Here is a 142,198-nt window from a genome sequence, read left to right on the forward strand (position 1 = left end):
TGCGACAAGAACATTAAAAAGTAATGTCTTACTATTGTGTCACACAAAGGAAAACTCAAACTCATTTGTTGATAATTTTGAGAATATGTTACCTCTGAAACTGGACATAAATGCACCTGCAGTCTGCAGGCATTGAGTGCTCCCTTACTGTGCAGGAATCTCACTCATTTCTCTGAGACTACCTGAGAATGATAGCACTGATCCCTGGGCGAAGAAAAGAGCCTGATTTTACTCTGAAATACAGACATTGACCCCCTCACTCCTGGAGTTGACTAAAGGGAAGCAAACATCCAGCCCAAGACGTTCCTTTTAATCTCTCATCTGCATTTCTTTCTTGCTTTTCTCTGATGTTTAAGGGTGTTTTATGCTCTTTGTGTGAAGTGTTGACCCCTGTCAGAAGCAATCAGACATGTAATAGACTGTGGGCAACTTAGCTTAGCTCATTTCTCAAGACTCCAAAAGGCATCAAAAACCTGCTTTTTAAAAGATGTTTACTTGGTGGTTTAGTTTTTTCTCTATAATTCATTACCTACTAATGTCTTTTTTTTTTTTAATTCTCAGTGGAGGGAGTTGGATGTTATCTGAGGGCAATGGTTACTGTGAGGATGTGGAATTAAGACCCCATAATGGTTTAACCATTAAGGCCTGGAGTTTCAGATTTGGAGGCTTGCAACATTCTTCTTTTCTTTTCAGTGAAGCATATCTCTATTCATCTAAGTAGGCAAATGAGAGAATAACCAATTTTTTTCTTGGACAAATATTCTTGATTTGTGATGTTTATTTGAGTTTTGTGTTGAGTTTCAAGCTGCAACTTCATTTAAAGGTGCTAAATGCTATGAGCTATCTGATGCATTACCTGTGTGCTTTCTGTCAGAGGATCACCACTGTTTATTTTATCATGTTAAGGAAAGATAGTTTAAAATTCCATTTTACATGAGACCATTGAACAATTTTAGGCAGGATCACTGATTAGGGTGGTCTGCTCTTCTGATCCTTTGCTTTGTGGGCTCAGTTTTACCGAGCTGCATCAGCACTTCATCACCTTTGTGTTTCTGTTGTTCCAGTCTGGCATTCAAGTACTTCCTCCAGCAGATTAATTACACAGGAAATATCAAAGAGATTCCTCTAAATCCAGAGTGCATGTTTTAACCTAAAGTGAATACATAACATTCCTGCTGTGTTTCTTTCTGTATGCAAATGTGCTTCCTACTCAGAAGGATTTTAATAGGTGTAGTTGTGTTTATCATGTCAGTGGAAATTTTGATTTGGAAAAGTATGTTTAGACCTTCAAGTTTTTTGTTGAGATAAAAACAAGATGTAGTAACATCAAAGAAACTTCCACAAGAACTTCACTGGATTCCTCTCTGGAGAATAAAGGGTGCCAGGAAGTGGTTTCAGTCTGATTTAGTGAAAGGTCATCCTTGTCCTTTTCTGGCAAACAGAGATTTAAACTCAATACAGAAAATTATCTCCATTGCTCACACTAAAAACCCCTTGTGTCTGAAGATGTCTTGAAATCTGAATAAGAGCACAGTCCATCAAGGACTGGAGCTGCAAACTGGAACAAACACCTGCTAGGACTGAAGGACTGTTCCCGTCACCTTGTCTGCAAAACCCTGTTCTTTATTTCTGAGCCATCCAGGGACCTCAAAACCATCTCCCACGATTGCCCCAAAAAGAACCTGTTTGTTTGAAGGCTGCACATTTTGGCTATCTGTAAATTGGCAGTGAACCCACAGACCCACCCAAATCTCTTTCCCTTCCCATCCCTCTGCAAACCACGGCCCCAGTTCAGGGTATTGGCTTTGGTTTGGTTCCACACAGACTTAAAGGGAAGCCAGAACAGCTCAGACAGCACCCTCAGGATTGCAAAAGCATCATCATTAAGCAAACCCCAGTTTTGCAGTCTGCTCATCCCCTTGCTGGGTCCTTGTCTTCCCCTGGATTGTGTCTGGATCTCACAGGATCACAATCCTCATGCCAAATGCTTTCTGCATCACCTCCTGTAATATTTTCTCTTGTAGCACAGGAATGCAGCTGCTCATGAATAAAACAGCTGCATTGTGGGTGCAGGGGAGATTGATACCACAATGCAGTGCTGAAGCTCAAGTGAGATAACTAGAGGTCTTCCTGATTTACCATGCTGCACATAAGGGCAAAACCTGAAAGAACTAGGGGCTTGTTTCTGACATGGGAAAGGCAGTCTTAAAATAATAAAGATGAGTCTTGCCAAACAACCTCTAGATGGCTCTTGAGGCTTGCTTTGTCAATTAGCAAGTACCTGAAACAAGTCTGCATCAGCCTAGAAAAAGAATTTCTTATTAATCTACTTCTTCTTCTTCTTCTTGCAGAAGATGAAACCCTGGAGTTTTTTGAACACAGTGGGAAAGCCTCCTTTGATTTTATAAAAAGCAGTGAGACCTCCTCAGCTGAAGAGAGGAAAAATTCCTGTCTTTCTACCCAGAGAGTCCTGATTGTAGATTCCACCTGGGCATATTCTACTGCAGTTGATTCATATTTATTCCCTCAGGTGTGCAAATTACCACTCTTGATTGAAGATTCTCAGGTAAAAAAAGGAGCAGCCACCCATTTCCCTAAGCAGAACTGCTTGGAAGCATCCAATCTACCTTGTTTTCAGAAATTCCTTTTAGAGGGGTACATCCCTTTTTTCATATTTCAGAGGGCATCTTGTGTTTGCTGATGATTCACAAAGGAGTGGGGAAGAAGGGTGAGGAGGGAAGGAGGAAAAACCCGATCATAGTTTGGAGGCAAATCATCAATCCATGCTTCATCTGAAACAAATCCTGGGAGTTCCTTGCTGCTCAAAGTGTTACTGAGCAGATCACATTGATACTTGGGATATTTGTAACCCAAAGGGCCACAAAGCAAACTGGGGGATAAAATCTGTTAGGAACTTGGATCTTTCAGACAAAAAAAAAATATTTGTACCAAAAAGTGCAATGCAGGACTGAGACCTCCCATGCCTCCCATAGAGTTAGCTCCAGCACAGGAATTAGATATTTCTATAAGCCAGATGTGATGAGAGTTAGATACTTAACTTCAATACTAACTGCTTGAAATTAATTTCTCTTCTGGATTAAAATTTCATCATTAAAATTCTAGGGCAGAGCAAATATTTCTTCCTCCCCTAATCAGATAAATGGTCAAAATATAAAAAGACCCTCATACTTGCACATATTTGTATAATTTAGTTGGAAAACCTAATAGTGCTTTTAGTATAAAGAAAATTTAAAAGATGATGCCTGCAATGAAAATATATGTGTGCTTCTTCCCTTATGTACTAAGAAATTATACACAATTTACTAACACTCTGAAGTTCTCCAGAACTCAAAAACAATGGGTGGCATTTACATTAATCAAGTACCATGCAGAAAAGAATTCAATGCACTCTTTGCTGCAAAGGTTAATATCTCAGTGGGTTTTATATTAAGAAAACCTGTAAAATATTTATAAGGTTAAACACAATATAGAAGTGGCCAGCAGAGACAGTTACAGTAATTTCCTATAGTTTTGGGGGGAAAAAAAATTTAAAAAGGTCTTTATATGTCAAATGTTCCACTTCAATCAGAGGGACAAATCTTTGCCTGCAATTCAGCTGCTGTCCCCAGTGGTGGAATGTGTGTCTGGACAATAAAGAGGGACACACCTTTCCCCTATGAATATACCTACACACTGTTTGGCACAAAATCCATGTATAGAACTGTTCCTTTTTGGAAAACTTTGGATAAGAGGGCTGTTTTTGAACAAAGAAGGATGTAGTACTTGTCCACCTTTCTATGCTTGGGCTTGGACTGTCATCCACCAAACAGCCTGTGTCTGTTGTTATTTAGGGCTGAGTATGCTGAATGCAAGGGAACATCACAAAAATTACTGATAAACTACTAATCAAACTCATAATCTGCATGTATCTTTTGAGATAAACTTGTTCTGGATTATCTCCAGCTGGGAATACCACCCAAGCTGATCTGGGAGCAGCTATCTGTGCTTAAAGCTCAAATTCATGTAGGCATCAATATCTTGGCTTTATCTAAAAAGCATTGTGCCTTGAGACATGAGTTTCATTCTTAAAACAGCATAGAGGATTAGCCAGCAGATGCTCACTAAGAGCAGAATCTCATTTTTTCAAATATTGGGAGAACAGTATGCCTGGGACCAATTTATAGAAATTCACTCCAATGTCACATTTTTTTATAGGTTATACAAATAGGTATGGGGGAAAAAAAAAAAAAAGATAATCATGTAACCACAGGGCAAGAACATGACCTGCAGATTACAAGGTAATTAAATTTGAGGCTACCAAGCACAGTGCTCCAGGAATAATTTACCTTGTGGTGTGGGGAGCTGAGATGTTGTGATGTTTCTTGCTAATGCAAAATGAATAAGCACTGGGAGCTCCAGCCTGCCAGGGCTCAGGAATTAAGGAGTTCCTCACCTGTATCCTTCACTCCTGAACACTTGTGATGACAACCCAATTTGGAAAGCAGCAATAACCGTGTGGTAACTGTCTTTAGGAGGCACTTACTGTGCCATTTTATGGTCAGTGAAATGATGGTGGGACTGATTTGAGGCAAGCTGCCTCCATTAGGTGCTGGCACCTCCACAGAGACCCCAGTGCATTTTGCTGCTCATTGCTGCAGTTGGTTCCTGCCTTGAGCCAGGTGTAAAGGAAACGTGAAGAGATATTTGATAAAGGGTTTGGACAAGGTTTAGGCTGCGCTGTTAATTTCTAGGTGAGTAATCCAATCCCTTCCCCTCATTGCCCCCAGGGAAAAAGATACTGGAATGTTTTAGAATATAAAGATGTGCTCCCACAAAAGAAGGAGCTGGATCAACGTGGATATATCACTTCATTTGGTAAAAGATACTTCTTGTTTTTTCACTTCTGGCTTGCCTCTGGTCAGGGGCTGAATGGAGAGATGAGTCCAGTTAAAGTAAAATGAAGATGAAGGTGATTACACTGATTTGCTGTGATGTGCTCCCAGCTCCACTACATCTCATTGATTAACTGACAATTTAAATAAACAGCAGTGCAAGCAGATGCATTTAAATAGGAAATGTTTTTTTTAAACTTAAAAATGTGGAGTCTTTTTGATTGTAAATTGCTGATAGCATGTGTTTGCTCAGGCTACAGCAGTTGGTGCTGAAGTCACTGCTTTATGCCCATAAAACAAACAAATTGATGTTGTCTTTGACACCTGGACTCAGGAACAGCCAGTGGCCAGGTTTTTAACTCTTCCCCAAACTCAATGAGACTTAAATGAGTTTAAAGTGCTCTGCTGGCTGCAGGTGTTTCCTGTATCTGGGGCAATGGATATTTTTAGCTTTTTCATTGTTTATGCCTTTGCCAGTGTGTCCCTGAGAAGAGATGAGAGCATTCAGAGTGCTTCCCTCTGAGCAGTCCTGAGGACACATTTATGGGAGTGCTCACGAGCTCCTCCCCAAAGATGAAGTGGGGCTTCTGCACATTGCAATTATTAATCTTCCACAGCTGGATGGTTTCTGTCTGGCTCTGAGCTGTCCCTCAGCTCTGCTGGTGGAGCCTGAGTGCCTTTCCCCAAACCTTGCAGCTGTAAATGTCAAGAATGCGTAAACCCAGGCTGCAATCTGCACTTGCTTGACAACTCTTACAATGAAAACTCAAAATAATTTTGATGTAAGTGTATCAGAAGCTCCTAGCCTGAATGAGAGAATCCTTATTAGGAAAATCAGGCAGTCTGAATTTTGAAACCTGTTCCTAGACTGTATTTAACACTGGCACATCCAATTCTATCAGTTCAAGTTCAATGACAGCTGGACATGAGCGTGTGTGAGTTCCTCCTGTCATGAAAAACAACACAGATAATTCCTAGAGGTAAAACTGACCCTCATTTCACTGTGTGCAGGACACTCAGAAGCACTGAAAAACCTAAAAATACTGATTGAATCCTTACAATCATGCATTTCTTCTAGTCTCCTGGAAAACAACTAAACAGTGCTGTGAAAAACAAAACTGGTATTTCCAGAGGCACTAAGCTGTTCCTCTGTGTCCAATGACAGAAATTTGACATATACTATATATATATATGTGTATATATATATGTATATATATATATCAGTGTATACATCATACCTTTTTGTATGTGATGTTTGAGATTTCAAGACTTGTTTTTGTAGTGCTGCCAGAAAAATCCAGCAGCTGGCCAGCTGTCTCTTCAATGCTCTGAAGATTCCCGGCTGATACTGGAAAGGGGAGACAAAGGGAAGGTAATGTAATGTGAAACTCAGCACTGCTGAGTTTCTGTTTGGGGCCACACATTGAAAGACAAAAACATTGTTGTCTCCCTTTTCTGAAATGGGAAATCTTTTGGTTTACTTGTGATTTACTTGTGATCTGAATGGGCACTGCCAGCAGATCCCTGCACGGCTGATCCTGCTCTAGGCAAAGGCAATGCTGCCACACACATCTCCCTGCCCCTTTTTTCTTTTTTTTTTTTTTTTTTTGTTTTGAAAAATGACAATGAATTCACACAAAGCCTCAATTACAGAAGATTATGGGCTTCAATTTAGTGTGTGCTGCAAAGTTGTATTAAACGATCAAATGCTAATGAGGAGAAAGGTTCTTCTGGAGAAATAAGGAATTAGCATAAATTAATAGAGTTCCATATGTGCAAGTTTTATGGGGTAACAAAGTATCTCATCACCAAAGCATAAATATTTAATTTCATTCTTGCTGGGGCCAGTACACAGCATTACAGTCGGCACAGAAATATGAATTAAAGTGTGGGAGGGAGCAGAGTGCTGCCCAATTCAGGTTCACAGGGAGGTCACTGTCATGGGTCTGCTGCTCTTTCTCTCTGTTTTCCAGCCTCACAGTTTGAATCCAGGTCCAAACGGCAAACCAACATATGCCTGGCCTTGTCTGCAGTCTGGGGAGTGTTTTGTTGGCTTCCCTTGGTGTGTTACCATGTTCTACCCAAGAGTAAATCTGCTGGTTAGCACTGGATCCTCCTGCTCCTGCAGCTGAGAGAAAAGCCTTCAGAGGCATTCTCGTGGTGCTTTTACAGCACCTTCCCCAGCCATGTGGAAAAGAGCTGCTGCAGGTATAAATTGAGTTGAATTTGTGACTTGCATTCAGCCTTACAGTGTATTTCACATTAATGCTGTGAATGAGTTGCTATAATTAAGATTAATTTTACTGAGGTAAAAAGCAAGCTCAGTCCTATCTGTTACCTTCCTGAACAGCTGTGGCTCTGATTAGCATGGGCTGCTCCAGCCATGCTCTGCACACACAGGGAAGGGTCTTTGTGCCACTGAAATAAACAAATGGCACTCTTGGGCTGGATTCTTCTTGTACGACCCAATTTGTGTGATTCAGGAGAAAAACATGTTCCAGTCCTGCTGTATTTCTCATGCTCTGGTGTTGCATTGCTTGAAGCATCTCTCTTCAACAGTGCATGTGTGCTCATGGCGTGTGTTTGCTTTCTCTCCTACAGTTGTGTAAATATGGAGGTGTCTAAAGGGGTAAGTTCATTTTTACCCAACATTTGGATAGATGTATTTTGCTGTGTTCTGTAATTAGGTGAAACTGTAATTCTAATCTGAAACTATGCATGTGAGTGCTTGTTACTTCAGATAGAGAATTGTGGTTTTGAGAGGAGTTTCATCTGATTATCCTCTTACATTTTGCAATAGAAATATGAGCAAATTGTTTAAATCCATGACCACAGACAGATATGTCAACTTCCAAGTCTTTTAGGTCATTAGGTCCTTACTTAATCATTTTGTTAATAGGGTTTTTACCAGTTTTCTATAAGCTGGGCTTCAGCAAATAAGGGTTTTTCCTAAATGTTCCAGTGCAAATTCACTTCTTCATTAATATGGCACTCCAGGGCAAGGATCCCATCAGGCAAAAGGCAAACTGGAGACTTGTCCAGCAGGGAGAAAAGGCAAATTCTTTAGGAGCACAGAGCTGGTGTACAACTGGTGGATATGGATCTAAAAATCCACTCAAACCTCTCTGCCCTGGTGCATACTACATCAAGGAGAGCAGGAGATCAGTTCTGGTGTTTCTGGTGGTAGCACAGAGAGCACAGCTTCTGTCTGATGATATTTTGATTGATCAAAATATCAACAGACAGAAGTTTGAGTTGCTGCACTTTGCTCCAGAAGTTTGAGTTGCTGCACTTGGCTTCAAAGGAGGGACTGGTTTTGATTTAGCAGAAGAGAAACCAGGTCTGATATTACAGCCAATTACACTGTGTCCATTGGTTTTCTCACTGTCCATTGGTTCTCTACTTTGATTTTGGCTTTTTTGAACCCACCTTGGACAAGGAGTGTTGGTGTCAATGATACCTCAGTGATCTCAACACAGCCTGAATACACAGAGGTCCAGAAGAGCAGGTTTCTCTTTGGGGATTGGGGATGAACTTGGTGCCAACAGGCTGCTCATGTTTGCATCCTTGCCTTGCACCAGCTGAAACTAATTCAAATTAGTCCCTTTTGAGGATCATTATGTCAAGAGCTCTGTGTTGATGGCAGAGCCTGGGAGGGCAGAGGAAATGTCAGTGCTGTTTGGAGCACAGAGCTGACACTCAGTGCCTTTCTGCAGGTGAGGTGTTTGACAGCTGTTCTGGGGTGGGTGCCCCCAGCCCCAGGCCTGACAACCACCATGAAGCCAATTACAGTCACAGGCAATTAACGTTCCCCTCCTCAGGTTCTGGTGGAGATGATAGCATAATGCAGGGGATCAGCAGGAAATCTGTGACCTTTGGAAACAGAAGCCTGAGATGGGAGCTGGGCTTGTGTCTACATCAGCTGCGTCCAATTAAGGCATGGAAAGGAGATGGAAAATTACATGTTTCATAAAAGCAACAGGAACAATTTTTCCCTCTCACTTCCAAACACAATAGCTTCTAGCTGACCTGAAAATACCAATCCCTTCCCCACACCCTCCCTGCAGCAGTTACTCAAATCATGTGGTTGGTCTCTAACAAGAGCTGCAAATTGATGCAGATTTTCTGTGTTGTGCACAGCCCTGAGTGCATCATGTTCCTCCTGCTCTGAGCTCTACAGGGACAGCTCCTCCCATGGTGCAAACCACTGTGAGCCACTGAAATGGAGAGAGAGCTTCATCTGCTGCCTTTGAGCTCCTTCCCCAGCGTGGATTTCAGCCTAACAAGGGAAGAAAAGATCCTCCCCAGAGTGATACAGCAAATTAACACATGTACATCTATCCCAGCATGGGTTTTTTGGGGCTTTACACTTTAGAGAGAGACTGGAAACAAACTATGAGAACTTTCAGTTTAATTACTGGGTGACACAACTTCAACTTTAGTTTTCCCCTCCTTCCCAGCTGCACCAAAATCAGGGATGTTGTTCTATCCAAGCTCAAGCAGAGGCATCTCTTTCTGTCCTGGTCACAGTGGACCATGTTTTTTTTATTTTCCTCTGTGTATGTGTGTGAATGGCCCATTTCTGGCATGGGCAGGAGCAGAATCAATGTGCAGAGGTCCAGTTTACCATGCAGAAAGCCAACAAAGAGAAGTTTGAGCAAATAGCTTGGAAATATGTAAAATTCCTTCTTCGTGTTCAAAGTAGACCAAATAGTTTCTAACTGCAATGACTGTCAGCTATTCTTGCTACTTTTTGTGGTTCACATAAGTGCTTTGCATTAAAGGATGTGCTCAGTCCAGGACAGAGGTATTTACATGTGGATGGAAACTTCCAATAAAAGTTAATATGCATTTGTAGAAATCCCTTTGCATAGGGATGAGACTGTATTTTGAGCCTTCACCATCTGTTCTGTCCTCTAATGATGGACCCAGCACCATAATATTCAAAATCCACTTCTTCAAAGCTCTACCTGCATTTCTCCTCTGTAGAGAAACTTGCCTCTGTCTTGTTTACTGAGAGCAAGGTATACCCTGAACAACACTGAGAATTGATATTTTCCCTTGCTACTCCAATCCCAGAAAGCCAAAGAACTGTTGATTCAGCTGCAATATCAAAATTTAAGCTTAGTGTCCCTCAAAAATGGAGCATGAATATTCACTGAGCTATGTGTTTAGGAGCTGTGTCATGAGCAGGGCTCTGTTAATGTGCATTTTGCTCTGATGCTGTCAGCCTCATTTCCCTACAGAATTATAGAACCTGCTCTGTTTTGCTGTGATTCTGATAATATAAGTTTAATGGCCACCATTAAAGGGTAAGAAAGGGGAGATTTGTTTAGCTCCTGAAACCTTATAGCCCAATATTGCTGCCTGATGCTGTGCAAGAGGCAAGGAGCTCAGCAGCAACATTAAAGTGCCTGCAACTCTAACACACAGTGACAGAAATGCTTAAATATGTATGCCCACGTCAGAGAGAGCTCATTTCAGTTTTACCTCTGGCTCAGGTTTTTACCAAGGGTGGCAAAATTGTTGGGAGGGAACAACAGTGACAAGCAGAGCTGGAGCAAGGAGCTGTTTGTGGAGCTCTCCCAGAGGGGCAGCGTCCCCTGCTCCCCTTGGGGAGGCAGAGCCACAGCAGAGTGGCATTGCTGGCACAGGGAAGTGTGGTTTTGATGTGTTCAGAGCTGTCTGGAGGCTGGAATCTGTCATGCTGGCACAGACAGAGTGATCTCCCAAAGCTGCACTGAGCACCTTTCCGAGCGCATCGCTCCTGTCTTGTGAAGTGATGTGGCACTTATGAGAAATTGGTGCTGCTCCTCTCCCCTTGCAGTGGGTTTAGGAGATTTGGAGATGAGAAATGAAGAGTGGGTGGTTCAGACTTGCTTTAAACTCCCTGTTTGCCCTTTCCACTGGGAGTGCTCACTGCCCCTGGCCAAAAGCAAGGGCATCACTGCAGATCTCAGGAGCACAAGCTTGGGCTGGAGCAGTGGGGATGGAAGAGAGAGATGCACAGTGCTTGCAAGGAAGGTGCTATTTCTCCTTTTTAATCTTATTTTCTTTGTCTCACCAGTTAATCTCCAGAATCCAGAGGAGGCAAAAGTCTCCCAGCCCTGTAGGGACAGAGGGGTGAGTGGTGGTGTTCGCAGGAGTTCCAGGATGGGGGAAGAGATGAGAATCTTGACTCCGTGTTTCAGAAGGCTGATTTACTATTTTATGATATATATTATATTAAAAGAAAATTATATATTAAAACTAGACTAAAAGAATAGAAGAAAAGAGACAGCAGAAGGCTAGCAAGGAAAGGAACGGAATAATAATAAAATCTTGTGATTGCTCACAGCCTCGAAACAGGTGGCTGTCATTGGTCATCAAGTCAAAACAATTCATGTGCTGAGTAAACAATTCTCCAAACCACATTCCAAAGCAGCAAAACATGGATAAGCTGAAACTTCCCAGCTCCTCAGGAGAAAAAATCCTAGTGAAAGGATTTTCCATAAAATATATCTGTGACAGTGGTGGATTCCCAGGGACTTCCCACAGGACTGAGGGGGAACAAAGGCAGCCAGGGACCAGCAAAGCTGCTCAGGTGAGTGAGATCTCTCCACCCAAGAGCTCCTCTTGATTTCTGTCCCCCATCTGCTGGATGCAGAGACCACCCTGCCAATTGTCTGGCTTGGAAATTAAATATTCAAGCTCAGAATTTTCTGGGAGCGCTAAGGGATTTAGACACACGCTTTGCATTAATTTTAATGGACAAATCACCTAAATTACCTGCTGTGCTTGGGAGAGTCTCAGCCTGAGGTTTTATTTATTATTTATTGAATATTCCCTGAGTAAACAAACTTAGTAGCACAAAGATGATCTGGCAGGAAGAACAGTCTTAAAATGTAAGCTATTATTCATGCAATTATACTGCATCACTCATTCTTTTTTATTATTGTTTGTATTACTGTAGCACCTTGAGCCTCACAACAGGGACAAAAGTCTCTCCATCTCAGCTTCTGTTTGAACACACATTAGGACCCAAACCCCATCCTAAGAGCTTCCAATTTAAATGGATAAGGAAAAACAAACTGTGAGAAAGGCAAGTGTGGAACAAAACAGTTTGCTTGTCCAAGGTCATCCAACAGATTGTCAAACAGATCTAAACCCCAGGTATCTCAAACTCTTTGGGCAGTTAGACCCCACTGCTTCTCTTCTTTGGCACCATTTTCATGTGTGTTTTCCAGCATGAGATTTGGTACCTGAAGTTTTTTGTTCTGTGCACTCTTTCCCACACATCCCCCTGCTGGAATGCAGCTGTGGATGGCCCTGCACCCCCTGTTCCATTTGCTGTGAGTGTGTCACATCTCCCAAGGGCTGAAAGGGGTGAGATGTGCTTCTCCTGCCTCCTGTCTTTGTTGTTTATTTCTAGCAAGACAATGTATTCTTAATTTCAGTTTTAAGAAGGGGGTGATTCATAGAAAACCAGTTTACACATCAGCATGGAGCTGAAGGAACTAAATTAGGTAGAAAAGCTGGAAGAGAAGGAAAGAAGGAAAGCATTGCTAGAGGAAAAGAGCTTCCAGAGGCAAAGCAGGCTCTTCCACCCCTTGGCAAGAGCGTAACCCTGGTAAGCCATTTCTGAAACCTCGTTTGCTTTTAGCTGACCTCTAATGTCTCTACCCTGCAAGAGGCACGAGAGCAGAGGTGTTATTACTATTCCTGAAGGCACTGGGACATCTCAGTGCTGCACTGCAGAAACTTAATAATATATTTCCAAATACCAGTCACTGAGATCTCATTAAATCATTCTTTCCCAGGCCTCTACCCCATTTTCTATCAAATAGTTATTTCTTGAATTGAACAATTAATAAGTAATGGTGAGATCTGGACTGATCTCATAATACTCTGTAAACTTTTGAAGACTATTTCAATTTATATTTCAGCACTGCCTTGGGAGAAGGTTTGGCCCTGCACAGAGACAGCCTTTTGATATGAGCAGAGTCTCCTCCTCAGGCAATTAAATCAAATGACTTGTGAGAGGCAGGAAAAGGACAGGGGCTGAAACAGGCAATAATGGATCAAATCAAACTAAATCAGTGTGGGCCCTTTCCAGAACTGCTCTGGATTAAATGGGGATCTGCAGAGTCCAGAAATCTGGCAGAGCTATAAGTGTTTAAAAAACCCTTCAATAGTGTTTTAAAAGCCCTTCAATCCCTGCCCCTGGTCCCGGTCAGAGGAGACATGTAGGAACAGCTCAGAACAAAAGCTTTTTAATGGGAGAAGTCCATAAGCTGCTTCAATACCTCCTGCAGTCATTTTGCCTTTTCCCACAATGGCCCAGCAGTAACAGGGATAACCTGGAAGCCAAAGTGCAGTGCTGGGCTCCCACCCTCATCTCCAACTTGCCCTCCAGATGGCTCAGAGACACTCTGGCCTCATCTCTGCTGCCAATCTCCCTCTTTGGGGACTCTAGTGATGCCCAAAAGCCCCAAATCCCCAAATTTACCTATGCTGCTTTTCCCAGCTATCCATTCCTCATGGGGATGTTTCCATTGCCTAAGTCTGGTGGCACCCCACAACACCTGCCACCAACAGCTGTGCCCCTTCCAGGATGGGACACTGAGGAAGGAATCCTGAGCCAGAGCATCCTGTGGGCGCCCTACTGCCTCACCAGCCCAGCTTTACACAGGGAGAGACACAAAATAATTACACTGAAAGGCCCCCTGAACTTCTTCCTTCCCAAACAACAGCTCTCTATTTAGGCAACCTCAGCATGAGGAATGGAACACTCTTTCCTGCTGTCTTTTTTTGGCTGTTCCCATGAAGCACCCATGTCACAGGGACAATCTCTCTCTCCCTTGGTAAGAGAGCAATGTTTGGTGTCATTTCTCTCCTATGCCCTGCAGGAAGCAAGAGCAGGATTTGACTCAGATAAAAGTCTCAAATGACCCTTGTAAAAGCAGGGAAGCATGCTGGCTTTCAGAGTAACAGCAGGATGGATAAAGTGCACGTCAATACACTGGGTCTGTGGATTTCAGTATTTCTCTCTGACTTACAAATCACTTTTCAGGTAGGCTCAGCACTCTGGTATAGGGCAGAAATCACAGTGAGGTCACAGAAGGCACCAATTACAAAGGCTCTCTGAACTCCTGGATGGAAAAACCTACTCCTTTTCAAAATGTGCATGCTCAGAATGCCCTGGGTGGAATTCCTGTTTCACTTCACTGCTCTGCAGTATATAGGAGGCAAAATATTGCTTTGTGTGAAATGTCTCTTTCGGAGGCTTTGTGTACCAGGGAGTGACTATCTGCAAATACTCTGGGTTTGAGAATTAACCCCTCCTGGTTGTGTGTGCATGTGTTTGCTCTTTCTTTTACATGGGATGGAGAGATGTCTGTGCTTAATCCAAATCTCACATCAAGCCTGAGAGCAGGAGGCATAAATCCTTTGCCAGTGATAAAAAACCAAAATAAATGGGGTTCTAGAGAAAATACCCTGGGATTGGGGTGAGAGTGGCACAGGGCTCACTGCTGGGACTGCTGGCCCACAGCATAAATTATGAAAGCTGTGCTCTTCCTCTACCATGCACTAAATTCTTTTTATTGTGCCCATTGTTCTCTTCATATCTTGTCCTGCCCTATTTTTTCCCCTTTTTTCTAAAACCTTGCTAAAAAGAAAATTCTCAATTTTATAAGGCAAAGCAATATATGACAGTTCTATTCCAACCATTATCTCCCAAAATAAATTAGAAAAAAAAATGCCTCCCTTCTGTCACACAGCAACTTCCAAACTGTTACTAACAGCAGACAGAGTCCATAAATCATTCCCAAATTGCCTATCAGGCCACCGTTGGGTTTTTATCTACAAAATAAAGTAGGGCAAATATATAAGGTCTATAAAGTACAAGGACATAGTATTTACCATTGGTAATTAAAACCAAGTGCTGTACAAGCAGCACACTGTCACAATGGACTCCAGGCTGATGGGGATGGGCACAGCTCCATTAGGCACTATGAGGCAAACCACATTCATTTTAGCTGAAGATCTGTTCCTTACACATCTTATTTTGCTACCAAAAGACCAGGTGGCTCTTTCCTGCCTTGCATTCTGTAATCCCAAATTGATTTCAGTGGGACTATTTGAGTTACAAGGTACTGCTCAGCATGACTGGAGATGGTTGTACTCAGGGCCTTTGAGTGCAATAGATTTGTTTTTAAAGCCTACAAAAACAGACACTTTTCTTTACATATTCTCTTCAAGGACTACAATGCAAATAGTTATAACTCTTCACACCATTTGTCGTTCTTTTATTTAATTTAATTTAATTTTCTTTTATTTTTATTTAATTTCATTTATATGATAATGGCAACAAACCGAAATAGTCCCAATCATGGAATGAGATAGTGCAATTGGCTTCCTCAGGCACTCATGCCACAGAAGGGTTAAGAGAGTGTGGTGATCCCTGTCCCTCTGTGGGACACATAGCGTGCTAATGTTGGATTTCTGGAGTCACACTGCTCTGTCAGCTCTCTCCCTGTCAAGCAGGTGCTGAGTGAAAAGTTATTCAAGGATGGTGTTATGTACCCTTCATGAATTATGCATCTTAAACAAACTTACATGATCTGAAGCACTCAAGTGGAAGCCTTTTAGCTGCAAGCAGGCCACTGGAGAGCTCAGCTACAGATCTCCAATAATGGTTTAAAGCAGCTCCCTGGAGCACACTGCTCTCCTTCCCTCCTGGACTCAGTGGCCCATGCTTCACTCTGCTGGCTCCTGCATCTGCAGTGGGGCTTCTGAAATCCCTGCAGGAAAAGTCCATCTCAAAGCCTCTTCAGTGGTTAACAAGGCTGTGTGCTTTGTCTTCTGATGGGCTTGGGGGAGAAGCGCTGCCTTGGCTGGGTTTTATTCTGAAAGCCTGAGAAGGAGACACAAATTCTGCCAAGGTCACTGTTTTCCTTCCCTTTCATGAAAAGATAATGAATGTTGTTTTAATATTTGCTTTCAGTGAAAGGGAACCTTGCTGTGTCTTCATTGCAGCTCCGAGCTGGTTGGGGAAATGCAGTGTCACCTAATCAGCCTGTGACAATATTACCTGGCACTAATGAATTGTTTCCTCTTCAGAGTGGCTTACTTGGGTGCAAGATAAGGCATTTCATTTCTGATCCTCTCATGATGTTAATCTGGTGGGAAGATGGGTGGACTGCCTACTTACACTCCATAAATCACAGATACACAGCACTCCTCAAGCAGAGAGAAAATTTAACTTTATATTATTTAATTCAATTTCACCTTGTCACCTGTGAGGGCAGGCTGGAAGAGGGCTGCTTTGTCTAGACACTAAGTTATGATTTCACTGTGGATTCACCACCGAACTTGCATTGGATGGGGCTTTATTCCACTCAGAGCTCCTCAGCCTGAGGTAAGGTGCTGCACAGAGAGCAGCAGCACACAAAGCAGGACATTATAAATATATCTATAATATATCTTATTACAGCTCCAGGAGCTGCAGTCACTGGGACTCAGTGGTGTTAACCCTACATCTGGCTTCTCCCTGGCTCTCATGTGCTCCTTCATCCATCTCTCTGTGCAGAGAGCAGCAGCAGCTCCTGTTAACCAGGGCAGGTTTATCCCAGCTGTCCCCACCCTGGGCAGCCACAGGCAGTGGGAGCATTGCTGCTGATTTTTAGGGGTAGAAGCAAGTCCATGGCATTGATCCCACAGTGACAACATGTGGGCAATCCCTCCTCAGGTGTTGGTTTTTAGCCTGGAGAAAAGGATACTCAGAGGTGCCCTCATCACTCTCTACAACTCCCTGAAGGGTGGTTGCAGTCAGGTAGAGGTTTCTTTCTGCAGGCAGCGCTGACAGAACCAGAGGACAGAGTCTCAAGCTGCGCCAAGGGAAATATAGGTTGGATGTTAGGAAAAAGTTTTTCATGGAAAGAGTGATAAAGTTCTGGAATGTTCTGCCCAGGGAGGTGGTGGAGTCCCCATCCCTGGGGGTGTTTAACAAAGCCTGGATGTGGCACTGGGTGCCAGGGTTCAGTTGAGATGTTGGGGCTGGGTTGAACTCAATGATCTGGAAGGTCTCTCCCAACCCAGTGATTCTGTGTTAGGGAGTGATCTGGGCTCTGGCCAATCCTGTGTGGCCCAATCCCCCTGCTCCTGCCCACCCTGTACCCTGTAAAGGCTAAAAAGGGTGTGGGTGCTCTCCTTTTGCTTTCAGGTGCCTTCTCTGACCTGGGGCTTGTCCATGTTTGTGTCTCCTGGCCCAGCTTCTTCCTGCAAGAAGAGGCAAGCTCTGGTGTAAAAGGTCAGATTTTATTGCTATTGATTTTATTTTTATTTTTTATTGGGTTCAGTAGTGCTGTGGTTGAAGTTCTTTGGGATCCATGTGGCTTTCAGAGGTGAGCAGTCAATAACCCTTGGGCAGTGGCTTCCTTGGAGGAGCAGCTTTGTGGGGCCTTGAGAATGCAAGTTGGAGATGTGAAACTTCGTGCAAACAGCTTTGCATGTGTTTGGGAGCAGGGAAATGTTCAGAATAATAATTTTTTTTGTCACTACTTTTGAGTAACTGGTATTAGTAGGTTAAATTGTTATGAAGACTTTTTGAAGGAGCATCATTTCCATCTTGTCAAGCATTTTTGTGAACAAAATCTTCATGGGGTGTTTTGAAATGAACATGTTGTTTAAAAAAAAAATCTTTCCAAACTGTGCTTTTTTTTTTTTTCTTTCCTTCTTTTTTTCCTTTTATTTTTTGTGTAAAACCACAGAGTGGAGAAAAAATGCATTTTCTTTAATGGTTTGTGTTGCAGTGGGTAATGAGCCTTTTCCACATTTTATGCTATGTCTAAGATGGGGTTTGTGTAAATCTGACCAAAAAAAAGCAAGAAGGAAAAGAGAAATTTGAGATGCTTCAGTGCAAAAACAATTGCTTGGTTACATCTTGCAAAACACACTGTTAATACCTAGAAAATACACAGAATGTTTGCATGTCTGTCTGTAGGGACTTTGTACTGTGCTTAGAGTAAGCAAGGGTTTGTCAGCCCTGTAAGAAAGATTTGATTTTGGGAATCCTGGTTAAGAAAGGGGGTTTGAGCCTGAGTTTCTGCCTCCTGTATCCAACTTCTGACTGCTTGGGGCAGGGCAGCAAAATGAGATTGGCCAGGCTTAGGTGAGTTGTTTCAAAGGATGTTGCTACAGCTCAGCAATTTTAAGGTTCTGGTTTGAGAAACAAAGGTTTTGGAGAAGAGGATTCACTTTTTCTGGTGTAAATTTGATGGACTGGATTTGTGCTTTTCCTTTTATCCTTAGGGAGGTGCAGTGGTAAAATGATGAGGACTGCACTTAAAAGCTGGCATTACTTATGAAAATCACAGCTTATTCCCTGCCTCTGTGCACATTTAACAGGCTTGGTTTTGTCTTTAGAGTTTGTATAGTCATAAAAAGTATTTTCCCTTCTAGCCAAACTTTCTTGAAGTCAAGTTTTTTGTAGGTGCTGCAGCCTCAAGTGTGATGGTGACTGCTGCATTTCTGGTGTAATTAGCCTTTGTTATTGCAGTTTTGACTGAAGGGCATAAAGATATTGTCTAAATGTTTATAATGAGTGTGCTGAGTGGCTGAGGAAATGCATTCTTTCATTGGCTTAACTGCCAAATCCAGCCTTTATGGAAATGTGATTTAAAATGAAACTTCAACACCTTGAAAAAAAGTGAATGACAAGGAGAGAATTCAGGTTACCTTTTTCCTCTGCTTTTTCAAAGTGAATCTGAGCTGGTCCAGCTGGCCAAGCAAGGGTTTAATTGCCAGCATGTCCTTAAGAGCAGAGCGAGCTTTATTGAGTGTGAATGTTTTTTAGAAGAGTCAGGAGAACAAAGGAGTTGGGTTTGACCCTGTGAGATCCCCTTTAATTAGAGCTTTGATCAGCCTTTTCCCCACAGAGCTGGAGCACATCCTCCCCGGCACACAAAGAGGCTCTTTTGGGCTGGGGCACAGCTCAGACACCCAGGGGCTGCTCTGGGGCTCTCCCTGCACCACCCTGCCCTCTGCTCACCCTCGCTGCCGCTGCTGAGCGTTCACACAGGGATTACAGCTGGAAAATCTCTGTCAACCAAACCATTTGGATAATGAGCCTGTGACTGGAATCCAGAGGACTTTTTAAAAAGTGGATTTGAAAAGTCCGATTTTTCTCAATGGTAAAAATACAAATAATTTTGGAAAGCAATTACTGCAATTATTTAAGAGTGGCAGTAAGCTGGCAAGCCTTGACTATTTTTGGGAGGAATCTGCTGCCCATATTGTTAAGAAGCCGGTTTTTCTAGAAGGGGGAGACAAGGAAATGGCAGTGTTTGTCACTGTGAGTGTGACACGGCCCTGAAGTCCCTCCCTGGCTCCCCCACTGCTCACAGCTGCTCTGCTGGGACATTTTGCCTTGGATGCTGTTCACATCTGCTTAGCACTGGACACTTACTAAAAGGTTAAAGGCATTTCTCCAGCTGCCCTTTGGCCAGATTCTGTTTGAGGCTCCACGAGCCAGACTGTGGCCAAGCCCCTGGTGGGGACTTTGCAGCCAGGTGGGAACCTCAGCAAGGATGGCTTTGCTGGGGCCCCAGTTTGACCTTTTAGCTGAACACGCCCTGTCTGTTCTTATTTCATCCTGCTCGTGCTCCCAGAGCTAGTTAAGTCATGATGAGAGACGTTAGAAAGCCAACCTGCAGCTAAATCATCGCAGCAAATCAAGGGAAATTGTAATTACATAATGAAATTAAGTCCCAGTCCCCAGTTACCTGGCTAATCCCATGGAGCAGCGTGGGGCTGCTCCTCCCATCTCCCTTGGACATCACTGGGAGCAAGCCTGCAGTATTCTTCTGAGAGTTTAATTGGGTTCTTCCTTCAGATAAAAGTCTAATTTAAAACCAGCTATTTTAGGTTTATATAGTAAGAAGAAAAAAAAAAAAAAAAGAAAAAAGAAAAAATATGCATCCAAAAGACCAAAAAATTATTATTAATTATCACAGAAGGGTTTAAGTAAATTTTTAAGTATATGTAGTGCCCCTGGTCTAATTTGAGGCCCTCAGAAAAAACCATTCCAAAGTATCTTTTAAAACCAACTCACTGAATAGCATTAGATCTCTGAAAAGACAGGCTTATACAGAATTAGACTGGATTTAATTGAGCTTACCTTAATTCACTTTGGGAACAAAAATCAAATTATTGCTCTTTTAGTCATGAATAATGATCCCTACAAAAAAGTAAATATGATTCCACAAATTCATTTTATACTGGTGTCTACTTTTAATGTGGATTCATTTCCCCAGTTTTGCTATGTAGACAAGCTCTCCACCAAGGTAAATTTGGAATAAATCAGAGGTTATTTCATGATTTCAAGATTCAGGAGGACAAACACAGCTGACCTGAGCTATGCACATTGGCTCTTGCATGGAGCAGGAATTTGCTCAAAATGACCTTAAAAAAATCAGTCCCTCTCCAAAGTACTGATGTGCACTGGTGTAACTGAGCATATTGTGTTGTTTTTTCTAACTGTCAACTTATTTTTGGAGCAAAATTTTTATAATGGGGCTCCTAATATTTAAATAGAAGAACAGATACTTTTTTTTTTGAGTTTTCAGAAATATTTTTTAATAGAGAGATAGAAACTACATATTTATGGAGCTAAACTGACATCCTATCATATGATGATTTCTCATCTAAGTTTTTTAAGTCCTGAACTTTGTTTTAAATTCAAGCAAACTTAATCTATCAGAATAAATCTGCTTCATTATGTATAATGTTAAAGCCTTGGATTTATTTGGCATGTACAAATAAAAAACTGAAAACAAGATTGATAAGCCTTTTAAAGTGCTCTGGGGATAACACAGTCTATTTAAATCAATAGGAAAAAGAGTCGGGAAATCTGGTTTTTAGAGGTTTTGGATTTACAAGAACCCTGAGGGAAGAATTTTTGGTAGCACTGTGTTGCTGAATTACAGAAGTGCTTTATAAATCTCAGCTGTTATCTCCAGTAAAGTCTCACAAATGCAGGCTGCTGGGCTTGATTTACCCAGACTGGCTGGATTTCACATGGATTTTTCACAGACATTCCCTAGGAAAGGTGCTGAGCCCTGTGCTGTTCCACAGGCTCTCCTGGAAGGTTTCAGTTGCTGCCTTCACATCCTCTGTCTAAAGCTTTAAACCTCTTTGGAGTTACACCTGCTTGCCCTTATCAAACACTGGGAAAATGGATTATTTTTGAGGTAGAAACTTGATTTCCATTCACCCCAGCCCAGAGATGTCCTTGGGTGTCACCCAGGCCGACTTTCACCTGGACAAGACCCTGAAATGCCTCCAAACTCTGCTCTGGCCACAGGAGCTGCCTGTGAAATGTGAAAGTTGAATTAAATCATTAGCATTTCACTGAAACACTTCATATGACCTAGAGAAAAATAATTAGGTTGGCTTTCAGGGTCTTTTATTGCTGTCTGCAAAATGCCTTGAGTTCAAGTGTCAGATATTGGTTGCAAACAAAAAGAATAATGAAAAAATGGCCAGTTTGGGGGCATGTGAGCTCTTCCTGGGAGTGCACAGTGCTGGAAGGAGCCTGGACAACCTTCCTGGTGAAACCTGTAGTCCAATCCTTTAACCAGGACCATTTATTTTGTGGCCTTTGGGAAAGGAGCCACTTAAACAACACATGGAGCAACCAAGAAAGTGAAAAGAACATAATTTCCTTTACTCTGTTGAAAATTACCCTTCTGTGCATCCCGGAGGATCTGGCTTGTAGAGAACCAATCTCCCCCTAGAAAAATCATTAAATGGTGGCTGACCTGAATGAAATAGGACATTTGATTTTTTTTTTTTTTACCAGCTGAGAATTCTTTAGATGAAGAAGAAATTTGTGCTTACGATAGTCTTCCCACCAGACCTCATTTATTCCTCTCAGGGCACACTACACCCATTTTTAGATGCATTGAGCTGATTGTCTAATTTTTAATTGCATCAGTAATATTTAATATGTGCTGAAGCAGTATTAAAATTTAAATTATTTCAACAAGCTAGCAATTTATTTTCCACCTGGCAGACAGACAGTCTCTCATGCATAAGAGTAGACAAGAAGAATGAGAGACGCTGTATTGGATGTACTTTAAGACTAAAGCACCTTCTGCAGTCCTGGAGGGTGAAGAACAGACACTTTGATGTAGTCATTGTGGTTTATTGATCCTATTAACATTATCTTGTGGTAAAATCAATGCTGGAGTTTGTCTTGCAGGAGACATGTAAATGAGAAGATGAAAAAGCATGCCAAGGCAAATGGTTTCCTGATGGAAAAAGAGATATGAAAGGAAATAATGGGAGGGAAGGTTTGCTAAGCAAAGACAGGGCCTGGGGACAGGACAGTGAGCACAGGACCTTGCCAGGAGCTGTCCTTGCAATGGAAATGTGCTCTGCCTCCCTGTCCTGTGTCTGGTGAATCCCTCAGCCACACAGAGCATTGGGAAAAGCCAAACACCTTGGGCAGGAGAGACAAAAACATGAAAGGGAAATCTTGGGAATACCTTGCACTCCTTTCAAAGGGTTTTAAAGGATTTTTAGAATCAGATTTTCAAGTAACTGAAACCACAGAAGTAACTTGGAATAAAATAGTAATTTTTTCCTCCATCACAATAATTGAATATTTTCTTTCTTAATATGACTAACTCTTTGCAGTCACCATGAATTCATGCAGTCATTTGGCTGAAGGATGCTGCATTTTCAAAGGGAGTTTTAAGAACTTTAAAGGAGTGCAGGATGTATCTGGGAAATGAGATCTGGAGGTAGCTCCAACAGCATCTTTACCTTTGTGTGTGGGCAGCATCACTCACAGACAGCAGTGGAGGCTCAGGGATGCCCTCAAGCTGACAGGGCCAAAATAAATCTGAGTTCTGTGATAGCTGAGACTGAAAACAATAAAACATCAACGTCCTCTGCATTCATTTGGAGAGAATGGTGGTTCCTTTCTTTCAGAAGTTTGGGAGTTTTGTTCTTCACACACCAAGAAGTCCACCTCTATAACAATGTGTTCTTAATGGCCAATTAGTGAGTTTCCAAGCCACAATCCATATTACAGAATGACAAATTAGAAGTTTGGTGTGAGATCATTTTCCTTCTGCAGTACATTTAAATTAGTGTGGCTTCATTTGCTGGGCTGCTTGGTCAGAGCTGTCTTTGCACGACTGAGTGTATAACTATGTTAGTTTTTTTAAAGTTCATTTGATCTGTTAAATATGAACTTATCCAAATCTCTGCTCTATCAGTTCAGCCAGGTTATTAATGAAAGGTAAAATAATATTTCTGGTAGAAATTTCAGCGATGACACACAAGCTGTACATTAAATCCTTATCCCTCCCCTCATCTCATCAATATTTACCAACCATCACCTAAAAAACAACCGAGGAAAAAGAGAAGAGCTGTACTGTGTGAAAAGTGTCCTGTTGCTGGCAGCATCCAGGTGCAAATGGTGAAGGATGGGCAGGTCTAGGTGTTCTCTGATGTCTTTGGGCTTCACCAAACTGGCATCTGGACCTTTAGGAGAAAACCTGCCTGTCAGTGAGTTCCCTCTTCCCCTTTTCAATGTATTTATGTTCTTGATCTTTAAAATATATTTTTGTCAGAACCTTTTTTGGGCATGTTTCTTGAGGTTGTATTTCTTTTGGTTACATTCTTACCTGCTCCCTGCTGCATTCATCAGGCTATCCAGAGCTCCTGCTTTTATGAGAAATAGGGAATAATCTTTCCTGCCCAGCTTTGATTCACCATTCATTGTGGATTTTTATTGTGTCCTCGCTCAGTTATTTATTTTTAATTTTAGTACATGAGCAAGGGAGCCCTTGTGCAGACCTTCTGCCTGGGGCTCCTGGAGATGCTGATGGTCCCCAGGTGTGTATTGAGGACCTGGGGCTGTAGGATTTTGATCCTGGAGCAAACTTTGCTCACCCTGTTCTCTGAACCAGAACTCAGGCAGGATCAGGCCACAAGCACATCTGTGTTCTGCATCTTTCCAATAAAAGACCCACAAAACCCCATAGCTCAAAAACCCCACAATGGCTAAACAAATAGATGGACTCATTAGCAAGCACAGACTCCATTGGCAGTTTAACATGAGGAGCAATTTAATTGGGGACTAGACTGCTTTGTGTAGCTTCGTTAATGTAATTGAGTAATGCATATTGATTTTACATGGGGCCCAAATCTTCTTTTCTTCATCTTGTCTAAGAAAGCCTGTTAAGGAATTATTAATCACTTTATAATTGCTTTAAGATCTATGCTCTAATTAAAACCATAAATTCTTTATTACATCTTTATTTTAATTAGACATCCAGAAAGACAATAATTTTTACAAGAAAACTCGTGCAATCAAATTACCCCACTTAGGAATGCTTCAAAGGGCCTGTGCTTAGGACACACAGACTCCAACAGGACTTTGTAAATGAAGACATGCAGGATTCTAGTCATAATCAGAGTTAGATGTCCCCTGAATATAATTAAGTAACTTTACAAAAAGATCTTCTCTATGCAACAAAACTGGGTTCATCCACAGGAGTCAGACTTTTCCTTTTCTTTTTGTTTTTCTTTTGTCTTTCAAAAATGTAGGCACCGAGAAGCATGTTCTGAAATTTTAAGAGCCTAATGAAAGGTTTAAAATATAATCCTACTGTAATGAAAATAAGCTTATTATCATAACCTCCTTCTGCTATTTTCTTCTGGGTGTCTTTGTTCCAGCTGTGATAGGTATTCTTTAGTTGCCAGAAGGAATTAAAAATAAGCATATTTCCTCGTCTGTGTGGAAGGACTTGGTATTTCTCTCATTTATGTTGGGAAACTAAATTCTGGAGATCAGAGCCTAGGCTAGAATTGGTGAGGTTGATTTTTTAGTTTTTGAACTGTGGATGCTATCTGTCTGTTTTGCTAGAATTTGAAGATTCTCTAAAAGCACACTTTTTTTTTTTTAATATTAAAGTTATGTCTATAATGTGAAATAGCATTGTGGTTTGAAATACTTGCTAGCCCACAATTTACTTGGTTTGGAGTTCAGAATTCTATCAGAAAGGTTAAAGACTCAGACTGAAACATTTCTTACCATCCAAGCATGATTGAGAGTTCACCTTATCCTAGCTAAAATGCCTCAGAGTGTTCAAAATATTCACAGAGAAACCTTTTGGATTTTTTGTTTGTGCCAGAAATCTTTATCACAATTTTCGAATCTCTACCTGCCATGGGTGATTTAGTCATGGCCAAAATCTCATTGCAGCCAGAACCTGTGCCAAACAAAACATGTTTTTATCTGTATTTATGGAGAAATGTGCAGGTTCATTCCTTATTGCCAGGCAGATTTTAAACTGTGGCTGTGAGCAGAGCACCAGGAGTAAACCAGGGATGTGCTGTAACAGCAATGAATGGATATAACCCATTTTCCTTGAAGGATCTGGAGTGTCTCCTTCCAAATCCCAGAGCAGCACTCCAGGGTGTGCTGCTATTTAAGCTGACAAGTTCTGACTGAAAAGGCAGCTCACAGCCTAGCAGCTGGTAAATGGTGGGAAAATGCGTTTATTTGCCACTAACTCCCCCACTCATCACAGGGAAAAGTCCAAGTACACAGGCAGAGCACTGCCAGACACATCGCTTGTCAGGTAATGTCTTAATAGCTGCAGTAAGGTGTTGCTGGAGGTTTTGTGATAGTGGCAATTGGATATGCAGCTCTGGCTCAGCTGTGACACAGAAAGAGGGGCTGCACACATTCTGACACTCTCTCCTCTCTTCTGCCTCCCCTTTTGAGCACCTATCACTGTTCCCCAGCATTTTTTACAGTTCTGTGTAGCTATAACTTTAATTAAACTTCTGCTTATTTGTGGACTAAACTGCTGATGGTTTCTCATCTCTAAGGCATGGCAGATTGTGACAGAGTAAATGAGCTCAGGGTTTGGGTGCCTCATCCTCAAAGCATTGCTTTTACCTGGAACCTGACACTAAATTTACTGTCATGGAGACCTTTGTGATAGAGCACTTTGAATCAGGAAAGCTTGATACAGTGGAGGGAAAAAATGTGAATGGAAGTGTTTGAAAAATGTATACAAATTCCCTAGAAACACCTGACCTGGCAATGCAGAGCAGTGCCTCAGAAGGATGATAGTCCTGGCTTCCATCTGAGTGAAAATGGAATTACAGGGGTGGGAGGATGCAGGAAAGCCTCTGTTTGAGATGCAGAGGGCTGCCTGGCACAGGCAGATTAGCAAATAGATCTAACAGCCTTTCCAGGAGAGCTCTCCTCTGCCTCAAACCTTTTCTGTGAAGTTTGCAAGACAGACCTGCCCTGGCTCCTGCTTTAGAGAGCAGGAACATGATGGGCTTTCTTTTTTTTAGACTTGAATTCTGGGGCTTTGCTTTCCTGATCTGTCTTTGCTTAGGCTGAAAACAGCACACAGATCATGGTGCCAGCTGCTCACACAAGGTGATTTTACCTGTCCACTGATTGTCCTCAGCACCAACAATGGGACACAGTCAGTGTGGCACTCAGGGATTAAGTTGTTTTAAATCATTGTGTGTTTTTTACCTCCATGCAAACTTGCTCCAGGGCAATTGATGCCAGGGAGCTTCACACACTCCCTCCTCAGCACTGACATCTCTCCTCCCTTCCCAACTTCTGCTCTGTGCTTTTCTCCTGAGCTGCCACCTGATCAGGGGCACAATCTGTCCCTTCCTTTCTGTGTCTGTCCCTGGTGAGACAGCACAGGAGATGGCCAAAGCTGCTTTGGTGGTGATGCTCAGGGCAGGGAAAGCTGTTTGCCAGTGGGACCAGTCTGCCCAGCCTGCTGCCTCCTACACTGGAAGAGCAATTTTAGCTGTGAAACCCCAGAATTGAGCACTTTGTGCATGAATAAGCCCTCTGCTGTCAGTTTTGGAGGGCTTGAGATCCATAACTACAACTTTACCTGGGGATGGGCTGCTCTGTGGAGGCTGTGCTGTAGCTGGATGAGTAACACCCAGTAAAGGCAACAAGAGGAAGAGGCAGCTAGAGTGCAGCAAGTGTTTTGCCCATCAATTACCCCCAATTCTTCACCCAGAAAGATTAAAGGCTGTTTGTTTGCAGTTATGTGTAATGCCATGCTCTGTTTGTCATCTCATCTGCTCTCCTGGGATCACAAGACAGGCCTGGATGCTGCAGTGCCACCTTTCACAAAACAGCCCACTAAAACTAATTAATAGTGCACCCTAGTTAACACATGCAAACTTGGCATTATTAGTCTAATTAAAAGGATTTTAACAATCTGAGTTTCCTTCTCTCTCCCCCTCACAAATTCCAGCATATGCAAGTCAAGTAAATTAAAGCCATTAATCACCATTGGTGCCAATGATATAGGTGCTTATAATGCAGCCTTGTCTCTGAAGAGAGGCACTAACAGACCTCGTTATGTTTAATTTCACTCCTTAGCAAAGGATAATAAATACAAATTGTAACATCACAATAAAATATTTAATTATTCACGAGTTTGGTAAGGAACATAATTAGCTTACTGGTATGTGTCTTCATTTGGGTGATAATGGATCCAATTTAGGAGCTTAACTATTTCTGGGTAAAGGCTGAAAATGGGAGGTTTTCTGGGGCATTATTGCTGAAATATAGAGAGAATGAGCCCATTTCACAATCTCCATTACCTCCTGTATGGACATCCCAGCTCAAACTGGGAAAACTGGAGCTCTCCTGCCTGTGAACAGGTTTGGGTTGATCTCTTCAGTCTTGTACAGATAAGGAAAGCTGAGGGCTGATAGTGTTCCCGCAGATAATACTGAAGTAATCCCAAAAAATAACATTTTAGGCTTGATAATAGTGTATTTTTAATGTGCTGCAGGAAGCCTGCTTTGGGTTTTGCAGGTCTGAAATTGGGTTTTTGCTGGTTTGAAATTTGGGTGTTTTCATTCAGCTCCATGAAGGATGAGGCACAGCTGTCACGAGGGGTTTGGGTTATGATCCATTTGCAAAGGGGAATGGGCTGGATGGAGAGCAAGCTTGTCCTTCTCACCTCCATCCCTGGACACAGGGCTGAAAATAATGAAAATATCCTGGGAACTGCAGTGGGGGTGCAGGAGTTAACCTGGTGTAGGAGGCACCCGAGCTGGCAATTCAGCTGCTGCTGTTTGCTTTTATGGGATCCTAATTTTATTTATTTTATGTTCTCCTTATTGCACGTATTCAGGTGACAGATGTGCGCGTTCCTTAATCTCTTTCTCATTACCCTGTGAAACTGTGGCTGCGTTCTGACAGCTTTCAGACAAAGATAAAAGAGGGGAGAGGAACTTCAAACATATGGAAATTTGCAGATAGCCTGGGCTGACTCGTGGTGAGGAGATCACTGAGCACAGTTAGAGGAATTAGTTAGGACTGGTGGCCTTTGAGTCCTGGTGCCTGCCTGCAATGTGAGGGGAGGCACTGACCCAGCAGCCACGATCCCAGCTTTTGATTCTGTATCCTCCAGGAGAGAAGGGAGCTTAGGAGTGGATTAATGCTCTGAACAGATTAGTCCAAATTGTGTTTTCAATGCATGTGCCACGCACCCCCACACTGTAACCTTTGCTTAAGAAAAGCAGAAACCACCAGGAAGCCCAGGATGTCTGGGCACCTGTGTGATGCAGCCAGTACAATTCAAATTTCCTGTGCAAGGTAATTAACAGTGGATTGCTTGGTTTGGCAGAATATGCTGTCTCACCACAAAGGGCTTGGGAGCTTTATACCAAAATGAGTAAGAACAAGGTAGTGTATTTTTGCTTCATCTGAATTATTTTGGTTTATTTGCCGTACCCATTTTCTTTACCCTATCACCTTTACCCTCTTTACCCCTTCCCCATTTCCAACCTAAACAGATTTTCAAAGAAACCCTTAAACCATAAATTTTATCATCTCTCTAAAGAAGACATTCGAATTAGTGCAAGAGAGTGTGAATATAATCTTGCAGGCAATGTAATAAATGCAGTGTGTTATTTCTTTCTCCACTAATTCTTCTGAGCAAGATTTACTGCCTTGGCGAGGTTTTTTTTTTTTTTTTAAATAAATTAAATATAACGTGAACTAGATAGTTGTTCACACAGAGCTAGAGCTGGAGAGGCTCATTAATCACTGGTTTAAATCCCAGAGTATCCAGTCATCCTAATTAATGATTCAGTGCTGAACTTTACTCTGGCAGAGGCAGCAGCACCAGGCTGTTACCCAGCTCAGCTGATAGGGGCTGAGAGAGGCAGAGGAGATGCAGCAGCACTGGAGGCTGGGGAGGCTGAGCTGCTGCCTGGGCAGCTCTGCACCCCTGTGTGCTAAAATCAGCTGTCCCTGTCACCAGAGCCACGCTGGCAGCACTTGGCTGCTGCAGGTTTGGGGTTTGGGGCTGCACCCACTGCTGCTCCCCAAACAGCAGCAGCCTCCTGAGATGTGAGAGGGTGTGACGGTGCTCACAGGGGGCTCTGGATGAGGGAAGAGACAGGGATCTGACTCCATGTTTCGGAAGGCTTCATTTATTTTTTTATGATATATATTACATTAAAACTATACTAAAAGAATATTTATTTCAGAAGGCTAAGCTAAGAATAGAAAGGAATGAATCAACAAAGGTTTGTGGCTCAGACTGAGAGAGAGAGCCAGCTGTGCTGTGATTGGCCATTAATTCCAAACATCTACATGAGACCAACCATGGACTTGTTGCATTCCTCAGCAGCAGATCATCAATGTTTACATTTTGTCTCTGAGGCCTCCCAGCTTCTCAGGAGGAAAAATTCTTAAAGAAAGCTTTTCAATAAAAAGATGTCTGTGACACTGGGGAGCATCCTGCAGTCCAGCCTGGGCATTTCTGTCTCCAGCAGGAGCTCCAGGGACTGCTGAAGTGGAAGGGAGCAGATTTATGGGCAGGGAGGGATTCTGGATTCTGGAAGCTGCTGGCTCCCCTTGGCAGAGGTGCAGGACCTCAGGGGACAGCCCAGGACAATTCCTGGTGCCTGAGGGCTCCCCTGAATCCTCTCTGGGCTCCTGGTGCTCCATGCTCGGGAGCAGAGCAGCTTCTGTGCAACCAGTGAATGGTTAAAGGTTGTGGAAGGGAAGCTCGCTCTTGCAATAGGAAAATCATAAATCATAATCCCATTATTCAAATTAATTTACCTGCTCTTTAGGGTTCCATTTGTTCTGTATTTCATTTATCTGCGTTTCTAAGACAAATAATTCACTCTGTTCCGGTGCCTTTTTTTTTTTTCCATGTAGTGCTTTAGCATGGAATTTTTTTGCATTCCTCACAAATTCCAGGGAAAAGACATTGTCTGTTGGTTTTGTTGCAGGAGTTTATTGTATATTGGCAAGAAACTCCGCTAGGGAAGTGTTTCATCCTGCCTTGGAGAGTGAGAGACCCACTCAGGCCCTAGATTAGCAAAGCAACAAATTGCCAACCCCTTTGCTCTTCTGCAGCCCTGCTGCCTGAAGTTAATTAATTAGGAGGTCTTGAAGGGATGAACTTTGCTGACTTTGGGGATAGCAGAGGTTTTGTTCCTCTTTTGTTTTTTTACAGGCAAATTCTTACAGGAAAAAGTGAGCCTGAATTCAGTCTCAGCACATGGAAAATCTGCATAAAATGAGTTTTGCAGTTGCATCATTATTTTAGACTTGAAGTTTTTCTCAACTGTTGTTATAATTAATTTAACCACAAGAGCTCTTAGGGCTCTAATTGCCTAATTCTTAACATTGAATCAGGGGTTTGCAGCAGCAAATAATTTTTATTCTTGTTGATTTTTAGCCTGGCTAGTGGAAGCTGGGAAATTTTAGCATATGTAATTTGAATTATTTCATGAAACATTTAACAAGAGCCTATTTCATTCTTCACTAAGGCAAGTTGATATAAGAAGGATGATGTTATGGTTAATGTAAATCATAATTATTACCAGGTGCATCACTGAACTGGGAAATTGTGCTAAAAATGTAAGTTTTGCTCCATTTCATATTGAAAAATTACTTTGCAGCCTGACAGCCATTAATCTCTGTTACAGGAATGTTATTCTTTATTTTGGTGAATTACAGAGCTAAGGCATAACAAGGCATAAATTATCAGGCCACAGGAGTCCACTTTGCTGAGCTGGGCTCGAGCAAACCCTGGTGATGAGAAGAACCAAACCCCACCCTGGGGGCACCTCAGCTCCACACAGAGCCCTCAGCACCTCTGCTCCCCAAAACTTTTATTTTGGACAAACCTAAAATGCTTTGCCAGACCAGCATCCCATTTTGTATCTCCCACCAGGCTGTACCATGGAGGGATTTGCGGGCTGGGTGCTCTTCTGTTTGCTAAATCCTCTCTAAAAATAAGGTTTTCTCATAAAAGAGGAAGAATTGAATCCAGCAGCTTCACTCTAAAGCAGGGTGGGATATCTGTGTGTGGTACTCAGCTCTAAAGGGAGGATAACAGCAAAACTCTGTTGCTTTATTTGTTCCCAGGGGGTGAATTTGCTATTCCATGGTAGGAGCTTGAAGTGCATCCTAACTTGTAATAAAGATGCTTTTCCAGAAGTGATTATCCCTTTTGGGCTGGGTGGATGGGGAGGCAGTGCTCTAATAGTGCTGTGTGTGGTAATGTCTGTCCCACTAACAGGGGAGTACTTGTACAAGGGAATTTTTATCAGAAAATACCTAAACCTCCTCAGAGCAAAGTGCTGCTCACCTCAGCTTATGCCATAACATCAGAAATACAGAGCCCTGGTATTCTGTGCTTTATAAGTAGCAGAAACAACTAAACATGAGTTTCCCAGCACTGAATTATTCAATAGGAGTGTGTAGGTTTTTGAGATGATTCTCCACCAGGCTTTTCATCTGCTTCCATGGAAGCAGTTTGGTTTGACCCTGCTCTATTTGCTGTGAATCCAGCTTCCAGGCTGCTGCTTCCATGGAAGGTATGAAATTCAGAATACACTTCACTTTTTGATAGTTATGTCTTTCTGCATACAAATGATGACTCTTCCCGTCCTCTCACTTTTGGCAGCTGCTCCAAATCAGGGTTATCACTGTCAAAGCAGTATTTTAAAAAACAGCACGGGGCTGTCCATCAGCACCTAAACCCAAGGAGGTGAATCTCAGTGCCCCCTCTGAAATGCCTGTATTTCCCATCTTGTAGAAGCTCCTTATACTCAAATCACTGCCCAAAAGCCCTAAGAGCCCCTCCAAAGCTTTTTATTCATTGTGCAAACAATATTTCTCAGAAGAATCTTTATTAAATCCACCTTCACGTTTTTTTCTGCACATTTCATTCCTGACAGCTTCCCAGGACAGGATGAGCAGCTTGGATAACATAACTGAGGGACAGACCAGGGAAAAGTCTGCCTGCCTTTAGTGACCATTTGTAATTTTGGCTGTCAGGGAAAGGAGCTGGGCTGGACACGTGGGCATCTCTGCTCTCCTCACTTGCAAAATGCAATATTAGAAGTGTTAGAAGTGCACAGCAAAGCTGAAGTGCAGCCTGTGAAAATGATGATAACAGCAAATGGGAAAGCATTTAATACAGGATGTGTTGGTCAGGTTGACAGCACTGTGAGAGCCTTGGCAAGCCTGAGATGTGTGCCCTGACAGTGCAGAGTCAGCAGCAAAATCCTGACGGCTCTGTTCAAAGCAATGGCTCAACAGATGCAGCTCCTGTTGCATCCAGGGTTTGCTGCAATGAGGAGCTGCCCTCTACCTCAGCAAGGCAGGAAGTGAAATTAAATATGTTTCCCTAAAGTTGGTGCTCAGCCCAAATGGTGCTCACAGGCTCATTAGGAACTAACCTGATTAAATTTGATTTGCCCAGGAATGCAATTCTGGGCAGCTAGCTACAAATGATTGCTGAAAAATTATTGGCATTTTCCATGCCTTAGCATCTGGCATATTGTTCTATAGAAAGCTTATTTCTCCTGGAAAATGTTGAAGTGGAAGTGGTTTTAGCAGGACCATTGCCTGCACCACAAACATTTTTCTATGTGCCATTTTCTGGGCTCTTAAAAGAAATGTAATGTCTCAGCCAGAAAGAACAGATGTGAGGAAATTGCAAAATGGATGCCAAGCATCATGAATTAACTCTGCTGGTCAGATGTTCAACACCCCTGGATGATTGTGTGCTAATCTAAGAGCAGAGTAAATCAATCATTATCCAGGCTTGGGATATCTAGGTAGACCATGGGAAGCCTCTTGATTAATATGCACATCCTCACCTAGATGATGGTTAGCTCTGCAATTCATGGTTAAACTGAAGGCAGAAAGAATTGCTTTTTAATAACCTTGATAATAACCCTTCTGATAGCTCCATTTAGGCGTCATTATTGAATAATAGCCTGTGCATGTCATCGAGTCACTCTGACATTAGAACAGAAGATACACAAATACCCTGGTCATGCCACTGATCAAAACAAGAGACAGATCCTCTTCTGGGGCACATTAACTCAGTTCCCCTGGTATTTACAGAATGGAGTTGAATTTCTAAACAGACACCAAGGCAAAATGATGCTTAAAATTTTGATGCAGTTTGTAAAAGATTTTACAGATTCTTCAAAAATTTTAATTGCTTCTCTGCTGTCATTCTGGCATTTCAGCATCAAAACTTGTGCTCAATGGGTTTGGGATAGACTCAAAGGTGCAGATGGATGAGCACCAGAGCTGGGGGGAGCTGAGCCACTGCAGACCACCAAGCTGTGAGATAATCAAGGACATTAAAGGATGCTGAACCAAAGTTTCATGTCCCCATGATTTACAGAGCTATTTACCACAGCTGCCTTTGTGGCAAAGTTCAGCAAGGCTGGGGAGGTGTGGTACACACAGAGAACCAAAATTTGGGATATTCCTGCCCCACTTGGAGCACCTCACAGAGGCAGGAGATTGCTCATTACAGGAATATGCTGCCATCAGCTCACAGTAACACCACAGTGAATTACATCAACTGCTCATTGTGTGCTCCTGCATCTGAGCTTGCTCCCCCCTGGACAATCTCTGCTGGTTTCACTGGAACAAGGCAGTGCCCAGCACAAAGCACTGATATTCTGCACAGTTAGCATAACTTCAGCCATGCATGGCATGTGAAATGCTCATTTCATTGAGGTTTTTGTTTGTTGTGTCTTCCATTAAACCAATTACTAGCTAATCATTTTGTATAAAAGAACACAATATGACGCTAAAAGATCTGATCCATGCAAGCCCTTCATGTACAACAGCTTTGGTTTAATTTCATTTGTAGGATTAACAACAAACAAACCAACCTAACAGCAAAACTGGGATTAATGAAAACAAAAATGAAGACAAATCATGGTCACCCATGTTCAAGCAGTGTTAAATTGTGTAAGTTTTGTTTAAATTTTCAGCTCTGGTGGCATGAACCTCAGAGGAATCTTCATACCAGATTGATAGCAAAGAGAACTAAAATGATAGAATCGTATTATTGACTGTTACTGTCGAGCTAACACTCCATGGTCCCTGTAAACTCCTTTTCCTTTTCTTTTCCTGGTGATAATGTGTTTGTTGTGGTACCAGCCTTCTGTGTGTGCACCCATCCCCCTGAAATTCTCCAGCATGGAGCACTTATTGGCTGGGCAGAGAGGTGAGACCTGGGTGAGCAATAAAAATCAGTGACAGGAGAGCAAAGAAGTGGATGTGACTCTGGAGGTACAGGGATGTGACAGCACTTCCACTGCCTTATAATTTGTGGACCCTAAAGATTGCTGCCAAGGAGTTTGTAAACCACATTTCACTGCTTGGAAATGTGTCAGCCACTGATAGCAGCTTTCCAAAGAGATCAGGTTTGACTTCCAGCTCCAGATGTGCAGGATGAGGGAGGAGGAGGAAGAGGAGAAGAGTCAATGTGCTGAGGTTGCTCAGCATCTGCAGACCAAGCCCTTCTTTGGGATGCCTTGTGCACCAAAGGAGAGGGAGCAAGAGGTGCCAAACAAAGCCAGGGTGGTGATGGAAAGGGGCAATGTTCAAATCACTTCAGCTCTTCCAGATGTATTAATCAGGGCAAGATGCACTTCTCCTGATTTAGGAAATGAAGGACATATTTGCTCAAGGTTCTGTCCTGGGTGGCTCCTTACAGGCTGTAAGATGACAAAGAAATGCTGCACAAGAACCAGATTTTTTTTGAAGGAAGGTTTGAAAGAAGGTTTGAAAGAGCTTTTTCAGGGTAAACATTTCTTGTTGCCCTTGTTCAGAGCACTCTGGCTCTGCAAGGATGTACAGCAGCTATTGCTCCTGAGCTGCCAAGTCCCTCACAACCTGCTGTGGGCTGGTGCTTTGCAAATGCCAGTGCAGAACCCCCTAAAGAAGCAAATCCCAGCCTAAGTAAATCAAAGCTGTAAAGTGAAATATGTCTATAAATCACAGCTCACTTTCATAACTCCATTCATATGTGAACAATATCTGAGGGTCCCTATATTAACAAGCTGAGGTGAACAGCTCTGTGGACAAATCTGTATTAGCTGCCAAGAAAATGTGATTTATCCAGAAACTCTGCAACACAGAAAACTGAAGCTCTCTCCCGGGGGCTTTTTTTCCCCGTCCCTACTACTTATGGCAGAAAGGAATATTTGGAGCTGTCTGACAAGCCAATTAACTGTCAATTAGCTGGTTGATGTGCCCAGCACTGGTCACTGTGCAGCTGGACAGACTGACACAGGCCTGGAACCAGGAGCTCACTTTCAGCATCTTCCTTCCAAGTGGGTGTCAGGATTCATCCAGGAGTAAAATCAAATTTTAGTGAAGAAAGCCCCTTGGGTTTTGCACTTGCAGTGCCCCCTCAGCCTTGTGTTTGGGTGGATTTTGAAGGATTTTTGCTTCTCCAAGTTTTACTTTGCCAAACTTCAGAACTCGTGGGAGCAAGAGTGAGGAGGATTTTCAGCATGAACCCATCACTGCTTACTGGGTTGGGGGATTTTGTTCTATTGCCTCTAGTAGTGCTTAGTTACAGTTACATTAATTCCCAACAGCGCTGAGGCAAAACAACACAGTTTTCTGTAAAAACAGCCACAAATTTGGGTTTTTTAAAAATAGACCTCAAGTTCTTTATTTATCTTCTCCTGTGAATACACAGAGCTCTTTCTTATGCATTGGTTGTGCATTACAGATCCCCTGTATCAGTGGTGTTTAATCAGCTACCCTGTAGAAGGAAAAGGGACACAAACCTGCCAGTATTAGCATCACAGGAGCTAAATATACTCCTTTCTTGCTCCCTCTCTCTCAATGGAAGCTGACATTTAATTTCCAAGCTTCATGCCTTCAAAAAGCCAGATGATGCCCATTTGTCTGCATGCTGGCATTGTTCAATAGCTAAAATATTTTTCTCCTTCTCTAGGACTTGTTCCCCTTATGTAATGGGCTTTACAATTTTCCAGTGGTTTAAGCCAGTATTTGCTGCATTCATTTTTTTTTTCCACATTTCCTAAAGGTCCTCTTTAAGATGAAGATAAAAATTAATCCTTCTCAACAGTGAGTTGGTCTCTTCTCTGACTTGTTAGTGTGATGGTTCTGAGGTGCTGATAGAGGGCAGTTAATCCTTATGGAACAGGGAGAGGGAGATTCCCTCTGCATGGCCCTGGGTCTGCCTCAGTTTCCCCTCACTTTCTGCAGTGTCTGATGGGGCTGTTTTGCAAAGCAGTTGTGTAGTGCCCACAGTAATTGTAAAATGCAGCTAAGCCAACAACTTGAAGCCGTGTCTGTGCGTTGTTTTCAAGGCAATATTGGATTTTAAACTCTTACCTCCAGATGTTAATCCTTAATGGGAGCAAAGGTGGAGCTTGGCTTCCACAACTCAGTTTGTGAAATAGTGGCCACGTGTTCCCTTCATCCCCTCATTGCTTTTATTTCATAAAATGCAAAATTGCAATTCCCCTACTTAATTTTTTCTCCTATGCAGTCTTCCCATTTAAAAGAGTTATAATCCAAAAACCCTTCAAGGAATGGGTTTCTCTTCCATGAAGTCTTACTGCAAAGGGCTACAACTTTCCAAGGGTTGAGATGAGGTTCATTATGAGTTTAAACTTTTGGTCTGTTTTGACTTCTAGAAGCCAGATTGTTACTTAGCAGGGTCTAGGCCACTTCTCAGTATACCCTGAGGCTTGAGGCTGTTGTGGTATGTGCTGGCCACCCACACCTTCTGCCCTGCTGTTTTGGGCAGCAGAAGACAGCTTCTGGTCCTGCTTGTAGTCATTACATTATGTGTGATTTTGCACATAGCTGCGCAGAAAGATGAAATCCCTTTTTATTTCCATGATTTTGTTTTAGAGGATTTTCAGGTTTCTGTTGGTCTGTGCACAGTGAGAAATGAGCACCCGTGAGTATGCAGGTGTCTAGTTTAGCCCTACAAGGAGGAACACCTAAAATTCAGCCCCTCATTTGTTTATGAGTACCTGGGGGGAAAAATTGCTTTTCTGCCACAGTGGCAGCTGTTGAATTGGTGGGGAAAAGGATTTATTAAAGGTGGTAAGCAAGAAGTTCAGAGAGGATGGAGAAAATTATGCAACACTGAAGCATAAATGATTCATCAGTCCAGTCTGCAGCTTTTTGGGGCTACAGGGAAGTGCAGTTGGATGGAGTTGGTGGATATTTGATCCATTTTCCCTGTGTGGGGCTGGCAGTCCCAGAGGCAGGGTGACAGCAGGGACGGGAGCGCTGCCATGGCCAGTGCCAGGCGGGACATCTGCTCTGGCTGGAGGGGCCAGAACCCTCCCACTGGCATTCCTCCTGCTCTGGTTAGAGACAGAAACCTCTCACTGCCATTCCTCCTGCTCTGGTTAGAGACAGAACCCTCTCACTGCCATTCCTCCTGCTCTGGAGACAGAACCCTCTCACTGCCATTCCTCCTGCTCTGGAGACAGAAACCTCTCACTGCCATTCCTCCTGCTCTGGAGACAGAAACCTCTCACTGCCATTCCTCCTGCTCTGGTTGGTGAGACAGAAACCTCTCACTGCCATTCCTCCTGCTCTGGAGACAGAAACCTCTCACTGCCATTCCTCCTGCTCTGGTTAGAGACAGAAACCTCTCACTGCCATTCCTCCTGCTCTGGAGACAGAAACCTCTCAATGCCATTCCTCCTGCTCTGGTTAGAGACAGAACCCTCCCACTGCCATTCCTCCTGCTCTGGTTTGCTCTAGGTAATAGCTGAATTTCCCCCAGTTTCTCCAGAGCCTGTGGAAGTCACAGGGAAGGCAGGAGGAGGCACATCTGGAGTGGTGCAGCAGCTGGGACATGCCCAATGCTGCAGGGGATCTGGTATCATGTGAATGGCTGTGACCTTTTCAGTATTCCAGATTTTGATTGATTGGCCATTTCCCTTCTTTCCCATGCTGTAAACAGGGGAGCTGTGAAATAGGTGGCCAAAATAAACACAGACTTACGTAGACTAAGACAAATTTATATTGAATTTATGAGAGAGAAAATTTTGCTAACTCATTCTACCCATAAAAATTATAAAGAGAAAAGAAAGTGGCATAAAATCAATCCATTTCCATGACAAAGCTCATTATGAGAAGAGAAAATATAGTCCCATACTAACTTGTTCTCATTACTGTTCTAAGATTTATCATGTCAGGTGCAATGTGCAAGGAGAGAAAGAAAAACCTTCCTTACCCTTACCTTAAAAAAAAACCCAACAGACAAAATAAGCCAAACCATCCTCATCATGTCCAGTGAACAAATATTTTATCAAGCCTCATAAGGGGCATGATTAACTCAAAGATGGGACTTTGAGGAACCTTTCCAGGCTGGAAGCTCCAGGGCAGGGCAGCTCACCCTGTCCTGGCTGCCACCACCAAACCAGCTCTTCCCTTGGGGTCAGTGAAAACTGGCATTCTGGAAGGAAAATGCTGCTTGAGGGCTTGACCAGATGAAGGAAACCCCAGTCAACACCCCTTAGCTGGTGGGAGCAGGATTTGGAGTGGGAAAGAGCTGATGGAATAAAACAACCCCAGGCCTGAGCTGCTCAGAGCTGGGAAAGGGAATGGCCACGTAAAGGCCAGCCCCAGGGTCAGTCTGCTGCGTTTAACCTGCAGTTCTCATGCTCATCTCAGCTTAAACACAGCAACAAGCCCAGGGTAGGAGCCCAAAGCTGATTTTGCAGATGGGCTGTGCTGCATTTGCCATGCAAGCCCACAGCCCTGGCTCTGAGGGGCCATTCCAGAGTCTGCTCTCATCCTCTCATGCATTGCTCCCTGTGTGCTGCTGAGCAGATGCAGTTCATTTTGGAGCTGACATCTGGTGCTGTCAGAGTACATAACTGGTGCTGATTTGCAATGCCAGCTGAATCCTCTGACCTTTTTGGTGCACTGATGAGGGATGATGGTCTGTGTGTGCTCTGTGGATACACCAGGCAGTGTGAGCTGCGTGTGTTTGTTTGCTGGGATGACAAGGAAGGAGTAAACACACAAAACAAAGCCTGCCAGTAAAATCCCACTGGTCAGCTGAAGGAGGGAAGAGATGACAGATAAATGGAGGGTGTAATGCCCTGATAAACACAGGCATTTCCTCAAATCAGGATCACAACTGTTTCTCAGTCAGTCTTCTTCTCATCCATGCAGATGACATTCCAAGCCATCTCCTCCTACTTGTGGAAGATGGCACAGAAATGCTGGGGTGCTTTAGTTGGATGTTGCCTTCATCATCCCAAAATCTGGGAGAGATTCACTGCAGCTGGAACAAAAATTCAGGGATAACCATACATCATATTATAAAATTAATCCTGGGCTATCCTTGAAACCTAACCTAGCAAGACTTGAGTGGGAATTTTATTTGTGGCAATGCAGCACCTTATAGCAAGAGCAGCTTCACTCTGGAAGTAGAAGCTTTCAGGACAGGTTGGGCTTGCTTTCCCATCAATTTTTCTGGGATTTATATTGTTGTATGGCTGTAGTTGATTAAGGTTTTAGTTTGCTTATTTTGTCTCAGTTTTGTGGTGTGGCCAGACTGGGACCTGGAGGATGGAGAGAGAGGCTCTTTAGGGATATGCTTTGCTTTACTTGGCTGCTAGCATCCATCTTTCCCTCACCCCAAAGCCTGTTGGCACAGGGAAATGCAGGATTTAACAGTGCAGACCTCAGCTCTCAGCTGAGAAGGGCACCTGCTGCACTTGCTGTGTGCACTTGTTATTCCTGCCCCAGTAGTGTTATTTATCACATAGGTCATGAGGATTTTTGGTGTAGGATTATAACTGCAGCATGAAAAATCTACTAAACCTTTACCTTTAAACTGTTTTTTGCAGCCACTCTTGCTTACCCTTGCAATGTACCACCTAAGCCCTGGTAACACATAACACCTGCTGGTGCACTGAGCACTGATGCTCACCAGGGCTTTGTGGTCCCATGGTGGGTTCCAGGGCAGATTAATGAAATCCTGCACCTGCAAGGAGCTCATCCAGAAGCTCCTGTTCATCCCCAGCACAACCTATTTTGTGCCTGTCAGGGGTCTGCAAGAGCAAAGCTATAGCTGGTGATTCCCATCTTTCTGAAGTGGCACTTTGTAGACTTAGGAGTTCATGTCCAATCTCAACTTGCCTCCTTTAAAACCTGGCTCCTGGAAGTCTCCCCAGCTGCATCTTGTGCTGGGATCATGCCAGACACCTCATGCATGGATTCCCTGCTCCCCATGGCTGTGTACAGAGTGTGGAAGCATTGCTGGCTGTCCCCGTAAATCACCACTGAGGGAAATCACTGCTGAGTGTGTCCGTGGTGGGTTTTTGTTCTCACAGCACTGAGCAGGCATCTGAGCCAGGGGACCCTGAGGCACCACATTCAGCTATTCCACCTAATCCTCTACTGTTGCATAAAGGTAAAACCTTACAAAAGGAAGACTTTCTAAAGTCATGGCTCAGGCCTGTTACTTTGGCTAAGTAGAAGAGTACTGTGGGAAAGAGAATTAGAGGTAGAAAAACAATTTATTTAACCATCATGTGTTCACATCATGGTATGTGGTGATTGATTGAATTGTGTTTGTTGTGATTTAAAACTGTGTAACTGAGAAAGGCCTGACTGCTTAAAAAGGCCTGGTCTTTGCAATAGAGCAGCTCTCCTTTGCACCTGACAGCATCACCACAGACCCTCACCCACACTCCACTGTTAAATGTGTCCAGGAGAGAAATACCTTGTGCTGCAGCACTTTCCTGTGCCACAGTTCTCACCCAGGGCTGGCTTGCAAAGCTGCCACTGTTGGTGCCATCTGATTGAGGACTTCAGCCCAGGAGCAGGGAAGTGGCACCAAGAATCCCCAGCCAGTCCAGCAGCACGTAGGTGTGCAGAAGGGCTGGCTCAGCCTGGGCTGCCAAAAGCCACAGCTGACTCAAAACAAATCTCCTTTGTTCTCCCTCCTTGTTTCATGCAGTAAATAAAAATAAATCCTCCAAGGAGCAGAACATTTAGGCTCAGCATGTTCCTGCTTGCTCAGAGCACCTCAGACTCTTGTTCTTCCTGGCTAATCAGATAGAGCAGAAACTAAAGCATTCTAAATTTGTTGTTCCCTTTTATTCTATACATAATCACTGCTTCGTGTTTGCTTCTAAATAGCTGCATAAATACACATTAAATGCAGTGACATCTCTTTTGGGACTCAGTCCAGTGTTTCCTGGTTATTTTCTCACTTTTAAAGAGATTGGGTGCTCAGATATTGTCACATTCCTTGTAAAATCCTCTGTATTGTGTATAATGGATATTATAATGCTGGGCTCATCCTTGTCCTCTGCAGGCACAAGGGGGTTGGTGACACTAAATGAGTGTGGAAGAATGGCATGTGTCCACATACCATGTGTGAAAGCAGAAAAGAGCTCTCACTCTGGGCAGACATGAAGGTTATTTGGGATTGACACTTCTTCACCCAGCCTTCTCTCCTTCCACTCTGACTCTCAAGATCTCACCTCAGTTTGCAGGGATCACTTGGGTTAGAGGTTTGTGGCTCCTGCAGAACTGCTGCCTCCTCTTTCAGTCTGGTTTCCATCACCCAGGACATGTGCTGTCACTTTTGGCTTTTGAAGGAGCCTTCCTGCACATCACAAGCCTACTGAGGTAGATAGAGGTCTCAGAATCTGAATTTTTGACTGGTCAATAACTCTCCCTCCAGTATAAGAAGAGATATTTAATGCTGTATATACTGACAGCCACCTCTAGAAAACTGAGCACTTCAATCTTGGCAGAATTCATAAACAAATTTTGGCCACCTTCCAGTGCTTTCAGAATTTGTTTCCCAGAGATGGGCAGGAGGAGGAATAGTCTCAGCCCCTGAGGACAATGGCTTTCAAATTCACCCATTCAGGCAGTTGCAGAGCATTATTCCTAGAAGAGCCTCAGGCAGGCACATCCCTGGGGGCTGACACATCTGGCCAGCTCAGAGCTGGAGGAGACTCAGCCCACATCTGCCCTCAGTGTACCACTCAGTCACATTGGTTTCTTAGCCTTCATTTTCAGTTTGTTTCATTTTAGTGGAGACCTACAAAAGCAGTCTCATCAGTTTAATCCAACCCACAGGTGGATTTTTGCATCATGGCACAATGAAAACTGATGTACATTTTCCCTTAAGAAAGGGCTGTAATTAGTTAAAAATACCTATTGCAGTTTAACCATTTCACTCTAATAGTGAGGCATGTGTCCAAAACATGTACACACAGGTGAGATGCATGTATGAACATAAAGAGCAATCTGGTAAAGAGCTGGGACAAATCCTGAGGGTGAACCCAGCTCTGCCTGAGACAAACCTCTGGCTGGGGATGAAGGTGGAGCCCAGGCCTTGGCATTTTGCATCCTTTGGTATGCCAGGTGCTCCTCACATCTACAGCACCATTTGTCACAGCTGGTTACATCCTCACATCATGTTCAATACATTTCCTGGGCTCAAAATGAAAGATGATCAGGGAAGTTCTGAAATACCTGACACGGGGAAAGCGGGAGATTAATTGCAGCATTAAGGCTGAGTGTGGCACAGAGTGGGAGCTGGAAAAGCTCTGCTCCAGGGGAAGAATCTGCAGAGTCGCTCCTTGTGGAAGACCAAAGTGATCCACTTTGACATTTTGGTCACTGATATCAGTGTCCCCAGCATCCCCAGTGTAAAAATGAGTTGGTGTGGGCATGGAGTGGGATGGAGGATGGATGGTTTGCCTGAGCTCAGAGAAAGGCTGGGCTTGTCCTGCTGCCCACTGCCTCCAATCTCAGAGACCATGTAGCATGGGATGGGAGAGCCCTTGTAGAAAAGCAAAATAACCTTCTACTTTATCTATTTTTATCCACCTCTCCCAGATCCGGGTGTATCTTAGAATGGAAAATGTCAGGCATAGCATTAGACAGTCACCTATCAGCAGATGGGAGTTGGAGGGGAAACAAAACTCTTACAAGTTTATAGCAGAGGATAGTGTAAAAAAGCAGATAAACCAAAGCAAACAGCCTCGGGGGCAGAGGGACTTACCTGGACATCTCTGCTGCAGGGAGACGCACACGCTCCCTCTGCAGGAAATTCACCCCTCGTGCTGCCGGCTAATGAACACAGCCAGGCACGAAGGATAGGAGAGAAGCACGGGGGAGTGTGGAAACGCACGGGGAAGAGCACTCACATTGCAAAGGGAACACGGCGGGATGAGAGCATCCCGCGGGGGAGAACGAGAGCATCCCATGGGGAAAGGTGTGAGCATCCCATGGGGAAAGGTGTGAGCATCCCACGGGAAAGGTGTGAGCATCCCACGGGAAAGGTGTGAGCATCCCGCAGGGGAGGATGAGAGCATCCCACGGGAAAGGTGCAAGCATCCCGGGGGGAAAGGTGTGGGTATCCCGGAGGGACAATGTGAACATCCCGAGGGGGATGGTTTGAGCATCCCGCGGGGAAAGGTTTGAGCATCCCGAGGGGGGGATGGTTTGAGCATCACGAGGGGAAAAGGTTTGAGCATCCCGAGGGGAAAAGGTTTGAGCATCCCGAGGGGCGGGAGGAGCGCAGGGCGACCGCAAGCGCGGGGCAAGGCTGATCTCTAGCGGCGCTCTCCGGCTGCACCGCTCCAAACTTGCCTAGATTTATTTTTTTTTTCACTCTTAAGTAACACATCAGAATGTGCTTTCTCCCGCCAAAGCCGTTTTTGTTTTAGCACTACTTTTCTGTTTTAGCCCTGTGTGAATCTCTTGGAGAAGTGCTCCTGTAGAGTACCAGGCTTCTTGGCAAAGTTTGTTTGGATGAAAAAGAAAAACGTTGGTTTTCAATCTTTCTAGAATTTTTCAAATCGTTGTTCAGAGTGATTGCTTCTCTTCATTCTCTGCTGAATGCTTGTTTTTTATTTACTTCCCTGTCACATCCAACCTAGCTCCTCCTACGACTGATGGAGGGAGGAAAGGTGGAGGAAGGAGAAGTAAATGCCAGACTTGACGAATTTTTCTTTTGTTTCATATGGTTTTCTTCCTAGTTCCAACAAAAAATAAGTGGTGGCCCTTCATGCATAATATTTGCAGGGTGAAAGTGTGCAGGTCTTGAACAATGTAGAAGCTCATGCCTTGAGCTGGTCAGGGCAGGGCTTGCATTTCTAATAATTATAATAATAATTCTAGTAATAGTAAATTTGTATTTCTAATAATTTATATATTATATATTTTGTATATTAATATATGTATTTATGTATTTAATTTTATATATTTATATATTTAATTTAATTTAATTTAATTTATTTAATATTTAATTATATATATATTTATATATGTGTATATAACATATATTTATATGTTTGTTTTTGTTTTTGTTTTTTTTATATATGGTATCTGTTGTGTGCATGCAGCACGTGCACAGGTGTGTGTGCAGTGTCCAGACACATCTGCACATCTGGATGTTCTGCACACTGGCCAGAGCTGTCCTTACTGGATACCTGGGCCTTGGGCTCATGGCTCACAATGGTCCTGAAGCAAGAGCTGGTGCAGGCCATGTCCCTGGGCTGCCTCCAGCTGTCCCAGCTTTGTCCCCTCCTGCACTGGCTCTTGGGATCCACACTCACATTTCTGTTCACACCACGCAAAGCGGGAGCAGAGGCTGCTGCTCCCAGCAGTGCTCACAGCCTGGGAGCGTTGAGGGCAGAGCCCTGCTCTGCTCATGTGCTCACTGCCATTTCTCACAGGTAATGGCTGCGCTAAATCAGCCCCAAATTGGCTCTCCAAACAGTGCTTAACTGCTTACATGCTTAGATGTAAACCACGTTTAGCTGCCTTTAACGCTTTTCCATCTTTATTTTTATGCATTAAGATCAATTTCATGAACTTTCCTAGGTAAGATGATTGCCATCGGCAGGAAGAATGTAGTAAATTAATTATAGATGTGTGTTAAATTACTTTCATTACCACTCTGAGTTCTGGGAGGGAGTTGTGTGAGCAGGATGACTGATGAAACAGTGTTTTTACATATTCCCCCAGTAATGGATATTTTTACTTGGCTGCCAGTGCTGTTTCTCAGCTCGGAGAAGCTGGAATTGCACATTTCAGAAAATGCAGGTTCACTCTAAAATTGATCTCCAAAGGTTGCCAGAAAGCTGTGGCTCAGACAGGCTGGCTGGAACACAAACTCTCTGCTGAGGGCCTTGTGAAGCACAAAGGTGAACTGAGGCAGGACTCATCCTGTTTACCTCAGACACACCCAAACCCAAGGGAGTCACTCGAATTTGGGGTGTTGTTCCTGCACGCTGACAAAGGCATAACAGCCAAGACAAAAGTCAGCATGAGTGGAAAGTTATTTTCCATATTCACCTTATAACAACCTTGGTGCTGGATATTTTCTAGGGATTGATGGTCAGGCCAGTTTAATAGCTCTCTGCTGAACTTCAGGCTATCAACTTTCCGCAGTGTGTCATTAATCCCTGGAAAATATCTAGGTTTATAGCAGATATGAGTGAAAAATAATACACATGTGAAGGTAAGTATAGTGTTATATATACTGGGATTGGTGAAGGTAAGTGTTTAATCATGTGCTGGCCCTAATTGCTAACTCCAGATGCACTTCAGAATACAAGTAAATGAGGTACAGCTTAGTTACCCTGTAATTACAAAGCAGCTTCACTGCACTTCTATTTGTATGGTATATAATTACTGTCTTCTCTGGCTGAAAGCTGAAATCATATCATTGTTCCTCATGTGTCATTCTGAAATGTGCTACAAAATACTGTATTTTGAAGGATTTCTGTAACAGGTAAATCAGAGGACAAATACCTCCTCAGTAAGCTAATTCTATTTATTTCTAGCCACTGCAGTCATGGTCTTTTTTGATTAAAAAAAAAACAAAAAGTCTAAAGAAATAAGTAATATGAATCAACATACATCATGTCGCAGGTCATGGGTTGTGAACAAACTTTATTACACAGTTTGTCCTCCCTGGAAGAGTGAAAAGTGGAGCCCAGACATGGAGAGCAACCTGTGTTCCTTCTCCAGTCTCTGTTTGTGATCTGGGTGATGCTGAAAAAAGCTCCCTTCTCTCTTCCCATTGCCACTGCCACCTCTGGGATCAAAAGTGCACCATCAAAGATGCTTGAGGACCCCTTCTGATATGAGGTTTGAGCGACTCAGTCCTTTAACACATCAATCCAGACACTCCAGAGGAATGCAGCCCCTGCATGCCAGCCTTCAGTAGGTGGGTTTTCCCTTAGATCTGTCCCAGTGCTGGCTGTGGGTGTGTGATGTGCACACAAGGTAGGCAGGGCTATCACATTACAGAGATTTCCCTGCCCACGCTGCCTCTGCAGGAGCAGGGCTGTGGAGGTTTCCATCAGATTTGTAAAAGTGCCAAAAAACCCCTCCACAGTCTGCTGGGAGAATAATTAGAGTTGGCAAGTTTGCTCAACAAGCAGTTCTTGTACACAGTATTAATGGGTGAGAGGTAGAGTCTGTGGTTTTTTCACTTAATAATGCATGGAACCTCCTAGATATTCCAAGGATCTCTCTCTGGAGCTGTGCTTTGTGATCACAGGCATAACTAATGGTCAGGAGTGATTACATACTGATTAAAACTACTTAAGAATCTCATCTGTCCAGGAAGGGAATGCCAGGCTCTGCAGCAGGAGGCAAGAGCTCATCCCTATTTCATTTCAATCACACCCATCCATCTGAAAAACTCTGCTTTGCACATCAAACAGGATCCAGGACTCATAAGGAATCTGATGTGTCAGAATTAGACCTTGAAGCTGCCATCTTTGGTGAATTATCTTCCCCTTCTTGGAAGCCAATGGATTTGGCCAGGGAAGTGTAGAAGCAGATTCTTGTTTGGTGCCTGTCCCAAACAACAGCGTTCCCACAGGAGGTGAGAGTTTCTTCATGTGACACATTTTGTGTCTTCTGTCTTCTGAATCCAAAACCTCTGGAGAGCCTATGGGAAGCCTGTGTTTCTCTGTCTCTCTTTTTCCATGGATTTAGTCTGAAAAACCTGTAGAAAAATGACAAATTCATGGGCTGGGGAGTTGGGCCATGGGCTGGACCATTCAGAGATGATGGTGTGAGGGTGGGCAGTACCCACTGAAGTGTTTGCATCATTAGACTGTCAGATACTTTATATGAAGTAGATGCAGACTGTGCAGGACAAAGGGTTGTACACTGTATAAAAGGGAATTTTGTCACTGGTCTCGATCACAGTGACACAGAACATCCCATTTACCCATGGATGTTCATTTTTTGGTGTCAGGATGTAAATGAGCCTCTTTCCAAATCCAAGCTGAAGCACAGCAATACTTTAGTGAGTGTCAGAAAGGACAGCAAATCAAATCTGTGTTCCTGAGCCACGCTGCCATTGTGGGAAGCTCTGCTGACAGTTATGAATGTCACTCATCAAAACGCCCTCACACAGTTCTGATAAGTCCAAATAATACTATTTTATAGACAATGTCACTGTCACTGCAGAGGGCACAAAAGTCATCTTTTAAATTCATTTCAGATATAATCTGAATGCACCTGTGTTGTCTATGAAGTGTTTTCTGAACCCAGCCAAATAAATTTGGTGTCAGCTGCCATGGGAACTGTCCTTCTGAATAATCTCCTGCGTTGTCTAAAATGATTGCATATTTCAAACACATAGGTTGGCACTTCATTTGTTTGTTTGTTTGCTTGCTTACTAATTTTTAACAGAGTTACTACCACGTTGCCTCTACTCATTTGTGGTTCCAGACTTCTCAAGTCTCCTTGTGCATTTTGCACTTTCATGGTTCATTCATTCCATTTAAATGATTTTTATATGTGGGGCAAAGCATCACCTGGCCCAAGGTGTGATGGCAGAAAATGTCCCCTTCTAGTAGCATGACACTCCATCATGTGGCAGAGTCACTGCTCTAACATTCTTTTTAAAAGGGAGGGAGCAATGTGTACAAATTTTGCCACACTGAAGTAGTAAATTATTGAATTCTACCTCCATGCCTTTGAATTTGGAAAGCTAAATATAGAGAGGGTAGAAGTGAGGGGAACTGTAAACAAAAAATGAGTACATGGGATAAATCTAAATCCAATCTGTGGCACTTGTCACAGCTCCCCATCAAACCACTCTGTTGGCTTCTTTTGTGGTTGTTGGGGATGATGGTCCAGCATCCAAATCAGGCTCTTGATGAGGTCTGAGCAGCCCTGGAAACAATGGCAATTACTTCTAATAAGGTCACAAGCTAATGAAGTATAAAAAGAAAAGTCTCATAACTGCACTCCAAAGAAAGTGTTTGCAATCATCCCCGCACATCTGATATCCCAAATATCCCCCCTGTGCCTAGTACGCATATTTATGGCACAGCTCTCACACCTCTTGACTTCCTTACACAGGTGCTTTCCAAACCTAAGTAAATATGAATTTTGTGTTCAATTTCCCACACAAATCACTAAATTAGATGCACAGGCAGCTTCCACGGCATCACAAGAGCTTTTTGTAATGGTTATTTCATACTGCACCAGTTATTTTTAATAACTGAGGACGTTCTTAGGAAAGTTTGAGAGCTTTCCAAGAAAGGATTACAGCTTGAGTCTGCAAGGTGTTGAATTCATAGGATTTGAGTCAGGAAAGCACTTCTAGGGCTTATGAGTAGAGAATTATTTGGCATTTCTTTGCTGCAGTGATTAGTGGGATGTCATGCTCAGAGGTTTGAGTGTAGGGTGGCAGCAGGAACAGGTAGCAGGGAACTGCCACCCACCACTGAACCAACATTGCCTTAAAATTGTCTGGCTTTATATACCAACCAGCCACAACCACCAAAATTGCCTTAAAATTGTCTGGCTTCCTACCTGACAGAAATAGTGCCACAAACTTAAAGGCTGTGTAGGGTTCTTTGACAGGAGAGTGAGCAGGTTAAACGGAATACCTGCTTTGTGTTAGAAGAATTCTGAAGCCTTAAAGACCTACTTATCCAATGAAACATCTTTTACCCTAAGGGGCAGTTTCACAAAGGCATCTTTTCCAGAGGATTTTCACAGGTAGTTGAACAGAACACATTTTTAAAAAATCTTATCTGTATTAACAAAGTTTTATGACCTAAAAAGCTTGCTTGGGGTTTCTGAGAGATGAGGAGTCAGAGTATCAGCTCCTGCCATAAGGACAGCTGAGGATCTGGGTCATTGCACTGAGGATTAATTGGTACAACCTGGTGGAAAGGTATGAAAATCATCTTGTCAGGTCCTTGCCAGGTCATTCTGCACAGCTTTATAACTCCTGGGCCCACACAATTGGAGCTGTGAGTCAGGCTGGGCCAGACCACCAAGGGATATCAAAGGAATCCAAATCAACAAGATGAGGTTGTGACCAAGAGTTGTGTCACCATGCGCATGGAGGCAGGACTAGAAACCCTCAGAGGACAAACTCCTTACTGAATCAAGAAGCTGCATTACACACACAGGAAAATGCAAACTAATTTAGTTTTTTTAAATGGTTTTATTAAGTATATGACAGAAGGCATATTGGAAAACATTCATGACCTTCTTTTAATGCCTTTTAAAATGAAATATCACAGATATATTTGACAGAAATAAAGCATATTAAAAACAAGCACTGAAGGCTAATTATTCTGTATATATTTTGGTTTTTTTAGAGAAAATACAAGTTATGACATAAGGCTAAAATTTAAGTCCTACTGAAGTCAAAGACCACTATTCTTCAGAAAAACAAAAGAATTTACAGAAAAGGTTTTGTACAAGAAGATCAGAATGACCTAATTTTAAAAGTACAGTGTATTTATGCAAGTATTTTTACAAGCTTTTCTTCATATTGTTTACACAAGTGACAAGAAAATACAGTTCTTCAAAGACAAAACCATGAAAAAATATGATCTGACCACATATGGGTACCATTGAAACACAGAAAAAGGAGAACTAACTTTGGGACAAGTTTTAGCTTTGGATTTGGGTGATCTGCCTGAAAAGTCCTTGTTTTTATCTAATCAAATCCATGAAATTCCACAGAAATCTGATGATTCAACTGCATGATGTCACGCTCAGCATCCACAGCTCTTGGGCATCAGCTGCTTGGTATAAAATACATCAGAGAGCAAATCCTCACAGATCAAAATTACCACCACAGGATGAGAGTCTCTGCTTGGTATAAAATACATCAGAGAGCAAATCCTCACAGATCAAAATTATCACCACAGGATGAGAGCCTCTGCTTGGTATAAAATACATCAGATGGGAGCCTCCCATGTGGTCTCAGCTCCACCTCTGCATCACTGCCCTGGCAAACTTTGCTTTGTGCAGCAGGGCCAGCAGGAATTGCAGCACCAGCAGCAGGGAGGTGCCCACTCCAGCCCAAACAAGGGGGAGGCAGCTGGGTTTGGACTCCCTCCAGCATGGATGCAACTGAAGCAGGTGGAAAAAAAAAAGCCTGGCACGAGGGCCCAGCTCTGAGACAGTGCTCAAAATCACTAATTGTGATTAGTGTGAGTAGTGTGAAGCACACAGTGAGCAGAGTGCACTGTGCACAGGTTTAATGCATTGCTATCCGTTGTATTCCCCTTTTCTAGCAAGGGGATACCTGTGCTCAGCAGGGCTTTTAGGCAGCTCAGGGCATTGGATTCCATTTCAGCTCTGGCATGCCCAAGCTTTATTATGCTCCCCTGTGCTTCAGTTCTTCATTTGTACAATTAATTAATAGTGGCAACACTTACTGTCTCACCAGGGTGTTGCAAAGAAAAAGCTCACTAGAAATGGTAAGGCTCTCAGAAATTGGATAAAAAGCACTTTGTAACCTCCCAGGGAAAAATTAAATTTGCACTGTTGGAATGCAGGTCAAGGGTTAAATTTAAGATTAAATTTCTGCCCTGCACAAAGCACCTGAAGGAGGACTCCTGTCTCATGCCAGCCTCATCCTGGCCCCCTGCAAAACATCACATTTCCCTTTTCTCTGGGAAAGGGGAATATCCAAAGGAAAATCTTGCAGGACCTTTGGTAAGCAAGCAGATACTGCAGTGTCCCAGCAGTTTGTAGGAATCAGGATTTATTGCTGGTTAGTCTTCTCCTACAACAAAGACGAGGATGCACATGGCAGAGAATAGAGTAAAATTTTAAAACCTAGTGTGATTTCAGAGCTGGTGTTCACTTGAGCAACCCAAAAGTCATTTACCATTCAGCCCATGAGAACGGGTTTAAACTTCATTTGTGCCATTCATTTCCTTCTTTAATCCTTCTCCCTTCTCTTTCAAAGGTTCCAGCTCAGGTCCATCCTGTGTGGAGTCTTTGTTCCAGTTTTTTTGGCCTTCATTTTCTGTCCTTACAGATTTAGGATCCTCTTCCTTTGCCTTTCTTTCCTTCTCCTCCTTGGCAAGCATACGATAATTATAATAATTCATGATGAACAGAAAGGTTCCTGCCAGGACCATCACAGATCCACATTTAATGAACATATATTTATAGTCCCCAAAGGTATCAATAAGAATTCCTGTAAAATATAAATTAAAAAAAAAAAAAGGAAATTTAGAGATGAAGGGAAGGCATTGTGTTTTCAGATGCTGTATATCAAGGAACAGCCTTGGGGCTTTAGGATAAAATATTTTCTGAACTTCTGATCTCTTCCACAAACACTCTGAACCTGCAAATACTGAACATGTGCTGCACTATACAGCCTGTGGGTACTTGACATTGGTACAGGTGATGCTCTGATAATTTGCACAGTTCAGTAGATGGGGACAGAACCTACGCTGCGAAGTCTGGACCTTTTCACCACACCTATTTTTTTCCATGCTCCTCTGATCACAGAGCCTGCAGGCAGCCTCCCCACTAACTCCAATGATCAATTACAAGGATGTCCATTTTCCATTTGGTTTGGCAGCCAAAAAGCAGCAGCTTTCGGGAAGACTTTCATGAGAAGGCACCTGCCCACTGGGTCTCATCTCAGGCTCCTGGCAAAGACCCTGTGATTTATTCCATCACGCAGCATTAGAGGGGGCTCAGCTTTTGGTCACAGCTGCCCTTTCTGCAGTTACACTCTTGATCCAAAGAGGAAAGGGCACAGCGTGAAACTGGAAAACATTAGTTCCAGGGAAAGCAAAGATGATGCTGTCAGTGTCAGATAATTTCAATGCCAAGACAAATGTGACAGGTTCCTCTCAAAGGTTAATGCCTCTGCTATGGAGTTACAGAGTAATTGAAGGGAGATGGCTTAATTGAAATGTCACCGTTCTCCATTATGTCAAAATGTAATGCAAATCTTATTGGGATTATGATCCTGAGCATTAATTCCCATTTACTGGGCAACACAGACCATTCTCAACATCCCAAACCCTAATTAAAGTAAGACCCACTCCTAACCTGGCCTTCACAATACAATCTTCCCTGAAACTGGCCCATCATCCCTTAGCTCTCTGACGTTTTGGAAAATGTTCTCCTCCTCAGAAAGAGGGACCTTTAATTACATCCCAATTGACCCTTAATGTTTAAAAACTGATGATTAATTATCCCGGTGCATTGCACTAACAAGGGTTTTTATGGTCACCAAAGAGATTTCCTGATCACAATAATAATAATTTTTAACTGGTTTTGGTCAGTGGTTTTCCTGAGTCATCCCTAGCTGACTTGGTACACCATTCTCCATGCACTGTATTTTTCATGCTACTGGTGAAACATCAACCAAACGCTAATTGCAACAATTTTTCCTTTTCTGCTCATCAGGATGACCTAGAGGTCTCCTAAATAGGCTTCAATGAGAGTTTTAATGAGTAGAGTATTGGAAAATTCAACAGTAGGATAGTCTTGCCTCTTTTCCTTTGAGGATAAGATAAAGTCATAAAACACATTGGGAACAATTTACTTAGTTCATTAAAGCAGAACCCTGCAGTAGGTTATTAAAATGCCAAAGAACCAATAAATTTGCTGCTTATTAAAATGGTGGGGAAAACCCTACAAAACTAATATTACTGATTATTACACAGAACTGTTTTAGCCTCATTAGCAGTCTCTGGTCATTAACTTAATCTCCCACACAGAAAATTACATAATTCAGAAAACGGCCATTTTAAAATTGTATTTTCTTTTGTTTGTCATTAATTAAATAATGAATCTCTAAGACAGCAAGAGGATACAGCTGCTTCTGTCACACTGTATGAGCTACCCAGTAATATGAAGAATTAAACAGCTCTGCAGGATGTGTCATATGAAGCATTAGCCAGATTTCAGTTTTGAATCCAGGAAAAGGGTTCAAACTGCAAAAGGAGCACATGCTATAGAGGGAATATTAAGGCTGTTAAATCACAGGATATCACTGCCCTTACTTATCTTTAGATGACTGAAAGTCCTCCTGGGGACTCTGTATTGTCCACACGGACCTTTGTGGGCTCTGCCTTTTGATATTTCAAACCATGCCATCCAAAAAAAAGTTTTTTTAAATTATTTTTAGAACATACTTAAATCTTTCAGCTGCACTAATATGACTGAAATTCCTAAGTGGTGTACTCAGAGCCTTAGAGACAAACAGCAAGGTTTGAGTCAACAAGAGGCTTTCATAGAACTGTTGTGTTTTGCTTAAATCATGGTGGACTCCAGCCTTTTGCAAAAGGAGGAATGTCCAGCAGGAGCTGTCTGAAGTGCAAAGTGCTTGGTTTTGTAGGAAGTCCCACTCTGCAAGTTCATTTCAAGTGTCTGAAGGGATCCAGGATTAAAAGATGACTCTCCAATACTCACTCCAACAGAAAGGAGGAAAGAGAAAATGCTGGAGGAGACATCAAGGACACCCTTTCCTGTCCAGCTACTAGTGGAAAAGTGGTGATTGTGAGGCAGAGAAAACACATCTAAAATAATTTAATGTCACCCTGATTTTTTAAGATTTTCTAAGCCTTCTGATGTTTACATTCTTGTAGTGAACTTTCTCTCACACTTTCTGTAAATAACTTATTGTTTTGCATTATTTTATGAAAGAAGAGAAATTTGATTGACTGTTGGTTTGTCCAGCGTCATTGAAGAGGTGGCACTTTCCCCCTCCAATCCACTGTCTCTTTTAGAAAACTATAAATGTTGGAGTCAGAAAATAAACTTCCCTTTTTCTTCACCTTGAGAGCAGCGGTGTGTGCACTTGTGTTGTTTCGCGTCCTATGGTGACAATTTCCCACAAGTCTAAATCCCACTTAGATTTAGACTTTTGCTGTGCTTGCAAAAGTGTAAATCCAAGTGAGAGCAGGGGAGGACAGCACACTCACCTCCGATGGGGGGTCCCAGCAGGATGGTGCAGCACTCGGCGATGGTGACCAGCCCGACGGCGCTGGTGAAGCGGGCAGCCCCCACCAGGTCCATCAGCGTCTCGAAGAGCATGGCACACACCATGCCAAAGGCCAGCCCAAAGAAGCTGGAGTAGACGATGAGCCCCGTGTAGCTGGAGGCCAGCGGGCACAGGAGGTGGCAGGCGCCGTTGAAGGCGATGGCGAAGCTGAAGAAGTACTGGATCCGCGGCCTCACCCACCTGCTGTTGGCAATGATGCCCGTGGCGGGGCGAGCAACCATGTCCACAATGGCCAGGATGGAGAGCAGGAAAGCAGCTGAATATTCGTCTACGCCAGTGTGCTTGGCATAGGGTGCCAGGAAAACGATGGGGGCGAAGAACCCCAGGAACATCAGCACGTTTCCGATCAGGTAAATCAAGAACCCTCTGTGTTTAAAGAGGGAGAAATCAAGGTACTGATTGACTTTTTCAAAGCAGTCCTTTTCTCCTTCCTCTTCTGTTTTGCTCTCCATGGGGCCATCTTCAGTGATCTTTCCTTTCAGAGCATCCTTCCCTTCCTCAGTCACCTGGCTTTTGACCTGTGCTGTGCCTGGCCCGATGGGTCTGAAGAGAGCTCCTGCCACACAGCAGTTTAATAAAATTGCCCCAAGAATTAAAAAGCTGCCCCTCCAGCCAAAATTGTCAAAAAGGAATTGGTTGAGAGGTGCCAGGGTGCAAAGCATCACGGGGCTCCCTGCCATAGCAAGGCCATTGGCAAGGGGTCTTCTCTTCAAGAAGTATTTCCCTATGATTATCACTGATGGCTGAAGGTTGAGAGCAAGGCCAAATCCTGGAAAACAGTTCAGATAAACAAAGGAAGATTTGAACAGTTTTCTCCTCAGCTCATTGTTTAAGGAAATTCACAGTCAGTTGGTTCACTGGTGGCTCTTCAACACAACAATCTGGATGAAAATGTTGCTTAGGGTGTCCCTGAGTTCTGGCTGCCAGATTTGGGTAACCAGACCCCAGAAACACTCTTTCAGTCAGAGAAACCCCTTCCCTTTGCACTGCAAATCTTTTGGGTGGCAAAACTAGCACCAAGAGTTTGCTTCAGAGTGAACCAAAATTATTCCCTCATGAAATTCTGGTGGGTTCTGTCCACACACAGCAGCCTTGCTGGGGGAGAGGACTGATCTGTTTTTAAAAAATGGCAACTCGCAGCTTGAGGAAGGTTATTTTGGCTTAGACAGTGTCAACGACCAAAGTTCATCCATCCAGGGCTGGCCTCCCCTTCCAAGGGCACCCAACTCTGCTGCTGGGCAGCCAGACCTGCACAGAAAATAACACCACCCTCCTGAGCCACACTGATTTGGTGCTGTGAGCAGTTCAGGTCTGATCCAAAAGATTAAGAGGTCTGCAAGTACACAGCAAAACAGCTACTGAGGATGCTAATTACACAGGACCCCAGAGTGTGTCTTTTAATTAGAATTTATTTTTATTGCATTTAGATATATAAATGCCATTATAAATCAGCATTGCTAATTCAGTTGGCCAGCTTCTCCTGCACAGGTGGAATCTGCAGGCAGAAATGCCAAATGCTGTGGTGGTCTCAATTTTCTGTGGTTCTGTTTGGGAGCACTGACAAATAGAACCATAGAATCACAGAACCAGTAAGGCTGGAAAAGACCCCCAAGACCATGTCAGGAGTCCAACCTCTGACCAGTCATCACCTTATAAACCAGACCAGAGCTCTGAGTGCCACCTCCAGCTTTTTCTTGAACACTTCAAAGGATGGTGATTCCACCACCATCTGGGCAACCCATTCCAAGGCTTAATCACCTTTTCAATGAAAAAACTCTTCCTGATATCCAACCATTCCTCCTGATGCCCAGCACCAATAGTCAATAATTAAACATCAATAATATTTTCAAGCATTTCTTTGACATACAGTATTTTCATAAAAAGTTCATTTTTTCAGAACTCCATCAAAATGGCATTTAAAAGTCATGCCACATATTTTCCACTCCATCATCCAGGAAAGAATGAGCCACATTAGAACAAAGTAGAAATGTAATCCTTGAAGTGATTATATCAGAGAACACGAATCCTGAAAATAGGGTCATGCAGATTTTTTCTTGTTCATTAGTCAATATAATTAGTTTGTTTAACTGTGCAGTACATAATTAGGCATATTGCTTTACAGAAGAGAATTTACAAAGGTCAAGGTCCTCAAAATTAATTAAGGAACACTATCATTAGTCACTGATAGAGTAGAATCCAACTGATGCAGCAGAATCCAGCCAATGCTGGATAGTTTCAGTTTAGATGGGTTTACAAAATTATGATTTTTGCCAAGTCTAAAGTTATTTTTTTTAATTACTTTGAAGTTTACAACATTAAACATAAATTGAAATGGCAACACATTAAAGTAATTCTGGATAGAGAACATTCTCAGCATGAACTTTTTTAGATAGCCCATATGTTATGCAGGGCACATCTTTGGGGAGTGCAGCCTGCCTGTAATGGCTATAGGGCCAAATTTAGGGTGACCTGGGAACCACAGAGGAAAACCACAGCCCTGGTTAGAGAACACCCTTGACAGTGCTGAAATATAGAAATGTATCTTTTTCCACCTGAGAAGATGCAGCACAGCAGGTGAGAGTTTGCATTAGCTCCCCATTTCCCAGGCTGGTCAGTAAGGGCAGAAATTGAACCATCACTTCCACAGAGTCATTTTTGGTAGGGACACAACACACATCTTCCAAAGGAGGAAAATCAGACTGGATGCCAGCTACCCACTTAAACAATAATCATCTCATTTTTTTTTATTATGTGAACATTAATTTGCCAGTCAGACAAATCTAATTTAATATTACCTCATGCTCTTCCCATTAATTAAATTTGGAGAGTTTCAAATTGAATAACTGGAATTTCAATTTACTTTAAGCTTTTGGCTGACTTTAAGAGGAAATATTTGCATCCATTTTATTGCGGTTTTCAGAAGCTACAGCAGCTTTTCCATAGCTGGAATTGTTGCTCAATAACCACATTTTCTCCCCAGGGATGTGACAGAGAGGTCTGTCAGTGGTGCTGCAAGAACAGAGGCAAACCTGTGCCAGAGGGAGTGTCCTTTCCTGGATTAAATACATCTCACTCATATCAGAAGGAAATAAGTGGTGCTACAGGACTCAGCTGTGTAGTTATTGATCTTGTTCTCACTTTATTAGCAAGGAACATTTGACCAGGTATTTCAGTGCTCAACACCTACAGCCATGGCAAAGACTCTGCTCTCATTAGTCCATGTGCCTCACCCAAGATCACATTTTATTTCATGGCAGTCTAAGATCCCATTTTATTTCATGGCAGTCTAATTGGTCCAGATTGAGCTAAACTCTGACCAGTCATTACCACCTTGCAATCAGCTTTAAAATTTGCTGCTTCTGCCTCAGACTTCTGGAGAGGTTGCATGTTGAAACACCTACTTAATGCATCCAGGCTGGCATCTGTCCAGGTGGACAGCTTGCAAACCCCATTTCTTTTTCTAAGTGCTGTAGGGAAACAAATGGGAAAGGGCTGTGGGGTTTCAAAGTGCCTCGTGCAGCCCAGAGAGCCGTCAAGGACAGAGCTGCCTCCACCAGCAGAGCCTGGCTCCTGCTCTGCATGCAAATGGAAACAGGCATAATCAAGTCAGCAGCTGAGGTTGCTGTGTCTAATCCCCCCACTGCCAACAGATTCTTCCTGCTCTGCCCCTCTGAAGAGATTCCTATTAATATGCCAAAGGCACAGCACTGTAGCAGAGACCTCCTGTACCAAGACCTTGTTTTTACCTCCATGCCTGTGACTTACATGAGCCCAGGCTTTTACATCAGCCTGTTTTCCTTCCAGGCTGGTAGCAAGGAGGCTACAAAGAGTGTGATGTTTACAGGTTGCTTTACAGTTACTGCAAATCCCCTTCACAAAAGCCTCTCTCCTCGTGCAGCAGCACTGTCACAGCTGTGTGATGGGCAGGTGGCTTCCTAATTGCCCTTGAATGCTTCCATGCTAGGCCTGACCAGAAAAGATACTTCAAGCTTAATTGGAGGCATCAAGCATGTTAGCAGGCTTGCAAGTATTTCCCTTTCTCTGTCAAATTACTATTCCTTCCCCACACACCCCTGTGCCTGGGGATGATGGGTTATCAGCCAGCACCTCATCCCCACAGCTGCCCTTGTTCAGCAGGCAGGAGGAAAAGATGTGTGAGGGTGTTCACAGGGGGTTTCGGATTGGGGAAGAGATGAGGATCTGACTCCATGCTTCAGAAGGCTTGATTTATTATTTTATGACATATATTACATTAAAACTATAGTAAAAGAATAGAAGAAAAGGTTTCATCAGAAGGCTAGCTAAGAATAGAATAGCCAAGAATGATAACAAAAGCTTCTGTCTCAGGCAGAGTCCAAGCCAGCTCACTGTGACTGGCCATTAATTAGAAACAACCACATGAGACCAATCACAGATGCACCTGTTGCATTCCACAGCAGCAGATAACCATTGTTTACATTTTGTTCCTAAGGCCTCTTAGCTTCTCAGGAGGAAAAATCCTAAGGAAAGGATTTTCCATAAAAGATGTCTGCGACATGTGCCCACCCTGTGTGCTCTGGCACCCCTCAAAGCACATCCACAGGGCTCAGTGACCACCCCAGGGAGCCGAGCATCTGCTCCAGGCCCTGGCAGGGCTGGGATTTGGGAGATAAATTCAGTGCTGCCCTGTGGCTGGGTTAGGCACTGCCAGTAAGTAGTCAACTTAGAATCACACAATGGTTTGGATTGGAAGGGACCTTCAAACTCATCCCATGGCAACTCCCCTGGCAGGCAGGGACACCTTCCACTGTCCCAGGTTGCTCCAAGCGCCATCCAACCTGGCCTTGGATGGGACAGCCACAGCTTTTCTCTCAGCCAGGTCCTCCCAACCCTCACAATAAAGAATTTCTTCCCAGCATCTAATCTAAGCTGCCCTCTGTCAGTTGAAAGTCACCTCCCATTGTCCTGTCACTTCCCCCTTTACCCTCCCAGAGGATATTTGTTTAGGAGGAAATGATGCAAGCTCATGCATTGAGAAATACTGGGAGACATTGGTTAATTTGATTTCCCATCCCCTTGTTTCTGGAGTGTCTTTCAAGGAATCTGCAGCATTTATTCTTCCAATAATAACACAATTTCATTTAATTATAGTGACAGTCCTTAGGAAGAGTAAAGTTTAAGAGGGGTAGTGCTACACAGGGATTCATTCACTACTGTACAGATTTAATAAAATAATATTGATATAGAAGAACAGACTGACAAACTTTCTGTCCCAATTTACTTTGCTAGTGGCTGGTTTTATTGATTTTAAATTTGAGCTCTCATTTTCACATTCAGAAAGCACCAACACTTAATGCATCTGCAGAGAGATTGGGAACATTCATTAAACCATACACCTGGCAACCTCAGAAGCCAATTTGAACTCATTGTGTCATGCTTCCAAGCAGATGTCCTAGCTGCACTGGAACAAACTTTGGCAGTACCTTATCCAAAATAATAAACCAAAAATACTCACAATTAAGCACCTATACTCACACAGGTGGAGAGCTCTAATCCATCTACTTTTAAAAGCAATAACCTGGCACCTGCAGGCTTTAAAAATGCTGGACCGAGCCTGTGCCTTATTCTACTTGAGTTTCCAATATGGGATTTCATATTTCAATACAGGCAATTCAAATTGGAATTTCAAGAAGGAAACACATGGAGGTTTTTTCCATGCAGGGATATTTTCGGTCAACTCCAGCAGTTCTCATTTTCAGATAAAGGGCCTCCTCACCTCACAAGCTGGAAAAGGGCAAGTCAACTGAAGCAAACCCCTGAAATCTCATCCCATGTATCTCACAGAGGGAAGATAACGCACAGTAAAATAAGAACAAGGGTGCTTTCTTTATGAGTCACACTTGTACCCAGAAGGACTTGCCATGCCCAGGACAGAGCACAGTGAGCCTGGGTTTGCTTCAGGAGGAGCTGAGGGCTCTGATGGGCACCATGCCCAGCACCTGGCCCAGAGCACAGCCCTGCCTGGATCCCACATGCCACGTCCAGCCAGGAACAGGGCACAGGGAACTATTGATAAGCATTGATAAGGAGTGGGGCAGTCATATTTTCTGGGAAAATCCCTTTGCCCAGGATTTGTCTCCTGGGAAGCTGAGAAGCCTCAGAGAAAAAGGAAAACAATAATTATCTCATTTGCTTCTCCTGTGTTTTTCTGCTTTGGAATGTGGTTAGAGATTGTTTACCAAGAGGTGATTGTTTCATTGGTTTCATGTGAATTGTTTTGACTCAATGACCAATCAGTGCCAACTCAGAGTCACAAGTTTTCATTATTATCTTTTTAGCCTTCTAAAGTATCCTTTCTGAATTCTTTAGTATAGTTTTAGTACAGGAATAGAATAGAATAGAATAGAATAGAATAGAATAGAATAGAATAGAATAGAATAGAATAGAATAGAATAGAATAGAATAGAATAGAATATTTGGCTTTCTGAGAACACGGAGTCAGATTCATCGTTCCTTCCCTCATCTGGGAACCCCACAAATACAATAAAGGGGGGCCTTTGTCCCACCAGATTTTATCTCCCAAGCTTTTTATCTCCCCATTTTCCCTGTGTTTGTGTTGGTGCAGATTGCCCAGGTGTGCCAGCCCCAGGCCATCAGGAGGGATCCTCTCTGTGCAGGGAAGGAGGTGCTGTGCTCTCACCTGTGATGAAGCCCACGCAGATGTAGAGCTGCAGGATGCTGGTGCAGAAGGCAGCTGAGATCATCCCCACCCCACACAGGAGCCCCCCAAACATCACCACGGGGCGGCTGCCGTAGCGGTTCACCAAAATGCTGCTGATGGGACCTGGGGAAAGAGCGCAAGAAGGGCCTTGAGGTTGTGTCTTCTGACAGAAGGGCATGTTTGACACAAAGCAGGTAAAGCTCTGCAATACCAAGGGGCCTGAGTGCTGCTGACACAGAATCACACAGAATCACACAGAATTTCTAGGTTGGAAGAGACCTTTAAGATCATCGAGTCCGACCCATGTTCTAACACCTCAACTAGATCATGGCACCAAGTGCCACATCCAGTCTTTTTTTAAACACATCAAGGGATGGTGACTCCACCACCTCCCTGGGTAGATGATTCCAGTATTTGACCACTCTTTCTGTGAAAAACTTCCTCCTTAATTCTAGCCTGTATCTCCCTTGGCACAGCTTGAGACTGTGTCCTCTTGAGACAGCTCCTAGGGAGAGCTAAGGAAGAAAACGGAAAAGCAGAGATGGCAGCATGTCCAGTGCCATGGGTGTGAAACCAGTGACAGCTCCTGCCCTCAGCACTTCCACGTGTCACCAGAGAAGGCAAACAGCAATAACAAATCCTGTGAGTCACAGGAGCTCCTTGATTTATGATGATGTTAAACTGCACACACAAAGCAGTGGCTCATATTGTGAGGCAGATATCACAAATGCTGTTGCATTTTTAATGCCTCTATTTAATGCAATTCCAATATTGCTGACCAGGACCCAAGCTTCAGCAGAACAGTTGTTAATTAAATCTTAATAGCAGTCCATGTAGGTAGGAAATGTTGGGGATGATGGATTAGCCAGAGCTCAAAAGAACCAGTTTGGACTTGCATTTATGCAAAGAGGAGGTTCAGGGCAGTGCAAAATTAAGAGGGAAATGGCTTGACAAAAACTGTGCACACTGAAACAAAGTATTGAAATCTGAGGAAGTGAGACCAGTAAAAATCAGAAACACAGTAAGATATATATTGGAGGGACTTTGGTGGTACCTCAGGACCAACCTCCTGCTCAAAGAAAAGCCAGCTCTGAAGTTAGAACAGACTGAGAAGCCAGAACTAGAAAAGCCAAGCTGAACAGGAAGGAGCATTCCAGAAGTCCAAGCTGTGAGATGTAAAGAAAAGATTCTGTATTACTCAAAAGTCCTGAATCAAAATGCTGCAAAAGTGATACTGGAAATGAGGAGAATGTAGGCAGATTCAATATCTGAATTTACCTGGCTGTTTGTGGTGCTACTCATCATTCAGCAATGGTGTTTCACAGCCCAGTGTGCCTGCTTGCCTTCATTCCTGCCACTTCCCACTCACACACATAATACTGCAAACTGATATTTTAAAGGCACAGGTATCTCTGAGGAGTTTGGCTGTGGTACCCACCACACCACAGAGCCATGGTGGCATATTTACCTGTGCTTAAATAATCTCAGCCAGAAATAGCTCCAGAGCTCTCTCCAGACCCTGCAAACCACAGAACTCCTGATCACAGGAACAAAACACAGAAACCTCAACCCTCCCTCAGCATGGCTGACAGCATCCAAACAAGCTCTCAGCTGTTATAATGTGCAAGAATAGAAAGCAGTAGGTATGGCTGGTTTAATCTGGGGAATGAAGCCCATAGAAATACTTTCCATTTGATGTCTGAGGTCAAAACACTCATAAATTAAATGCACACAAGCACAGTGTCAACAACATCCCTGTAACTGTGATCTGTGATCTAGTCCCATCAAATGCACCATTCAATTAAAATTTCTGGGTGTCTGTAGTTACATGGAGAGTTTTTCTGCTCATCCTGCAACTGGATTCACACAGGTGCATCCTTTTGCTGCACAGAGCACTACAGAATTCAATGAGAAGTTCTGGGGAAAGGGATATATATTTGAGATCAGCACAGTGAGAAAGACACCCCCTTCTGAAGAGTTTCCCCTGGTCAGGGCCTGAACTTGCATCAGTAATTCAATAGATTGAGCCAGTGCTCCTCAGAAAGGCACCAACATATTCATCTGCAGCCTCAGGGCATGCAACTCTTCCATTTTTCAATTTTCCACATGTCTGCATTTCTGCAGAATCAATCTAATTACTCAGCTAAGAAAATGTGGTTTCCATTACCTTTGCCCACTGGCAGAGGGCTTTCACCCTGTAGGATGCTGTGCCATGGAGCAAAGCGTTTAAAGCCCTCAATGTTCCTGCTAAGGACAGCAGAGGACCCAGTGGGGATGCTGGGCCTCATCCTGCTGCTGGCTTCACTCAGAGCTGTGCCTGTGGCTCTGCAGCTCCCCTGGCTCTCAGGGACCTGCTCTCCATCACCTCCATCAGCCCATGGTGAGAGCAAGGAATGCCTGCTCAGAAATGCTTCACTTTACACTCCAAACCCTTCCTGAGCAGGGTGCACACCCTGAGGCTTCCACTTCTGCCTGCAGCAAGGCTCTGCAGCCTGGAGAGCAACAGTTTGCACCAAACAGGCCCAAAAGATGCAGCTGGGATCATGGAGCCCCTGGAAGACTGATGAAATGTAAAGCGCTGCCCTCAGCCCATATAAATCACTCTGGTTCAGTGCCTGTCCTGTTTAAAGCCTCTCTTTTCTCAAACCTGTGGCAGATTTCCATTCTTTGTTGGCTGGAACATGAAAGGCCATGTCAGAGAGGCTGCTCTGGGTGGCAAGAGGAACACAGAGACTCGCCAGTGGGGAATGCAGCAAGCCTCAGCTCATTTGTTAGCTTGTCCAATTACTTTTCACCTTGAGTTTTGTGTTTGCACAAGTGAAAAGGACCCTGAAGAGGAGACTGTAAAGCCATAAAAAAGCAGCAAAAAACCCTGGGCTCTGCTCTCTTCCCCTCCACTAACCCAGGCCACCCTGTCATTCATTCTTCCTGAGTCACTGAACTATGATCCAGAGAGGATCATAATGCAGGGCTGGCACATAACAAGAAATATCAATCCAGACTGGCATAAACTCCAAGTATGACAGTGCTCAAAAAATAGACACCTGAATTGCCTTCCTGTTTTCCTCAGCAAGCCTTATGAATTTTTTATGAGCTGCAAAACTTCCAGTGCCCGTGTGAAACCCTGATGTATTTCTAACAGGGACTAAAACATTCTCCTTTCCCATACCTCTGACCCTGTGTGTGTATATATATATCCCTTATTTGTAAGGTCTGGTTTGGCTTTTTTTTTTAACCTAACTAATAGTGTTCCTCCTTTCTGGTGGAGCTTGGCCTGGATGAATTTCTGCTGCAATATTTTTGTGTAGGGCTCTCAGATAAGAGTGAGGAGCTGAGGGCCTGACAATCTGTAACCCAGAGGCTTCCAGCAATGTGGGTTTTTTCCAGGTTTTTCCCAGGTTTCACAACACTGACCTTGTGACAGTGTAAAGTGGCACAGAGCCAGTGCAAATGTTCTGGGTCTGCTGGTCAGACCATTTGATGACCACACAGGTGATAAACAACAACACTTTAAAATACTTTAAAATACTCAACTGCACAGACCACCACTGGAAGGTTTGGGACCACCAGTGGGGCTGCAACATGCAGCTGAGCTTTTCCTGCTTTTCCACAGTGACAAGTGGCTCTAAAGAACTCTTCCTGCCCAGGGACATTGGCCAGCACCAAAAGGACTGCCCAGATAGTTAATATTTTCCAAACTATTGTGAAAATACAAATAGGAACTCGGCATGCCAGGATTGCCGCTGACTGTGGGGACTCACTGGGGACATAAGAAGGAGTGCAGTGTACTCGGAGGAGGGGGAAAGGGGGGGAAATCGTTTATACTAATGGAACAAAGTCTATTATTACACCAATAGTGAAACAAGAATGGGAGCAGGCCTGCAATTTCCTCAGTAATAATCTCACTCCCTCCGTGGAATAACAACCCTGCCTTTGGCTTGGTAATTTATCCACCAGGGTAGCAGCCCACCATAACAAAGCAGCCTCCTCATTACCCCTGAATGAAAGCAAGTGCCCCCACGTTATTAATGAGCTGCCAGACCCCCCAGCCTCGGGAGATGGGGGGGGATCAGCAGCAGCAGCTCCTGCTCACAATGAGTTCAAAATTGGCTTCTGAGGTTGCAAGGGAGGCAGCCAGAGAGAACACAGGGCCCAGCTGCAATCGTGGGGGGAAGGATGAGAGGGTCAAACCTGCAGCCTTTCACTCTCTGTCATGCCAGAAGAGGCTTGGGCAGCTCGTGGTTTGGGTGTTTGTGTCAGCAGGGTGTGGAGAGCTCCTGCTCACCCTCAGTGACTCAGTCCTGCCTGCTGCAGATCCCTGGAGAATAACTGCTGGTACCTGCTCATCATGAAGCCTGATAATTGTTAGTCTCAGCTGCTTGGTTCAGGTTTGGTTTTCACCTGCATGGGCTGAGGAGCCCACAGACCACAGAGCCTTCCTCAGGCAGTGCTGCTGGGGACAGCATGGCCACACACTGGGGACAAGTGGCACTGAGCACACACCCCAGGTGACAACCACAGTCCCAAATTCTCCTCTGCCAGACCTGACAGAGCAGCTTCCAAAGACCTGTCCACACCTAAATCACCCTGATGCCTTCTATTGGTGTTATTTACATTAAAAATAATTGATTTTAAATAAGGAGGCTGAAATCCAGCACATGCCACAGCAGCTCCACAGCTAAGCTGGCCCCAGAGATGCTTCATTCGCTTCCTCACAGGTGAGGAGAACAGCCAGTTCATTTAATGGGCAATGGCTGCAGCTCCAGCACAACCCCTGTGAGATGATTCATAAGCCAAGCATGGGAGAAATTGTCTGGACAGACATTATTGAGTCATCAAACTGGTCAGTCCTGTGTGCCTGGGCAGGGCTGGCACTGCATTCACTGGGAAAGGTGGTGAGGGCAGCGATCCACTGCAGCAACCCTCCCTCCCTTGCACCCACCAGGCATGCCCTTGGGAGCACAGGGACCCTGGCCTCCCACCTGAAACTCTGAAACTTGCCACAGCAGCAACCTGATGTCAAGAAAAAGAAAAAAAAAAAAATATATATATATATATATATATGTATATATATAAAAGAAGAAGAAGAAAACAAAAGCAGACCAGGCCCAAGCTTCAGAAAGACAAAGTGCCAGCAGTCCTATCTGATCAGTGCTCTGGCATTTGAATTTCCACATTACCCAGCTCAGATGCTGCTCCTGCAGTGCAGGAGGAGCCAAAGGCCAGCAGCTCTCAGACTGGGGCTGTGGCCAAGGCCCTTTGTGTCATTCTGAGGTTAAGCAGTTAAATCACCTCTCCTGCAGAGGGACAGCACTCCGGGACAACCCCAGCTGCAGGTTTGGATCTCACCCTGCAGCAGATCACAGCTCAGACCTTCACAAGGTCAGAGCATCTCAGTGTTTGAGCTGCTCTCCTGTGATTTCTTTAGCTGCCCTTTTGCCCTGGCAGGACCACTGGCATCACTGGAATTCCAGCTGCAGGGCAGGAGCTCCCTGTGTGCCACTGTGCAAACCCAGGGCACTGGGAATATTTCTGTGTCTGCTTTGGGGTGCCCTGACCCCAGGGCAGCACTGACTCTGACCCTCATTCATGGAGAAAGTTTCCTGGAGTTCAAGATAGACTGGAACCCACAAAAGTGTGCAATAGATTATAGAGAGCAGTGTAGGTGTGTCACTTGGTGAGAAATTGAGGTTTTGGGATTTTTAGTATGTTGTGGATGGAAGCAAGATGGAGGGCACAGGGTGTCATCCTGGGTTTCTTCTTCATGCTGCTTCTTCCTCCTTCTCCATGGGTTTGGGTGGTATTTTGTAATTGGGCAGAAAAGTCCCCAGTGCAGCTCTTTAGGATCAGTTATTGGGTTAAAAGGGAAAAGAATCCAGGTGTCAGTTCTTATTTGGATAGTTCAATCTTAAAAGACCTTGTGCCAAGAGATTGTTGGCCATTTTGTGCCTTCTAATGAAAAGCTGCCCAACTCACAGCAGTGAGACTGTTTTACTGATCAGAAATAATAAACACCTGAGTCTGAACATGAATTACTGTCTCAAGTGCCTTCAATGCAGACCCAGAGAAACCCACAGCTGGCACCCCCACATGGCTGAACATCCATTCCTGGAGGTCAGCAGCCCCTGGTTACCACTCTTAACATTCTGCTCCAAACCTGGCCCTGCCTGCTGGTGCTCTCCACAGGGCTTTGCCCACCCTGCATTGACCAAGGGTTCAGTTACACTGCAGAGCCCATCCTGGGGCTCTAGAGGATAACAGAGGACCACAGGTCCTGCTTTTCAATTCCACTGCAATGCTCTGGGACAGGCTGGCATCTGGGGGAAGAAGTTTTCACATGTTTGAATTCCACTTGGGAGGAATGGATTATAACTCTACTCCTTGGCTTAACACCATTAACAACCCCTCAGCCAAAACTCTTCACTTCCTTCTCCCTAGTTCTTATTAATCTTGGTTTTTATTAAGTCTATCACATCTCTATTGCTGCTGCCTGGTGACCTTGGTAGCTCCAATGAAGGGCAAAATGATAAAGCTTTGTGACCAAGTCCACCAACACAGAAATATTTCACCTGAACCTACAGTGCTATTATTGCTTTTAAGTAGAACAGAGCTATTTAAAAAAATAAAAAATACAAGCCCATACGTGGTGACCTTGCAGAGCTGGAGTGCTCTCTGAGAGTCAGGAGAAGTATATGAACCTGCAGCACCATCCATTACAGAAATCAAATCATTCCTCAGGCAGCTTTCTTATCAAAACCTGGGGTTCTAACGGTGCTGCTACCCAGGGATTGCCCCTGCCTGGGGAGGATGATGGGGTGGGACTCCCAGAGGTGGGGAAGGTAAGGAAAAAGGTGAATTCCAGCATCAGGCAGCTCCAGGGAGCACCTGGCAGGATCTGGGCCAGGATAGCAGGATGCTGGATATCCACAGCTCTGTGAATAAACAGAATTATCTTCCCCCTTTTGTTCCAGCCTCCATAAAATACCCAGTGGGAAAGCAAAAATGGAAATCCTGGTTAAAGCCCCACTGGAGAATGAATGTTTGTTGAACCAGATGACACAGATGAACATAACTTTGTCCTTGAAAAAAACCCACCTCCCTCCATGCCTCAGTTTCCCCTTTTAGTGCTTCACAGCTCTTTGAAGGCAGCTGAGATGGGTGGGGAGCCCTGGGTGGGGTTTTCTGGAGGCAGAGGAGGTTTTGATAGAGCCTGGACCAGAGCAGGAGAGAACATTGGCAGCTTTGATTAAGTTAAAAACTGCAGAATCAAACTCATTATTAATATAGCTTTATGCCACTGCATGTTGTAAGGTTCTTTCTAAACCTGTCACTGCAATTTATCATGCTAGCAGTGTAATAAAATACAACTATAAAATTTTGGATTAAATGTTCAAGGTCAATGGTGGACTTTCAGCTTCCCTATCTCTTCCTTGCTGCTTTAGCAGATGCTCTATTAAGCACTTACAAGCTCTGGGAGAAAGTGTTTTTTTGGAGGAAAAGATTTAGTTGTGGAGCATTTCCAGAATTAAATCTTCAGGTAATTTGATCTTCACCAAATTACAAACCAATAAATAACAAGACTAATAAACACTGGTTGGTTTCAGGTGGAGGCTTTTTCACCAGAAGCACTCTCATTTTTATTGTGTTTACAAAATGTGGCTCTCTGATGCTGTCTTTGTAAAATGGACAGAGATTCTTTAATTTTAAGGGGAATTTGGACGTGAGAGAGCAGTACCCTGGAGATTTTGGGGGGAGTTTCACAGCAGGGTACAGCAAAACTGAGACAAGGCTCCACTGCAGCACATTCTGAATAAAAACAATGATGGTGCTGATGCCATGAGCCTGAGCTTTTTGTGTATTAAAGGGCAACAGAAGCAGCACATATTTACACCCACAAGCTGTATATAAACATGCACAGTGATCACAAAATAGTGAAATTCTCTAAATTACTAAAAAGAAGGTCCAGTGTGCCCTGGTGTAGCCCCAGCTATTCAAAGCAAGCAGCTGAAATGACTCTGCAGGAGGATCTGCTCTCTGAGCTCCCCTTGGATGATTCCTCTTATTCCATTATAAAGATGGAGGAGGCATTTGGCCACACAGTCACCATTTAAAAAAAAAAAATTAAAAAAAGAAAATGCAGATCCTGTCCTGGTATTAAATTATTCCCTCTATTGTGGCACATGTGCCAGGAGGCTGGCTCGTTGTTCAAGCTCTAACAGTTGGCCATAATAAAGGACATTACTTCTTCCCACAATCCTTACCTCTCTTGCAGCCTCACAGGAGACCATAAGAGCTACAAGAACATTGCTGCTATTAAATTAGTGGCATCACTATTTCTTATTTTCAGAACGTTTGGCTGTTTCCCCTGACGCTGAATAGGGCAACTAATTTACTAGTAAATTAATGCTGCTTATCTTTTCTTTCCTGAGAGCTCTGCTGCCTCCTGCTTTCCCCAGGGACACCTCTGTGGCCTAGCTTGAAATGTGTCACCCTCAAAAGCGGGACAAGGGCAGCACAGTTTGGTGAACCTGGCACCACCACACAGCCCAAATCAGGAGGTGCCAAGGCCAAAGGCTTTTGGCTTTGCAATGAAATTGTTTCCTAAACAAAACTCACCCCTATATGTGAGGAAAAACCTTGGGAATGTTGGTCTTGTGTGGGCCAGAGAATCATTAAAGGACCTCTAAGATCATTGATCAGATCCTTTTTCCTTTTTTTGTTCCCATGCATCAAAAACTCTGCTCTGTAAAACCTTTCTCATTTGGGGTAAGGAATGAGCTCTTCACCCATGACAAGAAAGAAAAGTAGAAACATTGTAAAACAAATCCTTTTTTATCAGATTGATAGGGCTTCAGCCTGTGGGATTTGGGCAGAGAAGAGCAATGTTCCCTCCTGCTCCTCGCTCCCAAACCTCCCAGCCTGCCCTGTGCAATTGGAAATGTGGAATTGCTGAGCAGGAGCTCTGGCAAGAGCTACAAGTACCCCATCATAAAGTCCAGGCTATCCACTTTACTGCACAGTAATCTGTTTTACTGCTTGTATTACAGTGACAGAATTGTTTTCTGCAACCTAGTTCAGATTAAGAAACTGGGGGATAAGACACATTAACTTCTGTAATATATATTGCCAGAGCCCTGGCTGGTGTAAAACAGCCTCCTGGGGGAATTCAGCAGAAAGTGAAGGGCAGAAACAGTCCTGCCTGCTGATTTTCAGCTTTAGTCTGAAAAACTGGAGCTCCTTTGGTGCTGCAAGCAAAGCCTCAGGTGGTCACTGTAAATCTGCATCCATGCTGTCAGAATCAACACAGCTTCTCCAGTGGAGATTTGGGTTAGTTCATGTATTTTCAGAAAATAAGCTTCATTTGCATTATTTATGAAATGCAAACGCAAGCTCTGCTACAGTGTAAGCAGCACAGTCCAAAAACGAGTCCTTAGACCAAGGAGAACACCAAGGAAACCGGGCACTGTGTCACCACAAGCTGTGGCCAGCGGAAACTTCAGCCTCTGAGTGCCCTGCAGGGCACCAGGCTGCCCTGGGGCTGCAGGGGCAGGGATGGGGCAGGGATTGCCCTCCATGGCCACGGCTGACACTGCAAATTGGCCCCTCCACACCCCAGGGACATGTCCCCTCCTCCAGGGACATGTGCCTGGTGCTTCATGTGCTCAGTGTCCCCACAGGGCTGCAGAGAGCATCACCTGCACAGCCTGTGGCTCTTCTGCCTCGCTGGGGAGAGGAAGGGAAGGGATGCACGTGCTATGGCAATAATCATAATAATCATCTGGTTTGGTAGCTCTGTTAGCTGCTCAGGAGTATGTTGAAATCTTGGTGGTTTTAGAATTTCTTATTTTGGAAAGATTGACAAAACTTCAGTGTTAAACTGCTTTCTGTTTTTTCTGCAGTGTAAATCAAGCCTTGCATGCTCACAGCTCCAACAGGCACAGCCACAGAGGAGCTGCCCTTTAATGAGCATTTCCAAATCACTGGAGTCATGCATAAGCTACACCCACAGTGGTGTTAAATGCCCACTCAGTCACAGCAGAGTGTCAAACACACTCTTGGACACTGGTGTTTCATTGCCCCATGCTCCAGCAGCTCCCACCACGCCCTGTCTGCACCACCCAGCACCTCAGCCAGGGGCATGGGGAGCATCCCAAGCACCCAGAGCACAGGAGAGGAGGCTGGAAACTGGACACTGAACAGCTGCAAGCAAGAGATTGTACAAAGAGATTGTTTGGAGGATTTTTCACGAACAGGATGGGACTGCTGGGGTACGTTCCTTGAGCTGTATTGCAGCATCAGCTTCACTACGTGGTGGAGACAATAGAAAAATTACACAGGCCCATTTACAACCAGCAGCAGCCAAAGATTTCCTTGCTACAGAGCAGTTTAAAAACTTTCTAGCCAATAGCATATTACTAAAGCTTACAAACAATTGTCCTAGCCAATCACTAAAAGCACACATACACCTGCTGCACACAATGCTTCCTTGTATGCCTTCTATTAACAACATGCAATACACTGTTATTAAGCTTAAAACCTTCTACTATCCTGCTAAGCACATTTTTCTACAGCCTTAAAGTCTATCTTAACCAAACTTTAAACTCAAGCTATTGTTTCTTGTCCTTGCTTGCTGTACTATTGCAACCTTTTCTACTTTCAGACTTTGCAGCTGCAGCTAGTTCTATGTTTTCTGTTCTCTCTGTTTCTAAAACCTACTTTTACAGCTTTCTAGAAATCATCTTGCCTTTACTATTTCCCTCAAAAGTCACCTGCAATTCAGCTGTATCATCCCCCACATCACTGTGTAACAGCATCAGGGAGAATGAAGCTAAGGCAGGAGATGCTCAGGTAATCAGGATAAAAGTCCTCTGCAACATCCCAGGTACAGAGCACACAGCACTGACTTGGAGAGACAGAGAAGAAGGTGGGCTGGAAAATGAGCAGCTGGATTGAGACAGAGGGGATCAGAGCAGCATTTCACCTGCTCCAGCACCTCATTTGCCATAAGCTGAACCCCAAGAGGCTCAAGCTCCCCATCTAAATCCCTGTGAGTAACTTGGGGTGCTGCCAGGTGCAGGGTTAATGTTCCTCACTTGGTCATGGTCAGGCACAAAGCATCTCTTCCATATCAAAGGAGGGGACAACATTTTTTTTTATTGGAAGACAAAGCAGAGCTGCCAACAACTCACAGAGGCATCCAGGGAGCCCAGAGGTAAATACTTTGGCACTTTTATTGCAGTGTAATGGGACAGCCAACGGGACAACAGCACTGGCACAAGCAGGGCATTTCTCTCTCTGAGTCGTTGCTTGGGTTCTGCCCTCCAAATGCTCCATTGGTGGGTTCTTATATAGGAACTAATATAGGAACTTTAGAACTATAGGAACTTTGCAGAGCTCATCTCTGTAGGACCAAGTCTGGGTTACAACAGAGTGGATTACAATAGGTTCTGACTCAAGCCTCACTTCTATCCTACAAACTTACACAAAGCAACTTTATTTTCATTAGCAACTGTGCTCTTGCACTACAGTGCATTATTAAGGGAAAAATAAAACCACCTTTGTAAAAACAAAGATTATTCTCAGAATGTCTTTAATAGACAGGATAAATATTGATGAAGCTTCCTGCAATTGCAGAGTGTGGTTCCTGTCCACCTCCAGCTGAAGATTTAATCAAGGGCAGCCCATGTATTTCATTCAGTCATGAAGTGATATTGAAATCATAAAAAAGAGCAGAGTTACAAGCACTGCTTTACAACTGATAGGAATGACTGGCAATTTCATTGCTGTCATTATCAGCTGCCACAATAAACAAGCAGCTACTTCATTTATTATTCTATTCAACACTCAGCCTTGGCTGAAACCCAGACCCAGTTATTTCACACCAGCCTATTCTCAGGGCTTTTTCCCTGATGCCCATAGAAAGTTTTCATAGGTAATCTGATTTCTGGGCAGGAGCCCCTCAGGCTCCACACATGACTTGTCTGCCTAAACAAACATTTGGAAACACGATCAGAAAGTGAATCTGTGGATGGTGGCCATAGAGATGGACACTTGGTGGCTCTGCTCTGGCCCAGAGTGGAGGTTTCTGGCTGCTCTTACAGGGCTGGTGCAGGAGCACTCACCTGCACCGTAGGTCGTGGCCAGCATGATGGACGAGACCCAGGCGATCTCGCTATAGGACGTGCCAAAGAAATCCTGGATTTCTTTGAAGAAGATGGCCAAGCCTTTGGGGAAGGCGTAGGCAAAGCCGATGGAAACGAAGGCGCCGAGCAGAACCATCCATCCCCAGCCACCGTCCGGCGGGCCGGGGACACGCCCTGCCTCGGCAGGGGCCGGCATGGCCGGGGATGGCTCGGGGAGCCCTGCAACAGAGGGGGTCACAAATAGTTCTGGGCTCAGACCCGGGATGCTGCTCCTCCTTTGGACCCGCTGTCCCAGGATGGATGCTGCTCCTCCAGACCGTGGTCCTAGGGTACTGCTCCCCAAAACCCCGCAGTCCTGAGATTCTGATCCCCTGGACCCCCAGTCCCGGTATGCTGCTCTCCTGGACCTCCAGTCTTGGGGTACTGCTCCCCAAACCCCCAGTCCTGGTATTCTGCTCCCCTGGACCCCCAGTCCTGAGACCGTAGGCCCCCAGTCTCCAGATGCTGCTCCTCTGGAACCCCAGTCCCAGGATGCTGCTCCCCAAACCCCCACACCTGAGATTCTGCTCCCCTGGAACCCCAGTCCTGGGATGCTGTTCCCCTGGAACCCCAGTTCCAGGATGCTGCTCCTCCAGATCCCACTCCTGAGATTCTGCTCCCCTGGACTTCTCAGTTCTGAGACTCTGGACCTGCAGTCCTGGGATGATGCTCCCTTGGACCCCTTGTGCCAGGATACTGCTCCCCACATCTGTAGTCCTGAGATTCTGCTCCTCTGGACCCCCACTCCCGGGATGCTGCTCCCCTGGAACCCCAGTCCTGAGATTCTGCTCCCCTAGATCCTCAGTCCCAGGATTCTGCTCCCCTGGACCCCCCAGTTCCAGGATGCTGCTCCTCCAGACCCCAATCCTGAGATTCTGCTCCCCTGAAGCCCCAGTCCCAGGATGCTGCTCCCCTGGAACCCCAATCCTGAGATTCTGCTCCCCTGGACCCCCAGACCCGGGATGCTGCTCCCCTGAATCCCTAGTCCCAGGATACTGCTCCCCTGGACCTCCAGTCTCAGGATTCTGCTCCTCCAGACCTCAGCCTTGGGGTGCTGCTCCCTAGATCCCCCAATCCCGGGGTGCTGCTCCCCCCGAGCCCCCTGAGCCCCGCACACACCTCAGCTCAGGTGGGTCCCGTGTGCTGCTGTGCCTGAGCCGCTGGGGCTGCGCCGGGGCAGGAATGCCACGTGTACCGGGGGAAACCTTCAAACAGCGGCTGCAACGCGCTGCTCCGCCCCGCCCCGTGCCTGCCGAGCCCGGGACAGTGCTGGGACACCGGTGGGACAGTGCTGGGACACCGGTGGGACACTGCTGGGACACTGGTGGGACAATGGTGGGACGCCGATGGGACCCGCGGCCGGAGCGGCCCCAGCTGCGGAGCGCGGCTCTGCCCGGGCGGGACCGGCTCCGAACCCCCCGGCTGTCACATCCCTCACTCCAGCTCCTGTCCCCTCGCCTTTCCTCGCCCCCAGCCGAGGCAGCACCACCAGCCACCCCACGGGTGTTAATTAAATCACCCTCAGTTACTTACATGCAAATTTTTCTTTTTTACTTCCCTGTGTTTCCATCTACATCCTTCCTCTTTTCCGTACTTTTCCGTTTCCATCTACGTGCTTCCTCTTTTCTACCCCATACCAAGTTGTTTGCTGCTCTCCTGCCCCTGGACCACATCATCATTACAAAAGAAAAAGGAGAGTGATTCTTTACACTCCTGCCCCTGGCCCACATCTTTGTTATAAAAAAAAAAAAAAAAAAAAAGGACAAGGATTCTTTACACAGGTAGATGCTGATAGGACAAGAGGGAACATATTTAAGCTGCAAGAGGAGAGATTTAGATTGGATGTTGAGAGAAAATTCTTCACTGTGGGTGTGCCAGGGCATTGGCACAGGTTGCCCAGAGAAGCTGTCTCATCCCTGGAAGTGTCCAAGGAGAGGTTGGACAGGGTTGGAGTAACCTGGGATAGGGGAAGGTAGCAGGGGGTTAGAATGGGATAGGCTCTAAGGTCCCTTCCAACTCAATTCAGGATTCTGTGGTTCTGTGATCACTGCAGACTTCTGCCCCCTATTCATGCTCACCAGTTCGCTGTGTATTCTAGTTTTCACATGGGGCTCTGCTTGGGAAACATTAAGCAGTGTTTGCTCTGGCTGGGAAGGTGCAGTTTCACCAAAGACCTTTTATCTTTCTCAACCTTGCCTCCCCCTGCCTTAGCTAACAGCCCCGTGTGTGCCCCATTTTTCTGCTTGCACCATGCAAGCTTGCAGCTGAGAGGGGGAAAAAACCAGGGCCTTGCTCTGCAGTTTACCTGGCTCAGTCAATCTGGAGCTTTGAAATCTCCTCACAACACAACTGTAAAATGTATTATTACTGCCATTTCTTTCTTCCTATAAAACTGAGTAAACTCAAAATGACCAGAAACCTTTACTCTCAGCTGTGGGGTCACAGTGTGATGACTTGGGGAGTTTTATTTTGGTACAGCCCTGACCAACTTCATGGGCTGTGAGGATACCAGGATTCAGTTGTTTCAGTGTTCTATTAAAAATCAAAAATAAGGCCAAAATGGAATAAACACACCTAAGATTGAGCTTGGCACATCCTTAGCAGGAGCAGGGAAGGTGGGAGGACAGATGGAAAGCTCAGGGAGCAGAGGGATGGAGAAGCAGGTACAGCTTCAGCCGTGGAAGCTGCAACAGCTCTCAGGTGGAAGATGAGAATTTTCTCCTCCAGAACTATTAAATTGTGTGTCCTTGTGTGTCATGCTAAAGAATGGCCCCTGCAGCCAGCCCAGCAGGGCACCTCTGGGTAAATTTTCACACAAACTCAGAACTGGAGCAGGGAACCAGTTGCAGCAGGTGACTCTGGGGGCAAACAAATGATTTCTAAAGATGTTAAATGCGGTGTTTGCACTGCTGCTGCTGCTCTGAGGAGAATCACAAGCAAAGCAGAACAGCCTGAGGACAGAGGGTGGCAGTGACACTGGAAACCTGGCCTCAAAGGTCAGAAAGGATTTCCTGGCAGTTTGGGAGCCTCTCAGAGCAGCTGCCTGTGCCAGGGCTCCCCATCCATGTGGGGACCAGGCTCTGCTTTCTCATCCACCGACAGCAGACGCTTCCTGGAGGGCAGGTTTTTTAATTTGCTGGCAAGCAGCAAAAAAATTGATTAAAATTGCAAAACACCTTTCCAAATGACTCATTTCCCTATCACAGTATTCCATGTAAATAAGTGCCTGCTATTGTAATTCCCAGTGCTCCAGGGCTGCTCAAAGAAGAGGGGCATGCAGGGAAAAGGGGACAGGAGCAAAGCAGAATCTGAAACTCTTCCTCTCCCCCCATCTTCCAATCTTCACAAAGCTTTCTGTGACATTTCCCAGGTCATGATTTTCTAATCAAATGAACTCACAGCCTTTACTTATTGAAGCCCAAGGTTTGATGGACAATATTTAAAATTATAGAACCACAGAATGTCTTGGGAGGACAGGGAGCATCCCCCTGGCATGGGCAGGGACACCTTCCAGCAAACCAGGTTATTCCAAGCCCCATCCAACCTGGCCTTTAACATTTCCAGAGATGGAGCAGCCCCAGTTTCCCAGGGCAACCTGTGCCAGGGCCTCATTTCACTTTACCCATATAGTGGAGCACTTAAGTTCCCCCAAAAAGTGACCAGTGAGGACAACCTCAATGTTTTTTCTTGTCTTGGAAAAAGGAAAAAAAATTGGATCAGGGGAAAACCTCTGGGCCCCCTCAAGAAACAAAAACATTTCTGTTTGTCTTCAGTGAACCACTTTGGCACTTGGAAATAATTTTATTCAAAGCCTTTTATGCAAAGCAGTTTGTAGCAGCCAAAGGTAAGAGCTACAACTCTATAACTCCAACAGAGTTTTTCCTTCATTGAGTCTTTGGAAGTCAATTAAGGACTTTAGAAATTGCTTCCACATTACAAAAAAAAAAAAAAAATCCATACCTAGCTCTGCTGCTTGAAAACAGCATCTGGTAAATGCCAGAAGAGGCACCTCTGCACTTCTTTAAAGGGCCTTTAATGGCACACCCCATTTCTTAAACCTGCTCTATTGTCATGTTCCATTTGCTCATAAAGTGCAGCAGCACTGAAATCCAATCCACAGCCAGTTAAAATGGAGCTCCTGAATTAATGGATGAGAATACAGACAGCAATTTTCTGCAAAACCAAAGGGCTGGACCCATGTGATACCATCACTGGAAGATGAGAATTCCCTTCTCCAGGAGGGAATGGCACATAAATTGGGTGTCATTCTAAAGAACATCCCCTGCATTTGCCTGTGTGACCTGTCCTAGGAGAGAGATATCACATCCTCAAAAAATAGGCCCATTTATTTGTGCTCCTAATAAAATTCTTAACTTTTTCCAAGGGATCAATCCATACAGATACAGAGTAAAACTCAAGAGTAGATTTCAAATCACCAAAACTCTTTGCTCTGGACTCCAAGCTGATGCCACCACAAAATGCCAGCTGGGGGACAAAGCATCATTTCCCTTCCCAGTAGCACAGAATTACCCTTGTACCTTGTGTTCTCCCCGCCTGAGCATGACCAGGCTGATAAAACACATTCCTCTGTGTTTTATCTCCAGCACTCAGGGATTTACCACTAATATTTCCATGCCTGGGTTTTTAATTAAAGGGAACCAAACTCTGGTTGGTGGCTCCTGGGGCACTGAGCAGCAGGAGGGGTGCAGGCAGCACCCAACCAACACGTTCCAAGTGGCATCTGTTGGTCAGACCTGGTCAGGCCACATCCCCTGGCATCTCCTTGGCTATTTGGGAGGGGAGGGAACCTTTAATTTCCATGCAGCCTCTTTATTGCTATGTGAGATGTTCTGCTGCAGGCAGAGCCACCAGCTCCTCATCCCTGGTGATGAAGTGACACTGCACAGAGCCAGGTGACATCAGTGCTGGCACCAAAACCACCTGGGACAATGGCAGTGCCTCCTGGCTTTGTTTTTCACTGAGCAATGTGTTTTACAAGGGGATCAAGGAGAGGTTGAAATAGAAAGTTATGAAATATCAAACTCGCTTTTTGCTAAACCACAATATTAGTAACAGACAGTAGAGGGATTCATGACATGAAATAATATTCTCCAGAGCCAGGAAACCTCTCAGACATCCCCAGCCCTGTGTCTGTGCCATCAAACCAGCTAGGTGCATGAGGCATCACTGCAGGATGTGCTGGTTTCCTGGAGAAATCAGAATAAACCAAGCAATAACATCACTTCTTCTGTTTTTCCCTTGTTGCAGGAGTTTAATCAGCAGCTCAAATGAAAACATTCTTGTTGGTAAAAAGATGGTGACAATTAATCTAGATCTAATAACTGGAATGCTTTCACTGGGGAATTAAAACAAATTATTCCTTTGCTATTGCATCTTTGTCTCATTTACATTTTAATCCCAGAAGGATCTTCCTCTGTTATATTTGGAAAATGATTGCACAGAAAGGGAAAAACAACATGGTTGAAGTACTCAGAGATGCAGCAAGAATTTAGCTACTAACTTTTATGGCAGAAGTCTGGCTATGCCAAATCCTAAATGGCTGAAATGAGGAGAAATACTGTGTTTTTTTCCAAACACTGCTGAATGCAGAGCCTGAAGGCATTTAAGATTGTGCACACAAAGACAGGCAAACAAACAGCTGGGGCAGGAGGTTGTGCTGAAGGTACAATTACACATTAGCCAGAGCAGAGCAGGTCACTCTCTGTACTGAAAATAAAGGGGACTCCACTGGTGACAGAGGGAAACCTCTGCCTTCCCCACCCTGGGCCTACCCAGGTCCACGCTCAAGCCTTGTCCTTGCTGTGAGGTTTTAGCACAGGATAAGGAGTCCATACATTTTTGCTCAAGGTAAACACTTAATGAATAAAGACTCCTTAGTGTGCCAAAGTAAAACCAGTGTGGATCCCACCTTGCCCCAGCCTGCCTTACCCACCCAGCCTGCCTGTGGTTTCTGGTGAGAGTATTTTTGTGAGGGTTTTCTTACTCCCTTCAGTGAAAAAGAGCCAGGTTAGCAAAGATCTGCAGCTTAGACAGGCAAAACTAATCTGGAGAATTGTGGCACATCCAACCTCTCCACCAGCACCACATCCAAGGCATGGCCCTCAGCAGCTGTGGCACATCTGGCAGCAGAAAACCACTGCTGTCCCCAGCAGACTCCCAAGCTGCTGTCAGCAGGGCAGAAAAAGGATCAGCTGCCTCAAGGCTGCCTGAATAACTCTTCACCAAGCTGGAGAATTTTAGATCTCATTAAAGCCTCATGGTGTCTGAGAGAGGAGAGATGCTGCAGGATCACCCTGCAGAGTGAGCCCCACTCCAGAGCAGCAAAACCTGGGACTGCACAGTGCTGACTGAGCCTGAACTGGGCGTCAGTCACCAGGGGACAGGGAGAGGTCACAGCAGTTTCCAAGCAGTGTCTGGAACACCATTGTTTGCAGATCATAGTACTCCTAGTCATTACATAATCCAGGTATTTTCCAAAAAACTTAACCCCACATCACCCAAGTTTTAAGATGATGGAGGGATAGTCAATTATAAGTACAGAAAAATATCATAAAGAGGCTTTGGTGTGGGTTTTGGTTCCTCACCAAATAAAATTGTAACTCCACAAGGGTGTTTCTATTTAACATGAGTTTCCCCAGGAAATCTCTCTCTATGACTGCAGTGCTCTGGGAGCAGGAGCTGCTGTTTGCTGATGCATTTAGGACGCCTTTGATGTGCTCCAAGGACAGGCATGGTGTGAGCAGCAGCCAGTCTCAGCTGGCACCTCGCGGTGCTGGTCACCAGCGAGCTCTGGGCAGGCAGGAGAGCAGGTGGGAGGCAGGAGAACAGGATCCAGCCTGCAGCTCCTTGGAACACAACCAGCTCCTCCTGATGGGGTGGAGGAAAGCCAGGAAGCTCCTCATTACCCTTCAAATTCAGTAAAACACTGGGATGTGGAAACAAGAGACAGAAACAAACCTGGGAGGAGCTGAGTGCAGACATCCCGGGGTGCAGGGAGCTGTGTGACACCCCTGTGCCCTTAACACAGGCTGGTGCAGCTCTCAGGACTGCTGGGGGTGAGCCCAGCAGGCTCCTGGCTCTGAATGCCCCTCTGCATGACCGTTGTCCAGCAGACCAGCACAGTGCTTTGGCATTAACTTCCAAGGTCTTACACAGAGTTCTTAAGGAACTTGCTGAACTTCTGACATTGTACATCCCTGTTACCCCACAAGGACAAAACCAGGAGGTTTTTTGGTCCAGATGCAGTGTTTACTCAAACCTGCTGTAATCCCAGGTTTACAGGCTGGCCAAGAGCCCCCTGAGTTCCACAGAAATGACTCCCTGTAAGATGTGCTCCAGAGAGGCACCTGTTACCTGTTACAGGGCACTCCATTGCTTCCTATTCCTGAACGCCTTTGGGAAAGCGCTTTTCCCAAAATGCTTGAGGCTGAAATTTGCCAGGCTTCCATTGCTCCAGTTCAGCAGGTCAAACTCAGCAGCTGAAAGATGAAATCCTGGCTCCACTAAAGATGATGGCAAAATGCCTGATAACCTCAGTGCAGCCCAGGCTTTACCCAAAAAATTATACTCAATGTTTGTTGAAGGGTTTTTTTTACTATTTACTCTGGTACTATTTTACTTTAGGCTGTCCTGTCCTATATATATATTATATATATATAATATATATAAAAAAAACAACTGTTTTTTATATATATATATTCTGTGTATATATATATATATGTATATCTCATGTATATATATCTAATATATTTAATACATATATATTATATATATTATACATTATTATGTATATATATATCTAGATATATATATCTATATATATATCTATCTCAATCATTTATATATATCTCATATATATATATGTTTTATATAGATAGCTGCAGCTTTCCTGAATGCTGTAAAATAAAATCTGGGGTTTGAAGGGATCCCCTGCATTCCTCCAGCCACTCTGGGCAGGCTTTGTTGGTGCTTTCCTCCTTCTCCAACCACAGCATGCAGCTCCACTGGATGCTACAGAATTGCTGTAGAGTTATGCTGCTATAGCTGAAAGGAAGATCAAACTGAGTATTCAATTACTTATGCACTCAAAGGTATTTATTCCCTGAGATGAAAGTCCTAAATCTGTTATTATTGCAATTCCCTCTTCTGTTGCTATTAGCATGCTGCTGCCTTCAGATCTATGGAGATGTCAACACCAGTTACTGGCAGCAAAACTGAAAGATGAGAACATGACAGGGAAATGTTTAGAATTATGAATCATGCTCAAAAACAGATGAGACACTTGATCTCCCTTAATTCTAGAAGAGTACACAGGGATTTTTTCCTCAGATTTATGTTTTTCCATTATCTGTTTCAGATGCTGCAGGGATTTAAAAGCTGAGTGAGGTGCAGGGCAGCAGGTTCTGCCTGGGGGACAAACCCCAGAGAGGAAAGGTTCTCTGAGAGCAATGAACACAGGGTTTGTGACAGGGACAAGACCCCCTTACCAGCACTGAGCTCTTGGCCCAAAGTCTGGGTGAATATAAATACAATGCTGAAAAGGAAAAGTTGACTTTCTCTACAGCATCTCATATTTTCCTGCTTGTGCTGCACCCTCCTGTTGTTACAGGTGGCATCTGGGAAAGTCAGGCACTTGCACACACAGTTCTGGTTTATAATAACAGCTCTGCAGCAGGATGGTGTCAGAAAAGTGTATTTAAAGATGGGAAGATCAGTGATGAAAGCCACAAATCTGATACTGTGATGGCTTCTTCCCCCATCAATACCACAGCCAGCAGTTCCCTTGCTGTCCTCTCCTGTTTCCAGCCAGATATCAAAGGCCCTCACTCAGGGAATGTGGAGAATAAAAAACCAGAAATCCCCACCACTCTGAGACATGTGCAGGGTCTGGTGCTCAGTTTCAGACCTGCAGCTTCCAGAGGGCCCTGAGCAACCACCCTAAGGAAATAATCCCTCTAAATGAATCTCTCTTCCATCTCTCACTCTGTCAGCCCTTCCCAGCTCCTGACACAAAACCACCAGGGCCAAACAGCAGCCAGAGGACACACAGCCATTGTTTCAGGGGGAAATCAGTGTTCAGGGGAGCTGCTTTTATTTCCAGGATTTTAAATCCAGGGATTTATTCCCCCTGGAGGTGAACCCTTCTGTCCATCTGCAGCAGAGAGCACAGCCCAAAGAGCCCAGGGACTCTGCCTCACTGACAGTCTGATCCACTCCAGCCACACCTGAAGAGGCTCTGTCATCCCTCACACCCCTTTGGTCACACACATCTCCTTTCAACTTAATCCATCCCACACCAGCTCCTTTTTTATTGCCATGTAAAACCAGTTCCTAAAGGGTGAGCCTTCTGTGCCCAGAGTGTACCCCTGATCTTGCAATGAGTGACCCAGGAAGCCTCCAAAGCACCCTGTCCTGAAGGTTGGAGGGTACCAAGAAGATCCCTCCATCTACAAAATTTTTTGTAATAGTCTTCCCCAAAGAATGTCAGAGAATTTTTTAGGGAGAATACAGGTTTGGGGAGGTGTGAGGTCACTCACACTTGGGTGGCTAATCTTGTGTTCTCCAGTGTTAATCCTTTTACCTTTCACCCTTGCAAAACCAGCCGAGAACCAGCAGGATCTGCTGAGAGCCCAGCAATGCCTGCCAGCAGCTGCACCTCACAGGCACCAGCAGCCTGAACCAGTTGATCTCCACTAACCATTAACAGCACGATTGACCTGCTGCTCACATCAAAGTGGCAGACTGATAACCTGGAGACATCCCTCAGGGAACACCCATTTGGTGATTCCCTTATGAGGACAGTAGATACCTTCCCACAGCACCAATTTTTGCAGCCAAGGTACAGGTACCCAGTGAACATTTTTTAATCTGAAGAAACCAGTGAATATATTTGTTCTTTTAGAAAGATTCTACAGAGAAAAGTCTAAAACATCATCCCTTACTTATTTGAAGCAAGATTTTAGCAACAGATTTAGGGAAGAACATATTTCAATGCTGCCTTAAGATACACATGCACATATTTCATGTCTGTACATCAGCAAAACTTGGGGTTTGAGTTTCAGTGGTTTCTCTGCAATCAAGAGTACAAGCCACACATTTTTTGTTTCAAAAGGAAAGACAAGAATAGGAACAGAACAAAAGAATAAATATACTGAAATAACTTCCCAGACTCAAATAATTCCAAGCCTCCACTCACCCACGCATAGCAAGGATTATGATGAAATAATAATTGATGGCTTCATATATGTTGGCAATAAAAAACTCAGCACTACTGGTTTTCTTAGTTTTTCCAATATGTATCATCAGGAAACAGAAAGCCAGGCTTAGAGTTAGCGCTTTCCAGGAACTTTCTCAAAGAAATGCATTCTCCCCTTTTGGTGTAGAGCTCAGATCTTCTCTTTCCAAAGGAAGATCCAGCCTTGCTTCACTTACCTCCTCCGTAGGTGGTGGCACACATGATGGATGTTGTCCAGGCAATCTGGCTGTAGGAGATGTTGAAGAAAGCCTGGATCTCTTTAAAGTAGACTGTGAAAGCTTTGGGGAAGGTAAATGCAAACCCAATGGAGATGGAGGCTCCAAGCACCACGGCCCAGCCCCATCCTCCATCGGGGGGGACATAGCCCAGGTCTGACAGCACTGGAGGAGACATGGTCAGGGCAGGTTCCAGAGCAAACCCTGCTTGCCGGTGTCCTGCAGAGCAGAGGAGAGGTGTGTTGTACAGATTGCTCATAACATGTGGTCAGGCATCATTTTAAAGCAAATTAAAATGATTTAGAGGTACAGAGAATCACCCGCTCTTGAAGCCTCAATCCTTTTGCTGCTTTTGGACAGTTCTACTGTTCAATTCTAACACAACCAAGATCACCCTTCCCTCTGCAATAACCCTGTCCAGCTCTTCCACCTGCATTTTAAATACATACCCTCAAAATGCTCCTATGGCCCCCATGTCCAGGAGCAGAGCTCAGTCCCAGGTGAAGTCACTCACTCTGTGCTCTGTGCCACGTCCAGCCTGTGGCTCTGTGTCCCACCTTGGGAGATGACTCCTGGAGGTCACTCCTGTCACAGTCCCTCTGGAGAGAACCCAGTGGTTGTACCTTTTTCAGGGTGAATCCTTTATTGTGTATTTCTCAGACATGGGTGGGAGTCCTTATGATTTCAGGTGATTCCTGGTTGAAAGAACAATCCCCATGGTGCAAGCAGCAGGTGAGCAGCCCCAGAGCGGGCCCAGCTCCCCTGTTCTGCAGGGGGACAGGGCTCTTCTGGCTGTTACTTCCCTCAAACCATCAACCAAACTGAGAAACTGCTTGCAAAGGGGCCGAGGTTCCTTCCTGCTTATGGGCAGCAATTCCACTCGTCCCTGGTGCCTGCCAGGTTAGCAGATTATGCTCAGGAACAGCCCGGATCAAAGAGGGCATTCACTCATTTGCATTCTTCCCATTTTCCCTGGTCATTAAAATAAAATGAGGATAAAAAAGAAAAATAAATAAAACATGCATCTCTTTTCTGTGAATCGTTCAGATACATCAGAGATGAGTTTTGGAATCCCTTTGCAAAATAGTCAGACCTCCATTGAAAACTTTGTCCTGTACTGAAAGATAATCACTGATTTTTGTTCTTGTCATAGCCTCTCTTCATTCTCTTTGTTTGCTACAGACCAAGACCATTCATCTTCATTTATTTTTAATTGAAGGAAATTTATGTAAACCCATGTTCAGCGCTCTAGAGGCCCTCAAATGATGAGAGGTTACACTTGAAGAGGATCTCCACCCCTGCTCCATCCTCACCCTCATCCCTGGGCATCCTCTCCCAGCCTCTGTGGGTGAGGAGCCCTGGTCAGAGCCAGTCTAACAGGGATTGATCCACTGAGACCCACGAGAGGATTCACTTCCATTTACACACAATCCCAGAATGGCTTGGGTTGGAAGGGAGCTTAAAGGTCATCCAGCTCCAACCCCTTCACAAGGATTTCACTGGACATGAGAGGAACTTGACTATAACTGGAAAAATTATTAGCCCAAAATGCTAATATTTAATATATCCACTCTAATTTCTATCTGGATAATATCTAGCATTGCAAGATGTTGGGTTTCCTGAGATTTCTTTGCTATATCAAGAGATGACCAACTAAGTCTTTTACAATGAAATTATAAATAATAAAGAAAATGCTGCATTACACTGTGAAGGATGCTATGTTTTAATTTCAGGATCAGCAAGATTGTACTTGCAAAGTTTCTCTTGCTCTGATATTAACTAATAAACTTTTCTGATAGATATTCATGAAACATTTTTTTCCCTTTACAGGTACCCACAGTATATGGAACATTTTGATGCAGAGTCTGTTATAGCCCATCATCTAAGCCTTTCCATAAAGGGAAATAATTTTCTTTTAGAACTACATTAACTCGACTTCATTACTGTGAGGTGAGATTTTAAAAGGAGAACCCAAGTTAAAAAGTAATAGTGGTGATGTTGAAATGCCTGTCTGTTGATGTTTAAGAGATCTTATTACTCATCAAATTGCACTTCACTGCACAGCTTCTTTCATTCATGGTTATTCTACCCAGTTTAGGCCATTCAAATATTATGGAGAATACCAAGCTCCTAAAAATATTGACATATACTAGTGCTTCTGAAATTAGGCAAAATAAAACTGATAAAGGGGTGGTTAGAGTGAGGACATGTTTCCCTATTTAACGTTATGTTTGCCATTCAAATTTAGGATATGCAAAATTCTCAGGCCCCTCAAATTCAAATTTTTTCGTAATCCTTTAAAAAAGTTAAACCTGAACATTATAAATGGGATTTAAAAGGCTATTTTTTATTACCACCAATTCTAAAACTGTGACTAATCATACACCACCTTTAGAAGTCTTACATGATGAATATATTTGTGCATTTAATTTGATTTTTTTGTTTAATGAGAAATATATTGAGAAGACATTAGCATAAAATCAGACCATGGTATCAGATCATTGTAAATCTTTCCTATATCAAGGCAAATCAATACAGTAAACCAAAGAGAGAAACCAAAGTTAAATGAAAATATAATGTACAGTCAAAATTAAAAATCACACCAGCTGACTCTTACCTCTCCAACTCTAAAACAAGGCTTTCAGAGGAAGACTTAGGGGAACCCATCTTTGGCATTATAAAATTTGGGATTATTTTTAAAGGGTTTAATAGCCTCAGCAACCAGCAGGCAGTGATGTGATACAGTCCCAGTCTCCCCTCATTTCTCCTGTGGCATGATGCCCTGAGGTTTGTGAGACATCAGCACCAAGGAGGGCCCAGGACCATTCTCCCACAGGCACTGCCCCTTCTGTTAACACCTCTTAACCACAACTTTGTCATTTTAAAGAAAGAGTTGTCTTTGTCTGGCACAAATTTACTTGTCAGCTCTCTCACTTGGTCCCAATTTCCTTTTTTGTGAAGTTAAAAAGTCTGGATATCCCATTTCTCCACTTACCACTCCCTGCAGGCTTCTGCTTAATTCCTGATCGTTTATTTAGGCTTATTCTTTAGACAGGTATTCTGGATCTTCACTATCATTCAACCCTCTTCAAGAATCTCTCTGAGGCTACAAACAACAACTTGGAAATAAAGGAATTCCAGGTCACTTGCACAATCAAGGCCCTTACATCTCAATCCAGTTGACATTTACCATCCTCTTTCTTTGATTTATTGAACCAACAAATACAATCACAACCTTCATTCAGTAACCCAGATCAACTGGGGCCATTCTCGGACTGTGCAATTTGCTACACTGCTCGTTTTACTCGGTAGGGGCTGGGTTTTCTTGCTAGATGACAGCACCTTGAAAAATCAAACCCGAGTCTAATGAAGCTTCACCTGCTGATCCAAGGGCTCCATGGGGCCAAGATTCCCTCAACCCCAGCACAGCATCACACACAAACACTCACTGGGCTGCTCCCTGTCCGGCTCGGATGCCGTCCCTCTCCGTCCCTGGCTCCTCTGGGAGCAACCTGCTGCCTTTTAAAGCCATCTGCTGACCTTGTCCCCCACCCCAGAGGAGATCAAAGGTTCTACCCTCACTTGGAACAATCTCTGCCACCTGTTGGACCCAAAGGCTGCTGTATGTCACATTAACTCCTCTTGAATGGGGGTGGCCCTTCACAGCAAGCTCTCAGTCCGCTGTGCTTGGAATGCTGGCATGTCTCAGCTCCCTGTGGATGTTGATCAATTATTTGTCAGATATCGTTTTTCCTTGTACATATTAACTTATTCTTTCTTTAAAATGTATTTTTTCAGGCTCTGCTCCAGGGAAATTTGCATATGGAGGTCTTTGCCCATCCTGCTATGGGCATTTTAACCCTCTGCCCAAAGTTCTCCTGAATCACTTCTGGGTCACCCAAAATCCTCCAAAAGATTGGTTTTGATCACCCAATAAATGAAGGAGTTGACAAGACACAGCAACACTTATCCAGGGGTAAATATCACCCTGGAGTGAGGGGAAAAGATACAGAAAATTCCTGAATTTTTTACCAGTAACCAAGCAGTTGACTTGGACTATTAAATGAGCAATATCCATGCTTTGTAAAGGTTAATGTAACCCAGTTTCGGCAGGAATGTTTCCACCAGACTTATGTTGCAAATCCCCATTTGGGGGATTTAAAACATTCCGCAGCCGTGTTTATAATCCCAATGCTGCAATACACTACTGAGGCACAAAAGAAAAATAGGAAAAAAACCCTGATTGTAGGTGGGCCAGGGAACTGTTTTCAGCCAACCTGAGTAGAAAATTAATAAGAAAGGTAAATGGAGTTAGAAAAATGATACATCCCAGTTAACTTTGCCCGTCAGCATCTCCTGTAGCTTGTATTTCCTGCCTTGTAGCCACATGGAGTTATCCACACTCTTCCATAGCAGATATATCTTTGCAAGGACACAATTAGTGCCCAAACCCACACACAAGTTCCCAGTTTGCATCAGCACAAAAGGCTGCAAATGGTGCTCTCCCAGCCAGCTCAGATGTTCTTCTCACAACACAGGACACACAATACACATTTCCCATTTTAAAAGATTTTTCTACCAGGCACTTGTAACAGCTTGATAAAAAAAGTCTCCAGGGGTCAAAAGACAGCAAGATAAATTCTGGGGAGAAATCCATTGAGGGCTATTAAACACAGAGATGTCACTTCTGGCATTGCAGATGGCAAATTGCTGGAGCTTGGGGAGTATTGACAGGCACTCCACGCTTGTCTCCCCAGGCTCTCACCATTAGCTCAGAGTCAGGGAACAAATTCCAATTGCACGTTCCTTGGGCTGATCGATCTCGTGGTCCTGCTCTTTCTGCCTCACCAGCCATGGCTCCTACCAGTTATTCTCTCTAAAAACGTTTCACAGCCAGAAATATAACAAGCATACCTGGTGCTTTTTCTGTGTTCTGAAATGAGTAGATCTTTAAAGGCAGTTGTGGGTGCTGTGGGGATTTGTTACAGGTTGCTGGAGGTGCATGTGGTCCTCCGGGAGGGCACCAGGAGCTGGCTGTGGAGGAGAATGCAACCACTCCAGACCTGGAGTCCATGGGAGTCATTCGTTCCTAAAAGTATAGTGTTGGAAGAATGCTACTGTAAGATAGAATGGCATTGCAAAAGATGAAATCCTTTTTACCCTTCAGAATTAATTAACTCTACACTTCCAAAGATGCACTTTCTGTTTTGCTTGTGGATACCCAACAGCTCCCTTGACACTAAGCCATTTTAGACCGGTGCTTTACCAAATCAAAACATAGATTTGCCTTTGTTTGATATTGTTCCTCCTTCCATCTCTGTTAACAGCAACTGCCTGATTTTTAGAGGTTTTTGCTGATAGTTACCGGCTGTGACCACTTCTAGTGCACTTCAGACACGATAGCAACTCACACTATTGAGACTGCTCTTCAAAATCACTTCAGAAAATCTTGGACACCTCCCTTGTGGCTGAGATGGACAAAAGCAGCAGAAACTCTACTATTTCAAAAAATATGAAAAATTGAACTTAAAAGACTAATCCAACTGCTCTTCTTAACACTTCCTCTCCATATACTAGTTTTGATATAAAATGTGGCATAACTTTTACTTAAAATCTAAATGTTCAGAATAAAAACAATTTCAGCACTTAATTTATTGGCTGTTGGAGACAGTTAATTTGATATTCACCAATTATTCTTGCCCCTGAACTTTTCAGAATCTATAAAGAAATCTGTTACTGAAGGAACATGAACTGAATCAATCTGGAAGGGTTTAAGGCAATTCAGAATTTACCCGCAAATCTTTTTCTGCAACTGATGTGTCAAACAACATCCTGACTTCAAAATAATTGATCTAATGGAGTTTAGAACTGAGTTTTTAGATAATCAAAAATTAGATATTTATCATTAAACAAAAGGATGAAAAGCTGGCACAAAGTGAGCCTAGAGTTCACAGTCCTTACAGTTGTGTGACAGTGAGGGCTGCAAAGCAGAGGTCACGTGCAGATCTAAGGAGACAGAGGGCATTCCTTAAAACAGATAGATTTGGTGCCATTTAGGTTGATGTTTTACAGGTGTGTTATCATTGCTAGCACTCAGTGACACTTAAAGGTCTAAACACGCACATAGCATGGTAAATTGTGGAGCTGATCTGTTAAAAGACAGCAGCCTGAGGTCATTTGGGCACAACCTCCAGCCCTGTTACCCTGGAGTGCCTCTGGGACCAGGCTGTGCCCTGGCTCACAGCCACAGAAAGAAGAAGGGCAGAGGAGAAAGCTGTGACACACTTGTACGAATTACAGAGGTCCCTCCATGCTGGGAAGGTCTCCCCATCATCCAGGTGCTGCAAAGAGTAGGGCAAAATGCTTCACCTATTTCCCTTTTGTTCCTCTTCAGGGAGATCTAGGCCTTCTTCAGTCAAAGCTTGTGACATGCAGGAATTCACCTAATCCTTCAAAAACAGTAAAACCCAGCACTTTTTCCATGAAGAAATACAATACTCAGGATTCTGTCCATGTGCTTGATCACTCTCACAACTCTGCCTCCCAACTCCTCAGGTGGAGGCTGCTTTAAATTCCATTTTGTAGAGGGCCAAACCTTTCAAAAATGTAGAGTCTGCACAGGAATTGTGTCCTACTGATTTGTTAAAAACAAAGAGACCCCACCAGCACCTTCTGAAAGGGAAAGCTGGCTGACAAATGCCTTTGTTGTACTTCAGAAATTCTTCTTGGAGAGATGTTAGAATTCAGTTGGTTTTGTAGCTTATACTTGTTAAGTAATTTGATCACAGAATATTTGTAAAAGTTAATAAATTCCTGCCTCTTGGAGTAGATATTTGTACATTATTTGTGTAAAGCACAAAAACCAGCAGTGAGCCACAGGGACCTTAGTGAGATATTAAGAAATGGGGGAGGTTCCAGTTTTCTGGTCTCACTCTTCCAGACTCTTTGAGAGGCCCAGGGGGGAGAACATGTGCAAAGAGATAAGGAGAAAGCAACATCTGGATGGTTATTTCCCCACCTCTTGGCTGCACACGAGTGCCAAGCTGGCAGATACTCCCCTGCATGCAGCATGCACTGCACAGCTCTGGGGCACAAACACAGTGGATAAGTTCATTTAATTAATGCTGTTTTGCTTTAGGGGGAGTGCAGGGGTTTGTGTGTTCCTGTCCTTCAGCAGAAGCTTCTAAAATAACTCACTTCTAAAAGGAAGTCTCTGAAAGAAAAAAAAATGCCCAGCAAATAATTCCATCCCCAACCTGCAGACAGGAACAATCTCTCAAGGGCTCAGCTACTTCTCTCTTCAAAAAAATACATTGGAAATTACTTTAGTATCCAAAGAAGGAAAATCCTTATTGACCCTTAGAGGAGTATAATCACTTGCAAGCCTGTGGCTCCCCAGCTCACTTGGTTAGCTGCTCACCCTCTTTGCACCTGAGCAGGTTAACCTGACCCTGCCAAGTCATCCTCCTCTGTTACAGCATTGCCAACACAGCCCAGCACTGAAAGGATTTCACAAGAGCTCCACAGGAACTTGGGGCACTGGGGGACAATCCATGCATCTGTTCTTTGCCTCGACAACAGAAATTAGGGAATCAAAGAGCATGGTTGAAACACTCCTGTCCCTCTCTTGTTCTGACCCTGCTCCCATCTCCTGTGTATTTCCTGCTTATGCAGGAACTGAATTCCTTTTCCACTCACACAAGTGTCTTGCCCCTTTTACCCAATTTCTTGTTCATCAGTTTGCATCATTTTAGACCCTGAAGGAAGTGATCCTTTAATAGCAACCAGCTCTCTTGGACCCCTGTTCCTATGGGACTGCTCCAAGACCTCTGAAAAGGCTGCCTGGAGAAAACCTCATGCTCTCATGTTCAGGCGGCCTGTAACACCCACAGCAGGTCAGACTGACCAGACTGCCCTGAGCAGAGCCCCAAGTCTTGACTCACTCATCACCCACCCCAAGACACACTTTGAAACATCCCAAGTGCTGCCCCCAGATCCACAGTGCCTCCCTGGCCTGGCTTTCCCAAAGAGTGCAGCTCTCCAGAGCACCATCCCAGCCACAGGAGCCAGCCCAGCACAGCTCTGCAGTCAGAGCAGGACCAGAGCCCCTGACTGCACACAGACACTGCCTGCAGACCTGACAATGGCAGCACAAGAGAATCAGCACAATGTCCCCAACAAGAGAATCCCATGGTGTTTTCCCAGGCTGCCATGACTTGGCATCTCCACTGGTCATGAGAGCCTCTGGAAGGGAACAAAGGCTCTCAACCAACCAGTACCACGTCCAAGCACTTCTGCAACCATCACTGCAGCAGTTTTGCTTTGCTTTGATAGCCAGGGGTCTCCAGTTCTCAGCTCTGCAGCAAGGGTGCTGGGAAATTCAGTGTAAAGGGGTTGGGGTTTTCCAATAGTGTTCTCAGGCTGGAAAGCCCCACTTGACACTCCTGCTGGAATGCCAACTGCAGCCAAAGGCATGGAGAAAGGGAAGGCAAAGACCACGTTGCCTGAGTGTAAACAAACCAGAAGTTACACCTGAACAGCCACAAGGATTGAGACAAAAGAACAAAGCACCTTCCACATTAAAAACAAAAATGACATTACACACAGGTGAGGCACAACTCCAGAAATAGAAGAACTGAACAAACATCAAAAATACATCAGATTAATTTTCAGAAATTTACTAAATGCACACAGATTTGCCACAAAAACAGTTAAACTCCACTGTATTTCAACAATAGGTTTATTTTAAGAAACATAACATGACATTAAGTAAAAATGCAAAATTGTGCAATTATGGCAAAATGTTTAAAAATCCACACATTTGCCCTCATAGGACTACAGTACTTCTTACTAACATACCTGAGCACTGAATGTTGGATGCCACTTCTCAACAGCCTTGCAAACAGGGAGCTCTTGGATCTCTTGTAGAACATACACACACTGCATGTCTGGTGCACCAAAACTGCTCTGAGTTATTCTAAATTTCATTGATGGAAGCAAGTGGAAATTACAAAATGTTTCCTTCTAAAGTAACTAATAATTTTGGAAGAGATTTACACTCACCTAAGTTCTTACAGCACTAGAAATTCATTTCATAAAGGGAAATAAACAAATGCAAAAAAACAAAAATTCCAAATGAGCAAAATGTACAGATCACTGTTCAAATATTATCAGTACCTTTGGTGCAATTATTTTTTTTTGTGCTGTGCAAGTTTACTTAAGCCTGACTCTAAAGCAAAACTTTACCAGGAATCTGACTTTCAGCATAACGTAGAAGCATTTAAGAATTGGCAAAATGTCACAGCTACATTACTGTCTCAACAAACTCCTCATGCAAAAGATTTAGTATATTCTACTCCCACAGCAATTTCCAGGATTTAGCTTTCAAACACATGACAGACTTGGATCACACCCTCAGTTTGAATGGTTAAACAGAATGGAGATCTTCGTACTTTAGTGCAGATAAACAAAATTAACAAACCTACTGCAGAATTAACCACAGCATATTGTACTTCTATACACCACATGACCAGTCAACTGCTAACTCAATTCTATTTCATAGTTTCAAGTAATATATTGAAATTTGTTCTACTAAATAAATATAGATTGTCAAAAAGCAGCAAGAAATCTTGTAAATAGTCAACCAAGCTAAAAAAAAAAAAAAAAAACACAAACAAAGAAACAAGGGAAAAGTTACATAACACTTTGCAAAAAAAAAAAAAAGGTTTTACACACAAATGCAACACTGTTAGGGAGGGTGCTTCAGAAAGCTTGCAGCTAGAGGCCTACAACAGCACAAAGAGAGCTAGCCAAGGACTAAGGATCATTAGTTAAACATTAAATTAGTTGTACTTTCCAGAAAACCCCTTATTCCTGGCTATGCATATAGATAAAACTACCCAGAGGAAGAAAACTAAACAAAGAAACAACACACCTCAACACTGTTGGAAAATGCAGTCTTAGCAAGAATTGCCAAATTCAGGAAAAAATCAAAATGCAGGTGCTTGCATTGGAAGAAGAGTTTGGTGAGTCTCTGGAAGATGAGGTATGTAATGCAAAGAGGCATTTTTATTTTGCTTTTCATTTCACAGTTTTTTGTTTTTGCCTCTCAAACATTTTGTGCAAGAATTAATAAATAGAACCAGGCGAGTATTTTCATGTGTTAGGAAGATTCCATTTGGGAACAGGAAGACCACGTAGTAAACAAACATCATCCAAATCCTCAGCCATGCCAGGGGGATAAACAATGAGCTAAATATTTGGCTGACTGAAATATCAGCTGCTAAGCCAGATAATGGTAAGCACTTTCAGGCAGTGATGGCCAGTGCCATGTCAAGTTAACTGGTTTACTTAGGTCAACAGGAAAAGACAGCAAAGAGTAGGATAACTTAAAGCTCTGCAAAAAGTAGAGCTGTAAGAAACCTGGTAAATCACAGCTGATGCAAGTTTTAGGAGTCCTTTTTTCCCTTTTAAATCCAATTTTCACTACTGAAGTAGAGACTGAAGGTCAAAGTTATTTACTTTTTAAAAATAAGTTAAATGTTAAATACATAAAGACAAGTGTTGCAATATATTCCTTATTCTGTATTTCCCCTAAGATAATTTAAGCCATGGATGCTTATTGTCAATTTTGCTTTAATACACTGGATAATGCTGACAGCTCAGTAGTGCAATTTTTCACATAATAGATCAGAAGGAAATAGAAGATAGTTGGGGGCTTGACTGCAAAGAGAAAAGAAAAACAACTTGCAAAGTTAAACCACACTTTTCCAAATCACCAGAGCACATGCCAACTCTGCACATAGCACTGTACTGTAGTGGAGACAGAATGAACACTCCACACAAAGAGAAAAAATAAAAGAGAATCAGTATTATTAAGGCCATATCCTGTCACCATTCTGTGCAAGAACACCACTGCAGTAAAAATGTTATGTTAGAAAAGAATCTGATGACAGGACAGGGCCTGAAGACAGACACACACTCCATGGAAAATAACAGGCTGTCTTAAACAGTAGCAGAAGGCTGGCCCAGTTCAGACAAACAAGTATTAAAAATGTACTAGCACCATCAACTTTTGGGTTAAAGCCCTTTACGGGGTGAAAAAAAAAGTTTTAATCAGTGTTAAAAAAAAAAGTTTTTACAGCACTACACCTATGTGGCAAAAAACAGGTTTTGGGGTATTTTCCCCACTATCATTAAGCTCAATCTCAACAAAAATCCACAGACAGGAACTGGTACAACAATATGAACAGGCCTCCATCCGGGGCAAAGGTACTCCACAATCCAATTCTGACTTGAGTTTTTCTCCCAAATTGCAGTGCACAAACAACATCACAAACATCTTAGCAGACTTCAAAAACAGTACAAAAAGAAGAGATCATTATGAATCAGGATCTACCATTCCTCTCTATGTACTTTCAATCTAAATTAAAAAAAAAAAAAAAGCAACAAAACTTAGTGATATTGCCTCAAATTTTACCCGTATTAAAAAAAAAGAGAAGAAGAAAAGTCACTTCAACACATCTTGGACATCCTTAACTATTAATGCTAGATTTTCTTTCACTGTAGTGCATAGTTATCCTGGCTCTTCCACTTAATTTGCTTTTACCACAAAAAAAACCTTTAGTATGACATGATTAAGTGTATACCAGAAAAAAAATGCTGATAATTGCACTTTGTAACCTCCTTCTCATTTCCCAGGAAAATATCAGTGAACATGAAACTGAAACAACAAGTCCCTCCCCGGACTGCAACCTTTAAAGAGCACCCATCCCCATATACAAAAAACTGTCTGTTTCATCTTACAATAAATACTGACAGAATTTCTTTGTTTTCTTTTAAGACATGTTTTCTCTAGCATCAAATTACCACTGAAATCACTAAGGCCTGTTACTGAAAAAAAAAAAAAAAAAAAACAAAACCCAAAAAAAAAAGAATTTAAATAACTTTCTGAAGACACTGCGGATACAATTTAGCAACAACACATTCAAAATGCCGGCCTAAATCCCAGAGCCTGTCTGGAGTCTCGTAGACTTTCTGCCACTGGTCAGTGACCTCATCGTACTGGTAGAGCGAATTCTTCCTGCTGGTTCTGAAAACGTGCTCTTCAACAGTGACTTGAGTAGCTCTGACAAAGAGATGGAGTTTGTTTTTGAGGAGAACCAGTTTGATGTATGGATTGATGGACTGGTCACAGGGGAAGTCTTTCTTTCGAGTCCACTTGTTCTGCTCGATGTCGTAGGCCTCGACGGTGAACATGCGCTGGTGGTTCCCGCAGGTGCCCGCGATGTAATAGATGGAGTCGTTGTACACTGTGGCCAAGCCTTGGATTCTAGGCACAGTCATTGGGGTCAGGAATCCCCAGTAATCCTTCTGAGGGTCATAGCAAAGGAAGAACTCCCCTGGAGAGAGAGGGAAAATAAAATATAATTCATGCTTTGTTTCCAGACAACAGTTCCGCAGTAATTGAGCTCCCAGGTATGGCCTTCCACAGACAGAACACACTGAATGTTCTAGAGCCTGCATCCCAAAACAAACTCCCCAGCACCATCAGCTGCTTTCCTTTTAGTACTTTACAAAAAGATTAATAGCATTAAATTAAGATTAATTTTTCACTAAAACCTACTTTGAATTTCTGATTCAGCTGAAGCAGAGAGTATTTGAAACATATTTTACACAGAAATATGCGTAAACAGATATTACAGTTTACGCAGTGTCTAGGTGTCCTAGAAAGAAACACCTTTTACACAGTTTCTAGGTATCCTGTATCATTTCTAAACCATGCTTTTTAATTTGGGACTAAACCTTTCAAGATTCCAGTCTTGAAATATCTGAAGTACATTTGTTTCGCTCTTTAACATCTTCACAATGCATCATCTGCAGATGGGGAGTCTCACAATGATTTGCTCAAGTTTAGCAGCTTTCAAACCCTGAATTCTCTTACACTACACTCAGATTTTGGAGCTACTGTATCAGGTGGCTGGGTTACACATTCAGGCTGATTGGTGAAATGGAGGCCAGTGAGAACCTGCATGAAGCTACTGATTCATGGTTTGTGGTTAGGTCATAAAACACTTCTGCTGCTCAGTGCACAGAGCAGCAGCTACAGACTGCAGATAAAGGAAGTTCAGGTGACCAATAACTCATGCTCTATATATTTAATGAAAAGAACATGGATAAAGACTTCCTTGACTTTTGTAAAGTCCAGTGGGAGAAAGGCAATAGTAGCAGAATTCAAATCACACATGATTTCACATGGCTATCTCAAGAATTTTAACCAAGCTGTTGTGTGACCAAACACCTCAAGTATAACAAAGAATGCAGAAGTGAGACAGTAAAATTGGTGGAACAGAGTTTAAGTCTTACAGATAATACTAATTTTGATTATCTAGTTTTGTTCCACAGTGCAATCTCCTGTGACTGATACTAGCATTCCATAGGCACTTTCACATTCTCATCAGTTCTTATTGACTACTTCTAACACAGGAGTTTTCCCTAGAAAAATTACTAAAAGCTAAGCTCTTTATACTACAGCTCAATCTAGTTTTTTCTAGCCACTCATAACACCACTCTTTAGAATTTGCTGGTTAGCACAGGAAGCAGCTTATTTGTGTGAGCAGTCAGTTGTCACTTAAAGCACTGAAGCACAGAATCAGAGCAGCTAAAACTTGTGAACAAGGTGCACTCTTGTTCTATAGGTTATAATATCATCCACCTTTTATCAGTTCTAAGAAACAATAAAAGAACAAATACTAAGTTCAGTATTCTTCAGCATTCCCTTCTAAACACCTAAAGCAGACATCTGACTCAAGAGAGATTTAAAGAACTTTTTAGCACAACAGAACTACTTAAGGCCACAACCAACAAGAGTAGAACATGATACAGAAACAATGGAAGAAGAAAACTGCAAGTCACATGGAAGATCATGAATGCAAAGTCAAGAAATAACATTAACTTCTTCTGCTAAATAATAAGGATCTTACAGTATTGTTTTTCCTGTTTCTTCTCTGTTGTCTAGATTTGTATAGAAGTGACCCAAGGAGTTGGTGTGCATGAGACCCCAACTTGAGCAGGTGTTTACAGAGGTGGCCCTCAGCAAAACAAAACTGGGACATCTCCTCCTCCTTCCTTCTTTCCCACTTTGTGGGTCTCTTACCACAGCCTCAGAGCAGTCTCAGCACTTTTCAGTGTGCACTGAGTGTAAAGGCACTACTGTAATTACTGACCAAAGGAACAGAGTTAACTAAGAGAGATGCTTTATCTCTTTCCAGTTTCTAAGATGACTTCAGAAAGTAGGGTAGGACAAGAAATGAAGGCTTAGAAGTCGTTAATCAACTTTTACAAGTTACCAAGAACAAGACACCAGGAATTTTCTCAGCTTTAGCTAAGTAAAATGCAAAGTGCTTTTTCATAGGACAATATTTTTTCTTCAATGTTGGTGCATTTCATCCAGGTAAAGATTTAATGAGGAATTTTCAGAGTTAATTTAAACACTGTATTGTTGACTCAGAATACCACCAAAAACGCCATCTTTGCAATAACTCAGCACTACATCTTAGTGACACATTCCCAGGGCATGAGAATTCAAACAGCAACCTCCTTCTTCCTAGTTCCCCCCTCTTCTCCCCCACCCCATTGCCCAAGGGATTTTTCCAAATTGCTAAAGAAAACACAGACAGTCAGAATGAACAATCCCCACTTCCAGTAAAGCACCAGAGAGGCAGTCCCACCACCTTACCCTGTAAAACATAGATGTTATCCTTGTACTCCACAGCGCTGTGGAACTCCATGGCCACGGGCATTGGGCACACAGCTGTCCAGCAGTTCTCCCGGCTGTCGTAGCACTCCACAGACTTGAGGGAGTTCCTCCCATCTCCTTCATACACTCTGCCCCCGATGGCATAGAGCTTCCCACAGCAGTGAACCAGCTTGCAGCCTATCCTGGCCCGCAGCAGGGGAGCCTTGGGAATCCACCTATTGCCAGAGTGATCGTACATCCAAAAGTCACTCTCGGCCCGGTGGTCGATGGAGACCTCGCTGCTGCTGGGCCTGTACCCGCCCGCGATGTAAATGTCGTTGTCGGGAGACACCAGAATTCCCACCTCCCTCAAGTCATTGGGTGGCTTGCATAGTTTGAACACTCTCCCTGTGACCGAATCTAAACAAGGCACTGTTTGCTTCTTTCCTGAGTGTTTGTGGGCAGCATCGAAGCAGATGATCATTTCGGAAGCGGTCATCCCGAGCCGCTGCGTGTAGCCATTGGCACTGGGTTGTCCCTTTTGTACACAGCTTTTGGCCATCGCCTGTGCAAACACGGGAGGGATTTTCTCTAAAAAGGTCTCGTCCAACAGAGGCATACGGATGCATTTGGCAAATATTTCTGGAAGGTACACTTCTCTCTTATTCTGTTCGTGCTCAAACCACCTTATAATGCTCTCATAAACATGTTCTTCCTTATCTACATTTAAATCATCACTGTTGAGGATACTTATCAGTTGGTCTTTTCTCAACTGAAGAAACTCTTGCTCTTTGGTGACACTCAGGAACTTCTTGCGAATGTAGTCTTGTGACCTGTCCTTGAGTTCCTGATGACCATAGTGATCAGCAAAGATGAACACCCCAATGGAGTTCTGTGGGTCCAAGTGACTGATCATGTATTTAGCACACTGGTCTTGGATGGAAGGGATCTGGAAGATACTGGCTGCAGTGAACAAAGCTTGAACGTTGGCCTCTGTCAGCACTACTCTGGAGGTATATGCATAGTTCAACACCAAATGCATCGACTCTGCCTCGACACCAACGATCCGAACTTCCTTCTGCGTGCTCTCGGTAAGGCCGCTCGTGAACATCGATCTGCAAGGCACAAACACCCAGCACCTTGGCTGCAGTTACCTTCACCAGTCTGCCTGCAGTTACCTTCACCAGTCTGCCTGCAGTTACCTCTGGCTACAGGCATAAAATTAAATATATTGTACAGCCAGCCCCAATGTGTTTGCCCCTCTGTCAGCACAAACATTTATCACAGGTGTTACACTTTCCTGTTGGGATACCTCAATGTAAGATCATTTCTACACTTACTGGAACAAAAGTGGAACTTCTTGCTTATCACTAACTTATCACAATTATCTAACTAACCCCATGTTAAAATTCACTGAGTTTACAAGCAAAGGTCTTGACATGTTCAAGTCTTTGCATTCAACCTTCAACCAGTTATTTCCTACATATACTCCAGCTAAAATATGTAACTTGAAAAGAAACAAATCGTTTCAATATGTTCTTACTGTATCTCTGATACTCTCAGTACTGGGGGCAGTTTTGCTTGGCTTACAATTGTGTGACATTGTCTCCAGTGAAACTTTCCTTTGAGGAACAGACACTGTTCATTCATTGACCTTAAGAGAACAGTAATCTTTGCTTGCTAGGTGCACTATATTATGTATAAATACACAGAACTCATTTTCATTAAATGAAAATCTAAACAAACCATACCTATACTAATATTCTGTCTGCTTTGATGCCCACTAGAACAAGGGATGGTTGTACCTGAAATAAGGACTGATTGCAGCAAGAACATTCCTATGACAGGAGAATGTTTTCCCATGATCCACTTCCACCACAATGTCTGTCAGCTGTCCTTCATCATACATGGTCTTCAGCTGTTGGAGAATACTACAGGCATGGAAGGGGTCCATTCCACTGCTGACTTGGTTTGAGGGAGGGACTCCGTTCAGTGCTTGTGAAAACTGACTTGGTTCTACAAAGCAAAATTGAAACTTTTACAGACAACACCCAATAACAAAAAAAAGCCTCCAAAAAATTCATACACCAGCCAAAAACCCATGAATGACCAAGAATTAGCACAAATTGATACTCCATACTTCCTCAGCATCATCATCATCCTTCAATAGCAAGCCAAACATTGACAAGGGTGAGTAAATACATAAAGAGACCTCAATACTTTTTTTCCTTTTCACAGGGCCAGTTACCATTCAACTATAAAGTTTATATCCCTATAAAGTTTATCTGCATTAAGGAAAACAATTAAAATACTTCATACAACTGAGCAAGGGGAAATCAAGTCAAGAAACACAACACTTATTGACCTGTAAAACAAAAAGGGACACAGAGGAATGAAGTAAGTCCCCAAACCACCCCATCATTACACAAGCCTGAATGTAAATATTTAACTTCACATTGAAACAGGAACTGGCTCCTGCCTCACACAAGTAATGGCAGAGGCTCATGAAGAAACAACCCTACAATAAGTCTAAACTTAAACTCCCATAAATTTGTAGATAGTTACATGTTTTCTCTGCAAATAAAACAGAATTTTAATTTGAAATTTCTCAGGTGTGAAGGAGCTCATACATCACCGTGGAAACATATTTAGCCGAGCATATGCTACAAAATAACATGTGATAAGCCTAATGAAGTAAATCCCAAAGTGAAAATTGAGCAATAGCTCGAGCACAAAAATCTGTTTCGTAATAGCACCAATATTTTTACGCAACAAAAACAACAAAGGAGAGCTCAAAAGAAAAACATTAGATGGCCAGAGCTGCAAATCAGGTAAAGCTGCTGACTGCAACAGAGTGCTTCCAACAAAATTTAGGCAACACAAAGGGGCAAAGAGGAGAGCGAGCACACCCATTTTCATGGAAGCCTTTCTTCAGCCCCACTCCCTCTCCCCTCACATAGCAGGGGGGTCCCTCCCTCACCCTCACGGGACAGCCTCACCCCGCACAGCCCCTCTCCCGCACAGCCCCGCTCCCCTCACGCCATCACCCCCACAGCCGAGCCCCGCTGCCCTCGCAGGGCGCCCTCACAGCCCGGGCACCCCGAGCCCCTCACACGGCGCTGCCCCAGCACCGGCCGAACCCCTCCCCGCCGCTGCCCCCCAGACACCCCTCAGGTCCCGGTACCCTTCACCAGGACCCCCCCCTCGCCCCGGGCGCTCCCCCGTGGCCCCGCACCGACCTCCCAGCGCTGCCATCCTGGGCCCCGCTCGGGCAGCGGCTCCGGGGGCGGCCCGGCAGGAAATGTCACCGCGCCGCTTCCCCCGCTCAGCGCCGGCCGCGCACCACGCAGCATCGGCAACACCGATTGGTCACTGCCCCCGCTGCCTGCCGGGATATGTAGTGCGGGCAGGCAGGGCTTCGCGCGCGGGGCCTGCCGGGAGTTGTAGTCCCTGCGGAGCGGGATGCCTGGGAGTTGTAGTTCTCAGGGGGAGGCGGGCCCTGGCGGTCGCGTAGCAACGAGGCGGCGGCGCCGGGGGCCAGCCGCCATTTTGGGCCCCGGGGCAGACCCCGTGGGTAGCGGCGGCGCCTTGTCCCGGGGTTTGGAGCCTGTTCCCTCCCCACCAGGGACACCCGGCAGAAATTGCCTCTCCAGAGGGGTAGATTACCCCCTCTACCCCCAATCCCTGCCGTTCTCCTGTGGCAAGCCTTGCAGGTGTCCCCCGGAGATGCCCGGCGGAGCTGGCGCCGTCCTCAGTGCTGAGGGCCGGCCCAAAGGGGCACAGCAATGTCCGCCAGGGCCCTGGTGTTGCAGGGCTGTGCTGAGGGGCGGGATGTGAGACCCACAGCTGTGCCAGGCTGAATTCACCTTTAACAGAATCCAATAATCGGCTGCTTGGTCTGAAAGCTTGTTACACAGGAATTCTGAATTTTTCCAGGGTTGGTAACCCCAGCACGCTGTGGGCAGCCTGATCAGCCCTACCTGTCCTACAGAGCTGCTGAATAGCTGCAGACACAAGTGACCATTTTGTTGTCCCTGACCCTTAACATCACATTTCTCTCTCCATCCCAGAGGTCAGGTGGATGACAATCACCAAGTTTTCCAGTTTTCTAAAGCAATTAGCCACTGGTCTTATTTGGGGGGATGGTGTCATTATCAGGTGTTTGCTGTGGAAGAGGTTTTGAGGTTTTTTTCTTTATGAAACACAATAATTAAATAATGGAAGCATTGCAAAATCATGTCTCTTTTTCCTGGTTTTATGCAAAATAGATTTAATACAGCTTCACAGCTTTTAGCTGGGAAGTTTTGTTTGGGAAAAAAAAGCAAACAAAACCAATTTGGATAATATTTTTAAATTAATTTCCCGTTAACTCCCAGAAATTAGTAGCCTGACCACTTCTCCAAAGCAGGTGCATTTAAAGGCAGTGCCACCCCACTGGTTTTACTTTTGCTTGCAAGGCACAGCCTTCCCCTCAGTCAGTAATTATCAGTGGTGTCCAGGCTGCTCCGATGATAATGCTGCACGAGGCAGGAGTGATGGAGACTCTGATGAAGGAGGTGCACAAGAAAATAGAACTTCACGTCTGCAAATCGATTCTGCAGTTTTCCAATTTCCCCATTCAGCAACGGCACGGCCTGTGAAATTGTCCCTAGAAATGTGAAACGAGGGGATGGAGAATTCCTCTGCTCTCACCCTTTAGCAAATGACATTGCCTGATACAGTTCATTTCCTTCGGTCTGGGTGTGTGGGCCGGGCTGGATTAGTGTTAAAATGCAGAAGCCAAATGTAGAATGGTTTTTAATACAAATCCCACACTGAACTGGCGCTTTGGAGCACTTGAAATAGCTTACCTTTGTATGGTTTCTGGTGAAGCAAGCAAATTGCCATACAAACAGGTTTAGATGTGCTTTAAGAGGTATCAATAGCAGCACTTTTGCTGAGACTGAAGCCTTTCTCAAGTGGAATAACTCCATCACCCTCTCCCCTCCCTGGAAACCTCCATCAGCTCTCCTAGGATGCAGCACCATGGAAGTCTGGAGGTTTTCACCCAGTTTTTCACCCAGTTCTGCATCCTATTCCCTGGAACTCTGAGGGGCAGAATGAGATGTGCTGCCTGTGCAAGCTGCTCTGAAATCCATGACAGTCACACACCATGTTAAAGCTTCACGTAAATGGCATTTGCATTGCACACTAATATTTGAGCTTGTTCTTTCAGAAATCACAAGATGCTTAAAGAATTCCGTCTCTCTTCTTCTGCATCATTTTCTTTCTCCTGTTGTTGTTTTGTCTGTGGAGTGATGCAGGCCCATATTTTAGTGTGGAAGTGAAAAATTGGGTTCTTGATGCTGCCACAAATTTCTATTTTTTATTGTAATAACTTCTGGTACTTTAATATATTTTTTTAGTTCTGGCAGCAATGCACTGAAACCTATTTTAGGATTTTGCAAGGATTCAAAGTCCTTGTTATTGAGGGACCAGGATGCTTTCACTTGTGCTTTAATTTCACACCTAATTTATCATTTCTGGAGATAGAGTTTGAAAACATACACTTGGTGGCGAAATTTTCCCATTTGATATTCCAAAGGTTCAAAATAAAAATGAAATTATGTCAACTGATAAGGAACAGTCTGTCTGTCTTTTAGAAGTGATTAGAGAGATTGGACTCTTTATAAACTCACAGCTGGCACTGTGAGTTCTGAGGTTGTTGCCTTCAGAATAAAAATGTCTTTGTCATGAGCTCAAGAGAGAAAAGAGGGAAAGGAAAAAGTTTCAGGAGAAAGTGGACAAAATAAAAACTCAGATATTTGAGAACTTAGAAGATACCCATAAAAAGAGTTTGGGTAAACATTGAAGTTATTGAAAAGGTTTTCCTTTGTCATTGCACCTGCAGAACAAGTTAATTAGCAAACTGGTTCATCTGGTTGCCTTCAGCATAGAGGCAGAGAGAACATCCTATCTCTGAAATGGTTGGTTTGGGTCACCAGGGAGGGACCTGTCCCAGTGCTCCTGCTGCACAAGGGAGGGTGCACAGGGCACTTTTGGAACAGGCAGCTCTTGCCACACAGTATTTGGTGTGTAGGGAACTCCACATGTTTTCTGCTGTCAGTAAAATGAAGATAAGAAATGCAACTGGACCAAAATTCAAAGAAAATCTGAACCAGGGCTGCAGCTTTAAAAGGGAACAAATTTGAATCCACATGAATATTCCCATTTTCATTTTGGATATCATGTTTACTTTAAAGTTGTGGGAAGAGGTCACTGCATCCTGTTTTACTTTTTTTCTTTGCCCTTTTTTCTAGTTTTTTTTTCACTGAAAAGAGGGCATCATGAAAGGAAGGTTCAGCCTATCCCCACATATAGCCTGAAAAGAGAAAACCAAGGGCTGCAGAAGCTCTTTAGTTTTTCCTGACATTATGAATGGTGACATTTTTCATGACTCCTGAGTTTAAACAAGCAAACAAAAATCCCAACAAAATAACCCCACAGGATTTCCAGCAAAATTGTTTACCTATAAAATTTAAATACAAACTAGTAAAAAAAAAAACCACAAACAGTATCACTTGCTAACTCCCAAATATGTCTCAATTACTATTTCCAGTTTTTCAGTTATTTTGCACTGTGACACTGTGAGAAGCAATAGAGCTGATGCAGCTCCGAAAACCCCTCATATTTTAATTGGGAAAATCTTGATATTCACTGTGGAACAATCTAACCTTGAAAAACAATCTTTTACTAGGTTGTCTTTAATGCATAAAACACTGCTCATTTTCTGCAGTTCTGTCACCGAGGGGCACATTAATTTAGCTGCACAATAATTTAATACATCGATCCATTGATTGGAGCAGAGAGGTTTTTGTTTAGCGGTTCCAAGAAATCACACATTGCCTGCAGAATCCGTACAAAGACACTCCTGGCTGCAGTTTAAGTGGGGGGAATTGCAGATCATGAGGGAAAGCTGCCCTTCAAAGGCGATCGATCCCGCCCCACGGAGCACAGGGGGCGTTCCATCAGCAGAGAGGGCAGCCTGGCAGGGGGCAATTAATGGGGCAGAGATGGGAGCGCCTCCCTGATTACCCCATGCCAGCCGTGGGCTCGGCCATGCTGAGCCAGCCTGCTAGAAACAAGAACCCTGATGAGATATGGCTCTGCTAATGTCAAGAAGTGCCACTTCCTAGCAGCAGGAGCAACTTTATTGAAACCATCTGTTGTTTTGGAAGGCACATGTGCGCGCACACACACACGTACTGCCCTCTCCCAAAGTCTTTAACCTTTCTCTTAAGGCTGACTGAAATCACAGAGCTAATCCCTCCTTAATCTCACAATGACAGGCTCTGCTGTGGTCAGCAAGTCCCAGCAGCTGCTACAGACCGGGGTGACTGGTGCCATGTGGGTGACGTGACAGTGATGTATCCTGGAGCACAAAATAGCCATTCTTCCACTGTCAAAATAAAGTTTGGCAGGAGTAGTGTGTGATTACCAGGAGCCTCAAAGAGAAGGCTGGGGTACCTGCACCGAGACAAGAACTCTGTTCTCAGCTGGATCTCACTGCTCTGTGCAACACAGGGAACAGGAAGAAGAGATTCAGTGAGTTTGGTCCCCCTGAAAACCTCATTTTTCAGCAGGTATAACCCAAAGCCATCTGAAAGGACACAGCCCTGGTCCAGCTTGTCAAGTCTCTAATTGTCAGTTTTATGGTGATTCTTCCTTAAGATACCAGGACCCTTTTCATGGCTGTGTTAGAGGTGAGCATCAGGTGCCAGCAGAAAATGTGGCACTACCAGAGCATTCTCTAAGACTGAATTACCTCCAGCCTCTTTGCAAGTAAAGTATTTTTGTTGGTCTTTCATGCATATCTGTGCGCTTATTTCTTATTCCTAAAAATGTTTTTTTAAAGCACCACTTAAAAAATAACCAGCTCCCAGCTCTTTGGAACAAACACTGCATATCAGACTTGGAATCTCCAAAATCCCTCTTGCCACAAACATGGCCCATATCCCCCAGGCTTCTTGGTCACTGTAGAACAAACTACACACACATGTCAAATAATGCCCCATCCAGAGCAGGAAAAGGTGTGTTCCTGTCCTTGTCTCCAGGGTTTGAAACAGTGGTTCAATCTCATCTCCAAGCCCTTCTGGCTGTGTCCCTTCTATTCCAGACATCCCAGATCAAACAGACCCTTGCAATGATGGAAGAAGTGAGAACAGAGAAGAGCAATGATGTCTTGCTGCCCCTTCTTTCCTCCATCCATTTTTGCTTCTGCCTGTATTGTGTGTTACTGAAACTGCAGCTTGCATGGACAAACCCAGAGCAGCCTCCACAGAAATCTGTCACTGCTGGCCTGACAGTGACAGCCAAGAACTGGGACTTCAATGCACTGATCTCACTGTGGTCAGAATGGGATTCAGCTGTGGGAAAGGTGCAGCCACTTCCTGAAGAGCAGAGATGAATAGAGAAAGGTGACAGCAAAAATAAAGTGCCATTTCTGCCTGGAACAAGCCAAGAAAGGCAAGGGCAAACTAGGTTCCCTCCTCAATTGTAGGAGCCAGTGAAGCCAGAGGGATCTTTTAGCAGAAAGTAAACTTGAATTACTCAACACCATCCTGTACCCCTGGGCTATTCTGAAGTCATCACTCAGAGCTGGCGTGTTTTTGAGTTTTTCCTCTCTTCAGTAACTTTTTTTTTTTTTTTTTTTTGTATTTTGAAGAATTTGAATATAAAACATAGAATCCCCAGAGCTGCAATAGGAAGGAATGTAGCATTCCCCTTCATCCTTTCAGCCTAAAGAAAACTGGAAACTTAATACACCAGAGTTCTTTTTATATCTCAGAAGTCCTGTAGCTTAAAAACAAATATCTCAGACCTCTAACTGTTTATGGCTATTTTGAGTCAGTACTATCTGAAAAGATGGGGCAGTGTGGTGTTACTCAGAATGCAGAAAGGTAACAAGCAGAAACAATCTTAACATCCTGGAGAAGGTCATGGATAGTGTGGCCATTTTGATAATAGAGGAAAGGCCCATTTGTCAACTTCTATAAGAGAATAGTTTTAATACAAGGAATTAGTTCATTTTTTTAAAATAATGAAATAATGGGTGTTACAGATACCTCAATTGCTTCTCTTGTTTACTTGCCCCATCCAAATTCAACTGCATAATTTATATTCTATAGACTATGATTATATTCAATTTGGAGTATTTGACTGTAAAACTTCAGTTTAAATATTTCCGTTTATTGGCAATTTTTACTTTCTCCTTGTGGTCAGTATCTTTATTATTGAATGAAGGGACACTGACCTGAGGTCCAGAATGAATAAGATAACTGAAAGTCAGAAAATGGCTGGATTCCTAGAAATTATTTGCAAATACTGCATTAGAATGTACAAAAAGGAAAACGGCTGATTCTGAAATCTAAAGCAGCAAGATGGATAATGAATTTATCCATCATTTGGCCCCCAACACCTACAAATAAGACCACACAGGTTTAGGTCACTCATTCTTTCCCCAGATAAGGCTGTGTCCAACTACAGTCACTCAGCTTTAGCAACCTTTGAGCTGTGGTGGTGCCAGCTGGGATGCAGAGCTGCCACCCAGTTTGGGCTCCTAAAGCCTCAGTGACAAAGCTGCTCTTGAGTCCCTGGGCTTGTCACAGTGTACCTGGCTGCACCTCCCCTGCCACTGCACCTCTGAAGCACAGGAGCCCTTCCAAACTGAAATCTTCTCAGTGCTTTCATTTCTCCACTCCAGGTCTGTCTTAATCATCTACGGGAGATAATTCCAGTTTAAAAGGCCATTTGGAAAAATGCCTTTTTGAAAGTCCTGACACAGCACAGCTTTAAAGCCTTGGACTGTGTTCCACATGCAGGAGGCCTTGAACTCTCCCTGGGCAGCCACTTTCATATCCTCTTGGATGGAACACTTTCATATCCTCTGAGCTTATGTATTTCATGGTAATAAGCTGTGGGATTTAACTCTGCTGAGACAACATGCCTGCTCCTTAACCTAGTAGAATAAAGAACAGCTTTCTAAATAAAAATAGTTAAGATGAAATGGTTTATATTATACTGAGACCTGACAGAGCATTCACTTTTTGCTGTTGGGTAGCAAGGGGAAGGCTGTCCAAGGTTCCAATTCTGAGGTTTTAAAAACTACACCAAAAACCACTGCCTTGACTACTGCACATCCCTAGAGTGTTTTGATAAACTGATATTTAAATAAAGTAGAAATTCATATAGAGATATCCGTATTATCCTGCTGTAGCATCCATCCATATTTAAACTCAATTATTTTGGTCTGCTACACAAGTTTAAGGGCAAACACTAAAGGCCACATTGGAATTGAAAATCAGAATTCTTCTTTATTCATTTGCCCCAGCTCACATGCCAGGCAAGCACAGGACACACAATTCCCACAGGAAATCCAAGGCAGCCACACTAGGAATCAGGAAAGCACCCAGCCTGGAGGATCCATCACTGCTACATCTGCACCTTCTTAAGCCTGCTTGTGCCTCCAGGACTAAAGCTGCTGATCAGCCAGGGTGCAAACTGGTCTGGCTGGGCCAGCCCTGTGTTCCCATGGGCTCCTGGTGAAATCCTCAGGCCACTGCAGCAGCTCCTCAGCCTTCCCTGCCCACACCTGCCTTGGGAAGGGCTCCTCCCCTGCAGGGAATGACCTTTCCTGCTGGCCCAAACTAACAGGAAGGGAAAACTTGTCCACCACATGAGGAGCAGGGCAGGGAAGGAATTGAAGGGCAGGGAAAAAGGAAAGAAGGTCTTAACTCATTTTCAGATTTGTCATGCTTGCTTGTCATAGGCATGAATAACTCTGAGTTTGGTTCTCTTTACTAATAGTAGCAATAGTACAAAGGGAAATAGTGCTAAAGGTACAAGGTACAATAGATACAAAGGTACAATAGTGCTAAAAGGGAAAGTCATTTTATTGCCACTTCCTTCTTGCAGAGACTGTTCACATTGCAAGCATGCGCTGTGCAGGCAAGATCTCAGGGCAGTCCCTCTTATTCACCACTCTTTTTACATTTCAAATCAGGGGAAATTAAAATTTTCTTCTATTTGCCAAAGATAGCAATTGCACTTCGGGGACCTGGTAAGCCAATAAAGTACCATTTTTAGCAATCAGCATAGTCACTCAGCTAAAAGATTCAAATCTATATAAATAAGGATTTCATAAATTCAGATCTGAATAAAGGTTCATATTTTTATCATTAAAAAAATTTAAACTCAGTTCTGTCATAGTCAATATGAATATCCCTTGGAGGCAAAGGAAAAGCTGGGAGAAAATTCACAATAAGCCAGACACTTCTCCACAGAGTACTGGAAATGAAACGTGGGACAGAACTTAGTTCCTTCAGTGACTGAAATATCAACAGTTGGGAAAGAAACAGCATGTACTTGTTCAGGGGGCTCCTGTCTGCTAATGGTAGTAGTGCTCTCTCTCCTCCTGAATTTATATGCAGATTATTGATCTTGGCATTGCAGCTTTTATGTCAGGAGTAATGGCCCAAAGCATACACACATTATACATAATATACATAATTTGGGCATATATGTAATACATTATTATTCCATGAAATATATAGGCCTGTCATTCAGCTAAACAGAGATAGACCTGGAATTAGACACAAAACACATTCTTAAGTGTAAAGCATCTGTTTCAACTAATATATTAAACCCTCTACCTTGGAGCCAGGGGCCAGGCTCAGCTCCTGCCTCATTGTTCTCCTCTCGAGCTGAAACGTGGGATTAGTTCCACTCTCTGAATTCAATGCATAGCTAAGCTTACCTGATGTGACTTGAGGACAGCTCCTCAGCAGGGAGGTGTGAAACCTGAGAGTGGAACAGGAGCAGAGAAACTCCCCAGCGAGGAAAGCGCAGCGGAGGGCGAGAGGCGGAGCCGCCCCGGGTCCGGGAGAGCTGGGGATGCTCCTGGCAGGGCACGGGGGGAGCTGGGGATGCTCCTGGCAGGGCACGGGGGGAGCTGGGGATGATCCTGGCAGGGCACAGGGGGGGAGCTGGGGATGCTCGTGGCAGGGCACAGGGGGGGAGCTGGGGATGCTCCTGGCAGGGCACAGGGGGGGAGCTGGGGATGATCCTGGCAGGGCACACAGGGGGAGCTGGGGATGATCCTGGCAGGGCACGGGGGGAGCTGGGGATGATCCTGGCAGGGCACGGGGGGAGCTGGAGATGATCCTGGCAGAGCACGGGGGGAGCTGGGGATGATCCTGACAGCACACGGGGAGCTGGGGATGCTCCTGGCAGGGCACGGGGGGAGCTGGGGATGATCCTGGCAGGGCACGGGGGGAGCTGGAGATGATCCTGACAGCACACGGGGAGCTGGGGATGCTCCTGGCAGGGCACAGGGGGAGCTGGGGATGATCCTGGCAGGGCACAGAGGGAGCTGGGGATGCTCCTGGCAGGGCACGGGGGGAGCTGGGGATGATCCTGGCAGAGCACGGGGGGAGCTGGGGATGATCCTGGCAGGGCACAGAGGGAGCTGGGGATGCTCCTGGCAGCGCACGGGGGGAGCTGGGGATGATCCTGGCAGGGCACGGGGGGAGCTGGGGGTGCTCCTGGCAGGGCACACGGGGGGAGCTGGGGATGCTCCTGGCAGGGCACAGGGGGGGAGCTGGGGATGATCCTGGCAGGGCACAGGGGGGGAGCTGGGGATGCTCGTGGCAGGGCACAGAGGGAGCTGGGGATGATCCTGGCAGGGCACAGGGGGGGAGCTGGGGATGCTCCTGGCAGGGCACGGGGGGAGCTGGGGATGATCCTGGCAGAGCACGGGGGGAGCTGGGGATGCTCCTGGCAGGGCACACGGGGAGCTGGGGATGATCCTGGCAGGGCACGGGGGGAGCTGGGGATGCTCCTGGCAGGGCACACGGGGAGCTGGGGATGATCCTGGCAGGGCACGGGGGGATCTGGGGATGCTCCTGGCAGGGCACACAAGGCAGGGCAGGATGCAGCTTCAGGAGAAGTGACTGGATCACTGAGGGAAGGAGGAGAAACTCAGTGCCAGCATTTTGGATAATTAGTTCATTAGAAAGTTCGAATTGCAAAGTTTGGGATTTAACACAGGAGTCTCTTCCAAAAGAGCATCCCAGTTTTCTTAAATGTTACAGCGTAGAGAAGAACACAAAAGAATTAGCGATGGCACAAAGGAGATGAGCCAACTCTGAGTGCCAGAGGAAGCTGTGAATGTCACACCACAGCACTCCACACTCAACAGCTGGGGCCATGTCCTGATTTCTGCCACCTCATCCCCTGCCAGACCTTACCTGGTGTGTCAGATGAAAATTCAGAGTGAAAGAAAGAGCATGGAAAATAAAGGGAACACACAGATCAGCGGAGAGCAGAGATGCCTTGCAGAGAAGGAAAATTTGTGTCCTGTAGCAGTGATCTCACTCCAGCCTCTGCTCCACCAAGTCTGCCCACAGAGCTGCCCATATCAGCATTTCTCTGTGAAAGCTGTCAGCAGCACAGCCCAAACACTCTCCCTTCAGTGACACTCGTGCCAGCAGGACTTGGCTGCTGCGGCATGCCAGTGATTTTAGTTTGCTCAGACACAAAGGGCTGGTGCAGATCCACAGACAAAGGGGATGTGTCACCAGTTTAGTGACTTCTGGGTCAGGAGCAGCTCCCAGACAAGAGGCCAGGAGAGTGAGCTGCCTGCTGTCATCATCCCAGCAGCCAGTGTATGCCAAACCCCCTGGGTTACCTCTGCTGGGCTTTTTCCAAGAGGAATACAGGATGGATGCTTAATGGCATCACTAATTCAAATTTTCACTTTTCATTTACACAAACAAGCAAAAAAGCCAAAACAAAAAAACCAAAGACTATTTTGTATGACCCTAAGGTGGAAGCAAAGAAAACAAACCCCAACTCTGTATTTGCCCAGGCTGGCATTTCCCCTGACTTTGCTCTGAGCCAGACCCTTGACTTTTACCTCCATCCTGTTGATTTTGAGGCTGAGTATTTCTGAACTGCAACTGTGCACCTCAGCATCACTTCAGAGCCTTGCTTTGCTGTTTTACAGCAGTGGAGCATCCTTAATCAAAGAAAAAGCTCAGGAGAACAGCAGCATGTAATGAATGCAGTCCAATTTCCATCCAGCAATATTCATTTCAAGGCCAGGATCTTTCAGCCTCCCTGCACTGCCACACATTACCTGCCAAACCTTCCCACACTTGTGGACTGGAACAATACCAGAAATGTTGATTAGAGTTAGTCAGTAAATAACATAGGATGAAAACAAATTAGGTAGTAAAAGGACCCTCGAGAAATTAGGAAAAAAGCTCTCTAGCCTTTCAGCTTATTCATGATTTACCAGAAAGTTGTATAATGTAGTAGGCCTAAGAGCCAGCTAAAATACTTCTAAGACCAAAATATCCCAGTTTGAATTTTATGGTACCTACTGAAAGCCTGGGGAAGTATTTAAAGTAAGTTAAAAAGAAAACTGACACCCTCCCTTCCCCCCACCCCAAACCTTTGATTAAAAAAAAAAAAGGCAACAAAAATGCTAATCTTCTGTGGTTAAGCAGAAAGGCTTAAGAAGTGGCTGACAAACAACATGAATTATTCAGGGACAAGGTTACTGCTATTCCATACACATTGCTCCAGAGTGCCAGCACAAAGCCACACAAGCTCAATAATTTCTATGAGTGTTATAGTGATAAAATAGTTTCGAGTAACCTCCTTTAATTGCATCAACATAATATAGCCTTTCTGGGTCTTTAATGCTCCATAAAAGACTCTCTAAAAATGGAGGGCCTGATCCCAGCCAAAATGGAACAAGTTTTATAAATGATGGGACTTCAGGAGGGCAAGTGTTGCACTGTGTTGAATGGGTATGGTCAGAAGCAGCTCCATTCTTCCATCTGTTATCCTGACTCAGAGTTAGAGTTTCCATGATCATGATCATTACCTTCTTCCCCGAGTCCACCTTGTCCTGTTGCAGACTGCAGTCACATCTCTGTATCTGCACACAGGAACATCTCTTTAGCAAGAAGAGGGGAGGAGGAGCAGTCAGCTTTTAGAGATGAATGACCAGGGCAATTGCCCAGACCTCAAAGCACAGGAGGGAACCTGTGCAATGCACTTGCTGCACAATTTGGGAGGGGGCATCAACAGCCTCCACAAGCCTACTCGTGGCCCAGCTCCCAGCCCAGCAGCTTGGGCTCTTGCTGAGAAGCACTGGAACACCTTTGTCTCCGTTGTATCTTACTTTGGGACTCACCTGCAGAGCTGCAAAGCCTTTGGCCTGCTGCCCCACAGAGCTCGCTAAGGAAACAAGGTGAGGTCTGGCTGGGGGAATCAGAATCAGGAACTTATTAATGAGCTTATTTCAAAGAGGGCTGCACACGACCCAGCATCTCCAAAGCACGAAGCAGGGTCAAATCTGTGAATGTATCTTTACAAACACCTACAGAACCAAAGGCCAGTCAGAACCATACTTGCAGTCCTGTCAAGGAGCCCCTCAGCCCAGAAATTCCCTTTATTGCCATCCATATCTACACAGCTGTGATTAGACTCTTAAAAGGCACAACTTGGTGCTGGTGGCACAAGGAACATCATCTGATGCTGCAACACATCAGGTTGATGAGGAAGGCAGTGTGGTTGCAAACAGCAATGCTGTTGACTGCACAGCTGTATGCAATGATTTGTCTTCTGCCAGTGGGTTTTGGAAGAGGATGGGAAGTAGAAAAACAGTTCCAGAGAAGCTCAGTTACAAAAAATCCAAAGGTAAAGCTTCCAGTTAAACACATAGCAGTCAAGTTAAAATTATAGGTGACAATTACTGTAACTTGATTAGGCACAATAGCAAATTCACTTCCCTAAATCACTTTCACAACTCTCCTAGGAGGTCTGAAAGATGTAGTATATGAGGTTCATTTAATTTCTAATGTAGTAATTATCACTACTGAAAAAAAAAATTGTGGTGACAGACCCAGGAAATAAATTTAGCACTTGAGGTTTTAATAAAATTTTTATGTGCAACCCCGTTGCTTAGAAATTGTTTAATCAATCTTATCTGGTTCACAGACTTTCTGCTGAGCTTTTGCTTCATGTTATTACAAGGCAATATGCTGCAGCACCTTCTCAGCATCCCAAGCTGCAAAGCCACTGTTGTATCCGAAGCCAGTGCAGGCTCCTCTTGCAGTTGTGAGCACCCACGGTTTTGTTCATGTGCCACCAGTTGTTTTCAGGTTACAGAGCTGGTAACTCCAGAGCAGAGTCCAGTCCACTCTGCCTGGTGCTGAGAAATCCCTGGGAGGGATTTCTACTCTAGGCAATAAGAGATATCTAGTGAGATAAATCAGGTTTTCAAGGCAGCAGTGTGTAGGAGACACTGCCAGTGTTCTCTGAAGGGGCTTCATGTTCCAAACTCTGACACAGCCCCTTGGGAGGAATCCATCCCAGCCTCTCCTGCCCCTCCAGGCTCATCCCTGGACTCAAGCCTGCAGTCGAGGATTAGTGGATTTTCTGAGGTTTTCCCAACTCCAGAGGTTTTTCCTTAAAATTTGAATTTTCCCAGTCTCCTGGGCACAGGTAAAGAGAGTACTGAGCCCAGGTCTCCTATCCTGCTACTTGCAGGGTCACTGCCCTGCATAAATTAAGCTGTAATAGTTTGTTTCTGTTTGCAAACCAGGTCAGTGAGAGTAGCAGAGAAGTTAAAATGCAGTAATTACTATCTGGGAGGAAAATCCCAGCAGGATTCCTGGACTATATCAGTATTTCTCTTATTTAACCTGAAAATGTCCAGCTCCTCTGTTTACCCAAATGATTCTCACTGCTGAGCTGCTTAAAACTGTTTTAAAGTGTGCCAGATGAATTACTTGGCACCACTTTAGTTGGTTTTGGTCCCATTCCAAAATCTGAGGAACGAGCATGGCACTTACTGGGGTTTCTCTATTTCTGTCCATCACTGAAAGGTCTTCCCTCAGCCAGTAGGATTTGGCTCTGTTCTTTCTCTTTGCTGGAGCTCTCTGCCCAACACACAGAACAGTCAGTCATCCACGTTAGGTATTCTCTTTTCCTGTTTGCAGTTAGTACAGTGATAATCTCTGGAGTGGCTAAGAGGTAAATTGATTGCCTCCAGATCAATTAAAAGAAATTCAATAAGTGTTTGGGCATCATAATAAACAAAATGGATTCAGGGCCTCATATTCCACTCCTACAAAGGAGGTTTGTTAGGTGAGAGCATCTTAAAAAGACACAGCCTGTGTGTGCTGGCCCAGCTTTTGGTCCCTGGCACAGTTTCAGTGCTGACCCCTCTGTGGGCCTGGAGGCAGGAGTGGCACTGCAGGATTGGTGCCAGGGCACAGTGGACAGGAGGCTCTACAATGACAAAGCCAGAGCCATCCAGCATCTTCCAAAGCCTCATGAGACCAAGGGCCAAAGATGCAGGATGCCACAAATCCTCACTTACCAACACTGGCAGCTCTTCAGATGGTCAGTGAGCAATCACTTCAACCAGGCACCCCAAAATTCCCATGACCTTCAAAAATCCTGGTCTTTGCTTTCACTTGTCAGTGCAGCATCAAAGCCATGAAATTATTAATTAAAGCACACCTGAAGATAGGAATTCTCTTTCTTGACTTCTAAGTTGGTCTTTGTGTGTGATTTCGACACACTAAATAACTACAGCACGTAGATTCTTAGTGCAATTTCATTTTGTGGGCCGTGCAGGAACTGATTGAGCTGAAGGAAAGTACAGAGGGAAGCTGGGATGCAGAGAAACATTTGCCAGCATCTTCACCCAGAGCTGGATCCGAAGGCCACTGCTGCCATCTGGTGTCACTGTCACCCATGAGGAGAGCTGGGACATCGCAGGCAGAGGTTCCTGCTGGGTAAATGAGAAGTGACTCGATCCCAGACACAGGAAGGACAAAGACTTCCCTGGCAGAGGAGGCTCTGCACATCCCAGCTGCCTCACATCCTTCTCCACCTCAAAGGAACCAGTTCGTGTGCCTGAAGGCTACAGCAGCAGACACAGGAAAGAAGGGAAATTGGTTACAAGACTTTTTGCTGGCAGGAGACACAGCCTGACAGTGTGAGTTATGGATCAGCAGCTCTGGACATCCTGCTCCATAAAAAAACGCCAGGAAATGCTCATGAAAGGGGGAGGTTTGCAAATTACAGAGCAGAGCAAGAACTTCAAACTGGAGCCATGTGGGGAGGAGGAGGCAGTGTCTCTGCCATGACTCCAAGCTCTTCAATCCTTGGCCTTAAGAAGTTTTACATAAGAAGGCAACATTTTCTTAAGGCTAAAATGCATCTCACATTTCCCAGAGGGCAGTGTCTAATTATGGCACCCACCTCGTTGATGGGTTTATGGCTCCAGGGATTTTTCTCAAGTAACAGTCATGGTGCACACCAGTAAAAACCCCAAGGGGATGGTTTCAGAACTCATCAACAGGCAAAGCCCCCCAAAATGGCTCTAGGTTTGGACAGCTGAACTTAATCATGACCTGGGTTTTGGTCCTCCAGTCTCACCAGGGTTTGCCAGCCCCAGAGCCACAGACACCTCTCTGCTCTTGCATAGAGAAAAGTAAAGGGATACAGCAGCAGTGGTTTGCTGCTGTAAATCCTATAAGGTTGTAAATCCCACAAGGTAATAAATCCTACAAGGATTTAGATGTGGACTTGACTTTACACACTGTGAAGAGCTCCAAAGAAGCTGCAGGAGGGTGATAAATGGGGATTGGGGTGTTAGCCACAGGAGGAGCTGTGCTCAATTCCCTGCTTTGGCAGAAATCTCCTGTGCTGTTTTAAGCAAATCATGTAGGTTCAGACCTCAAAGCCTCGTGAGATTCAGCCTTTTACACCCCTGGAGACTTAGCCTGGGAGCCACAGCTCCAAAATGAAATTCCCCTGCCTTCCAAAGGTGCCCTGATGCTAAATGTCATCATGGGACTTGGGTGCAAAGCTAATGGGGAAAGAGGATTTGGTAGTCAAGAGGCCTTGGGCAAGATTGGAAAGGCAAACAGCCTGGACAGACCTGGTCAAACCATGAAACTGCTTTGAGAAAAGAAGAAATTAATCTCTTGGAAGAATCTGTATGGATAGAAATGTGATTTTTGGGATCATTCCCTAGCTAGTTTCTGCATCCTCCCCAGTCTTGGTGTGGCCAGTTCCCTGCAGCATCTCCCACTCAGAGCCCAAGGTGCCAGAGCTGGGGCAGGATGGGACCAGGAGAATTCCACCCTCCACTGTGCTCCCCCAGGTCTGTGTGAGCTCCAGGCTCCCCAGTCTCTCTTGGGTACAGCAGAGCCAAAAAAACCCAGGAAATACATACAAAATGTTCCCAAAACCTTCCTTTTGCTGCAATTCCTGCTCTTCTTCAGTCACTGTCCCATTAAAAAAAAAAATAAAAATCCAGAAGTTAAGCATGAAATAAAACCAGCAGTAAGGGAATAGTAATTATTTGATCAGCTCCCAGGGTATCAAAAGGCAGTAAATTGAGCTTCAGTTTAAAAAGCAGACAATTTTCAGTGTCATACCATGACATTTTTCAAAGCTAATTTAACTATTCCATTAAAAAATGAAAACATATTCAAATTAAAACACCCATAAGATATGAAAAGGGGGGAAAAGCCTTGTTGGAGAGAGGACATGAAATGCATCAGTAATTTCCCATCAGGCAACAGTTCCCTTAACTGACCATGACAGTCAAAGATGAAATAGAAATTTCTATATCAAACAAGAACACAAAGGAGAGCTGACCTTTGATCAAATGTCTGTTTGTAGTTTTGACAAGAAAATTTGCATTAAAATAATTTATGCTGGACACTTACAGGAGAAGTTAACTCCCAGCATGTAAAGGAAGAGAGAGGTCAAACCATCCTTAAAGAGCCTGTCAGATGAAAGCCACACTCTCCCAGCTGCACAGATATGTGAAGTTTCCAGCCATTCAGGCTCTTTTTCTAAAATCCCACTGCTGTGGGTTTTGTGATGCAATTTTTCAAAGTGCTATTTATGCAGGGCTGGGAAAAGCCTGCTTCAGGCAAACAAAGGCTTTCTCACACAAAGAAAACCCACTTTTAGCATAGCAGCAGAAGGCATATAAAAAAATCAAAAAGCACCAATTAATTATAATATTTAAGCTATAGGTTTAGCTAATCCTCCTTGTCTTCCAGCAAGGAAATTCAAATTTTAAAAAATTATAGAAAGCAGGCTGAGGAGGGAGATGTGGATCTGTTTGGACCCAGAGCTCTGCTTTGCCACCCAGCTTAGAGCTCAGCTCTGCTATGAGATGCACATGTTGAAATATGTAGCTGAGAAATATCAGTTGAATGAGGTATTTTGAGATGGTTACATAAATAAGAGGATTTGTAGACAGCCATAAGAATAGGGAGATGTTTGGCTTATCTTGTCAGGAAAATTACTGCTGCTGCTTATTTGAATTCTTACTACAAGTGCACAATAACCACAACCATTTTTCATACACGTTTTTACAGATGGCCCTACATGGTGCAGCTAAGAGATTTACCAGATCCCTTCAGGGAATGATGCCCTTTCAAATACATGTGATAACCTCTTGGATTTTCTCCTTTCTCCCTAATACTTATCTAATATTAAATAAGTATTATTTAATATTATTTATTATTAAAATATGTTCGATTATTTAAATATATTTAATTATATTAAATATATTTATTATTAAATAATATTTAATATTATTAAATAATATTTAATATTAAAGGATTTTCTCCTTTCTTCCTAACACTTATTTAATATTAAATAAGTATTATTTAATAATATTTATTATTAAAATAGATTTAATTATTTAAATATATTAAATATATTAAATATATTAAATATTATTAAATAATATTTAATATTATTTAATATTAAAGGATTTTCTCCTTTCTTCCTAATACTTATTTAATATTACCCAGGTTGCCCAGTTTCCTCACAGGCATCATTTTACAGCCCTCAGTTTTACCCCTAATTTTTCCCCAGTGAGGACTGTAGGACTGAGATGGATTTTTGGATGCTTCCAGGTCTCCTTTGTCCCTGTACTGTGATTTATTTCTGCAATAATAACCCACAATCACAGATGCTTTTAGTTTGTTAAAGACACCACAGAAGATCTCCTGCATGTCCCAGAGGGTCGGTTCTGCCCCTTTTGTTGCCTTTTAACTGGGAGTTGTGCTGAGTCGCTGCTTCCCAGCAGGAATATGTTCCCAGGGATGGTGTTGAGTTGGGTCTGGCCAGGAGAGGTCAGTGGACACCCACACACAGAGCCCAGGGGCTGCAAACCTGCCTGGAGACTTCTGCATTCCACGGACAGGAGCGTTTGGCTGGGCTGCCTGCAGGGCAGGTGAGGAGCTCAGCCCAGGTCTGCCAGAGCCCAGTGCCCATGGAGAGGAAGCACTCAGCATTTTGGGAATGCTTGGGCTGCGGGGGAGACATCTCAAACTCAAACATCTCAAAATGTTTTCCAGGACAGTGTTATCGCCGGCCAGGGGCTGTGTACAAATCACCAACAGGATGGGATTGCTGTGGAACGTGCCTTGAGCTGTTTTATTTTCCAGCATCAGTCTCATTACATGGTTATGGCAATGGGAAGATGCCAGCAGCTCACATCCCAGGCAGCAGACCAAGAACTTAATGTTACACCTTACTTTGTAAGTTTTTTGACCAATCACACAAAGCAAAAGCACATTGACAGTAGTTCCATCCAACCACCATAAGCACACGTACCTTTGGTTAAAACAATGCCTGCTTAATTCAAATACAATACCTGCTTGTAAGCCTTAAAACACAATGCACAGAGCTCCATTATTAAGCTTAGAACTTCCTAATATCTCACTAGATAAACTTTTCTGCAGCTTAGAGAGTTATTCTAGACAAGCGTTAATACACAGACCATTGTTCCATTTGTCCTTACTTTTCTACTTTTTACATATTTTTTCTGTTGACCAATCTCATGGCTACTGCTTAGCTCTAATCACAGTTCTGCTGTCTCTGAGGCCTGCCTTTTGCAGCTTTCCCAAAACCCTCTGATTTTATGGATTCCTACAAGTGTCTCTGCTTCCCTCTCTGTCAGCCCCAGCTGATTGAGCTGCAAGAGCCCAAATGTCCAACCAGACTGGGGATGGTGACAGTGGCCTTGTGGTGACACCAGGGGATTGCCCTCCAGAGAGGGGTGGGAGTGGGAAGAGAAACTGAGCTGGAATTCACAGCAACAGCTAAGTAACCAAGCTTTCTCTGCTCCATCTGTTCCTTGGGAATCACTACTTTCATTCCTGTTCAATTAATTTTATAGATTTTGAGAACTCTCCACACGCCCAAAACAGCTATTTCCTGAGCCTGTTACGGTGTGCTGCTTATTTCAAATGTTCACACTCTTAGTGTTTCCTCTCACTGAGGTTTGAGATTTAATTAAAGGTTTCTTCTCTTTCTTAGTAAAAAAGTCCTTCAAAATTAGGGTAGCTTTTTAATAAACTTCACTTTGAATCAACACAGGTCCTTCCTTCCATCATGAGGCCCTTTAAAGGACAGGGTTGCAAATATCATGTTGACCCCTTAACATATGTAGGTAATAGATAGCAGATACATGCTGATAGCAGGCACACACACTTGTCTTGGGGACTGCCAGGATATTAAATTAGTGTTTCAGAAGTGCCCTGAAATGCTTCTGCTGGGAGCAGGTGCAGAGCTCAAATGCTACCATGGCATTTAGGTCAGGAGAGGAAATCTCCTGGTAAAGCTTACAGGCAATTTACAGCACCCACAAACAGGGAGGTTGGGACTCATGACTGAATTAAAATGAATTTAATCCCAGAGGGTGGGATCAGGGCTGTGATCCCCAGGAGCAGCACAAGCAGATCTCCCTTCACCACCCTCTTTCTGCTGCTGGCTTAGTGCTCAAAAGGAAAGACTTCAGCTGAGCAACCTGAGCTGCTTTTCCTGCTGCTTGGAAATCAGAGCATCTCATTCCAAGCAGATATTATCTGACTTCATCTGAGCTGGAGCATTTCATGCCAGCAGTGAATCTTGTTCTCTGAATCAGAGCTGCCATACAAGAAGGAGATTCTTGCCCTGGTCCACCTGCTTCTTTTACCTCAGGGCAGGGATTTTCATTCTGTGGCATCTCCACAGGGACCCCAGGGATGGTGTAAATTGTGCCTGGAAAAAAAAAAAAAAGCCCATATTTAACCAAGAGACAGCCTTCCAGAAACCCCAGGATAAAATCTTTGCTCACTGGAAATCACCTTTTATGAGTGTGGAAGAGTCTCCCCCTGCCCCCTGAGGTCTAAGTATGCACAAGGGTGAAGGAAACCACGTGCTGAGGTTCCTAAATTGTGCAGCTGATTTTCTACCATAGATAATGAGTGAAACTTATGGGTGAGAAATTACCACAGTGCTTGGAAGGCAAAGTCCAAGTTTGATGGCTGCTGCCTGTCCACAGTAAATGTTTTCCACCCAAGCTCCTGACTGTGAGCAGAAAGAAGCCAGAAATGGCTTATGAGTTATTATTTGCTGGCCTCTGTGGCACAATATCTTGGTGCTGCAGGAAAGCAAAACCCCCTGGAGCAAAAAGTTGGGAAGGGTGAGGCCACCTGAGTCTAGGGCAGCTCTGTGCAGCAAACGATATCAAGCCATGGGAGAAGAACAATGTGTTCTGCAAAAAAAAAACACCAAGCAAACAAAATCAAAATAAAAAGTAAACCCACAGAAAAAGCGCTGAGAGGCAATGCACCCAGCTATGCTCAGGACATGTGGCCAGGTGTTTGGTCCTAGCACGTGGATGGAGCTGGAGCAGCTTTGCCTGCAGTGCTTTGGGGACAGTGAGCAATGTCACAGCTCCCAGTGTCACCCACAAGGAGTGAACCTGCTGGAGGTTCCTGCCCAGGATGAGCACAGGGCTGAGCACAGCCTGTCTCTGCCAGCAGCAGCTCAGAGCAGTCTGGTTTGGGGCTGAGCTGTTCTGGCTGTCAATACCCAAATATTTCACTCTGGGGAGGTGCTGTCTGCTCTTCCCCTGTGCCCTCTGTGCTCTTCATGGTTTGATTTGCAGCCCAAAGCCACAGAAGCTGTGAGTGAGGACAGAGGGGTCTGTCCATCTTATTTCAAGTGCAGCCTTCTGCCCCGGTAAAGGCACACCATAAATCCCTGCAGCACTGGGAGGAAGCAAAGGAAGGTCACAGGAGGTGGGAGGAAGCAAAGGAAGGTCACAGGAGGTGGGAGGAAGCAGGTGGCCTTCTGTCCTGCCACCCATCCCTCCTTCCCCACCAGGACGGGCTCAGCAAAGCCAAGGCAGAGTCAGAGCTGCTTTCATGTCCTGCCAGCACAGTCCCCCAGCCCCAGCTCCCTCCAGAGAAGGGAAGGTGGGTCCAGGAGCCCTTCCCACTCTGGCACCATTCCTGGAGGCAGGTCTGGGGCTCAGCACCCCTTGGCAGGGCTGTGAGCCTGCTGGTGTGACTTGTCCCCACTTTGTCCCCTCTTGTGACCACTTTATTTTATTTTGTTTTCCTCCCCTGGATAGTCCTTGGCTATATCAGCTCTTTTCCTTGCATGTTTAGAAAGGTGGCCAAAGACTATTAAACATAGTAAAGTCTCCAAATAACTATTGTGTTTGCAGAGAATGCCTCCATGAAGGCAGGGATGATGCATCTGACTCCATGTTCTCACAAGGCTGATTTATTACTTTATAATATTATATTATATTAAAAATACTATACTAAACTATACTAAAGAATACAGAAAGGATACTTACTAAATGCTAAAAAGATAATAATGAAAACTCATGACTCTCTCCTGAGTCCCGTCACAGTTTGCCAATGAGTCAAAACAACTCACAGCAGAATCCAATGAAACAATCACCTAAACAACCTCCAAACACATTCCACACAGGAGAATCAAATGAGATAAAAATTGTTTTCCTTTTCTCTGAGGCTTCTCAGCTTCCCAGGACAAAAATCCTGGGTGAAGGAATTTTTTCAGAGAATGTGAATACCACGAATAACCTCAAAAATTAAAGACTTCCAGCACATGCCCTCATAAGCAGTGGTCGGGAAGAGCCTCATTAAACCAGGAAATATTCAGGGGCACACTTAAACCCCTCTGACCCTGCAGAGAGGCCACAACCCCAGAGCCAAGGTGGGAAGCTCTCACCTGGTCCCTGGCTGGTGTCTCCAGCAGGATTTTTGGGTTCCATTCCACTGTTACCTCATTGCTACCAAATCAAACTGAGCTCAAACAATCCTGAGCCTGTCACCCTGCTGGTGCTCCCTGCCAGTGCCCTGTTCTGAGCCTGCTGAGCAGTGACAGGCATTGCACAGGGGCTGCAGCACAGGGACAGCACCAAAAACCACAGCAAAGGTGAGGAAAACTGGCACATTCCTCATGTTCTGTGAGAACTGGGTTCACCTGGAGGAGTGCAGAAAGCTGAGCCCCTGCCAGAGGAATAATCTGGTAAAGTTCCTAATGAATATTTCTGCAACACAAAGTCTCTTTGTGGATTTAAATTAATCTAAAGCACATTCATTAATTCATAGCTAGGAATTGAATTATATTTTGTTGCTGACCTCCATGTTGTTTGTCTGTAACTAGATTTCCCCTTAAAGGCAGCAGCACTATTTAATCATAATGCCAACCTTTGGATCTACTTCAGCAGCAATTACCCTGAGCTTTGACTTTGATATAATTTATATTTCAGAACACATCATAAATAACTCTTTCTTCTCCTTTCAGCAGAGCTGTGTGAATGTGCACAAACCCATGGAAATATGAATCACAGCCTATTTGTCTCATTCAGGCTGTGTGAGTAAATGCTGCTGCCTTGGCCACATGTCCCTGGCCACCCCTGTCTGCCCCATGGTGACATTTTCATGTTCTTGTGGTGTGAGATGAGAGCTGTGTGTGCTCATCATGGAGATCCACCAGCAATGCCACTAGGCAGAGGGTCCTGAAAGTGCCATAAGATGGACCAAAACTCCTTGCTTGGATACAGAAGAAAGACAAATTCAGTGCAGGTGTCAGTTAGGAAGAGCCTAAGAGCAAAATTTGAAAGCCAGCAGTATGAGATTCCCAACAACCCTGATAAAATTAACCCCAAATCATCAAAAATCCCATGAGATTGCTGCTGCTTGAATGTGGTACAGATCTGGTACAGCTACAGAGCTGCAATTATCAGGAGAGGTAACTCATGCTAGAGCAAACCTGGTGGCAGTGGGCACTTTGGATGCTGGATGTGCACCCACAAGGGAGCTAATCCTGCTGACTAACACTGCAGCTGCTGTGGAAACACCCTCAGGATGCACAGGAGGGTTTGCAGGCCTGTGCTCATGAGGGAAGAGAACAGTGAAGGTGCAGCACGAGCTCTGTCACACTGCTTTTCAATCTGCTGTCAGTAAAGTGCAGGATTTAAATGTGTCTGTAAGACTGGCAGGAAGAGAGGGAAAGCTGAAAAAATCTTCAGTGTGTAATGAGCAGAGTTGGGTCTTACAGAAGAAGTGGGTTTTTACTGTGCCTTAGTTTGTTCTGGAAGAGTTTCACCCAAGAGGATGGCAGATTGCAAAAATCATTATGTATTGATTTTATTTTTTTTGTAGTTTTTATCCTAATGTGAAAATGAGACTACAAAGTACTTCTGCAGGAGTCCAACGTAGCCTTGCAATTAAATTCAAGTTGCTTTCATGAAGAATGACAGCCTAGTGGTGGGAAGAAACCTGCAAAAACAATGCCTAAGACTGTCAAAGCAATCAAATAACATCTGTTAACTTCTGCTCAGGAACAGAACTTCTGGCATCTCCCAAAACCTCCTTAATCTCAACAAACACACAATAAACCTGCATGATGAAGGCACAGATTTCATGAATCCAGTGAAAACCCATGGCTTCCCAAATCCCAAAGTGCTGTTTCACAGAAATGTTTGTCACATCCCAGTGGTTGGGTACAAACCTTTTGGCTGCCCTGGTGCATCCCACATGAGGCAGCCCAGAGGGGAACCTGAAACCCCAAACATCTAAGCCATAAATTTAGCTCTTTCTAAAGGATGGGAAATTCCCATAGGTGTTTCATGTTGCTCAGCCAGCACAAGGGAGGACCTGAAACTTGAGGAACATCACGATGCCCCTTGGCTTTGCAGTGATTTTTCAAGGCAGTTTCTGTCCATCATGTTTTCCACATTGACCAGGTGGGCCCAGAAGAAGCTGCCTGGCAGCTGCTGTGGTTGTGAGCAGCTCTTGCAAAAGTGCTCCTGCCATCACTGTCTGGCCTCTCCCATCACTGGGAGAGCTCAACCAGTGGCTTCTGTGTCAAGTTTAGCTTTGTGCATCAGGCTGGTGGGTCAGGAACCCACCCTGAAGGCTCCAAGTGGAAGAGACATTACTGATGCTCATCCTTTCAAAGCAAAATCCCTGTTCAAGTGTCTGCTTCTCAGCTTGAACAAGGCTCCGTCACCCTGTCAGGACATCAGTCCTGCCTGAGGAGCCTTTCCTGGTCACAAGCCACCCAATGGCTGCACAATCCTCTGCCACTTTTCACTGTCTCTCAATAAAAAGCCTTTGAGGTAGCAACCTGTGGTTTTTTTCTATCTGATTATTCTTCATTGGGATGCTTATAAGTGAAGTGCCATCCAGAGACAGTGGCCATGGCCCATAAATTTAATTACTAACCTTTAATTCATGGGCTGCAGAAACAGTTCTTCAAGCATCTGAGTTAATCAGGCTTTGCTGACAGTGGCAATCAATTGTTCAGCAGCCTGCTTTTTGCTTAATTACTGTTGGACTACATTGCATTTCCAAAATGTCAAGAATCCTCTTTTAGAAAAGCAATAAATCATTTCCATGTGGTGTGCCAGGCTGGGGTAGGAGACTATTATTCTCTCACACCTGACCTTGGTTACAAGGAACAGAAATTGATCATTTACTATACCAGTGAAATATCATTTAAGGAAAAGTGAGTATTCACTAAGAACTTCAGCTCACTAAAAGAAAAGAGAGTTACTTTCTGGCCAAGGAAGATGCTGGCAGGGGGATGTGGCTCCATTAAAACTCTTCTGTTAATGAGGCACCATCCACACTGGGAATCAATATCAGAGTATCAATTTCAGCAGGAATCCACAGAGCACTTGTCCCAGGTCTTCAGGCAGAGACACCCTGGTTCCTGTTCTTCTGGTAGGAGGCCTGGATATTTCCATGTCAGCCAAAGAGTTATCCAGCCCTCTAACTTTCTGAAAGGATGTCCCAGTGAAGGCAGTTTAGCCAGTTTGAACTTGTTGAGGACAAGAAAACTTGGCTGTTGGGGATTCAATTAATTGGAAAGATTGAGGCACTTCTCAGAACGCATCTCTGGGGCCCACCAGCCTCACCTAGAGCATCTCACTGCTGTCACCCAGGGCCTCTGTGGGTGGAGGGACCATGAGGTGGAGCTGTGGCCTTCACAGCAAGGGCCTGAGACAGAAAAATAATCTTTCCAGAGCACAGTTCAGCTCCAGCTCCTCACCTGGCCCTGATTCTGCCCTAAGGGACTGTGCCAAGCCTCTGTCCATTCCCAATGGTCTCCATCTGTAAAAAGCAGTGAGCAATTTTTAATTGTGTGTATTTACATCAATAACACAGAAGAAACCTGCTCCCCACTCAGTCCCCAGAGACCAGTGGGGTAGAAGTAATAAATGAAACTTTCCTGGCTGAGAAATGAGAGGTGTTTTCAGCAGCAAGGCTGTGCTCAAGTGTGTTGAGAGCAGGACATGGGCTGTGTCTGGTGTCAGCCAGGATGAGATGAAGATAAAAGACATCCTCTGAGAATGCTGCCAGAAATAAGAGGGAAGAGGCTGTGTGGAATCATATGGATCAAATTTCCTTTCTCATTGTGTTGAATAGAAAAGCTTTTCACCTCCCAAGGGTACCAATGAAAATTTTCTTCAAGCCAGAGGTAGGATGAGTTTTTGGGCTTTCTTTTTCATTAAACATACATGCATTCAGAAAATAAAAACATTTTTTCCCTTCTAGAAAGCAGAGCTGATTAGAGCCAGGGGCCAACAACAAACAAACTGTGATCAAGGAATGAAAATGAAGCAATAAAATGTTCAACACTTGCAAGACAATAAAAACATTTCTTAATGGAAAAAATAAAAGGAAGAAAGATACAAAAGAAGTCTCTAGCTAAAATAACATTGCTGTTTTGCTAATTCAAAGCAGATTTAAGTTTCCTCCCCATTTTTGCCAATCCAGTCTCACCAGGAGTGTCCCTGTCATCACCTGTTGGTTGAAAATGGTGTTTGGTGATAGCAAAGGTTGTAAAGGAGCTTCCCAGCATGAGAGTGCCACCAGTTTGGAGGGATCCTTGCCACCAGAGTGAGGACATGAGGCAGCACCAGGAGAGGACATCCCTGCAGACCCACCACCCATTATCTGTGTTCCTCCTGTGATCCCCACCCCAGACCTTCCTGTGATTCCAGGGGAAATCCCAGTGTCTAATGGGCTTTCCTCTGTCTCACCTCTCCAGTGTCCCAGTTTCTCCTCACCACTGGCCACCAATGCAGCTCCTCCAGGGACAAGGGCACCCCTGGCCACCCCTGCCCGGGGTGCTGGCAGAACTCAGCGATTCCTGTCCATCTGTCTGTGCCAGCCCAGAGCAGAGCTTGGTTTTTCTCCTTATTTCACATTATTTGCAGTCTTGTGCAAAAGGCAGCAGCACTAGAGGGCACTGCCTGCCCGTGTGAGAGAAGGGGACACAGCTCCAGCCATCCCCCAGGACACCCAATTTTGGCTGTTTGCTGGCACCTTCCCTTCTCACCTGTGCCCTTTCTCTAGGGAAAAACACGGAGCCAGCTGGGGCCGTTTATTTTCCTGGCTGCAGATGAGGCTGGCAGCACAAGTGATGCACAAGATCACTCCCAACAAACAGATCTGGGAAAGCCAAAGTGAGACATTATCAGGCAAGCTTGTTCCAGGCCCAAAGCAGGCAGCGAAACAGCTGCACCCTCGTTTAGGCCAAAAGATAAAGTCATGCTGGGGGGTGTCCAGGAGCACAGAGCCTCACAGAGCCCCTTCCTGGGCTGGCCAGCTGTTCTGGGGGAATCTCACTGCTACATCTCTGCTCCAAACCCTTCCAGTGCACAGAAATTCAAAAATTCCCTTCTGGATCCAGCCACATGGGTAAAACCAGCCCATCCTCCTGCTGCAGCAGAAAAAGACTCATGTCTGGAGAAACTGCTAATTCAGATTAACCCAAAGTACCTGAGGCAAAGCCCTCAAGCAGAGCTGAGCTGTGCAGGGCTGGCCTGGGTTACAGGGAGCTTCTCTCAGCCCAGGTGAGAGGGGAACTGAACCCTTTCTGCTGTCAAAAGCATCTCACTGAGCCCACAAGGAGCCAGGCTCAGCACCCAGCACATGTCACAGGTTCAGAGTGCTCTGCTCCCTCTTTCTCCATGCCACATCCATCCCCACAGATCCCCACAGGCTCCCTGGATGTCACTGCCCACACCAAAAAGCCATCAGGCCTGCACAGTCTGCTGTGTTAGACAAAGTCCAGACAGAGCCAAACTCCTCCAATCTCTCCTCTGGGGCCCTGTGCAGCTGAATTGACACTGCTGTGACTGATTTCTTCCAGTCTGAACTATTTCCCTTGATGATCTGCCCTAATGGAAAAACAGCTTTTCCACCTTTCAAATGAAAGCAAGATAAAAAATGCCTTCCTGGTTCAAAAAGCACGTGGAAATGCTGCCAAAGAATATGCATGTTAATAACATATCCTTTGTATGAGAAGACAGTGCTGAAATTTCAAGTGATCTCCCCAGAATACAAACAATACCCAGAGAATGGCAAGGAGATTAAAATAATCCTTGGGATGCCTTTCAGTTTTCATGGCTTTTGTCAAATAAATAAATAAGAAGTACAAATTAGCAGTGTATTACAGCCTTCTGAAAGCTGATGTTTTCACCCCAAAGGATTCCTCTCTGCAGTTAATAAAAACTCCTTGCATAGATAGCAGGCCCCCGAGGCTGAGGCGTTATTTCTAAAATAAATTGCTTATTTGAAAAATCACAAGGCAATCATTGTGGTTGGGATGTTTGAAGACTTTTCTAATTAATCCAGGAGCATGAGGGGAAGGCTCAGATTCCCTTGCCAGAACAGGGTTTCTCCAAGTGCTCACGGTGTAAAACTGAGCCTGCAGCCCTGAGGAGTTTGGGGACTTGTTCCAGAGGAAAATGGCTTGGTGATGCTGTTAAGACACTTTTCCACCAACCAGAAATCCACCCAGCTGTTTGTTCTGCTGGAATCGGGGAATGCAGCACCACAGTCATCTCCATAACAGGAGATATTTCTGATATCTGATATTTAAGATAGAGAAGGACAAATCTGCCTTCTGTGGGGCAATGCCTGGGCTGTGCTGCAGGGGAGCATGTTTCCTTTTCCCACAGAGGGAAATGAGGCTGCCCTGACACCCCTGAGCATCCCTTGGCTGGGAGCTGCAGGCCCAGAGCAGCTTCAGAAACCTGCACGAGCTTCATGATGACTTCTTCTTTCTCCTGGTTAGAAAAAAGAAAAAGAGACACTGCCACTCCCAAGACAGGGAGGTGACATCCTCACTCAGAAAATTCATTTCCTGGGGTTTGTGAGAGTCCTTTCCACACTCTGGCACTTCCCTGTGGAGCTGCCCATGGGATTTGCAGCCCTGTAGAACATCCCTGGGGCTGTGGCACTTCCACACATCCAGATGAGTCCTGGAGCCCCTCTAGGACAGGGCTGTCCCTTAAAGACAAAATGCCAAGGCCCAGGATGTCTTTTGGGCTTTGAGTTGTTGAAAAAGAATATTCTGTATTAATTTAAGTCTGTGATGGACCTGCCATGAGATATTCCTTGCTACTGGAGGAATCCATGGGTGGATTTGGAGATCAGAGAAGAGAACACTGTCCTTTTGGCCTGGAAATGCCCAAGTTGTTGTGAGTGAACAAACATGCAGCCCCTTGACTGCTGGGCTGAGGCTGCCTTTGGTATTTTGGGAGATGAACTCACTGGGACACACCAAGGAGCAAACACAGCCATGAAGCACAAGGTCCATGGGCTGCACATGGAGCTCCTGTGCGCTCCCACACAGCTCCTGTAGGTACAGGCCATTCTTGGCAGGACCCATTCTTCCCATCCTTCCTGGACTTCCTGCCACCTGTGAACTCAGCCTTCTGGAAAAGAAGAGAAAAGTAAAGGGGAACACTTGAAAATTTCTATAGGATGGAGCAATTTCAGGATACTGATATGCAGAAATGGCTGTGAACCCTACTGTATTTACTTTAGAAAAGAAAAACAAAACAACCCCATCTCCCCCGCCCCCCCCCAAACAAAAAAATCCCAAACAACCAAAAACAAAATAACAAAACCAGGGTTCCCATTTTAAAACTGATTAAATTAAAATATAAATAAATCTGGGGCCTTGCTTTGCAAATGTGTATTTATAGAGACCATTTATAGAGACCACCCTCTCACCCTCCATCACTGCCAGACTAAACAAGCTGCTTTAGCTGCTTCTCTGACAGACTCCCCATTGCCTGCCCATTGTACAGCCTTCCCATGCACCTCTCTAAGTCTGTGAGTGTTGTGCATGGTGCCTCACCCACAGCTCCTTGCAAGCTTGATCCACCCATCCCTGCTCCTCCTGGAAACACTCTCAGAGCATTTTTGTGCATCACAGACTCTGCAGAACTTTTTCTCGAAGGACCTCACAACACTTTTGTGATTGAGAAGGACATTGAGAGCTTTGCTTTCCATCTTTTCCATCTCCTTCTGGAGCCCAGTCTCTTTTCACACCAGCGACAGCTGAGGAGCACAGCCCATCACAGGCATGGGTGAAACAGGAGGATGCTCTTGGATCTGTTCATCTCCCAGCTCCTGAAACTCCTGCCCAGCTCCTGGAGGCAGCAGAGGGAGACTCTGATGCTCTGCCATGAACACAGGTCATGAGAGAGGTGCAGGTGGACAGGATCCCCTCAGAATCCTTTTTATAAGATGGAAACCACACTGGTTTGTGTGGAGTGACAACTTAAACCACCAACCTTTACCCATCCCATTCCACTGGGTGTGCTGGCATTTCCCAAAATGCTGAGGTGCTGTGCCTGGAGGGACAGAGAGAAGGGACAATGTCAGTGCAGCCCTGAGGGAGCCATGGCCTCCCCTGGTTAATGGCCCTTGCAGTGGGCAGCACAGTATATTTTCACTCATTAAATCAAAGTGGCTGCTCCTTGCCCTTCAAGTCCCCAGAGAGCAACTATTCCTGATAAAAGTCAGTCCCCACAGACTCATTAAGCTTTCTGGAAGCTGTTTGCAGAGGCAGGGTGCTAATCTATGGAGATAAGAAGTCAAACCTTTCACTACGAGGAGGTTTTTTACTACTTGTCCCCTGCTCTCCCTTGTAATTTCATCAAAGGCCAAACCTAAAAACCTATCTAATCTGTCAGAAAGGCCAATCTAATCTATCATTATTAAACACTTTTATGGTGAAAAATGGATTGCAACATTAGAGAACTTGTGATTTAGCACATGAAAGAGATGGAAAAAATGTCTCTGAAATGACAAACAATACAAAATCTGCTTTCCCAAAAGAACAGATTAGCTGGTGACACAAATAAATAAGTAAATGCAGTTAAAACTGCTCAGGTTTATGGCAAGAGGTGTAGAAAATGCCTGAGACTTGCCAGTGATAGCCTTTTATGGCAGAAGTAGATTTTATTGGACCTACATTGAAATGAACCTTCACCTACTCTGGGAGCTCTGGGAGCCAAGTGCCTTGAGAGCAAGCCATGCAGGGTCTGTCCTGGGCTTGGAAAACCATTGAAAGGTGTGGGTGAGGAGAGGGGTGGTGTTTAATGCAGGGAACATGATGGGGAGAAGATTAGTACTCATATAGTCCATGGAGAAAAATGGGCTTTTAAAGAAAGTAATCAAAGACAGGGACAAAATCCAGCTCAAATGTCCTTGTGGAGCAATTCCCAACACTTCCCTCTCCAGGGAAGACCTGGAAGAGATGGGACTTTTCCCTGTAAACACAGAATTGTTTGCTCTGTCATTTCTATCTGAACAGGGAGGGCAGAGGCCTGGCCACAGGAGTTTTGGATGCTCTGGAAAATTCAAAGTCTGAGCCCCCCTTGCAGCCACAAGGTGCTCAGCAAGGTTCAGAGCTGCCTACAGGCAGCAGCAGGGCTCTGGGTGCCACACTGAGCCCAGGGCTTTCTGCTAGAGAAAAGAGTCTGATTTCAACAAGAGGAAATTTATCATCATTGCAGACAGATTAATTACACTTGGCAGGTGTCTCACTAGTTGGAAACGAGATCTGTAGCCATGAAAATGAGGGGGGAAAGTGGCACAGGGTGGTTGGTACAGGGGATATATTTACCTTGCTTGCCCATGCAGCCTGGGAACCGATTGGGAACAGTCCCTGGAAGTCACAGGGTCCAGAGCTTGGTCTGTGCAAGGCCAGGGCTGAGATGGCATTGGGATGTAGCAGCAACCCCAACCCTTCTCCCTCGGCTCCTGCACTGCTGGGGCAGGAGCAGGGCTGGGGCTGACCTGGGTGTCCAGCCAGGCCTTGCATTGCTCCAACAAAGCTCATCCAGGGATTAACTCAAGCTCTGGCACACGTGAGCTGCCAGGCCACCAAACTGAGCATGAGCCAGTGTGGCATTCACATTCACTGAAAAAATTCCTTCTCTTAGGGTTTTTCATCTGGGAAGTCGAGAGGCCTCAGAGAAAAGGAAAATAATTCTTATCTCATTTGCTTCTCCTGTGTTGTGCTCGTCTAAAATGTGTTTGGAGATTGTTTACCCACAGGTGATTGTTCCATTGGATTCTGCTGTGAGTTGTTTTAACTCATTGGCCAATCAGGGCTAAGCTGTGTTGGGACTCTGGAAAGAGTAATGAGTTTTCATTATTATCTTTTTAGCATTCTGTAGGTATCCTTTCTGTATTCTTTAGTATAGTATAGTATTTTTAATATAATATAGTATAATAAAGTAATAAATTAGCCTTCTGAAAACATGGATGCATCATTCCTGCCTTTGTTGGGGCATCCCAGCAAATACAATAAGCCATGGATGGCATCATCCCGTGCAGAGCAAATGTCCCCAAGCAGGGGAGGGATGCTGGGCCTGGCTGTGCCTGCAAGGGCCTGAGGACAGGATCATCCCACCTGCACAGCAGGATTTGTGCCCTGACCCCTCCAGTGACATTTAGAAATCTGCTCTTTAACTGTGCTGAGCACTTCCAGATTTGCAGCATTTCAAGGGAGATTTGGCAGGGCTCGCTTGTGCTCGATTTTATTTCAGAAGCCATTACATTTGGGCCTTTTAATGCAGCTTTTGGCTGGCGTTGAAGCAATTTCTGTCTGCTTCTTCTTTCTCCTCCTCCTCTCCCTTGCCATCCATGGTGGGGGGCTGACAAAAGTCAGTGACTCAGCCCTAGAAGAGAATGGAAAACTCCAACAGGGCTTTGAATTGAAATGCAGGCAAGGAAGGAGAGACCCAAGGGGAGGTTGGAGAAAGGGAAGGAAAGGGATTGTAATGAGAAAAAACATGAAGAGAACATATAAATGCTCTATTTGAATAAACAAGCAAGAATAACTTCTTACAGGAAAGTCACTTCTTCTTCACAGGCTGGGGAAAGATAAATTTGGACACACACAAAAAAAAATCTCAAATTACTTTAAAAAGCAAGGAATTTCAGAAGCTGCAGAACCATAGCCTGATTAAGCACAAATTTGTGTCTTCTGTGCCCTTATGAGCAGCTCCTTTCTCTGTGGTTCTTACCAAGCAAGAAACTGTCTTAGGGCTAAAAATGTGAGCAGAGAAAGAAAGTAAGTGCTCCTAAACTTCATGGGGTGCAGGAGATATCATATTAAAATCCAGCAGTGGGTTTGAATACCAGTGCAAGCCTCAAACACAGTCATCCAGCAAAGCTGTGCTCTCCACTACATCCCAGTCTGCAGGGGCAAAGACTTCCCACATATCACACTGGGGCTTTCCAAGTTTTTCAGTTCCTCAGAGCAGCTTCTCTGCTACCCCAGATTTGTGCACACCCCAAGCATACACCGTGATGGGTGTGAGGATATCCACGTCCTCCCAGGCTATCCCAACACCAAATTCCTCAGCTGTTTGCTGCTCTGGGTCCTTGACACCTCTGTGCAACACACCATGGAAAAATTTCCAAGTCCAAACGTGCCATTTTGGGCTGTGGGTCTCCCTCAATGCCTCATTGTGCAGAGGAAGGGTGACAACCAAGGCATTGTCCTGGCCAGCGTTTCTCACTGCTCCGGGGCCCTGCCTGAGCTGGGCCCACTCTAAAGGGCTGTTGTCTTTTGCTTGCCACCACACCACCATAACATATCTCACACATCCATGGCAGCCTACTCGCTTCCCATTCACAAATTCCTGCCTGAATAACACCAAAGAGTTAAGGCTTTGTCAAAAGGTTGCGCTCTGGGAAGGGAAACTGGAGGGAAAATGGCTTTCAATGCAAGGCAGCTCAGACAATACTGTTTTGTAACTGCGCCGTTTGATGTGCAATGACAGGAATTAATCATTTTACTTAACAGAATTACTCTTTGTTATGTAAACTTTGTAAAGTCAGTCTCATGTGACCTCTTTCAATTAGGAACAAATTGTTTAAAATTGTCGTCTTTCTGAAGGCGCAGCATTGCTAAGAGCGACCTCGGGGATGGGTTGTCATTTCACCCTGGAGTACTCACAGCTGTGCAGTTCCACACCAAATGGAGACCAAAATGTGCAGAATTACTCTTCTTTTTTTTCTTTTTTTTCTTTTTTTTCCAGCGGAGCAAGAAATCCCTCTGCACTTATTCTAATATGGGGTGAACATTTGTTTCCCATTTCATTTCCAGTTCTGACAGAGCTGGATATGTTTTTATAGGTTTCTCATCACCTCAGTCTGCAAGCACCTCAGTGGTGAGAACAGACATGCATCCTGAGAGCCCCTTGGAGAAAAGGAAGCATTTTCCATCCACCAAGAGAGAACCCAGACCAGAAAAGATGAAGGACCCCATCGTCAGCAAATTAAAATCATTTCTTCCCAAAAGAAAAAAAAGAAAAAAAAAAGTGGAGCTAATGTCATGCAGAAAGTCTGTAGCAGGGCCAAGAAGAGCCTCCAGAGGTCCATGATTTCCCCCCAACATCTCAGCCTCCTCTCCTGGTTCCCATAACCTTGAGAGCTGCTGCAGCTCCCTTTGCTGCCAAACAGTTCCACAAAAACTATTTGACCTGGGAAGGCTGGAAGTGTCCTCTGTTACACAAAGGGGTGCTCAGACTTTGCTGTATCGGCCATTTTAATGCACAAAATGAGGCAGCCAGGCTGGTGTGGGCACCACACATTTGCTTTCAAAGCTGCTGGCAGAAGTGAGGCAGCAGCCTCAGGATGTGCTTGTCCTGACAATGCTGGGGATAACTGAGCCACACCTGATGGGCTGTGAGTGCAGGCCTCTCTGCAGATCCCATTTCACCTCTGCTACCCACGGAGGTGGCTGCCCATGTGCCCACTCCAGTCTTGTTTCTTGGAGAGGAAAACTCACTGCGCCTCATAACATCTCTCAGCAGCATCAACAGGCCAACTTTTTGTCCTCTTAATGCTGCGTTCAGCTAATAACCAGCCCTGATTGCTCTGGGTGATAAAAGCATTTGCTCTGGGTGTTTCCCATTCATAATGCAAGGTTTATGCTGGGTCCAGGCACTTTCAAAGGGTGGCTGTGCAGCTTTAGTTAAGAGCCCAATCAGAGGTTACTCTGCTGCTCGGCTTTGAAGGCTTCGGCTGAACTTTGATCTCATTCCCCTGCCTGCCCTGCCCAGCAGCATTGGCTGCATTAAGGAAAACCACCAGACAAGGAGAAGGATCACATCCAACCAAATCACATTTCAAGTTGAGTTGAGCCATTATATACATCCCCCTGAAATCAAACATGGTCAGAGATTGCAGAAGGAGCAGTGACAGCGGCGCCCGTCAGCTGAGCCTGTCCCTCACGTGGCACTGCCCTGCAGCTCCCTGAAAGGACCTTGCAGACAGGGGAGGGTCAGTCTTTTCTTCCAGGTAACAAGAACAAGAAGAAACAGCCTGAATTTGCATCAGGAGAGGTTTAGATTGGATATTTAGGAAATATTTATTCACTGAAAGGGTGGTCAGGCATTGGAACAGGCTGCTCAGGGAAGTGGTGGAATCACCATCCCTGGAAGTGCTCAAATAGCACGTAGAGACATGCTTAGGGACAGGGTTTAGTGGTGGGCTTGGCAGTGTTAGGCTAATGATTGCACTCAATAATCTGAGAGTTCTTCTCTAACTTTAATTATTTTATAATTCTGTCCTGGCCCATATGGACTTCCTCAATCTGTAAATCACCAGCATGACTGGCGTGGCCTGGGACTCACTTACTGCTCACCTCAGTGTAAGGTGAGGAATCTGTGGGGTCTGCAAGGCTGGATTAAAGCTCCAGCCACAGCCCTGGTAAAAAGCAGCCCAGGAACTCGACTACTGCAGTTGGTTTTTCTCAACATCTTCCCATGAACACACCCTCCATCCCCTCCATGTGAAAGGTGCAGAAGGATGAAGCCCAAGGAGATGAAGCAGGTGCATGAAGAGGTCTGGGGAGCCTGCAGCATGGCTCATATCACAGCTGACATCCCCAGGGACACCAGGCTGGACTTTGCAGGATGCTGTCACAGGATGGAAACCACGTGGGCTCATGCTCTGCAATAAACCATGCTGCAAACCAGTTTATTGAACAGGCAGGCTGCAAGGATCTGCAGGAGCTAATAATAGTGTCTTCCTCTAACAAGCTCATTCGCTTCTGGAACAGTGAAATCATCTCTGGCATACCCCTCTCCATCACTGTGGTTGTATCTTGTGTTTCTATCGAAGCATTACTAATAGCTAATATTCATTGTGGTATTTCAATATGGGATTTACTCCCACTCTCCAAAATAGCCCTGGTTCAGCCCCAGGGAATAAAAACAACAGCAGCTATCGGAAGTGTTAAGTAGTTGAGAATTTTTCTCCTCTGTTTTTGCCAGTCTTTTACATCATTTCATCAGTTCTTTGTGGAAAGGAGCCCGTCCTAGCTGGGACAGAGGCTGTGTGTGCTGGGCAGAGCCTGTCCCAGGGGAGCAGCTGGGCTCAGCTCAGTGCCCCAGCATCGAGGAAGGGAAAGTGCCTTGGTTGCCCCATGGGTGGAAGTGGGCTTTTATCTTGGCACTACCACAAATATATCCCTGCAAACAACAGCCAGTGTTTTTGACACCCTTGAGCCAAGGGAATCAGCCTAATGGTAGGGAACCAAGCACTGAGCCCATGAAAGAATAAGGCTTCAGCCCTCACCTCACAACTGAAACCCCAGACAAGAGGATGCCCACTCTGCAAAACCATTCCTCAGCCTTTGGTGTCCTTCTCAGTCCTCTTCTGGGCTCTTTATGTGATGCTGCATTTTCATACCCAGCCACAGCCTTCATGTCCAATAATGTTCAGGTATCCCATGGACCCAGAGCACACACTCTGTTCACCAGCACTGCTTACAGGCTGCACCATCTGACAGTGCTGCAGCTCCCCTCACCTGCAGCATGGTTTGGGTAGCATTTACACAAAGTATGGACACTCTCCAGTCCCAGCTGGGATGCTGTGGATGGAGCCAATGGTTATCAGCAGACTCTGCCATCATCCCACCCTCCTGCCATGTTTTCAGTTACAAGCTCCATTCCTCACGGGTTTTATTTTCACTGAGAATTCTTCATAACTTGTATTTATTTGCTCAGTGTCAGTTAGATGTCTGCTTTTTTGCCTGGACTATCTTTAGCTTCCAAAATATTTTGCAATTCAGGGAAGTATTTGAGCAACTTTTCTGAGAAGAAATAAGGAAGAGCATCAGCACACAGAAACTGTTTTATTTGCTTTTTCTCTTTTCTATGTGGGGGCATCTACAACGTGTCCCAAAATGACTGAGCAAGGCTTGTACCCAAGGTAAGATTAGTGGGGCTCATGGAAATAGGGTGGGCATGGCAGCACACAGCCATGCACAGCCCAGCTCACAGATTTTCACCAAAGAAGGATTTCCATGTAATGCCCAGGGAGGGAATGTGACTAAAACTGTACTCCCAGAAAACTTGCAGGATTAGTTTTGTCTTTCTGTTGTCACTGAGACAGTTGTTTGCCTTAATGTTTGCCATGTGGTTTGGGTCCTGGTTTTCCTTCTCAAACATTTGCCTTTAAGAATCAGTGCCTGCACTATTTGCAGGCAATCATTAGCATGTTAACTTCTGTTTTGCATATGCAAATTAGCTATTTGCCTTTTCGATTTTAATTTTAGCACATAAAAATAACAGGCAAAGAGAAGAACAGGAATAGATTAAGTTGTAAATATGTTATATTATATTAACATGTAACATGGGATATTTTGGAAAGTGTTTTGCACACAGACTCAGGCATTAATAGCAGGAAGTCCCCTTTGAGATAAGTGAGCAGGAGAGGTTTGACAGTGTCTGTCTAGGACTGGCACAGTCCCCAGCCACCCGTCCTTCCCATGCAGGCTGTCACATTGCAGAGCAGCTCTGCTGAATGCAGTCTGGGGTCTGCTTGGACCATAAACAGAGTTAACCCATCCCAGTGACCTTCAGAGGCCTCTGCCACTTATGACAACAACTCATTGGGAGCTGGAGCAGGTCTAGCTTTCCTCAACCCTCCCAGCACACATGGGTAGACCTCACCACCATGGGATTGTGCTGATGCCCAGCTCCATTCAGAGCCTCTTCCTGTGGTGCTGCCGAGCTGGCAGGACCATTACCTCTGCTGTGGCTGTTCATCAAAGCCCTGCCTCTGTGTGTGTGTGTGTGTGTATGTGTGAGGGGGGGATACACAGAGCAGCCCAGTGGAGCTTGTCATCCTTAATGAGATTACACTGCCCTAATCTCACAGCAAATCCAATTGTCATGCTGTGCACACTGATGGCACATTGAGGGAGCGCACAGCGAGGCAGGGGCAGCGCAGAGCAGGGCTCTGCAGCACAGGATCCACTCGTTTGGTGCCTCCTGAAACCAGACAGGAGGGGCTGGAGGATGTCCGGGACTGGGAGTGAGTGTCACCACGCAGGAGAGGGCAAGGAAGCCCAACAAGACACGCACCTCTGGCAGGGAGCAGAGCGCAGCCCTTGGCGCGCTGTCCGGCATGAACAGCTGGGCTGCTTTCTGCAGGGTTATGCAACTGCTTTGTTCCCAAATAATGTAACCAGTGTTATGTTTAAATTCATACCAAATCTTGTTTATCTTGCTGCAGTTTCACTGAGAAATCATGTGTGAAATTTTAGCAGGGCCTGAGGATGGCTGCCCACAGCCGCAGCACTCGCTGCCTCGCGCGGATCCTTCTGGGCAGGCCAGGGGCTCTTCCAGCCCTCCAGCCCCACACTGGGAGTGAGTTCTGCTCCTCTTTGGGGACACAGCCCCTTGGTGATCACAGCCTGTCCTGGCTCAATAAGGGCTGCAATCCCAGAGCACATCCCTGTGGTGAAACCCCGTTGCCTGATCAATCCAGACACGGAGCAGGAGATGAGGCCTGAAGGAAAGGGCCTTCCCAAAAAAGAGCCAGTACGAAGAGCAAGTGCTCAAACCACAGAACATCCCTCAACCTAAAGGAGACCTTTCATCTCCTGGTGAGCCCAAAGCAACAATTACATCTACCACAGGCTGATCTGACAAAACAGCCACATTTCTTTTCATGCACTCATCAGAAATGTGGTAAGATGCCAAGGCCCTGCTTTGAGTCAGGAGAAGAGGTTCCTGTAACCTCTCTGGGCTCCTGCTGCAGCCAAACCCATCCTCCTGTGAAATGCAGGTACAAACTCAGTGTCTGTGGCATGCTGGAGGTGGGAGCAGCATCCCTGCACGGGAAATCCTGTGAGTGCAACTGGATTTTAGGAGTCCCAGCCCAACTGCTCAGCTACACATTTAGGACAAAGTTGCAATAACCAGAGAGGCTTTTGAACTTGGGAACAATAGAAGCTATTTTCAATGGGTGAATAATGTTGAGAATCTGTCCCTTAATGTCAGCTCGCAGAATCATCATTTTTCCCAGCAAATAATATAAAAGTTTAATTTTTTTTCTCAATGGATTTCAATGCAACATTTACTCTGAGGCTGTTTATTCCTCATCCAAGAATAACAGGGAGACACACTGAAAAGGGACAATATGATCTTTATCATTTTAAGTAGAGCAATTTCAATTTTTTTGAACCATCTCACAGTTCTGTATGCTTTAATGCATGCCATAAAAGTAATTTTATGAAATAATTTCTTTTTATGTTTTTCATCACATGCCTTTGATGAAGAGAAATAAAACTGAAACTCACAGATACTGCTACTGTTGGTGTAAAAATAAAATAATTAGTTTTCTATGCAAAAATGAAGCATGTCCAAAGTAATGTACTTCAGGAGGCTGTTTTGATGTTTAAAGGAAAAGAAACATTATTCAACTGGATTATTTTTCACGGTAATAATTTACAAATGTTCACTGAAGGCTTAAATATTGTATGAGACACGTATTTTGACTGGCATAATATTTTGACACTACTAAAAAAACTTTCTGAATAGACACATTTCAGAAATCCAACTTGGAATGGAAATTAATTTTGAAATACTGGAATCTCTCTGATTTGAAAGTAGGTCTCCTCATTACTCAGTGGAAGTATCTCTTCTTAATTAAAAGAATACTTAGAAGCATTTTTCATAGCCTGGCAGCAGTGTGCTGGGCAAATAATGAATCTTGCATTGTCTTTTTGGCAGTGCAGCCCTTTCCTGCAACACCACTTGGACAAAAGTTTATCCCTGCATGAACTGGGAGCAGGCTCTGCTAAAATAAATTTCTGATGTGAATATATTACAAGGACTGAAATTTTATTGTCACAAAAGCAGCTTTGCACAACAATTAGAAAATAGCAGCTTATTTAATCCTGTGTTTCATGAACATGGGTCTCATTTTGTCAACTCAGAGATACCATCCTGCTCACGTCAGACTCTGTGCTTGCAGCATTTCCTTTTTTGCTTCTTGTTGCACACATTTAAACATCTGTTTTCCATTACTGACCCCCCAAAATGCAGCTTGCCACTGTAGCACAGGCAAAAGCATTGAGGATGGCCATGAAGCCCCAGCTCATGTTTAGATCAGAGTTGCCAGATAAGATTATTTAAACTGATAAAACCTCACACAATCTCAGGGTCACTGATGTTGCTTTTCTGGCCCACTTCTCTTTATGAGATCGTTTTGGCCAAAGGGCTCCTGTTGGTCTTGTGGCTGTGGCTTGTAACCTCCTGCCCAGTGATGATTTCAGCTGCTTCTTGACACCATGCTGCTGTGATTAGAAATGGTCATCTGAAAACAAGTCTGAAACAGAGGGATGGGCAGAGCTTGTGTCTCAAACAGATTTGGATAGAGTTTTCTGGTGCAATTCCATGAGTGATCAGCTGTGACATCCATTTCTGTGCTGCATACTATGACACCAGCTTGGTACAACAGGAGGGTCCCACCCTGCAGCACCTT

General features: G+C 44.4%; 2 protein-coding genes and 1 long non-coding RNA gene across 6 annotated transcripts; 1 reads left to right on the top strand and 2 right to left on the bottom strand.

The window, feature by feature from the left end:
• The first annotated feature begins 11,404 nt into the window (after positions 1–11,404).
• On the top strand, positions 11,405–85,888 carry LOC132078001 (uncharacterized). The gene is made up of 3 exons (XR_009419220.1): positions 11,405–11,475; positions 17,098–17,184; positions 85,769–85,888. It is a non-coding gene; the product is annotated as an uncharacterized LOC132078001 (long non-coding RNA).
• Positions 49,719–84,764, bottom strand: LOC132078307 (monocarboxylate transporter 2-like). Of its 3 annotated transcripts, none has more exons than XM_059480376.1 (5): positions 84,388–84,764; positions 83,900–84,157; positions 61,245–61,388; positions 54,486–55,334; positions 49,719–51,736 (listed from the first exon to the last, which is right to left on the bottom strand). In XM_059480376.1, the coding sequence occupies exons 2-5, from the start codon at positions 84,114–84,116 to the stop codon at positions 51,444–51,446; spliced, it is 1,503 nt and encodes a 500-aa protein (XP_059336359.1). In that variant the 5' UTR covers positions 84,117–84,157; positions 84,388–84,764; the 3' UTR covers positions 49,719–51,443. The 3 variants fall into 3 exon arrangements, with proteins under 3 accessions (XP_059336359.1, XP_059336358.1, XP_059336357.1); XM_059480375.1 differs by lacking the exons at positions 83,900–84,157; positions 84,388–84,764 and adding exons at positions 73,388–73,627; positions 74,981–75,012; XM_059480374.1 differs by lacking the exons at positions 83,900–84,157; positions 84,388–84,764 and adding exons at positions 73,388–73,627; positions 74,567–74,612.
• A 6,772-nt stretch (positions 85,889–92,660) lies between the features above and the next one.
• KBTBD8 (kelch repeat and BTB domain containing 8) lies at positions 92,661–101,975 on the bottom strand. 2 transcript variants are annotated; one of them, XM_059480208.1, is made up of 4 exons: positions 101,915–101,975; positions 100,481–100,691; positions 98,676–99,790; positions 92,661–96,339 (listed from the first exon to the last, which is right to left on the bottom strand). In XM_059480208.1, the coding sequence occupies exons 1-4, from the start codon at positions 101,928–101,930 to the stop codon at positions 95,876–95,878; spliced, it is 1,806 nt and encodes a 601-aa protein (XP_059336191.1). In that variant the 5' UTR covers positions 101,931–101,975; the 3' UTR covers positions 92,661–95,875. The 2 variants fall into 2 exon arrangements, with proteins under 2 accessions (XP_059336191.1, XP_059336192.1); XM_059480209.1 differs by lacking the exon at positions 101,915–101,975 and having other exon boundaries at positions 100,427–100,687.
• Between the last annotated feature and the right edge of the window lie 40,223 nt (positions 101,976–142,198).

The sequence above is a fragment of the Ammospiza nelsoni genome, chromosome 11 (assembly GCF_027579445.1).
Source record: "Ammospiza nelsoni isolate bAmmNel1 chromosome 11, bAmmNel1.pri, whole genome shotgun sequence".
Lineage (NCBI taxonomy): Eukaryota > Metazoa > Chordata > Aves > Passeriformes > Passerellidae > Ammospiza > Ammospiza nelsoni.

What these genes read in the sequence shown, in the direction of transcription:
- LOC132078307 (XM_059480376.1), bottom strand. Translation starts at nt 84,116, where the DNA reads ATGTCTCCTCCAGTGCTGTCAGACCTGGGCTATGTCCCCCCCGATGGA. An exon ending in TGCCACCACCTACGGAGGAG is followed by an intron (nt 61,389 to 83,899) that starts GTAAGTGAAGCA and finishes CTCTTTCCCCAG; the next exon opens with GTCCCATCAGCAGCATTTTG. An exon ending in GCTGGGACCCCCCATCGGAG is followed by an intron (nt 51,737 to 54,485) that starts GTGAGTGTGCTG and finishes TATATTTTACAG; the next exon opens with GAATTCTTATTGATACCTTT.
- KBTBD8 (XM_059480208.1), bottom strand. An exon ending in GCAATCAGTCCTTATTTCAG is followed by an intron (nt 99,791 to 100,480) that starts GTACAACCATCC and finishes TGTGCCTTGCAG; the next exon opens with ATCGATGTTCACGAGCGGCC. An exon ending in TAACATCTATGTTTTACAGG is followed by an intron (nt 96,340 to 98,675) that starts GTAAGGTGGTGG and finishes CTCTCTCTCCAG; the next exon opens with GGGAGTTCTTCCTTTGCTAT.